Source organism: Gorilla gorilla, chromosome X (genome assembly GCF_029281585.2).
Source record: "Gorilla gorilla gorilla isolate KB3781 chromosome X, NHGRI_mGorGor1-v2.1_pri, whole genome shotgun sequence".
Lineage (NCBI taxonomy): Eukaryota > Metazoa > Chordata > Mammalia > Primates > Hominidae > Gorilla > Gorilla gorilla.
The window spans coordinates 127,277,806-127,421,984 of NC_073247.2; the positions used below are offsets into that span (position 1 = coordinate 127,277,806).

General features: G+C 39.9%; 2 protein-coding genes, 1 non-coding gene and 2 pseudogenes across 4 annotated transcripts; 4 read left to right on the forward strand and 1 right to left on the reverse strand.

The window, feature by feature from the left end:
* Nucleotides 1–10,382: 10,382 nt before the first annotated feature.
* On the forward strand, nt 10,383–10,463 carry LOC115932528 (small nucleolar RNA SNORA64/SNORA10 family). The gene has a single exon (XR_004068797.1). It is a non-coding gene; the product is annotated as a small nucleolar RNA SNORA64/SNORA10 family (small nucleolar RNA).
* Nucleotides 10,464–25,616: 15,153 nt separating this feature from the next.
* Nucleotides 25,617–115,327, forward strand: PLS3 (plastin 3). Of its 2 annotated transcripts, none has more exons than XM_004064745.5 (16): nt 25,617–26,042; nt 75,007–75,087; nt 87,000–87,163; nt 93,921–94,050; nt 94,558–94,690; nt 98,661–98,742; nt 99,542–99,707; nt 101,496–101,638; nt 105,065–105,160; nt 107,971–108,166; nt 109,671–109,749; nt 110,726–110,840; nt 111,056–111,189; nt 112,205–112,328; nt 112,548–112,672; nt 114,084–115,327. In XM_004064745.5, exons 2-16 carry the CDS (start codon nt 75,015–75,017, stop codon nt 114,214–114,216), a joined length of 1,893 nt encoding a protein of 630 aa, XP_004064793.2. In that variant the 5' UTR covers nt 25,617–26,042; nt 75,007–75,014; the 3' UTR covers nt 114,217–115,327. The 2 variants fall into 2 exon arrangements, with proteins under 2 accessions (XP_004064793.2, XP_004064794.2); XM_004064746.5 differs by lacking the exon at nt 25,617–26,042 and adding an exon at nt 58,271–58,418.
* On the reverse strand, nt 26,923–27,519 carry LOC134757919 (uncharacterized). Its single transcript, XM_063703051.1, has 2 exons — nt 27,414–27,519; nt 26,923–27,318 (listed from the first exon to the last, which is right to left on the reverse strand). The coding sequence occupies exon 2, from the start codon at nt 27,279–27,281 to the stop codon at nt 26,961–26,963; it is 321 nt and encodes a 106-aa protein (XP_063559121.1). The 5' UTR covers nt 27,282–27,318; nt 27,414–27,519; the 3' UTR covers nt 26,923–26,960.
* A 9,028-nt stretch (nt 115,328–124,355) lies between the features above and the next one.
* Nucleotides 124,356–124,669, forward strand: LOC101126325 (PHD finger-like domain-containing protein 5A; annotated as a pseudogene).
* A 5,233-nt stretch (nt 124,670–129,902) lies between these two features.
* Nucleotides 129,903–131,233, forward strand: LOC109024742 (argininosuccinate synthase-like; annotated as a pseudogene).
* The last annotated feature ends 12,946 nt before the right edge of the window (nt 131,234–144,179 follow it).

Here is a 144,179-nt window from a genome sequence, read left to right on the forward strand (position 1 = left end):
CCTCAGCCTCCCAAACTGCTGGGATTACAGGCATGAGCCACCGTGCCTGGCCCATAATTATTTTTAAGATGGAAAAATTGGAATCAATCTAAAGATGATAAAAGAATGATTAAAGAAACAATACATGGTATATCCACATGACAATGTTATATAGCAATTTAAAATGGTTTTTTCAAGCACTTAATGGTGCTTAAAATGTTTCAGATACAAGGATGCTTTGAAAAGCAAGATATGGCATTTATATATAATATGATCCCAATTTGCTTTTAAAACATTTTTACATGCATATAAAAAAAGCTGTAAATAAATAAATCAAAATGCTAACAGCTGTTATCTATGGGTGTTAAGGTTTTTATTCTTCTTTTAGTGATTATCTGTGCTATCAATTCTCTACAATGACCACATGTTACTCTAATAATCAGAAAATGCAATAAAAGGTACTTCAAACGTCCCTCTGAAAACATAACATAAAGAGGAAAAGTTGTCAACTTAATTAATTTATAGTTTGCAAGTGACAGAGAACACTCACCACTTATTTCTGTAGCAGGCACTGGAATCCATTTATGGAATGCCAGTGACCTTATATTCTCAAGACAACTGCTTATCTGTCTCTCTAATTGGAAGAGGGGAATATGGAGAAAAGACAACAGTCTCTAGGAACAGATGTCTGAAGGGAGTTAAACCAAGTATCAGGGTAAAGTAAAAGGAAAATTTTACTAACAATCCTTAGTCTAACTATATTCTAATTTAGAACTCTTAGCCCAAAACATTTCTCCTTGTACAAACTGGTATACCAACTGATCAACATAACTAACACCATTAATATTTGAGTGTTTTAAAAAAATATATAGGAAAGGCTTTCCTGCGTGAATTTAAAATTGCAATCATATGAGTAATGTAATTTCTTCCTCAAAGGTTAGATGATTGGATAGGGGTTAATTTTGATAATGAAAAGACTGAAAAGGAATATGACACATGCTGGATTACTTCATCCACCCTACCAGAGACCAACTTTGTATGAGAAAATACTAAAGAATCTTAGTCAGGCCTCCATATTAATTTTGTATTGGTAATGCTTGATAGAGAGATCACGGGACATTGATAATTCTAGTACACTATGTTCCAGCTGAATACCCAACTAGAACCCAAATGTCTTCATATTAAAATCAGTATGGCAAATGGCCCCTTCTTGGTTGCTAGGCAAACAAGAACAAACTGGGGGTCGCTTCAGGGAATCTGGGAGGAAGGCAGAGCCAAGGTTTTCTCCCAGGTCCATGGGAGGTCATGACTTGAGCATTCTCAAACTGAAAGGGGGAAATTAGATTTGGTGAATTTCATTCTCCATATTAAAAGGATAGGTTCAAAATTGAGAGATTTCATAGGTTGATGCACTATATCTAACTGATCAAATCTCTGCCCAGGAGTAGATATGCCAGCTGACAACTGGGTAGCCACTGTATACAATGTACATTGTAGCTGGATTAAGGCAATGAATGAAAGAACTAGCAAGGAGTTAGCTAAGAACACTTTAGCAAAGATGAGTCTATTTTATTTAAACCTATCCTTTGGAAGTTAGCAAAAGAAAGGAGAGACTAACAGCACACATGGAAAGGCAGGTATTGTAAGGATCTTGTGAAGTGTGGGGAGGAGGGTTACTCAAATAACAGAAGAGAATGGGTGAAAGAGCCCGAAAGACAGATTTTTGTCTATTATCAATTCTGTAGACATTTTTTGAGCCAGGCATTGTGTCGGTCCTGGAGATACATGGAAAGAGGGCCTTTCCTTAAAGATTTCATGGTCTAACAGGGCACAGTGGCTCATACCCATAATCCCAGCACTTTGGGAGGCAGTGGTGTAAGGATCACTTGAGCCCAGGAGTTGGAGACCAGCCTGGTCAATATGGTGAGATCTTGTCTCTACAAAAAAAAAAAAAAAAAATTAGTCGGTGTGTGGTGCACGCCTGTAGTCCCAGTTACTCAGGAGGCTAAGGTGGGAGGATTGCTTGAGCCCAGGAGGTCAAGGCTGCAGTGAGCTGTGATTGAGCCAGTGCACTCCAGCCTGGGTGACAGGGCGATACCTTGCCTAAAAACAAAAGAAAAATGGATAAAGACTTCATAGTCTAGTGGGGAAGATAGATATGTGAATTACAAAGTATAGTCAAGTCCTACATACTGGTAAAAACTCTGGCAGACAACTCAGTCTCTTCATCTTTCATCAAACATTTATTTGCTCTATTGTATACCTGGGACTTAGAAACCACAGATACAAAGACCAATATGATAGGGTCACTGCCCTTAAGGAGGTTATTATAGTCTAGTTGGGGAAATAGACATATCAACAATGGCAATGGCAACAAAATGCTATGAAAGCTAGGTATAAGATGTTATGAGACTGAGCTGAGCAGTGTCTCAAGCCACCACTTTGTGAGGCCAAGGAGAGAGGATGGCTTGAGCCCAGGAGGTCAAGACTGCAGTGAGCTGTGATCGTGCCACTGCACTCCAGCCTGGGCTACACTGTCTCTTAAAAAAAAAAAAAAAATGTCATGAGACTCTTAGCTCTCTATAGTTATGTTTGGCCTCACCTGTGCAACTTTCTTAATGGGGAGAGAGAGATCTCTTGTAGCAGGACGAGCTGCAGACAAAACTCCTCAGACACCGAGTTAAAAAAGGAAGGGGTTTATTCGGCCGGGGGCATTGGCAAGACTCCTGTCTCAAGAGCAGAGCTCCCTGAGTGAGCAATTCCTGTCCCTTTTAAGGGCTTACAACTCTAAAGGGGAGCACATGAGAGGGTCGTGATCGATTGAGCAAGCAGGGGGTACGTGACTGGGAGCTGCATGCACTGGTAATTAGATCGGAACAAAACAGGATAGGGATTTTCACAGTGCTTTTCTATACAATGTCTGTAATCTATACATAACATAACCGATTAGGTCAGGGGTCGATCTTTAACTACCAGGCGCAGGGTGTGGCGCCGGGCTGTCTGCTTGTGGATTTCACCTCTGCCTTTTAGTTTTTACTTTTTCTTTTTTTGGAGGCAGAAATTGGGCATAAGACAATATGAGGGGTGGTCTCCTCCCTTATTCGCCCACTTTGAGACACTCACTCAATAATGGGAGTTCTCACTTTCATTTTTACTACCTATGTCTTCTTGCAAGACAGATTGATAGTGATTCATATAGTACACTTGTGCTGAAGCATTTTGGTGAACTAAGGTGGCGATGAAGCTTTTTACCATTTGAAGAAGTACAGGTAGCAAACAAGGGAGCAGTAAGCAGGTTCCTATTACTATTATAACTCTTATTATAAGAGTTTTAAATTCTCCTAGCGCTGGGAACCATTTTGAAAACATGGCCCCAGGATCAAATCCATGCCACACTTGCACGGGCACATGTGCCAGTTTTGTCATATCTTTAACTGTGTCTTCAACTACTTGCCCTTGATTATCTATCTATGTGTAGGCAGCAATTAGTAAGGTTAAATTTCCTACAGACCGCTCCTTCAGCTGCTAGCAAGTGGTTGAGAGCTAATCTATTTTGATAGATAGCATTTCTCATCTGAGTTTCTTGCCCGGCCAGAATAGTCAAGGCTCTGCTGGTTTTATTAGTGATTATTTTTAAGACAGCTTGTAACTGTATGATTCGGTTGATCATGTAAATGGGGGTCTGGTATCCCTACAAGCTGTCTTGTGCCTAAGTAGCAGGCCTATAATATTGTATGATTTTCTCAGGGGGCCATTTATCATTTTTTAAAATTTCCTATAGCTATGCTTCTCTTTTCACCGGAAGCATAGACAGCAAAGCCCAGGAGTTCATCTGTTTTTATGGGCAGTAGGAAGAAAGATGGTTTAATAATGCCAATAACACAACTACCTGCCTACTGGTCAGGTAATTTGACGTAAGCTCTATGCCTACATATCCAGCATAATCTAGTGGGGGCTGTCCAGTCCCGGTGGGACTCCGGGTGGGTCCACACTGTTTGCAACTTTGGGAATTTACTAAATGGATTCCTCTCTGTGTGATTTGAACTCCACCAAGTGACTGTTTTTGTGGTACCTTTATACAGTTTCTGTCCTAGACAACTAAGTCGTCTTACGGGGTGAGTGAATTTTTTTCCTTCTCTAGCTATGCAATATTGTCTAATAATTGAGGCTTTTAGGAGCTAGAAATTATCGGGGTGATTCTTTTGAGCTGGGAATTCATCAGGAACTGGGTCCGTGGGTACTAATTCTAGGGCTTCCCATGGCCATTGATCTCCTATTACAGTTCCTCCACATCCATAACATGAAGTGACATTGAGAGACTGGGCTACATGCTCGGCTAATTGCAAAAACAAATTTCTTGTTTTTCCTGGAATTTCTGGTACTGGCACATTAGTTCATCATAGAAAGTTTGAAACACTGGCTCAGGAGAGCGTTTGTAAACTTCTCCTCAAACTAAGATATTTACTCGAGGATCCAGTCCGGTCCCGTCGATTCCTAAGGTCACACGCTCCTCTTTTTTCTAGCAAGGATCAAGGGGATTGGTTGTTACTAGCTCTAAGGGGTTACATTGTCCCTTAGTGCAGGAAGGGCCATTTTTTTCCTCTCTAAAGTGGACTGGATCCTTTTCATTTTTTTTTATCCAAGTGGCCTAAATGACACAAGATCAGTATTTACATTTATTTCCACACAGTCCTAATTTATGACAGAGGTACTTATTTTCTGCCGTATAGCCTCTTTTCTAATTAAGAAAACCACACCTTTTTCCTAACTCATTATTATTAATGACAGCACAGACATCAAATTTTAAGGTGACTTGTTTGGGCACCTCTTTTTCTTCTGTTTTGGCTAACACTTTACTTGTATCATTTATGAGCCCTCACCAGTCCTCAGTCCATAATCTTGTTTTAAAAACTGTGGTCATGGGAGGCTCAGATGGGTCATAACACACATCTGGTTGGTCATTTCCTGAGCTACATACCTTATATAGAGTAACATTATACAAACAAGTTCTTTTTAGCGTTCCAGTACACTTATAATAACCATAAAATAATAGGACCATAACAACCTTTTGTCCTACCTCAGTGACTTGATGTGTACACTGGGAACAGTCCTCAGACTGAGGAAGGTCAGTTGAAGTCCTCATGGTACAAGTCCAAATTTTAAGGAAAATGAGTCCCGTGCTGAGTTTTCTCATGCTTCGGCCATGCGTGGACCAGTCAGCCTCCGGGTGTGACTGGAGCAGGGCTTGTCGTCTTCTTCAGAGTCACTTTGCAGGGGTTGGCGAATCTGCTCCCGTCCACGTACTGCTCACAGTCTACTGATGTTTAAGGATGGTCTCGGAAGTTGAGCCTGCTAGAATAAACTAAGCCTAACACCTCTACACAGTGATGTTCAACTGGGCTCTCTGATACCGGGAGCAAGATGGTGGGGTTTAGGGTGTTGCAAACTTCAGTGGTTATGAGGGGATTTTCACATAGCAAGATTTGGTACTTGGTTAATCTAGCATTTGTTAGCCAATGATGTCCTTTGGTAGTCATTAAAGTTACCACAGCATGGGGGGCCTTTATATTCAGGTTTTGCCTAAGGGTTAGTTTATCTGCTTCTTGTGCTAACAGGGCCATTGCTGCTAGGGCCCATAGACATAGGGGCCAGCCTTCGAAAACCCCGTCTAGTTGTTTTGAGAGATAGGCCACTGGCCTTGGCCAGGGCCCCACAGTCTGGGTTAAAACTCCAGCTGCCATTTTTTTTCTTTCTGACACACAGAGTGTAAAGGGTTTTGTCAGGTCAGGTAGCCTCAGGCTGGGGCTGACATGAGTTTTTCTTTTAACTCATGAAAGCTCGTTGCTGTTGGTTGTAATAGATGTAGTTTATCTAATCTACATTTTTATTAACTGTCACCTACCAAAATACTGACTCAAATCCTGCAGCTATTTGATTTCAAGCTTTAAATTGATCTGGTATTCCTCGTGGGACTCCAATTACGTCTAAATAGACATGAGAGTTGAAAGACCTATAAGGGGCTTCTCTCGCTTTACGATGTCTTATTTTTTTCCTTCTGGTTGATGAAATGCCAGGGTGAAAGGGATAGCCAATTGGACTAAAGTACAAGTGCCACTCCAGTTATTTGGCAGAGTGCCCAGTAAAGGTCCACCACAATACCACCACACATTCGCTCGGGGATGAACAAGGGCTGACTGATTGATAAGCTCTTGAAAATTCTTAAGCTTACTGCATCCCTTCAGGTCTCCAAGGAATGCTAAGTTTCCTCCCTGTCGTGAGAGACACGAAGTGAGCTTAGGGTTGGGAGAGAGAGGCTGCATGGCCCTCGGGGGCTGACCCGCAGGGTGCCACACTTTGGGATATAGCAGAGAGAGCTTGGCACGACTTATTACTCCGGGCTGTAGAATCCTGGAAAAGAGCTACCATGCAGCCTATACTTGGTCGACTGGAGGACCACCTTAATGGAAAGAGGACAATCTGGGCCTCTGGCCTGCCATGTGCACAAGCATAACAATTGCTTTTGTTTAACATGCAGATGGAATATTTGATCCTTTTTAACCAGGCATTTGTATCTTGGTATCCTGTCAATTGCTAAAGTTTGTTTTGTCTTTAACTTCTATGATCCTCTAGTAAAATGAATGTATGGTTTTAGGAAATTACAAAAACTGGTTGGGGCAGTCTATCCTTGCTCTTTAGTGGTCCACAGAACGTTGGACCAACTATGGCATGAAAGCTGTACATCGGGGGGCAAGACTCCTGGTTGGCACTGGGGTGTTTATCGAAATCTCCCCGGGTTAAATGGTCCTAGTTTACTAATGCCCAGTCTGAGGAGAGTCAGGAGGGACAGAAGTACTTTTCTAAAGTAGAAAGCTGTCTTTGACTTGGCAAGTCCCCACAGGGTATAACAAGGCAAGCATTAAATGCAATAGTTTGAGGTGAAATTGACTTGGTTATGTTAACAACTAGATGGTCAGCAATAGAACAAGGAAAGGAGAAAGAGTAATAGAATAGATTAAAAGACTTAAATTTTTCTTAGCTTTAGTTTGGTAGGGTTTTCCCCTGGGACTATGGCCCATGATTCTGGAGGGGGTGGCACTTTCTTGACTCGGGTGTGATGAGTCTATCCTTTTTTTTTTTTTTTTTTACTGTACGAACAGCAGTCTTGGTGGTTAGCAGCACAAGGTTGGGTCCTTCCCAGGCTGGCTCAAGTTTTTCTTCTTTCCACCCTTTGATGAGAACGTGATCTTGAGGCTGGTGCTGGTTTACTGGAAATTCTAGGGGTGGTACATGTGCTAAAAGACTTTTAGTTTTTGAGAGAAAGTAAAGTGGAAGATAAACCAAGTATATAATATTTAAGAAATTGACCTTTTGCGGGAGATCGAGACCATCCTGGCTAACACGGTGAAACCCTGTGTCTACTAAAAATATTTTAAAAAATTAGCCGGGCGTGGTGGCGGGCGCCAGCAGTCCCAGCTACTCTGGAGGTCGAGGCAGGAAAATGGCGTGAACCCGGGAGGCAGGGCTTGCAGTGAGCCGAGATCGCGCCACTGCACTCCAGCCTGGGAGACAGAGTGAGACTCTGTCTCAAAAAAAAAAAAAGAAATTGACCTCTTGTTTTAAATGTGGGAACCTTGGCAGTGGAGTTTATAGCCCTTAGTGCTTTTTTACTGAGAAATTTCCTTTAGCACCTATTTTTCTTAGTTTTTAAACTAAAGAAAGCCAAATACCATTTTACATTTAACAATGCTTCTTGTATGATTTTTATACCAGATAAGCTAAATTTTATCTTCATATTACTGTTTTATTAATGTTAAACTTAATTTTAATAAAACCTTGTAGACATATTTATCTAATTTTTAATGTTTGACCATAAGGTAAGATTTTATAGACTCTTTTTAACCTTCTAAAATTTTTGCTAAAGAGCAAATTGGTGCTTTAAGAAAAACCTGTTATGCTTTTACTTTAATGTCCAGTTCACAGAAAAACTGGATGATACTTCTTTAACTTTAGCTAATATGTTTACACACAGAATTTTCTTTACAATTAACGTTTTAAAACTTGCTTAAACCTTCAAAGCAATCATTTTTTCTAACTTTTTAATGTAGGTAAAAATGTACATTCTTATGCCACCTTATAATCCTTTTACCAAAGGTATATTTTACTTTTCTTATACATCTTGCACATAAACTTTTTTTTTCAATAGTTTTACATTCAGGATGCCTAGTTACTTTTAAATTATACAACATTTTTTCCAAAATTCTTTTTTATAACATTTTTCTCTTTCATGACTTTCGCAGACAATTCTTCGACATGCCTTAGCTTTGTGACTTATTACAAATATTTCTTTCTTTAAACAACCAGTTAATTTATTTCAGGACAAGAATTTACCATATAATACTCTTTTTATATAAATTCCACCCCCCCTTTTCCCCCCCTTTTTTTTCTTCAGGATACTTCTGAACTGGTGAGGTGTGTTCACAATGAGGTTTCCTCTAAAAGTTATTTTTTTTTACCTTTTTTTGTTGTTGTTGTTAGCAAAGCAGTTGCTGCTACAGATTGAATGCATTTGGGCCATCCACGGGTTACTGGGTTAAGGATTTTTGATAGGAAGGCCTCAGTGTTTTCGGGATACGCCCTTGTTTACACTGACAAGAAAGTGGTATTGGAGTGTTATAGGGTTACGGAGAATACCTTCAATTATCAATTATAGGTATTAAATTTACCTTGGCTTTTAAAGGAATAGGGTACACTTTTTTTTAACTACTTGAATATCTCTCTTTCTTTGACTTTGTCTCTCTCTCTTTGACTTTCCTTTTGCCTCTGTCTCTTCTCTCTCTCTGCCTCTCTCTCTCTCTCTCTCTCTCCTTGACTCCCTCTTTGTCTCTTCCGCTCTGTCTCTTCCTCTCTCTCTTTGCCTCTTCTCCTCTCTGTCTCTTTCCTTTCTCTCTCTCTGCTGGTCTTTCCTTGCCTTTGCCAGCCGCTTATGCTGCTGTTCTCTCAACCACTGTGTGTTGGGGGTGGGGGGGTCTAAAACCAGCTGTAACCAAGTGTCTATGTACGGGAACTGGTCTGGGTTCCCTGGCTTACAGGTTACCTTGTGCCATACCTTTGAAACAAGGGACCTGTCCAGGCTTCCTTCTAATGGCCAACCTACCTCTAATGCTGGCCAGTCTATCTTACACAAAGTTTTAAGTTTTCCTAGTGTCATAGTACTCCATAGTCTCCTTTAAATTCTTTTTTGAAATTTTTCAACATAGTTCCTAGTAGGGTGGGCTTATTTGTGCCTGACCTATGCTTCTTCGAGACAAAACACCATGCTCACACCACACGCACACCACAAAACAAAAAACGGGTAAAAAAGAGCGCACACACACTTTTGCAGTTTGCACCAAACCAAAATCAAAACCAAAATCAGAGTATCCACAAATCCAAGCCAGGTCAAAACCAGAACCAAAGTATCATGCAATCCAAGTCAAGTCAAAAACAAAAACCGAAGTGCCGGTATAGGCACACCGCGGGTGATCAGGCCATGCTTCCACTCAAATGGAGTAGGCAAGTTCCCAAGACCAATCCTGTCAAGCAATTCAAACCAAGTCAAAACCAAAACCAAAATCAAAGTGCCGATAAAGGCATGCTGTGGGTTATCAGGCCACGCTTCCACTCAAATGGAGTGGGCAAGTTTCAAAGACTAGTCTTACCAAGTTTTAGATGTCCAGACTCCAAGTGCCTGTTCCTTCCCGGTGTTCAGCCACTGCATTGATCCTCCATGGGGGCCTGCCACACACTGCTCTGGTGAGGCATCCCACCGGGGCAAATGCCTACCTGGGAGCGCTCTCAGGATCCGGGTCGCTCGGGCTGGTCGGAGTCTCCAGCAGGGACGTTCCACAGGGCAGGCTTAAACCGCCTAAGGAGCTGCCTCGAACATCCACCGATAACCTCGCTTCCCGGTCAGGGAACCAAGAAATATAGCAGGACGAGCCACAGACAAAACTCCTCAGACACCGAGTTAAAAAAGGAAGGGGTTTATTCGGCCGTGGGCATCGGCAAGACTCCTGTCTCAAGAGCAGAGCACCCCGAGTGAGCAATTCCTGTCCCTTTTAAGGGCTCACAACTCTAAGGGGCTGCGCGAGAAGTTCATGATTGATTGAGCAAGCAGCGGGTACGTGACTGGGGGCTGCATGCACCGATAATTAGATCGGAACAAAACAGGATAGGGATTTTCACAGTGCTTTTCTATACAATGTCTGTAATCTAAAGATAACACAAGCGATTAGGTCAGGGTCGATCTTTAACTACCAGGCCCAGGGTATGGCACCGGGCTGTCTGCTTGTGGATGTCATTTCTGCCTTTTAGTTTTTACTTTTTCTTTTTTTGGAGGCAGAAATTGGGCATAAGACAATATGAGGGGTGGTCTCCTCCCTTACTCTTTGGGAACTCAGATTGGCCTTATGGTGGCCTCTCTTTCCTTGAGGGGCACAACAGGTCCTGGATGGGGGGAAAAAAGATGTTATGAGAATGCAGACCTAGAAGCATTAGCTTTGCCTGGAAGGGTTAGAGAAATCATTTCCAAGGATATGCCATTTGATGTGGGACTTGAAGGATAGTTAGGTATCTGTTAGATTAAAAAGGAATGTGAGAGCAGGCCTCAGAGAGGAACAGAGGGTAAATGATGAGTTACTGTTTACCAGTAGTATGTGCCAGGCACTGTATTAGGTGGTTTATATGTTATATTTTATCCTTCATTCAATAACAATTTATTGAGCATGTGCTATATACCTAGCACTATGTTGAGGTGCCAATTGTCTGAATTTTCCCATGAAGATACCAAGGCACACAGAGATGAAGTGACTTTTCCAGAGCTACAGAGATAGTAAGAGATAAACACAGATTTAAACCAAATTCTGACTCTCTCCTAAACACACGTTTTCAATTCCACTCTCCCAAGCTGGATTATATAGGTATACAGGCAAATTTGGGAAATAATGAAATATCTGGTGTGGCTAGAATATATAAGGGAATGTGGGAGTTGAGGGAGGGGGTGAGGAGCAGCTGCAGAAAATCTGTGGAATGTTTCACTAATTTGCATGTTAATGTTTCAATATCTGATCATTTGCATTTGATTTTAGAAAAAGAAATAATTCCTTTTTTCCTGCCTTTCTGAGAAGATCCTGGAATAGGTACAATAATAACTTAAGTTTTTAAAAACTTATGACCTCATAATGTGGAGGGGGAAAAACAAAACAAAACAAAAAGGAATTAAAATCGATTATCAATGCAATCATTTTTTACTTGCAATTACTTTAAAACATCATAAGTCATGAATATTTATCACCTTGCTTTCCAGACAATATACCAGGACCCAACCAATGATAAGAGAACAGCTGTCTGAAGCAAATATGCAGAAGAGTACGAAATAAAAACGACAGCTTTCATGTTGAATCATAACTATATTGTGTTTGGAGAGTTCCATGTTTTCTTATTCCAGAAAACATTGCCAAAATCTGCATATACCTTGAAAACTCATCACCTATAAAATTAAATCCTGTTAAATGATCTATAAATGTGTTGAGTAGTGTTACAAAATAAAAGGAAGTGTTTTGCAATTAAGATTGAATTTTTAAGCAGTACAAACCAATTAAGATTGAATTTTTAAGCAGTACAAACCAACAGTGATTTCACGATATTTCTTTTCTTTTTTTTAAGTAGGAGTCTCAGGCTGGGCACGGTAGCTCATGCCTGTAATCCTAACACTTTGGAAAGCTGAGGTGGGTGGATCACTGAAGTCCAGGAGTTCAAGACCAGCCTGGCCAACATGGCGAAACCCTGTCTCTACTAAAAATACAAAAAATTAGCCAGGTATGGTGGTACAAGCCTGTAATCCTGGCTACTGGGGAAGCTGAGGCACGAGAATCACTTGAAGCCAGGAGGCAGAGGTGGCAGTGAGACAAGATCACACCACTGCACTCCAGCCTGAGACGCAGAGCGAGACTCTGTCTCAAAAAAAAAAAAAAAAGGAAGGAGGGAAGGACGAACGGAAGGAAGGAAGGGACGGAGGGAGGGAAGGAGGGATGAAGGAAGAGAGAGAAGAAAGAAAGAGAAAGAAAGCAAGAAAAGAAGAAAAAAAGAAAGAAAGAAAGAAAGGAGGGCGGGAGGGAGGGAAGGAAGGAGAAGAAAGAAAGAAAGAAAGACATAAAGAAAGAAAGAGAGAGAAAGAAAGAGAGAAAGAAAGAAAGAAAGAAAGAAAGAAAAGAGTCTTGCTCTGTCACCCAGGCTGGAGTGCAGTGGCTCTATGACAGCTCACTGTAGCCTCCAACTTCTAGGCTTGAGGGATCCTCCTGACTCAGCCTCCCGAGTAACTGGGACTACAGGTGTGCACCACCATGCCCTGCTAATTTTTAAAATTTTTTGTAGAGACAGGGGTCTCGTTTTCCTGCCCAGGCTGGTTTTAAACGCCAGGCTTCAAGCAATCTTCCCCCTTCACCTCCCAAAGTGTTGGGATTACAGGCGTGAGCCACCTACTGGCCTCCTGGTATTTCTATAAAGCCTTCAGGGCAATCATTGAAATTATCTATTTTAGGGATCCTGGAAAAGAACTGTACCTTGCAATGAGATTTAAGATATTGGTTTTAAGTTTGTAGATGTTACTGTTTAAGCAAATACTTTCCATGGAGTACCAAAGCATTACAATTAATTTGATGGTTTATAATAGGAATAAGTGAAAATATAAAAATTAGCTATGAGCATAGCACTTTCATTTTATATAATTTTTAAATAATTAAAAATCTGTGTATTTCTTGAATTTATATAATACTTTACGCTTTCATACACATTATAAATTATGTATCAGTTTCCCTTTTAGAAATGAAACTCTTATTTCTAATTATTTATAAAATGCTATAAGGCATCTGGAAAAAATTACAGTACTACTGATAAGCATTCAATTAGCCCAATTTTCTGACCTGCCCTTTGGAGGCTGAGCTGTTCCAAATCTTCAGAGCCTTTTCCTTCCTCCACAAAAAAAAAAAAAAAAAAAAAAAAAAAAATGGGTTGATATAAATGTTAATGAAGGTATTGATTCATTTTTTAAAAATAATATATTTAATTCAAAATGGAAAACAAGGCACAGGAAAGACCTTAATGTTCTGAATCATTTCTGGTAAAAAAAAAAAAAGATACGTATTACTATTTTAAATATTGCAAGAGAAATTCAAAAGAAGAAAGAATCCTTGACAACTGGTTCTCATCTTGCACATCCATTCTGTGCATCTGGGGAGCTCCAATACATAAGTATACGTTGCTGGGAGCTAGGAGAGGCTGGTATTTACATTCAGATTTAAGGGAAGTATTGCCAACCCTTTGCAATCTGTTACCTATGCTTCTCTCCTTTGTGGGATTTCTCTTCTGTAAAAGCTGAAATTCACACTAATCCAGAGCGATTATGCCATTTTAATGAGCAGTACCTGCTTTGATGAAGGTAAAAAAGAAATTGGAAAGGTTATTAAAAAGCTGCAATTTATTTATCAGCTTTGATGAAGAGAAAAGAAAGGATCTGTTCCTTTAACAGAACAAAAAGATCGTATATACTCAAAGATCAGGTAAGGGAGAAAGGAGACTTAAGGAAGCAAAGCAAATGAAGCCTTTCCATTGTGTGGCAGAATGACCTGACAAGGGACCTCTTTGCAGGCATTGAATTGTTCCTAATGATGGGAATAATTTACTCCAGCCTCCCAAGGAATAATAGAGTGACTTTCATGTCTCTTACAAACAGAGTTATTAATTAGACAGCAGGTTCAAGGAGCAGCTCAAATAAAGAATCTTTGCATTCTGTGATCTGTCTGGGGTACTGTCTAAAAACTAACAAATCATCTCTCCACTGAGGTGCTATTCAGATTTTCTTTGCCTTGCCTTGCTTCCTCATCAACCCCTTATCTTGGATTAGATCCTTAAGGCTTGGATTTTTCATTTCCTTTGGTTGACAAGGTTCCTGACCTTGGTCAGTCCAGTACTGGCCCTATACTTCTGCGTAGGTGCAAGACTTTGAAACACACTTATACCCTACTGAGCCAGTACCCTACTGTTGACGTCACTTCTATAGAACACTGACAGCTGAAAGGGACTCCACCCTACTACATGACATCCGTTATGGAAATGTCTCTGAAGTGCATCATTATGTAGCATATTTGCAAAGCCACATTTAAAAAGGAAATATATAAAAAGAAAATTATAATCCTCAAAAGGCCACCTGTTAAAGTAACTTTATAAAAGGACTTGAAAAAGCAAAAGATTAGGGCAAGTCATTCTGCTGTTGCAGGGCTCAGTTTTACTCATTTGTACTGTGAGGGAAGTGGTCTATAATATTCCTTCTAATACAAATATTCCATCGTTTTAATTATCAAATTATTTTACTTTTAAAATTTGATGATTCAAAAGACCCTAAATTAAGTAAAATTGACTGAAATGCCAGCCATATGCTTTGGGTGTTTTTCTTTTTATAACACATTAAATTTAGAATAAATTTAACTGGTTTAAAACTACCCCTCTAAAATGGTTTATGTGACCCATAATTCAGAGTTTGTCAGGTAGAATAAGTTGGGCTATAATCATGTATTTTCTAAAAAAAAAAACTGGATAAATTGGCCGATCATGGTGGCTCACATCTGTAATCCCAGCACTTTGGGAGGCTGAGGCAGGCAGATCACTTGAGGCCAGGAGTTCGAGACCAGCCTGGGAGACATGGTGAAACCCTGTCTCTGCTAAAAATACAAAAATCATTAGTCCAGGCACGGTGGCTCATGCCTGTAATTCTAACACTTTGAGAGGCCGAGGTGGGTGGATCACCTGAGATCAGGATTTCAAGACCAGCCTGCACAACATGGTGAAACCCCATCTCTACCAAAAATACAAAAATTAGCCAGACGTGGTGGTGCGTGCCTATAATCCCAGCTACTCAGGAGGCTGAGGCAAGAGAATCGCTTGAACCCGGGAGGCGGAGGTTGCAGTGAGCTGAGATTGTGCCATTGCACTCCAGCCTGGACAACAGAGCAAAACTCCATCTCAAAAAAAAAAAAAAGTGAAAATTGGATATATTAAGCCTGCCTTTTAATACCATCTTCTGCTATTTTCTCATACCATATATTCTAATACAATATCTTCTAATATTGTCATCTAGGTAATTAGGTTTCAGCATATGAATTTTGGGGGAACATAAACATTCAGACCATGGCATGTAATAAAACATACGTGCTTATCTAAGAGATTTATCACCAGCGAGCCAACCATTTTTTCAAGGAAGTGAAAAGAAAGGTGCAATCATTAATAGTGTTCCTTTGCCTTATTTTTTTAGATAAAAGTACAGTGAATGCTTCCTGTAAAATCCTTTGGTTCTAATCACAAACTGTAGAGTCAGACAAGAAATGGAATCATCCCACACACTCAGACATCTCAGCTCCTGCATTACCAGCAAAATGATCTTGGGCAAAAGTTACTTATTCCTTAAATCTTAGTTTTCTCATCTGAAATTGGGAAAAATAATGCTTTCGTTAATGAGATAGTTATTAGCATTAAATGAGATCATGTATATAAAGTTTCTAGTACAAGGCCTAGAAGAAGCTCAATAAGCAGTAGTTACAGTAGTTGCCATTTTATTCCTCTTCACTCCCTCCCACCCGCAAATTCGGCCATTGTGATTACATTCAAATTTGAAAGGCAAAAAAGAAGACAGAGTAGACAGCCATCCCATCAGTTGCTTGGTATGAAAGATTGTGAAGACCTAAGATTGTAATAATGAAAGAGTGCTAATTTCAATCTGTTTCATATCATCAGTCATAAACCAACTCCTAAATACCTCTTTGAGAACACAGCTCCATCCAGATGACAAGATCATATTGGAGCAAGAACAGTAATCCAGACAGGAGTCGACAGACTACAGCCTGACAACCCAAACTGTTGTTGTCTGTCCTTGTAAGTTTTATTGGCACACCATCATGCCCGTTTGTTTATTTATTTATTTATTTATTTTTGAGACAGACTCTTGCTCTGTCACCAGGCTGGAGTGCAGTAGCGTGATCTCGGCTCACTGCAACCTCCACCTCCAGAGTTCAAGCAATTCTCCTGCCTCAGCCTCCTGAGTAGCTGGGATTACAGGCACGCGCCACCATGCCCAGCTAATTTTTTTGTATTTTTAGTAGGGATGATCTTCATCTCCTGACCTCGTGATCCGCCCACCTCGGCCTCCCAAAGTGCTGGGATTACAGGCATGAGCCACCGTGCCCGGCTTTATTTATTTTTTAATTTATTTATTTTGAGATGGAGTCTGGCTCTGTTGCCCAGGCTGGTGTGCAGTGGCGCGATCTCAGCTCGCGACAACCTCCGCCTCCCGGGTTCAAGCGATTCTCGTGCCTCAGCCTTCCGAGTAGCTGGGACTACAGGAACGTGCCACCGTGGCTGGCTAATTTTTTTTATTTTTATTTTATATGTATTTGTTTTACAGACAGAGTCTTGCCCTGTTGCCCAGGCTGGAGTCCAGTGCTGCAATCTCGGCTCACTGCAACCTCCGCCTCCTGGGTTTAAATGATTCTTGTGCCACAGCCTCCAGAATAGCTGGGACTATAGGTGCAAGCCACCAGGCCCAGCTAATTTTTTGTATGTGTAGTAGAGACGGGGTTTCACCATGTTAGCCAGGCCAGCCTCGAACTCCCAGCCTCAAGTGATCCGCCTCCCTCAGCCTCCCAAAGTGCTGGGAATACAGGCATGAACCACCATACCCGGCTGTTTGTGTATTTACTTATTTTTGAGATGGAGTCTTGCTCTGTTGCCCAGGGTGGAGTGCAATGGCACGATTTCAGCTCACTGCAACCTCTGCCTACGGGGTTCAAGCGATTCTCCTGTCTCAGCCTCTTGAGTAGCTGGGATTACAGGCATGCACCACCATGCCCTGCTAATTTTTGTATTTTTAGTAGAGGAGGGGTATCATCATGTTGGCCAGGCAGGTCTCAAAATCCTGACCTCAGGTGATCCATGCGCCTCGGCCGCCCACAGTGCTGGGATTACAGGCGTGAGCCACCCGCCCAGCCTGTTTATTTAATTTTTATGGTTGCTTCCATAATACAACATCAGAGTTGAGTAGTTGCAACAGACACTGTATGGCTTGTATGCAAAAATATTTACTATCTGGCCCTTTACGGGCAAAGTTTGCTAACTTCTGACTTAGGATAATCTTAGGCATATGATCGCATTTCACGTGGCGTCCTTTCCAGAGGACTCCCAAATATTTAAAACTTTTTATAAAGCCTTAATTAAACATAGTTTTAGGCCTACTCTATTCCAATCACCAAATGGGATTTAAGCTATGATAATGTTGCTCAGTGTATGAAAGGGAATGCCTCCCTGAATGAACAACTTTACATTCTATTTTCACCCTTGTTCAGGTGAATCTATGGCATTGATAAAGAAACAAACCAGTGAAAACATTATTGGTTCTGAATTACCAAAGAGATGTGTGTTGATTCAGAATGAAACTTCTTATCCTGAAACCTTCTGTGACACTTCCTAAGGAATTTCTTGGTTACTTAAACCAAATGTCCAATTATCTTTATAACCGCAAGTATTTATGAAAACTGTGGCATGATTTAAATACCTCGACCAATTTAGTCATATGGTAATTCAAACCTTTTTAAAAGTATCAGAGAAGCACTAGATCACCTTTTACTGCCTAGGTTCTGTTTCTGGCTGATTTGATTTGTTTGAATTTTTTTTTTGTAATGTTTAATTTACATCTCTTTTGTAGTAAGTTAAAGCACTATGTTATTCTTTCAGTGACAGTGACAAAAATGGGAACATGCTAACCAAGAAGTGGATGAATTTATCTCCCAAGTCCCTTTTGATTGCATGAGTTTAGTTTCTTCCTTGCAATTACAGATCCTTTCATATCATATCCTCATTAGTATGGTTTTCCTTGTGCTTAATAGCCTAATTCTGTCAATCTCCTTCTCTTTTTGAATAGCAGCTATATAGAGATATGTTAAATCAAACTAAAATTTGGCCTGAGAAAGTCTTTGTACTTGTACACTCGAATTCTTAAGTATAAACTGCAAGCTAACTTAGTAGGTAAACAAACTGAAACCTAATTTAGGAGTAGGCTTCTATAACAATAGCTGAGTCTCAGCCAATCACAGCCGCCATACTTAAACAACCACTCACAGGCAGCCAGCTGTTCAAACCCTGCTCAAATAAGGCAAAGGCCCAGCTGTTTCTGTACTCGCTTCTGTTTTCTGTATGTCATTTTCCTGATTCTGTCCATAAATCTCCTCTGACCATGGGGCAGCCCCAGAATCTCTGAATCTGTTCTGATTCTGGGGGCTGGCTAATTCTCGAATCGTTTTTGTTTTTCTTGCTCAGTTAAATTCTGTTAATTTTAACTTGCCTAAAGTAACAGATCTAATTCGCATACCATATAGCTCACCAATTAAAATTGTACAATTCGATAGTTTTAAATTTATTCATATAGTTATGCAACCGCCACTACAATCTATTTTAGAATATTTTCCTTACCCCAAAAAGGAACCCCATTAGCAGTCACTCCTCATTTCTCCCCAATTGCCCATACCCCCAGTCCTAGGCAACCACTAATCTACTTTCTGTCTCTATGGATTTTTCCCTTTTTGTACATTTTATATAAATGGAATCATACAATATGTGGTCTTTTGTTACTGGCCTCTTTCACTTAGCATAATGTTTTCAAGGTTCATCCATGGTGTCACACTGTCAATCTCTTTTTAAAGTCATTATTTTGCATACTTAGTAAACACAGACCCAAATATTTAACTATAAGCATTCTTGGTAGAATAAACAGTTATAGCATTTAAATATCTGATCATATTCTCTCTCTTTCTCTCTCTCTCTCTCTCACACACACACACACACACACACACACACATAATGCAGGTAGACACTCTAATTCACCAAAATTTGGCCTCACATATTCAGAAATCAGTTAAACACAATAGACTGGACATGACTGTTTCTTTAGAAGTCTGGCTAGTGCTGTGGAGAATTATGGATAACCCTTATAAATTTTAAAATGTGCGCTACAATTTATTCTGCAGGGTTGTTTGTATATGTTTAAAAGACTTTTTTCATAGGAAGCCTCCAATATTTCAAATTACATTCTAATAAAGGTTGAGGTTGAATATTTCACCAAAAAGAATGCTTTATAGCCCAGACACACAAAATGATAACATCAAGTTGTATATCTGAGCTAGTGCACTCACCTACCTTAAATTCTGTGTAAGTTACAGGCATGTTATTAATAATACTTCCTTAAAAGCAAAATGTGATATGTGCCAATTAATTATGTAAATCTCATTGAGGGAAGGATTATTATGGCTCTAACTAAAGCAACTGTCAAAATTACTGTAACCTGGCCAGGTACCGTGGCTCATGCCTGTAATCCCAGCACTTTGGGAGATGGGTGGATCACTTGATATCAGGAGTTTGAGACCAGCCTGGCCAACATGGTGAAACCCAGTCTCTACTAAAATACAAAAATTAGCCGGGTGTGGTGGCGCACCTGTAATCCCATCTACTCTGGAGGCCCGAGAGTCGCTTGCACCCAGGAGTCGGAAGGTTGCAGTGAGCCGAGACTGCATCATTGCACTCCAGTCTGGGTGACAGAGCGAGACTCCGTCTCAAAAAAAAAAAAATAAAATAAAATAATTAAAAAAAAACACCAGACAAACAAAATTACTGTAACTAAAAGCAAGACCTTCTGTAACTTGGCAGTTTAATTAATGTAAGACAAGAAAGATTCACAAGTCTTTTATTTTCCTTCCCTCTTTCCCTCTCTCCCTCCCTCTCTCCTTCTCTTTCTCTCTCTCTCTTTCTCTCTCTTTTTTTTTATTATTATACTTTAAGTTCTAGTGTACATGCACACAACGTGCAGGTTTGTTACATATCTATACATGTGCCATGTTGGTGTGCTGCTTCCATTAACTCTACATTTACGTTAGGTATATCTCCTAATGCTATCCCTGCCCCCTCCCCCAACCCCAGGAGAGGCCCCGGTGTGTGATGTTCCCCTCTCTCTTTTCTTTTCTTTCTTTCCTTTCTTCCTTCTGCTTCCCTCTTTCCCTCCCTCCCTCCCTCCCTTCCTCCTTTCCTTCCTTCCTTCTTTTCTTTCCTTCTTTCAACAGGGTCTTACTCTGCTTTCCGGGCTGGAGTTCAGTGGTGATATCATAGCTCGCTGCAGCCTCAACCTCCCAGCCTCAAGTGATCCTCCAACTTCAGCCTCCCAAGTAGCTGGAACTACAGGCATGTACCACGACCATGTCCAGCTAATTTTTGTATTTTTTGTAGAGACTGGGTTTTGCAATGTTGCCCAGGCTGGTCTCAAATTCCTGGGCTCAAGTGATCTACCCACCTTGGCTTCCGAAAGTGCTGGGATTACAGGCATGAGCCCAGCCCACAAGTCTTTTTAATCACTAAAGTAAGTGTTAAAAAAATATATTTTCTCTTTTAAAAAGATTACATTAGTGAGATCCCAAGCAATCTTCCTTCCCATTGATGTTATCACTGCACCTTTGTGGTAGGCAAATCCTCAGTTTTTCTTTTGCAGATAAGGAAGTAGAAGCCTGGAAAGAAAGCCCAAACTCAGAAACTTACCTAAAGCTCTCCCATTTTGCTTTCTTATGTTAAATTAAGTTTAGCCTGGTTGGGTGTGGTGGCTCAGGCCTCTAATCCCAGTAGTTTGGGAGGCCCAGGCAGGTGGATCACTTGAGCCCAGGAGTTCAAGTCCAGCCTGGACAACATGGCAAAACCGCGTCTCTACCACAAAAAAAAATTAGTTGGGTGTGGTGGCACGAGCCTGTAGTCCCAGCTGCTTGGGAGACTTGAGGTGTGAGAATCACCTGAGCCTGTGAAATTGAGGCTTCAGTGAGCCATGATCGTGCCACTGCACTCCAACCTGGGTGACAGAGCGAGACCAAAAAAAAAAAAAGTATTTCCATACATAGTGAACTGTAACCTAAACAGATGTGTAAACACACTGTAACCCTCACTTGTAAAAATTACTGAGTTTTGGCCAATAAAAGCAGCCAATTGTTCAAACTGAGTTCAAATAAAGCAAATGCCAAGGTGTAACCAATCCAGCTATTGCTGTACCCCACTTCCATTTTCTGTATGTCACTTTTCTTTTTCTGTCCATAAATTCTCTATGAACATGTGGCAGCACCAGAGTCTCTCTGTACCTAGTCTGGTTTGGGGTGGCTGCCCCATCGTTCATTGCTCAATTAAACTATGTTAAATTTAATTTGTCTGAAGTTTTTCTTTTATCACTTCCTAGGAATGAAAATGGTTTTCATTTCTACTTGCCTATATCAAGTCTTACCCATCTTTGTCCAGCCTAGCTCAAGTTCCATTGCACAAAGGATGCCTTCTACAACTGCTTTAGCCCTATTATTCTCATTCTTTTCAGCCTACCTACGGTGCTTCTTATATATTCTATCTTGAATTGTTTTCTCATTATTACAGTTATGTGGACTTTGATCTTGAATTAATATTAGACTATTAATTCGTTGTGTTTTGAGACCATACTTTTTCTATGTTGCTTATAATAGTTATCTGATTGATTAATTAGATATTTAACACCCAGAAAGTCGGGAGGGGGGAGGGTGACACTTTAATTGTGAGCATTTCCAGTGATGATAGTGATCTTTATTAAATCTATATATTATAAAGTCCATACTGATTAAATATGTCCTAATCCTATTAAAGAGACTTCAATTAATTTTTTGTTTTTTATTTTTTAATTTTCTTATTCTCAGATACTGATAATTATTTTTTTTTAACAAGTGAAAATCTGAAATAAGCTTGGACATGTCAGAGTAATTTCTTTATGTGAATGTGCGTGTAAGATAGTTGGCCTGCATTAGCAGGCATTCAGATTCATAATAATCTTTAGGTTTGAAAAATATTTGACAATTGCCTATTCACTATTAATATTCATGTCCTATACATGTGTACATTTTGAGTTGGAAACATAAAAACACTTCACTAATAAACAGTGGTAATAACTGTTCAAATCTGTATCCTATGGATAAAAAAAAAATTAATAATTGTCCAGGTCTTCCAAGATTTCCTCTATGCCAAATATTTTAAGTATGAGAGAAACCTTTAAAATCATACTTAATTTTAATAAAAATGTCATCTCACAGCACACTGAATAAAAAGAGGGATTAGGATCAATCCAAGAACCTAAAATATCACAACATGGAATAGAATTATCCATGAATTAAAAAGATGATTTAAAAAAGGATAATTCCTTGAAAATAATCTGATAAAATAAAATACAATTAATTAAAACAGATTAGTACACAATTGTACATTTAGAGACTGAGAAAACAATTAGGTGTGTTAGAAAAATGATTTAGTATTGAACTGATCAAGATTCTTTAAGTTATTCCTGGCTTATATAAAGTTTATGCAGCAAAATCATATTTTAATAGACTACAGAAAGGAGGTTTTAAAAAAATTGATAAAAATTATCCCGGACGGGGTGAGGAAAAAGAAGAAAAAAATAAAATAAAATAAAATAAAATAAAAAATGGATAAAAGGTTCAAGCCAGTGGTCAGGCACCGTGGCTCACCTCTGTAATCCCGGCACTTTGGGAGGCCAAGGCAGGTGGATCACCTGAGGTCAGGAGTTCGAGAGGAGCCTGGCCAACATGGTGAAACCCCATCTCTACTGAAAAAACAAAAATCGGCTGGGTGTGGTGGCAGGTGCCTATAATACCAGCTACTTGGGAGGTGAGGCAGGAGAATCGTTTGAACCCAGGAGGCAGAGGTTGCAATGAGCTGAGACTGCGCCATTGCACTACAGCTGGGGTGACAACAGTGAAACTCTGTCTCAAGGAAAAAAAAAAGTTCAAACTAGCAATGACATGTTAAGAATAAAGAATTAAAAATGGATAGAAGAGGAAACTGACAACTTACTCTAGGAAAATTTCAGGGAAAATTTTAGACTATGTACACATAATACATTGTGAGCTAGACTGGGGAGAGTGTTGGGCAGAACAATAGGAAAAAGAGCAAGAAAAAGGGGGATGTGCATATCAAAAGGAGGAAAGAAAAGTAGTTTGGACAGACAAAAAACCTAAGAGAGATATTGGCGCCTTCCTATGATATCAGTGGAGGACAGGAAGAATAAATGGTTTTCAAAATTTTGTGACATTGACTTTAAGTGATTTATTACAAAGGCATTAGGATTGAAAATTGGAAATGGAAGGAAAGGCAAAAACTCTTAGGTTACTGATTCACAAGGTCTGTGAGAATCCTATATATATTAATAGCTTTTTGTTGCTGTTGTTTAACAAGAATAGACATAAAATAACCATTAGTTCAGCAAACATTTACTGAACTCCTATGTGTCAGGCACTATGCAAGTCACTGTCAAAATAAATTAAAGCCTATAAGCAGGTGGAGGGAACCCTGACAAACATCTGTGCAGGCTTTTTGATACAGATAAGAAAACAATCAACTTTGGGTTACTTCATGAATGATCCTCTATGAGGTAAATTGATGGCATGAAAAATTATAAAGAAATGCTGTTTAAGAGCTTTGAGCCTGAGGATCCTTTCTTCCAGCAAAATGCTAAATTTGAAAAGATCCTTTAGATTCTGGGCAACACAAAGGTAGCTTAGTTACATCAAACTGGCTGGGTATCTTAATAGCATTCATTAAAATGGAGTTCTACCTGGATTATATAGTGGAGCTTGTTAAACAGGAATCTCAGCTAGCATCCAAATAGGTGCTTCTGTGTTTAGGGCGTGTTTTATCTGTTGGAAAGTTACTGAGGCAATGAGAACTAATGCCATCAGCTAGGTACACTGCAGCTTTGAAACTATGGACTATTGCATTTCAATTAAAATGGCATTTCTTGACTGAATTCTGACATCCTCAGTGATAGTGGTGAATAAAGACTTTTATCAAAGTATAGATTCTATTAAGCTTTTAAAAAATTTTATTAATTTTTTTTGTAGAGATGAGGTCTTGCTATGTTGTCCAGGCTGGTCTTGAACTCCTGGCCTCATGCAATCCTCCCACTGCACAGCCGCCCAAAGTGCTGGATTATAGGCGTGAGCTACCCCACTCGGACCAATGTAAGCTTTTTTGAATTAAAAACAGGAACTGTAAATAGCATATACGTAGGATTCTTAATATTTTTACTTGAAATTCTAGAATTTGAAAAATAAACTGAAATTGAATACGTCATTGAGACAAATATATCTGCACTGGAAAATTTAGCTTACAGAGTCCCTTCATGCTATTGCTCAGTCTGTAATTTTAAGTTTAAGAGCAGGTGGAAGCTCTTCAGCGGTGACTGACAGACACCATAAAAGGTAGAAAACTGAAAGAGCCTATTTCCTGTATCTAAAAATTTTTTGTAAAGAATTCCAGAAGTCACACCAAACCTTTGGCCAATTACTGAATGCTAGAAATCTCATTTGGGAGCTTACTGTAAATGTGTGTGGCAATGCACTGACTCCATGTTCAATCCAACGCCAACATGTTGAAATCAGTATTTTTGTGCTGGCCCAAACCTGAACCAGTAGAAAATCTCCCATAACAGAAATTCAATGTTTGTGAAAGCATGATTGCCCTCCGATTTCTTTTTCACCTTCCTGTGCCTTTCATAAGTTCTTCCAGTTGGTTAATCATTAATTAATATTTAACAAGGCTTTTTCCTCGTGCCAAGTCCTCTGCTAGTCTAGCCTTTAGGCAATATATGAACTCCCCAAGTTCTTCCCTTTTAAGAAGCCTTGGCACTCACTACGGATTAATTTCTCTAAGGAAATTCATAATGGCAGATGAAACAGGGGTTCCTTTTCAAGAACATTCCATTTTAAAGCCTCTCAGCATTTTTTCCTGGTATATGTAAAATGCGACTTAATTGAACTAATTTTAAATGTTGACAGAACTTTCCAAGCACACATTTCCTGAACAAAATGGTTACGACTGGAACAGGAAAGGGCTTAGACTTTTTCTTCTACAGCTATCCCACAAGTCAGTCTCTTGACCTGACCCTGCAAAATCCCTCAAACTCTGGCTCTCTGAGTTGATTTTGGATCTACGATGAACCATAGGTTTGGAATGCAGATAACCTCCACGTGTATTAATGAAAGAGGTCAGCTATGACGTGGAAGCCATCTCCTGGGCAGAGAAGGAGAAGAAATGGCAGTCTGGGGAGTAGTAACATGTCTCCAAGTTTTCTCTGGTGAAAGCAGACTGATGAGAATTGATACCCATTTCCGGTCAAAAGAGTGGAACCAAGGTACTTCCAGCCACCTCCTCTCAACCCCTCTCCGCATGGACAAACATACCAGACAGGTGATGTGGGCTAACAATTTACTTGGCATGAGGCCAAAGGCTTGAGGGCCCTGCCCTGCCCATATTCTTCTCCCTTGACTTCTTAAGGAAAGGAATGATTGCTGATGTTTCCCTCTGCACCCTTTGGCACCTGGACTGATTGTTGCAGATGTAATTAGGAATGTTCCCCAACATGCCGTTATTCTTCTCACGATTCTGGGAGAAACTGTACCCCTCCCCCATAGACTTATATAGGTGGCATTCAAATTCTTGTTCCCAACTTTTTCATCTTTTTATTAATCCCACAAGATTGTGTGAATGTGTACTCCGAGCCAGGCACGTTGGACTTCTAACTTCTTCTTAGCCCAAGTAGGAAGGGGAGACTCAGGCGCTGGGGACCATTCTCCTCTCCCTGCTGCAGAGTTGCAGTCCCTATCCCTCCTGGGTGCCCATCCCCGTGCCTATTTTCCTGGATCCCCACCCAGTTGATGTGACAGGCTCGTGGCCCAATCCCCTTCCTGGTTCCCAGGCCGACTGCTAGCACCACCCGAGCCAATGGCGGCGGCCGAGGGGCGGAGGGGGCTGGCAGGAGGGGAGGGAGCGCTGGCTTTAGAGCCACAGCTGCAAAGATTCCGAGGTGCAGAAGTTGTCTGAGTGCGTTGGTCGGCGGCAGTCGGGCCAGACCCAGGACTCTGCGACTTTACGTAAGTGCTTTGTAGGCGCCAGCGGGCACTAGGGGAGCGGGTTTCCTGGGCGTGGGCAGGAGTGGGTCCCGGGGAGAGCATCTCGGTTCAGCTCAGCAGGAACGTGCGGCGCACCGTGGGGCGGGGGTTGGGGGAGAGGGAGGTCGGAGAAATTTCAGTTGGAGCCCTCGGGCGCCCGGGCGATCGGTCGCAACCGAAATGGATGTGAGTGACGGGGAGTTTCCCTACTAGCATCCGCCGCAAACACGTTTTCTGCACTTCACTGTATTAAGTGGTGTTTTCTTACTAGTTGCTCTTAACTTGTTGCCAGTCTTGGGCTGGAGTCCTAGACGCCAGCCCTTGCCCTGATTCCCCTCCGGGGCTGCGGCCCCGAAGTGGAAAGGGAGCGCACAACTTCCCTCTGTCGTCCTTCTCCAGCTACTGCCATCCCCCCTTCCCTCCCGCCCGGACTCAGGAAATCCCGGAGCCACCAGCCTGCACTCCTCCAGCCCCCACACGCCCGCCTCGGATGACCTGGCTGGCTTAAGCCGACCCTGGGGCTCTGGAGAGGGGGGGCCGTGGCCGAGGGAAGGCACGAGGTTTGGGTTGCCTGCCTTCTGCCTGCTTCCCTCCCTTGTCCTTAGCGAGGGCGTCGCGAACGCACCTAGTCTCCCTATGAGTAAGCACTTTTTTTCCTTTCAGTAGGAGAACATCTCTGGGCTAGTAGGGCAGTACCTTTCCGTTCTCCCCTGGCCCCACACCCCCTGTCCTTTTTTCAGCTCCTTTGACTTTGCGGCCCCGGGCGCGCGGTCGGGGCGGCGGCAGTCCCGGACCTCTCCCGACTCTTGGAGAGGGAGAGGCAAAGGGGCGACGGGAGGGAGGTAATGTTCTACCCCCCCCCCCCCCGCCCTTTCCCCGCACAGCTGCACTTGCCTGTGTTTACTTTTCTCCACCCGCAGTACTTAAGCGCTGTAATGAGAGGCCCGGGGACGCCGACCACCCCCGCCCTGGCTTCTCGCCAGTCCCAAAGTTGCTGCCGCCGTCGCTGCTCCGGTGTGCTGGCGGTTCCGACCGCCGGGCTCCGGGACGTAAGATGATCCCAGCCCGGGAGGTGGAGTGGGGATTAATGGCATCTGACTCTAGCCTTATGCGATGCTCCTTGCCTCTCACCTGAGCTGCACGATATCCCCAGTGGTGCAGAAGGTTGAACTTTTGCAGAAGGTTGAGCTTGGAGCTAAGTGGGTTGGAGAGCTTCGCCATTTAGCGTCAGACAGACGGGATGCTGGGGGCGCCCGGCCTGTTAAGAGGGATTGGGAGGAGGGAAGGGAGCCTGGCTAACAGTAGGTAGAAAATGTAGGGAAAAGTAAAAACCATTGAGGGGCAAGCACTTACTCCACTTTGCTGGATGTCACAATGGACTGGGAAGCCTAAACTTGATCCTCGAGATGCAGTTCATGGTGAATTCCAACTAAGTGGCTGGAGCCCCACACATACCAGTTGGAATCACGTGCCCCAAGTCTCTGATGGTCACATGACGTCTTTTTACTTTAAAGCTGGAATGTAATGGTTGAGGCCCATATTCCAAAAACCACCTCTACGTTTGAAAAAAAAAGGTGGGGAGGAGTGTGAACTAGCTTCTAATCAAGGAAGTCTACTAGGATTTTGGATGAGGGGACCAGAAAGGGAATTTGGTGCTCAGCTTTTATCCAAAACAAAAACAGGAGCTGATTTTAAAATAAGGGATTGAAATATATGTGAGTTGGGACATATATCTCCTCTGTTCTTCAATCTCATGGTTTTTCTAAATTTAAAAAACATCTTACTAATTATTTTCTAGGGAAGTCATCCTTTTTTACTCAGGCCTCATTTTGTCCCTGAATACTAGATTTGAAGCTAAATCCCACAAGATAGTGTTAAAAAATAAGGCTCTGTTCATCTTCCTTGGTCTGGCCTATATTCTAATTGAACTGTTCCCTATTTTAGGCAACTACTTAAAGGTAGTAGATAACCTCTTGACTAAAATTAACCATCAGTTATTTGTGGTTTTGAATTAACTGGATTAGAAATCATGCACAAAAACAGTGGATAGTAAATTTGATACATCGAGTTGGTTGGGTTTTTGCCTGTCAGTGGTTTGGTAGAATAATGAGAGGACACTGAAACAACTTTCCCATATTGACCTATACCCGCCCAAGTGGCCCAAGTTAAGGTTGCTTCTGGGAAAACGTGGCAATTTGGCTATTCAGATTATATATTACAGAGTATAGAAGAGAGGCAGAGGAGCCTCTGAGGTCAGGAGTTTAAAAGCTTTGCTTATCTGAAAAAAAAAAAAGAAAGAAAGAAAAAACGGACCTGGTTGATGCATATTCAGTCTTGAAAACAACTAGGGCAGAAGATATTTAAGAGATTCTGACTTTGTATTCTTTTGCCAAAAACCCTTTGTCTCCTGCAGCAGCCTCTGAATGACTGGAGCACTCCAGTTTCTTGCTGTTCATCCGTTTCTGAGCCTGAAAACTAGAACAACCTTAAAGCACATTGTTCTGACCCCAAGGCTAGCCTTGTGGCACAGATGAGCTGGAAATGGATTTAAGGTGCACCTGAGTTACTAGAGTTAACTACACTGGTAGATAGACCCCTCTAGTGGAAGTGAAGTGATAATATAATTTTAGATTGAAATAATAAATGTTTAACCTCAAAAAAAGGAAGTTATTACCACTCAACTAGGTTACAGTGGTAGGGGGATAAGTTCTTTTTTAAGTATTGTGAAATCATGTCTAAACAGAATCATCGCTAGGCTCTAGTCCACAGCTTTTCATCGTCTTGGGATGCCTACTTATTGAACACCACCCCCAATATTGCTGACTTTTTTTGGTGGTATGATCTAATGAGCCCAAATTTTTATTAAAATTAGGGGGCTGGGAGTCAAATTCTTGATTTTTACTGTTAGATCTAGCAGATAGCAACCCCTTACTTTACCTGAGGTGGGGAGCTATTAATAAATAAATAACACTTTGCCTTGACTTAATACAGACGATCAACATTGAAGTCCAAAGTCTCTAGTCTGATGTAACCATTTAGATTCAATTGATAAAAATGACTAGGCTTATGGCATTTTGGGTAGAAGGATTAATTATAACTAGTGAGTAATAATTTGGGTGAGATTAAGCCTCTTCTACAAGTGGTTACACGCACATTAGACTTTGACTGTGGCTGTTTATACTGGCAGAATGTCAGTATCTAGGGCACTATCAGAAACCCGATGAGATTTTTCTCCCAGGAGAACAGAATTCTGTTACTGAAAATAAAAGGGCAGCTTGGTCATGGTGCTTGAGCACCAAAGTGATTCTTTCTGGTGACACTGAGAGGGTACAAGAAGAAAGTCCATTTGCCATTATCCCATATTCTGTTTTAGGCATTATTTCTACTTGGATTTTCATGAAATGTACTGACAGTGTTCTTAGCACATATGATAAATTCATGAGTTTGCTCTTGTGTTTGATCTAGCATAACCTATGTGGAATGTATAAGCTGAACTGTTTCTTTTTTGATGTTTGGTACAGATTATGAAAGTAGCTGGTATAAAATAAAATTTGAAAATGAATATCTCTCAATACATGACAACATGGGGTATCTGTTTTTAGAATCATGTTGTCTTTGGTCATATGGCAATTTTTCTTTTGGTGAAGAGTGATCCAGAAGGCAAAATTTTTGATCTGTGAAAATAATACAACTCATTTAGAAGAAGTCAGCTGGGTCATGTTTTGAGTCTGTATTATTTTAGACAGTGATGTACCATATAATGTATATTCAGTGTGTTGGAGGTTTCAAAGCTTTTTGGATACATTACAATGTTGGAAGATTTTTATATACCAGTGGTCATGACTAGCTGATTTTAGTTATGAGAGTGCTTTGGTTAAAGTTATGGAAACAGTCTAATCGTGAAATGTCAGTCTTAGAAGATCTGATCATACTTGGGCCAATTTATTTTAGTTACAGAGGTGAGACAATTTCAAAAGATTCACGATAAATTTAATAATACCAAATTTTGCCTTAGTCTTGACACTTGGAAGATAAATATTAGTGAGTATAAACTGTTTTAGGGATGAAGAAGTATTGTTAGTATACGAAAATGAAAATACTAATTATTTTAGCATGGGTCTTTTAGTCCTTTGCAGTCTGGACAGATAGATTATCTTAAGTAAATCATTGAACTTGCCCTCAGAGGAATTAGATTCTAGATAGTGCTCTGCCATTGACTCATAATTTGACCTTCGGAAAGTCATTTAAAATTATTATATTAATAACTAATTGAGTACATACATGTGCCAGACACCATTCATGCTTTTGTTTATAAAAAGAGAGGATTGCTCAAGCTTTTTGGTTTGCTGGGTTTTATTTTTTCAAATATTCATAATCTGGCTTATTTCACTTATCAGTTGACTTTTCAAACTTTGATGCAATTGCATTGATCCAAGCTAAATACTTTTTTGGCAAATTGATGACTATTCAGGAAAGTGATCACCAGTGGGTTATTCCATGACTAATGTTAGTTCTTTAAAATAAAGAGGTGCCATTTATATAATTCCTTGACAGAGATTTTTGGTGCATTAAGCCTACTGGTTTTATAATATGAGAAACCTTACATTTTCTTAAAAGTTTAGAAACGTATTTGATAATAAGGAGGTAGTGTTGTTTATTGGAAAAGCATTGAGCATAGAATTTAGGGTCTTTTAGTCCTTTGCAGTCTGGACAGATAGATGATCTTAAGTAACTCACTGAAATTTTCTGTGGTCATATCTGGGTTTCACTTTATTTTTAAGCCATGTGATTCCAATCTACATATTTCACAGGCATGGTGAAAGGATAAGTGAGAAACGTGAAGCCTTGGCTTTTAAGCAGACAGGTGCTATATAAATTCAAAGTACTGCAGCAGTGTATCATAGAAACACTAAAGCTTTAACAAGAGTTTACAGAAACGGCAGGGTTCTCATCACGTAAGTCTTGCCACATTTTTCTTTGTCTGTAAAAGTTCTCCACCCATCCAATTTTTACAAGCAAAGGAAAAATAAAGCCAGACATATTATAATGAAAAATAAGAGAATAGGTTGATAACAATAGAATAAAAACCTACATGTGATACTTTCTTCTTCCTCTTTTGTTTTGTTTTAAAGACGGAGTCTTGCTTTGTCGCCCAGGCTGGAGTGGTGCAGCGGCGTGATCTCGGCTCACTGCATGCTCCTCCTCCCGGGTTCAGGCCATTCTCCTGCCTCAGCCTCCCGAGTAGCTGGGACTACAGGCGCCCGCCACTGTGCCCAGCTAGTTTTTTTGTATTTTTAGTAGAGACGGGGTTTCACCGTGGTCTCGATCTCCTGACCTCGTGATCCGCCCGCCTGGGCCTCCCAAAGTGCTGGGTTTACAGGCGTGAGCCACCGCGCCCGGCCCGTTTTGTTTTGTTTTGTTTTGAGATGGAGTCTCGCTCTGTCGCCCAGGCTGGAATGCAATGGCGTGATCTCGGCCCACTGCAACCTCTGCCTCCGGGTTCAAGTGGTTCTCGTGCCTCAGCCTCCTGAGTAGCTGGGATTACAGGCACGTACCGCCACGCCTGGCTAATTTTTGTATTTTTAGTAGAAATGGGGTTTCACCATGTTGGTCAGGCTGGTCTAGAACTCCTGACCTTGTGATCCGCCCGCCTTGGCCTCCCAGAGTGCTGGGATTACAGGCATGAGCCACCGCGCCCAGCCCATGTGATACTTTCTTCTATTTCTTACCTCAAATATTGTGCAAGGTAGCCCGTTAAAGCCATTAATTGGGTGGTGTTTTTCCCCTTTTTAACTAACTACTGAGTAGAATTTTGGTCTTCAGTGGTAATTGTTACAGAGTCCATTGGCTTACCATACCTCATTTTTAGTTTTGTAATTGCCTATAATGGGAGGTTTCGTGTAAAAAACCTCATAAAAAATCAAGTTTTTCCTCCTCATAATTGCAGTCTAAAGGAGGACAACACGCAGGTCTGGGAAACTGCATAGTGGAAGAGATAATCTATACATTTAAGTAGCATGCCATGAATAACACAAAAAATGGCCTGGCACGGTGGCTCACATCTGTCATCCCAACACTTTGGGAGGCCGAGGTGGGTGGATCACTTCAGGCCAGGAGACCAACCTAGCCAATATGGTGAACCCCCTCTCTACTAAAATACAAAAACTTAGCCAAGCACGGTGGCACGGGCTTGTAGTCCCAGCTACCCAAGAGGCTGAGGTGGGAGGATTGCTTGAGCCTGGGAGGCGGAGGTTACAGTGAGCCGAGACTGCACCATTGCACTCCAAGCCTGGGCTACCGAGTGAGACCCCATCTCAAAAGAAAAACAGAAAAACAAAAAAAAAACAAATAAACCAGAAAATGTGGGAAGTTAAGTTGAAAAATAAACACCTTCAAAGCTATTAACTTGGATTTTCTTTTCTTCTTCTTTTTTTTTTTTTTTTGAGTCAGGTTCTCACTCTGTCGCCCATTTATACTCTGTCCAGTTCATTGAAAATACAAGTCTGATTCCCTTAAGTTGTGATATTCATACACACACATGAGTATATATACACTTATGTGTGAATATGTATATTATATAAAGTTTTATGTGATATATAAATATAATATAAAGTTTTTACTTTCTGTAAAATAAAATTTGTTAGGGCCATATAATAGTTTTGAATATTCATATTATTGTGTTCCACATTATAAGCTCTAATTACATCGTGTTGCACTCAGATTGACATTCTGCTGTTGACACTGAAAATAACGCTTTCATTCATAGATGAATGTAATTTTCAAGCTTTTTTTCTATATTTCTTAACTTGCTTGAATGTTCCCATTTTTGCCATTTCTTGTTGTTCATTTTAACATTTTGGGGCTTGTGTTTCAGATCAGGAAGAATCACCATTATAGGGTGCAAAGAGTTTGCTCAGAGGTGAAAATGATACGAAATTGTCCCTAGAGCACATCCTATTGCTATACTATTCAATATGTATGAATTAATCTACTGGGAAAGTGTCTTATGTAGTGTGTACTTTAAAGATGTTTTCAATCACTTTGCTTTGGATTAGAAAAATTCAAGGTAACTATAATTTTAAATGCTCATATTTTTATGTTTATTTTATATGTAGGAAGAGAAATTTTTAAAAATTGGAATAACACTATATCCCATTCTTTTCATTTATTACATTATAAACATGTTTCCAAGTGATCAAATATTTTTAAAAATGTTTAAGATCACTGCAGTATATTTTATATAATGGCTGTTTCATAATTTATTTCACTAATTCCAAGTTGTTGAACATTTGTTTCCATATCTTATAGATAATGCTTCAGTAAGCATTCTTGATCGAACATCATTTTGCGCTCTATCATTTCTTAGAAGAGAAGTCACCAAGAATGTTTTAAAGATGAATTCCTTTGGTAGTCCCTGAAATTTAAACATCGGCTTAAACAAAAAGATAGCCTTGATTTCAGTGGCATTTAAAAAAAGAAGGCTGGGCGTGGTGGCTCAGGCCTGTAATCCCAACACTTTGGAAGGCCAAGGCAGGCAGATCACTTGAGGTCAGGAGTTCAAGACCAGCCTGGCCAACATGGCAAAACTCCGTCTCTACTAAAAATACAAAAAAATTAGCTGAGCATGGTGGCGCACGCCTGTAATCCCAGCTACTTGGGAGGCTAAGGCAGGAGAATCGCTTGAACCCAGGAGGTGAAGGTTGCAGTGAGCCAAGATTGCACCACTGCACTCCAGCCCGGGCAACAGAGCAAGACTCCGTTTCAAAAAAAAAAAAAAGAAGAAGAAAGAAAAGGCCATTCTTTATATAGTGTATTGTATCATATGTGACTCTAAACTGGCACTTGTTTAGGTAAAGTATATGTCTTGGAAGTATTTTGGTTTTCTCTGATCTAGTTAGCAGGTGCAGAGCAGGATGAGGTAGGATTCTGTGCCGTGTACAATCATAGGAAGTTCTGTTTTTTGAAACGGAACTGTTAATGGGGGAAGGGAGACACGTTTGTTTTTAAGAAGCCTTTATGTTTAATATTATTATAAAACTCAGTTCAAGTATACAAAGCTTATTCGTGCCTATGAACATTCAGTATCCTAAAGAAACATTTAATCCTGGTGTTGGCTAAATGACTATTTGCTGATATGCCCTTTTATCTCAGGCTATTAGTTTCTTAAAGTACTTTAATATCACTCAATAAACTACAGTTAAACTCAGAGTTTTACATTTCATTCAGGTTGCTTAAATAACATAACTAAACATAGGTCCAATGATAGTAAAAATTCTGATGCTGTCACTTAATTTGTGCCTGGTTTCAGTATATGGCGATTCCTTAAATTACAAGCACTTGAATTTACAAATATTTTGTGTATTTAAATGGCTCATTGTACATTACATATCCCTCCTGAAACTTAACCCATGCCATTTCACAGACCCTTCCATGGTGTTTTTCTCTTTCCTCCAGTTCACTAACCTCACTCACCAAAGACTTTACTGGTCTGGGAATTCCATTATGACCCAGAAGTGACTTGGAAGGTTCCTTTCACCCAACAACACATTCTCACTACCTTTCTTTTCTTTTCAGGGGCATCATTTACATGCTATGTTGCACAGTCAGAATGGATTTTAGCATAAAGTATGGGTTCCAATAGCTCTCGCATTTTATTATTTATTTATTTATTTAGAGACAGAGCCTTACTTTGTCGCCCAGGCTGGAGTACAGTGGCACAATCTCGGCTCACTGCAACCTCCATCCCCCAGGTTCAAGCGATTCTCCTGCCTCAGCCTTGTGAGTAGCTGGGATTATAGGCTCCTGCCACTGTGCCCGGCTAATTTTTGTATTTTTAGTAGAGATGGGGTTTCACCGTCTTGGCCAGGCTGGTCTTGAACTCTTGACCTCGTGATCCACCTGCTTCGGCCTCCCAAAGTGCTGGGATTACAGGCGTGAGCCACCGCACCTGGGCCAGCTCTCCCATTTTATATCTCTGTGGCATTGAGGAGGTTTCTTAACTCTTCTGAACCTCAGTTGCCCCATGTATAAAATGAAGATAATCCACTCACTTTTCACTTTGTTCTCATAATTATTATATGAGAACACTTACAAAGCAACTAGCATATGGTAGGTGCTCAATAAGTATTTTCATTTACAGGTTGATTAATGTTGCCTTAGATGATTTTTGTCAGGTATCTATATCTACCTCTTTTTCTCTAATTTGAGTACCTACCTACCTTCCTTTTTTTTTTTTTTTTTGGACAGAGTCTTGCTTTGTCGCCCAGGCTGAAGTGCAACTGTGCAATCTCAGCTCACTGCAACCTTGACTTCCAGGGGCTCAAGCGATCTTCGTGCCTCAGCCTCCCGAGTAGCTGAGATTACAGGCGTGTACTACCATGCCTGGCTAACTTTTTTTTGTAGTTTGTTTTTTAGTAGAGATGGGATTTCCCCATGTTGCCCAGGCTGGCAAGATTTTAGAAATTAGTGGGATTTTTTGTGTTTTATTTAATGGTATTGGAAAAACACTCCTTTTATTGTTTTTCATTGTGAATGTGAAGGATTCTAGCCATGTTTCAGGTTGAAGAAGCTTCTTCGCTTAGCTCAGAAACCTGTTTATCGTTTAATTTATTCTTTTTTTTTTTTTTTTGAAACGGAGTCTCACTGTGTCGTCCAGGCTGGAGTGCAGTGGCACGATCTCAGCTCACTGCAACCTCCGCCTCCGGGTTCATGCGATTCTCCTGCCTCAGCCTCCCGAGTAGCAGGGACTACAGGTGCGCACCACCATGCCCTGCTAATTTTTTGTATTTTTAGTAGAGACGGGATTTCACTGTGTTAGCCAGGATGGTCTTGATCTCCTGACCTCGTGACCACCCACCTCGGCCTCCCAAAGTGTTGGGATTATAGGCGTGAGCCACTGAACCCTGCCATTTAATTTATTCTTTTGTGAGGATATGTGAAGAACTAGCCAAGACCGGTCACAGTGGTTTACACGTGTAATCCCCACACTTTGGGAGGCCAAGGCGGGCAAATCACTTCAGCTCAGGAGTTTGAAACCAGCCTGGCCAACATAGCAAAACTCTGTCTCTACTAAATATACAAAAATTAGCCAGGCATGTTGGCCCATGCCTATGTTCCCAGCTACTTGGGAGGCTGAGGCACAAGAATCCCTCGAGCCTGGGAAGTGGAGGCTGCAGTGAGCCAAGATCGTGCCACTTCACTCCAGCCTGGGTGACAGAGCAAGACTCTGGAAAAAAAAAGAAAGAAAAAGAAAGAAAGAGAGAAAGAGAAAAGGAAAGAGGAAAAGGAAAAGGAAAGGAACAAGAACTCACCTTCAAAGGAAAATTGGAAACATGGCTCAGTAAATCACAGACACCGTTATAAACTCAAGGCCACTAACAAATACAGCTTAAATCAGAATGAAAGGTAATAGGTAGTGTTGATACCTGACTTGTGGAGGAGGAAAAAAAAGTAGGGGCAAAGAGAAAATATATTATTGAAAACTTAAAATGCTGAGGATGGCAGAGGGTTATAAAGTAAACCAATATGTTTTCATGATGACATGTAGCCTTTAAAAATGGCTGAATCTAAAACATATTTATGATGCCCATTATTTTATCTAGTGGAAATTTTCAAAAGTAAAAACCAGGAAATGATGAAGGCTATTGACACATTCAGAAAATATTCTGAGCAGTTTGTGGGTCTCCATTGTAAAGCTACAGTTGAATCATTTTTACAAGTGGGTATGAATAATTACAATTTTATATTTTGTCCTGTGGTAATTAAAAAGCAAATAGAGCCAAATTATCATTAAGTGTAACTAACAGAAAAGTAATATTGATAGATTTACATGTTTAAAAATATAAGCCAACCCATGCATTCAGTATTTTATCCTCAAACAAGGTGTTCCAGCTTTAGTTGACACTCAGATAAAAAGCAAACTAGTGGCTGGGCATGGTGGCTCACATCTGTAATCTAAGCACTTTGGGAGGCTGAGGCAGGAGGATTGCTTGAGCCCAGGAATTCAGAACCAACCTGGGTAAGATATCAAGACCCTGTCTCTATTTTTTAAAAAATAAAAATAGAAAATAAATTTTAAAAAAGCAAACTAGAATATATCTAGTAGGTGCTAGCAGAAGGGGAAAAATTCTCTAAGCAGAGATTTGTGTAAAAATGAAGGGAAGGTTAATAAGTATCTAGAAACTGTAAGTGTTGTATAAAAGAAGGCTTATAGACCATTGGTAAATAGATGTAAAACTCAAGGAAACTTTTAAACGTGCCCAAAGTTCTTAAGTATATATTAAGATGGTAGAAACTACAGATGAAGTAATAGTTAACCAAATATACTAACATGCACAATTGCTTAATTAGTCTATTTGTGGAATGGTTTCATTATTCATTCAACTACCATAAGTTTAATGCAGACTGTTAGGTGCTAGGGCTACAAAGACGGATAAGATACTCCTACAGTCTAGTAGAACAGAAAGACACAAAAATAATCTTGGTTCTCATGAAACCTAAAAATATTCATAAATGTAGAAAATGAATTTAGACCGTGCCCGGTGGTTCATGCCAGTAATCCCAGCAATTAGGGAGGCCGAGGCAAGTGGATACCTGTGGTCAGGAGTTCGAGACCAGCCTGGCCAACATGGTGAAACCCCGTCTCTACTAAAAATACAAAAATTAGCCGGGTGTGGTGGCAAGTGCAAGTAATCCCAGCTACTTGGGAGGCTGAGGTAAGAGAATTGCTTGGACCTGGGAGGCAGAGGTTGCAGTGAGCCGGGATTGCGCCATTGCACTCCAGCCTGGGTGACAAGAGTGAGACTCCGTCTCAAAAAAAAAAAAAAAGAAAAAAGAAACAAAGGAAAAAAAAAAGAAAATGAATTTAAATACAGCCTTTTTTCTCAGCATAAAATAATTTCTAAATATAAACCTTGTGTGAACAAAGAAATTCACTTATAACCCAATATAATCAAATCTAAACTAAGAACAAATCTCATTTAAACATTGTTATTTCTTTGCAATAATTATTGCATACCAAAAAAGAGCCCACTATGAATTAATGTTACTTAAATAGAACATTGCTCAGCCTACAAATGAAGGTCAGCAGACACCAGTGTCTTGGAATAAAATAGCCCTTTGGCAAGAAAATGAGCCACACCCCATTTAGTTTTTACAAAAATAAAATTCTTTCCAGCTTTACTAAATTGTAGATGTTGCGCCCAGCATGTACTTCTGCAGTAGTTGATTCTGCAGCTGTGGAAATATTCATGTATGCAGAAGTCCCAAAAACATCTATTCACCATTACTTGCACATGCAGCTCTTATACTTTCTGTAGTAAAGTATTCCGTTAAGTTTTATTTTGACTCGTGGATAATAGCAAGCAACTACAGGTATAGCCGACACCTTAATTTCCTGCCTTGAACTTCTGGCCACAGACTTTATTTTTTTATTTTTTGAGATGGAGTATCGCTCTGTTGCCCAGGCTGGAGTGCAGTGGCATGATTTCGGCTCACTGCAACCTCCGCGTCCCAGGTTCAAGCAATTCTCCCGCCTCAGCCTCTTAAGTGCCTGGGATTATGGTGCACACCACCATGCCTGGCTAATTTTTGTATTTTTTAGTAGAGATGGGTTTTCACTGTGTTGACCAGGCTGGTCTCGAACTCCTGGCCTCAAGCGATCTGCCCACCTCGACCTCACAAAGTGCTGGGATTACAGGCATGAGCCACCTTGCCTGGCCCATTGTCACAGAATTTAAATTGAGCAGGAATACGTAGGATTTCAAATCTAACAGTTGTTTCATTTGGTGGGATAGCATGAAAGCCATGTACTATGACCACTGTATATGGTTTTCTTCAAGAGCAGCAATAAATTTCTGCCATGTACCATGGGAAAGAGCTGTACTTTTAGGGAGAAAGGAAATAAGCCCTGAGAAAAAGCGCCATTTTCCTAATTCCTTTCACAGTTCACCTGGCACACAACGGGTCTTGATATTTATATTTGAAAGAGTGAAACATGGATGGCCATAAATGCTCCTTGCTGATAACGATTGAATTGGGAAAATCTAATCAGGAAATAGGTGATTTATGAATTACATTGCATAAAATACATAATGATGGGAGCCTGTAAGAAGACTAAACAAATGGCTTCCTTAGTTTATTTTTCCTTTAGGTTTTAGTTATTTTCAGTGAATGATTATGAGTGAATGTTATCGATAGTGTTTTCATTGTGAGAACTGCTAAACTGTAGAGTCAAAGAAGAAATTGGGACATATTAATATTTTGACTTTTATGCCAGCTTTATTGAGACATAATATCATATTTTTTTTTTGAGACGGAGTTTCGCTCTTGTTGCCCAGGCTGGAGTGCAATGGCACGATCTCGGCTCACCGTAACCTCCGCCTCCCAGATTCAAGCGATTCTCCTGCCTCAGCCTCCCTAGTAGCTGGGATTACAGGCATGTGCCACCACACCCGGCTAATTTTGTATTTTTAGTAGAGACAGGGTTTCTCTATGTTGGTCAGGCTGGTCTCAAACTCCCGACCTCAGGTAATCCGCCCACCTCGGCTTCCCAAAGTACTGGGATTATAGGCGTGAGCCACCGCGCCTGGCCCCATACCATCTATTTTTATAGATTTTAGTATATTCACAGATACATGCAACCTTCACCAGTCAATTTTCAAACATTTTCATCACCTCAGAAAGAAACCCCATACACTTTAGCTATCACCTTCCACAGCACTCTACCCCTGCAACCCTAAGCAACCACTGAACTATTTCCTGTCTCCATTGAGTTCCCTGTTCTGGACATTACATATAAATGGAGTCATATAATAGGTGGTGTTTTGTGACTAGTTTCTTTCACTTAGCCTAACATTTTCAAGGTTCACACACCTTGTAGCAAGTATCAGTACTCTATTCCTTTTTATGGCTGGATAATATTTCATTGTACACCATATTTTGTTTATCCATTTGTCCATCGATGGATATTTGGGGTTGTTTCTACATTATGGCTATCATAAATAATGGGACATGCAAACATTAAGTGTCTATCCATGAGTCCCCTAATGAGTTAGAGGTGGTGCTGACAAGATAACATTTCATTTATTACTGCTCTGCTCTTAATATAAATCCTTGCTTTGATTAAGCACTACCGATTTTTCCATCTAAGTTTTTTTGTTTTTTTTTTTTTTTTCCTTGAGACGGAGTCTGGCTCTGCTGCCCAGGCTGGAGTGCAGTGGCACCATCTCGGCTCACTGCAAGCTCCGCCTCCCGGGTTCACGCCATTCTCCTGCCTCAGCCTCCCAAGTAGCTGGGACTACAGGCACCCGCCACCACACCTGGCTAATTTTTTGTATTTTTAGTAGAGACGGGGTTTCACCGTGTTAGCCAGGATGGTCTCAATCTCCTGACCTCGTGATCCACCCGCCTCGGCCTCCCAAAGTACTGGGATTACAGGCGTGAGCCACCGTGCCTGGCCTCTATCTAAGTTTAGCTATTTTTTTCTTGTTTCCTGATGCTTATTGGCTTATCATCGACTTGTTCTCAATAACGTTTTCCTTAGTAGTATTTATACTGGAATAATAGAAATCCTGTAAATGCTGTATAATCATCTTTTCTAAAACTTGTTGTATAATAGACATTTAGCACAGTTTTGTTTAATCACATTTTTTGAACACTAAGGAGCAAAGGCAAGCAGTATAAGGAGTACAGAAGTACATGATAAATGCTTTGAAATGCAATGGGTTCAATCAACCAAAAGCATTATTGAGCACAGCTAATATATTTACTTTTAAATGTACTATTCAAGTGTGAAATATATCCATATAGAACAAAATTCAAAACTCACAAAGGGCCATAATGATAAGTAAATTAGCCTCTAACACTTAATATTTTTAAGAAGACATTAGTGTTTTACGTTTAGGTATTTTGACAGTAAGTTTGAGGGAGTCTTTATCTTTTGACCTTTTGGGGTGAATATGAGAATGAAGGAATATAAAAAGATGATTAAAAGAATCACCAGGCCGGAAATGACGGCTCATGCCTGTAATCCCAGCACTTTAGGAGGCCAAGGCAGGAGAATCACTTGAGCTCAGGAGTTTGACACCAGCCTGGGCAACATAGCGAGACCTCATCTCTACTAAAAATAAAACAAAATTAGCCAGGCATGGTGGCGTGCGCCTATAGTCCCAGCTACTCGGGAGGCTGAGGTGGGAGGGTTGCTTGATCCCGTGATCACGCCTCTGTATTTCAGCTTGGGTGAGAGAGATCCTGTCTCAAAAAAATAAAATAATTTCCTGCAATTTCAGATTATTCTTTTAAGCACCCTTGACCCCAGATTCACCAGATCAAAACAGCTAATGACTCATAGAACTTTACTCTATCATTATTTTCCAGATTCAACTCACAGCGAAATTTTTGGATCCAGTCTCCTTACTCTTATGGGCAGGCGGAACCTTGCAGATCCTTTAGGAAAGAGTAGGCTTCCCTGAGAAAGGTGGGCTGGAGTTCAGTCAAAAAAAAGGTGCAACTTTCTGGAGTCCCATTTAGAACTTCCTGTGTATTTAATAGGCCTTTGCTAATTATTAACAATGTTCCTGGCACACTAACATAAATAAAACAGTGTGCCATCGTTTGAAGAGCTGAGTCTAATCCACCTACTGATTTTTACAAAGGAGGCAACTGAAGTCTGATTTTGGCTTGCCTCAGCATAGAGTGCTCCAGGACAATGGTGGAGGATCAGGTCGCCATCACTGGAGACCCAGATTGTAGTAATGGAACTGATCCATCATTCTTCTCACTATATATTTAAACTCCATGTCCAGGGTCAACTTTGTTTAGTAGCAGTGCCTCTTCCCTGAATCAGTTTGTATCTACACTTAATTTCTTTCAGAGATTAATAAAATGACAAATGCTATCTCAATAAAGTTACCATGAACTCTCTGAAATTCATATCACCCATGACCAAAGCAACTTGCTTTGAGTCTGACAAGCTCTTCCCTAGCTAATGGAAATGCATTAGCAATAGCTTTACAGTGGTAAGCTATTTTTCTAGGTCATATTCAACCCAGAGTAGTCACATGCTGACAAAACTTCAATCCTAAACACTGATCATAAAGAGTTTCCTATATTGTATGTAATATATCCAAAAGTTTTTGAAAACTCTAATTCCAGTATATTGAATATACATTATAGGGTTTATCACTCCTGATTTTTTTTTAATTGAGACGGAATCTTGCTCTGTTGCCCAGGCTGGAGAGTAGTCCCGTGATCTCGGCTCACTGCAGCCTCTGCCTCCCAGGTTCAAGCAGTTCTCGTGCCTCAGCCCCCCAAGTAGCTGGGATTACAGGCATGCACCACCACGTCTGGATAATTTTTGTGTTTTTTGTAGAGATGGGGTTTCGCCATGTTGGCCAGGCTGGTCTGGAACTCCTGACCTAAACTGATCCTCCCGCCTCGGCCTCTAAAAGTGCTGGGATTACAGGAGTAAACCACCATGCCCGGCCCACTCCTGATTTCTTCTAAACTGGATTTTATCATTCTCAGAGTCAGTCTTTCCTCTCTGTATTACTCCTTGCCTAGAAAAAAAAATGTCCATTTCATTCATCTATTCATTGACTTATTCAAGTACTTACCGAGCACCTTATATATGTCAGATACTATTCTAGGCACTGGGGATTACAGCCGTCAATGAAACAGACAAAAATCACCATCCTTATGAAGCTTACATCCTACTAGGGGAGAGGTAGAAAATAAACAATGATTTTATATATTAGATGCTAATGTGTTATGGAGAAAAAGTAAGATTAATGGTATAGGAAGTGGGAAGAAGGGTATTGCCATTTCAAAATATGTGGTCACAGAAGGCATTACTGAGAGGGAGATATTTCAGGCAAGATATGAAGGAAATCAAGGAGTATCCATGTGAATATTTGGGGAGAAGTGTCACTTGAACAAGTAAAAAATATTTCTAATAACAGATACCTAAATCATCATACATTGATGTGTTTCAGCCCTGAAATTTTCCTTTATGACAGCTCCTTTTTATTTTGGTATTGAACAGAAAAAAATAACTTTCACCCAGATCAAACACTCTAGTGGAGTCATGAACTGACTATATATGCTAAGAATATTGTGTCAGAAGTTATGTCAAAAAAGTTTTGAAAAGATAAAGCTAGGCACGGTGGCTCACGCCTGTAATCCCAGCACTTTGGGAGGCTGAGGCAGGCGGATCACGAGGTTAGGAGATCGAGACCATCCTGGCTAACACGGTGAAACCCCGTCTCTACTAAAAATACAAAAAATTAGCCTGGTGTGGTGGGGGGCTCCTGTCCCAGCTACTCGGGAGGCTGAGGCAGAAGAATGGCGTGAACCCGGGAGACGGAGCTTGCAGTGAGCCGAGATCACGCCACTGCACCAAAAAAAAAAAAAAAAAAAAAAAAAAAGATAAAGTGGGAATAATGTTTAAAGCAGGATATAGAATTAATACAAGTAAATGTTCTTCATTTTCCATATTAATTTAATTGTACTATATTCTGTGTTTAATTCTGAATTAGATTTTTTAATTAAACTTTTTATTTTGAGATAATTGTAGATTCACACCTACTTGTAGGAAATGGCACAAAGAGATCCTGTGTACCTTTACCCAGTTTCTTCCAATGGTAAACTCTTAAAAAACCATAGTACAATAGCAAAACCACAATGTTGACACTGATACAGACAAGAGGCAAATGAGTTTCATTACCAATAGAATCCCTTTTATTGTCCTTTGATAACAACACACACCTCCTTCCTCCCCTGACCTCCATTTTTGACCCCAGGAAACCACTAATCTGTTCTCCATGTCTATAATTTTGTCATTTAAAATATTATATAAATGGAATGATATATAGTATGTAGCCTTTGGGAATTAGCTTTTTTTCTCTGAGCATAATTCTCTTAGAGATTCAACCTAAGTTGTTGTGTATGTCAATACCTCGTTCCTTTTCATTGTTGAATAGTATTCCATGGTGTGTATGTAACAAAGTTTATTTAACCATTCACCCATTGAAGGATATCTGGGCCATTTCCAGTTTTTTATTTATCACAAGTATTTGTATACAGGTGTTAGTGTGAACTTCAGTTTTCGTTTCTCTGGGATTAATGCCGGAAGAGTGCAATTGCTGAGTTGTATGAGAGTTGCATGTTTAATTTTATAAGAAATTGCCAAAGTGTTTGCCCAGAGTGACTGTACCATTGTGTGCTTCCACCAGCAATGTATGAGTGATCCAGTTTTTCCACATCCTTGCCAGCCTTTGGTGGTGTCACTGTTTTTCATTTTAGCCATTCTGATAGGTGTGTAGTGATAGCTCATTGTAGTTGCATTTTCAGTTTCATAATAACTAATGATGTTTAACATTTTTTATGCACTTATTTCCCATCTGTTTGCCCTCTTCAGTGAAATGTCTGTTCATGTCTTTTACCTATTTTCTTTCATTTTTGAGACAGGGTCTTGGTCTGTTGCCCGGGCTGGAGTGCAGTGGTGCAATCACGGCTCACTGCAGCGTCAACATCCTGGGCTCAAGTGATTCTCCTGCCTAAGCCTCCCAAGTAGCTGGGACTACAGGTGCACACCACCATTTTATTTTTTGTAGAGTTGGGGTCTTGTTATATTGCCCAGGCTGATCTGAAACGTCTGGCCTCAAGCAGTACTCCGCCCTTGGCCTCCTACTGTGCTGGGATTACAGACATGAGCCACCATGCCCGGCCCTTTTGTCTGTTTTCTAATTGGATTATTTGTGTTTTTACTGTTGTGGAATTTTAAGAGGTCTTTATGTATTCTAGAGTCTAATTCTTTATCAGATATGTGGCATACAAATATTTTCTCCTCGCCTGTAGCTTATCTTTTCATCTTCTGAACAGAATCTTTCATAGAACAAAAGGATTTATTTGGTGAGGCCCACTTTATCAATATTTCCTTTTATGGATTGATTTTTGGTGTCATGTCCGAGAACTCTTCATCAAACCAGGTTCCTGAAGAATTTCTCTTTCCCCACTAAAGTTTTATAGTTTTATGTTTTACATTTAGGTCTGTGATCTGTTTTGAGCTAACTTTTTTGTAAGGTGTGAAGTTTGGGTTGAAGTTTCTTATTTTTTGTTTTGGGCTGTGTTTGTCCTCGTCTACTGACATGGTTTTTTGCACCCTTGTGAAAAATCAGTTGAATATATTTGTGTAAATCTATTTCTGGGTTCTCTGTTCTGTTCCGTTGTTTTGAGTATCTGTTGCTCTGTCAGTATCACACTGTCTTGATTACTGTAGCTACATAGTCTGACTTAATGCCAGGTAGAGGCTACTCACCTTATTTTTCAACAGTTTTAGATGTTCTAAGGCTTGTTCCTTTCCATGTTAATTTTTAGAAGAAGCTTGTCTATAACTACAAAAACTGTTCTAGGATTTTGAGAGGAATTGATTTAATGAATTAGACTTTTGAAATTGCATATGTAATGTTAATAAAGTTAAAAATGGTAATTCTGTTAAGGAAAACAATTTAGTTCCTTCCAAAGTCTAACGCTAGTTCTTATTTTCTGAAGAAATGTGTATTTTTATGATTTTGAAATTATTGAATGAATATTAATTAGCAGTTTCTTTTTTATTTTTTAAATTTTTTGTGTGGAGATGGGGTCCCACTATGTTGCCCAGGCTGGTCTCAAACTCCCGGTCTCAAGCAATCCTCCCGCCTCAGCCTCCCGAAGTCCTGGTATTACAGGTGTGAACCACCATGCCCGGCCAGCAGTTTCCTTTCAGCCATAACATGAATGACCTTTTTTAATGGCCAAAATTGAAGTTTGTCAGGTTCTAAATCACTAATATGTTTTTGAATTTAAAAATTTTTGAAGGTTTACTTCTGGAATTTTTAAGACCAACCATTAGATTTATAAGGCTGTTAATAAGATTCCTAAACCTATTGTTTTGCCTTAAGGAAAGTATGGTTTACCTTTTGTGTTATCCCAAACAAATTCATCTCCCCATATAGCAAAATGGAATATGCTACTAAATAGTTGAAATTTAGGGTAATGGAGTTTGGGATATGTTTATTATTCATGAATAGTAAGTCAAAAGTTTTTAAATGAAAACATTTGTGTATTCTCATGCTTTGATCGTTGATTCTGCAAAATAAAATCTTAAAAATTACAAAAAGCATCGGATAAACTTCTTAATTTAAAAGAACACTCAGAAATTTACTTTCAGGTATTTAAAAAAAGAGGGAGGCTATCAAACTGATTAGGACTGAAGAAGAACTGAAGAGATAATGTCACCTTGTTGGTTTTGGCTGAGGGAAAATTGAATGAGATCATGCTTTCTTTCTGTCTTGCTTTCTCAAGATAAAGCTTTTCCACTCTTCTGTCTGCTTACTGATTCAGGGTGGCAGGCACAAAACAAAACGTTCCGGTTATATTTTCCATCCTGTTTATATTTAAATTGGCTGTTTATTCTTTAATAAAATGTATAACTGTTGGTCTATAACATTATGAATGTGGGATTAAGTGGTTAGACTTAGCAGGAATTTGAAAATCAGGGTCCAAATGTACTACCCTAAGTACAGTAGCAGAATTACTTCTATAAAGAAAACTTCCCTAAGTTACAGCATCTGGCTCATAGCATTATCATTACAGTGAAGTTTACCATCACTCATATTAGTGATGTGTTACTTCCCACTTACTCCTAACCCTGCTTAGGTAACGCAAAACTATAATTTAGAAAGTGTGATTTAAAGAAGATGCAATATAATGGTACTCATTGTAAACATATCCAGATTTCTTTCTTCACATATAATATATCTGTATTTTAAAATTTATTTTGTCTAATGAAAGACTTTTAAAAGCTCATTCTCTCGAGCAGTGAATTCTCAGCTAGTGAGCCAGGACAGTCTGCCTCATCAGAAGAATTCTGCTAATTGCTTTAGCCAATTTCTGAGGTAATAAGCTGGGAGAGGGAAGAGGTTGGTTACTCATGCATAGGTGACTTTTTGCTAACAGTGTGATTTTTAGGAAGTGAAGACCACAAAAGCTTTTTGACTTGTGGCAGAATTCATTATGATGAGACTTTAGCTGTACCAGGTAACAGATTGCCAAATAAAACACCAAACAAGCAAGATTGGTCAGTTACAATCCAGTCTGTAGTAGTCTGATCCAGCATAGTGTTATGTTTATGGATTCAATTCCCTCCTCGAAGTCATACAATTGAGGCATCTCAGTAGAAATAAAATAAAATAAACAAATTTTGTAGGGAAGCTCCCATACATTTGAATGGTAAGGGCATATAACTATTAATACTTTATGAGACCATGGTATTTTGCAGCCAATCTTAAGGATAAATCTACATTGTGTTCAGGATTCTGTGTTGGGCCAGACTTAACAATGACCATTATGTGTAGAAAATAGCAACCATTGTTGCTGAATTAAACTCTCTCTGGGGATTTAAACATTTTTTTAAAAAATTAAGCTAATAGGCCAAGCGTGGTAGCTCACGCCTGAATCCCAACACTTTAGGAGGCCGACGCGGGCGGATCACTTGAGGACAGGAGTTTGAGATCAGCCTGGGCAACGTGGCGAAAGCCCGTCTCTACTAAAAACACAAAAAGATTAGCCAGGCATGGTGGTATGCATCTGGTCCCAGGTACTCGGGAGGCCGAGGTGATAGGATCACCTGAGCCTGGGGGAGGTTCAGGCTGCTGTAAGCTGTGATTGCACCACGGCACTCAGCCTGAGTGACAGAGGGAGACTCTGTCTTAAAAAAAAAGAAAAGAAAAGAAAAGAAAAAGCTAATAAAACCTTGATGACAACATAGCCAAAGAAATTAATCAGAGAAGAGTGGTGGTTAGAAACAGAAAGCATAGTGGAATAGATGAATTACACCTGGCAAAGGAACTCTAAACTATATTATGTAAAGCTCAGGACAGTCTACTTGTCTGAAAAAGAAATACCAAAAGTATACACATGCAAAAATTTGGATTTTTCAGCTGGACTTTTTGTGAAAGGTTCCCTCCCACCCCAAATTCAAAAGAAGTATAAAGCAGGCCATTCATGGCAAACTCCCAATGAAATGGAATTAATTTGTATTGTGTTTTGAAAGTGTATATATGTGCTTGCAGGAATTACATGGAAGAATTATATTGACATAGAGTGGCTCTCAAAGTGAATAATGGAATCTTAAGGATGTTTTATTAAACAGCGAGTCAACAATTTTTCTCCGTGAATGTGACTCCACAATGATAGTGGAAGTCAGAAAATATTTCACATGCAAATATATCTGAAATTCTTCATGGATGTATTTAACGCTTTGAAGTGATGGCAACATCTGGTAGCAAGTAGAAGCCAGCGTCTTAAAAGCTATGGCTTCATGTTACTACTTCATCTGAATTAGTCATTTAAAGGGGATTTTATATGTCTTCCTAAAAACTGACGAGGTTAATCTTAGACTAGGGCAGGCTGGCAGGAAATGCTAAAGCAGCTCTTTCTTTTGAAGGTTTTGTTATTCCTTGTGAGGTCAAAAAGTAGTTGTTTTAAAGTTTGGAAAGCTAAAGCAGTGATGTTTTGACTCTTGACAGTGAGATGTTTTTCTTTCTTTTTGGGGGAGGGTGTGTGTGGCAAGTTTGAGGAAAAACTTGATACACTGAGAGTTCTTTATACTTTCCACTCCACTTATTTTCTCTCAAATGAATTTATTTTCTAAAGGTGCAGAATTTAGAAATTCGTTTCAATTACCAAATCTGAGCATGGATTTGGTGCTATTAGAAGATGTAACCACCATGTATTTGGCCAGATTAGCTTTCAGGAATGATCGTATCTTACAGAGTTAGCCAATGGAACAAGAGTAGGTGCCTTTTATCCTTATTTATTTGCTTCCCATTAAAAAGACAAATGCTGAAAGTTTATTCTTGACTATGAAATAAACCACTATAATATATGACACTGAATTAATTCCTTTAGGATGTTATGTCTTCCACATACATCCATTTAATAAATATTTGTTGAATGCCTACTGTATGCCAGGCACTGTTCTATAAGCTGAAAATAGATTGCTGGACAAAACAGACAAAAAATCACTGCCCTCATAGAGCTTATTAAATATTAAAACAGTAGAGCAATTTAAAATTATTTAATGCTATCACTCAGCTTTTAAAGATCTTCACTGAATGAGTTTTGAGAACTTTTGCACATATTATCTACAGCTTGAATAGGGAAAAAATGACATTTTGTTTGAAATCTAGTTCAAGAAGCTAGAAGCTGATAAGTTAAGTAAATATTTTATTCTGTGATGATCATTTTCAGTTTTCATTTATCAGTGTTATACTTAGGCCTCTTGAGGAATGTTACTAGTTTAACTTGTGGATTTCCTCCTGAGGATGGGCTTAATTTGTATTGGGGGAGGTGGTGAAAGGACCTAGTAGCCCTGGAATTTAATGTAAAGTCGTGGCATTTGTAAAACTATCTTCTGTCATTTGAAAAATTATAGAATACTTTATTTAATGCTCCCTGTGGAAAATGAATGTATTGCTCAGTTATTTTTGCCTATGTGAGTAGTACAAGAGCTGACTCAAAGGAGATGACATGATGGTTCCTGTCCTGAAGTGAAATAAGATGATGGGCTGTGGTGGAAAAATGATGTGGTCATGCCCATATTTGCTCACATCTCTTGTTCGTTTCCTTTTATAGAGGGAAACCAGGGAAAGTCTCATTTCTTATTTTTTGTTTCCTGTTTGTATTTTCTTTCATACACCATTCCCTTTCTTTTTTTCTTAAAATTGCATTATAGTGACTTCCAATTCAATTGGCTCAAGTTGTACTTGGTAATGACATAAATAAATACCCCTTAGAAAGGTCATAGTGGAAGCATTATACCCATTTTAGGGAATTGATTATATATATAGACACAGCTACTCCGAGCCCCTTGAGGATATGAAAAGCATGTTGCAGAAATCCTCATATTTCCTGATGCCAACTAGTATAGTGCCTTTTACAGAATAGATGCTTAATCAGTATTTATCTATTGAACAAATATGAGCCATGAAATTTAATTTTGCTCTCCAAAATCCCAAGTCCTTTATATAAGTAGGCAGAAATTTTAAAAAGTTTTTTTGTTTGTTTGTTTGTTTTTTGAGACAGTCTTGCACTGTGGCCTGGGCTGGAGTGCAGTGGTGCAATCTCGGCTCACTGCAAGCTCCGCCTCCTGGGTTCAAGATTTTCTCCTGCCTCAGCCTCCTAAGTAGCTGGGATTACAGGCACCCGCCACCACGCCCAGCTAATTTTTTGTATTTTTAGTAGAGACGGGGTTTCACCATGCTGGCCAGGCTGATCTCAAACTCCTGACCTCGTGATTTGCCCTCCTCAGCCTCCCAAAGCGCTGGGATTACAGGTGTGAGCTACTGCGCCCAGTCTAAAAACTTATTTTTATGGAATTATTCAAACACATAATGTAAAATAGCATTAAAAACCCCCAGCTTTAACAATTACCAGTATTTCATGTTCTTATTTCATCTTTGCTCTCCCCTTCTTTTTTGAGATTTGCTTTAAAATAATCCGCATAGTTTTACCCATAAATACTATAGTACACTTAGTTTTTAATATTTTAAGATAGTAGTGTTTGCATTTCATATGGAGTTTTACTTTTAAACCCTTTCTGTGCTACTTTATGCAAGAGAAAGAAATTCTTAACCGCTTATCAGAAGAAAAATCTAATTTTTTTTTTTTTTTGACGGAGTTTTGCTCTTGTTGCCCAGGCTGGAGTGCAATGGTGCGATCTCGGCTCACAGCAACCTCCGCCTCCCGGGTTCAAGCCATTCTCCTGCCTCAGCCTCCGAATAGCTGGGATTACAGGCCTGTGCCACCACAACCGGCTAATTTTGTATTTTTAGCGGAGACGGGGTTTCTCCATGTTGGTCAGGCTAGTCTCGAACTCCAGACCTCAGATGATCCACCTGCCTCGGCCTCCCAAAGTGCTGAGATTACAGGCGTGAGCCACTGCGCCCGGCCAAGAAAAATCTAATTTGCTGTGTATGAGTAGGATGTTAACTCATTTTGTAACATATATTTCCTTTCTTAATCTTTTAAAAAATTTTATTAAAAGTTTCTAAACAGGCCGGACACTGTGGCTTACACCTATAATGCCAGCACTTTGGGAGGCTGAGGCGGACAGGTCATGAGGCCAGGAGTTCGAGACTAGCCTGGCCAACATAGTGAAACCCGGTCTCTACTAAAAATACAAAAAAAAAAAAAAAAAATAGCCATGTGTGGTGGCAGGTACCTGTAGTCCCAGCTAGTTGGGAGGCTGAGGCAGGAGAATCGCTTGAACTCGGGAGGGGGAGGTTGCAGTGAGCCAAGATTGTGCCACGCACTCCAGCCTGGAGGACGGAGTGAGACTCCGTCTCAAAAAAAAAAAAAAAAAGTTTCTAAACAACACTGTACATGTTATGTCATGACTGTCATGATAAAGTCTTGCCTTTTAGACATGAACCTGATTCAGCAAAATGTGCTTTGAAGTAGATAAGCTGTAGATTTTTGTCTTGCCTGAATTGATATTAAAGAGATGTTTTTTCTTTTCACAGTTCAAAAGTACAGAACTCAGGTTAAAACCTAGATATGTAATTTTGTTAATTTTATTTTATTTGAAAATTCTTGTTAAAACCTGCATACTTTATAGGTTTGCTGTCTCTAAAATTAGATGGCTCCTTCATAAATATTACTGAATAAAGCACCAGTTTTCAAGAAGTGTGGCACATGGGCTCATGGGGGTTAAAATTACTTTCATGATAAAACTAAATTGTTATTTGGTTTTTCACTGTGTTAACATTTGCACTGATGATGCAAAAGCAGTAGTGGGTAAAGCTGCTGAATCAAGATAGTGGCCCCACACTGTAGTGATAGCCATTGTATTCCTCAGCACCATACCATCACCTTTAGAAAAAAATCTTACAACATGCATTTCATTTACAAATGTACTTGATGAAGCAGGAAAAAATAATTGTATTAAATCTCAATTCTTAGGTATGCATCTTTTTAAATATTGTGTGTGATGAGATGAGACATACCCATAAAGTATTTCTGCTGCATATGGATATATAACGATTGTCTTGAGGGAGAGCACTTGCGCAGCTGTTTGAGTTGTGAGCTGAACTAGCTGCGTTTTTAAAAATAGAAAACCAGGCCGGGCGCGGTGGCTCACGCCTGTAATCCCAGCACTTTGGGAGGCCGAGGCGGGCAGATCACGAGGTCAGGAGATCGAGACCATCCTGGCTAACACGGTGAAACCCCGTCTCCACTAAAAATACAAAAAATTAGCTGGGCGTGGTGGCAGGCGCCTGTAGTCCCAGCTACTCGGAAGGCTGAGGCAGGAGAATGGCGTGAACTAGGGAGGCGGAGCTTGCAGTGAGCCGAGATCGCGCCACCGCACTCCAGCCTGGGCGACAGAGCGAGACTCCGTCTCAAAAAAAAAAAAAAAAAAAAAAATAGACAACCAGTTTTACTTTGAAAGATTGAATTAACTGATTATTCAGACCCGAGTATCTAACAGATACTTTATTTTAAAAAAATGAACCAAGTGTGCCTCTCACTGCAAGGGAAACAACTGAGAGTATTTGTTGCCAATGCTAAAATTAGAGCTTTCAAGCAAAATTCAAATTTTTGAGAACTTGCATTGGTCACCATTTTATCCGATCAATACTTAGGCTTTTCTAGTGAAATCGACAGTATAATTAATGAAAATAATTTGTTAGATTTTGTATAATGAAATGTGTCAGCATTTGGAAGACCCACATAACTTAATGAAACAATATTTTTCCAAATAACTAATGTATGATGTTACAAAATCAAGCATGGGTAAAAGGCCCATTCTAAGTGCCAGATAGACCAATAGATTTTGAAAAAATCATTGATATTGTATCAGACTCTACATTGCAACCAACCTTTGAAAAACTACCACTTCTCGAGTTTTGGTGTAGTATTGAAGAATATCTGTAAGTATCTGGAAAGCCTCTTAAAGTATTTCTTTCTTTTTACAATAGTTTATCTGTAGGAGGCCAGATGTTCTTCATGCACTGGAACCAAAACCGGTATTGCAAAAGATTGAATGCAGAAGCAGATATGAAAACCCAGCTTTCTTGTTCTAGGTTAAACATTAAAGCGATTTGCAACAATGTAAACAATGCCACCCTTCTCACTACACTTTTTTTGAAAATATAGTTATTTTTCATTAAAAAGCTTATATTAACATGTAATGGGCTTATTCTTATTTTTAAACAAATAAATATCTTAAAAGTTTCGTAGTCGCAATTTTTGATGTGACAAATACACTGATAGATCTAACCCATGTGTCACCAAGCTCTTTGGGATCCTCAGATCCTGAGGCCAAAAAGTTTAGGAACTGCTGAGTTGGGTTTTTTGTTGTTGTTTCCCTCCTTATCCCTTTGTCCCACCCCTCCACTTTTCTCCTATTCCCCTCTCCTTTCTTTTCTTTTTTTGAGTGAGAGAGAGACCCTCAGGACAGAAAATTGTAGAGCATGTGAGTTATTCCTTTGTATGTTTTTATTAGCTATGAACTGAACATGTATGTCTTTTAAATTCATTCCTTGCCCCATGTGTAGTTCGATGTATTTTGACCTTTTCTTTATTTATTTTAAAATTTTGATTACTTAGTTACACAAATAAAGAGCTAGTAAATACTATCAGGGAGACAGCCCTTGGAATCTTGAATTTTGTATTTTCTTCTGTGACAGTCTTGCTCTGTCGCCCAGGCTGGAGTGCAGTGGCAAGCTCACAGCTCACCTCCTGGGCTCAAGCTATCCTCCTACCTCAGCTTCCCAAGTAGCTGGGACTACAGGCGACAGCCACCATGCCCAGCTAATTTTTTTGTAATTTTTTTGTAAAGACAGGGTTTTGCCATGTTGCCCAGGCTGCTCTCGAACTCCCGGGCTAAAGTGATCCACCCACCTCTGCCTCCCAAGGTGCTGGGATTACAAGCACCAGCCACCACGCCTGGCCAGAATATTGAAATTAAGATATATTCTGACTTATTTTTCCCCAAATATGAAAAAAATGATTACATATATGACTTGATTATTAAAATTGACACATCCATGCAACAAGTTTATATACCTAATGCTGTGCCTGGTATGAATTTCCTAAACTTTCCAATATAGTCCCAAAATCACAGTAGTAGTTTCTTGAATGTAAACTTGCCTGTTTTATATGTTAGATCCCTTTGCTTCTATGCTTCACTCACTATGTTTGTTTGTTCGCTTTGTTTTTATAAGTCATGAAGATGGAAAAAAAACTTTCATGAAAGGAAAATAGATGAGTGTTGTTGAGGTGTGTCATTAAGCACAGTGGGAGAGGCCTCCAATGTACGTGTCACACATGGAAAGTATACCTAGTACTGGGTGTGGTGGAGAGCATGACGTCTGGATGAAAGTTGTAAGAGACTTTAAAAACACTATGCCTAGCTTTTGTGTTACAACTACATAGTCCACTGATACTTACGTGAAACTCCCATAACTTTTTGGGGTGTGCCTCTTTTTTCCACCCTGGGGTGGGAGTGTGTCCACAAATGCATGTGTGTGAACTCTTAACTTTGTGTTTGTATTTTGAGATGGAGTCTCTGTGGCCCAGGCTGGAGTGCAGTGGTGCAATCTCTGCTCACTGCAACCTCCACTTCTGGGGTTCAAGCTGTTCTCCTGCCTCAGCCTCCCAAGTAGCTGGGACTACAAGTGCACAACACCAATCTGGCTCTTTTGAATTTTTAGTAGAGACGGGGTTTCACCATGTTGGCCAGGCTTGTCTCGAACTCCTGACCTCAGGTGATCCGCCCACCTCAGCCTCGCAAAGTGCTGGGATTACAGGCCTGAGCCACCGCGCCCAGCCCAGCCTGAACTCTTAACTGTATGGTTTCTGTTTGTAACATCTAGAGAGAGTGACAGTGAGAATTTGGTTTCCATCGGCTTTCCTTAGCATTCATTTTGATGAATTTGGGATGCAATTTAAAAGCTGTTTTCATTCTGTGGCCTGATGATGAAAATGTAGAATTTATTGCAGAACCCTTGCCACCGTCTTGCATTCCCAAACCAGTGTTCATTACCCATAGTGAAAACCGAGATCCTGTTCACACACATGCACATACACAGACACGCTCCCCACCGCCCCCATCACGCACACACCCACACACACCTCGGATGGTGAGTGAGATAGAAGTTTACAAAATGGGCCACATGCTAAAACTGGTTAAATTACTGATGTGGTAGAACTGTCTTTTAGCCTGGGCACAGTTGCTCACACCTGTAATCCCAGCACTTTGGGAGGCCAAGGTGGGTGGATCACCTGAGGTCAGGAGTTCTAGACCAGCCTGACCAACATGGTGAAAACCCGTCTCTACTAAAAATACAAAAATTAGCCGGGCATGGTGGCAGGTGCCTGTAATCCCAGCTACTTGGGAGGCTGAGGCCGGAGAATAGCTGGAACCCGGGAGGCGGAGGTTGCAGTGAGCTGAGATCGAACCACTGCACTCCAACCTGGGCGACAGAGCGAGACTCCGTCTCAAAAAAAATAATAATAAATAAAGAAAAGAAACAAAAAACTGGCCGGGTGCGGTGGCTTACGCCTTGTAATCCCAGCACTTTGGGAGGCTGAGGCGGGCAGATCACAAGGTCAGGAGATTGAGACCATCCTGGTTAACACGATGAAATCCCGTCTCTACTAAAAATACAAAAAAATTAGCCGGGCGTGGTGGCGGGTGCCTGTAGTCCCAGCTACTCAGGAGGCTGAGGCAGGAGAATGGCATGAACCCGGGAGGTGGAGCTTGCAGTGAGCCGCGATCCCGCCACTACACTCCAGCCTGGGTGACAGAGCGAGACTCCATCTCAAAAAAAAAAAAAACAAAAAACGAAAACTGTCTTTGTGTCCTACCTAGCATTTACTAAGTAGAAGATGTGCCCTTTTGAAGGGCATGTCTATTCCTAGAACTTTAACTACAATGCTTTGCAGTAGAAATATATGCTATTATATTAAGGTGAAGTGACTTTAGAATTAGTAACTCGCTGTTGACAGATCATGCTGATCGAAGATTAGCCTTGGAGTTTGGAAAGCTGGAGAGCATATATATTCCAGATGACCAGGAAAGGAAAAGTCAGAAAAACAGTTTTTAAGTAGTACTGTTATAACGACCTGTAAAACTTGAAACGAGAGAAAGCTGTCTTCTAAAATGAAGAATTACATATTTAAAACATTAATTTCCTCAATGATACTGCTACATATCTGAAAAGGGTGGTTACGTAGCATTTGGGACAGACCCGTCTCAGTGGTTTGAGGCAACAGGTGTGGCTGAAGAAAAGGTAAGGCTGGGGAAAAACCAACATTTCTGGTCTAAACTGATACTGTCTTCTTACCTGAGGCAGTTTCCTATGCCCTGGTTTTCTCTGTCTGAAAAATGCATGATAACACATACTCTTCAAATTAGCTCAAAATGCTTGGTAGTTACCTGCTATTCCCTGACAGGCCACAGGCAGATAGTTCTATGCTTGTTTTAGAAATGGAGAATTTGGTACTCAGAAAAGTTGAAGAAGCTTCATTTCACATAGTGAGTCAGCAACAAGGACAGACGGAAAAACATGTCCTATGACTCCTGCCATTGTATTCCTTCTCTTCTGCATTGTGTTGCCTTTTGATACTTCACGAAGGTTTTGTGATTGGTGAAATAAATTAAAGCACTTCCATGAAGGAGACAAAATGTAACCCAGTGTCTGCTGATAGTGATGAGGACAGGAGAACACTGTCTGCCTCATAATGGGGACTGTCCGGTGAGGGCTCCTTTTCACAGGTGCCCACACTGTGAGTCACCTCCTTATGCTGAGAGTTCGGTATGCTATCATAAAATACTTTGTTGTATATTATTTATGAAGGACTAGAGTATCTATTGTCTCACTTTCTTTCATTCTCATGAGGTTGATTACAGCAGCAGATGGCATTATGCATGCTTTATCCCAGACACATGATAATAATATCTGCCACTTACTGAGTACCTTGCTGGACCCAGACACTCTTACATATTTATATCTTCCCATTGGGTCATCGTGTGGACCTTGTGAAATATGTGGAATAGCTCCATTGTTATAGATATGAACCCGGGGCTCAGAGAAGCTAAGTAATTTGTTCAGGGTCACACAGACTTACAGGTCTGTCAGACTCCTAAGACCCTGATGCTTTCATTGTGCTGCATTTCCTTTCAAATTATGAACTTGCCCTATGTCAGCACAGAAACGGCCTCTTCAGCCTAGCCCAGTGCTCCAACTGATTGTTCTCTCTCATAAAAGGCACTCACAACTAACCACTTGCTTGATTTAGCAATTCACTGATTAGATTGCTAGACCAGTTAAAGGCAAATTTCAATAATGAGAGCAGTTATCACGTATCTAGTACTTACCATGCGCCAGACTATGATCTAAATTTATGACACATATTAAATCATTTAAGCCTTACAACCATGTATAAAATAGTGAACTGCGATATGATAGAGTTGCTCTTATCTTCATCCCGGGATGAGAAAATAGAGGCAGAAGAGTTTTAAGCGATTTGCACAGTTAATAAAGTGTGGAGCCAGAATTTGAACCCAATCTGGCTCCAGACCTCTTTACTACAGCTCTCAGTTAGAAAATTATTTCTAACTGAGATATTTCGGTTCAGCAAGTGTTGGCTTAGTTCCTGTGTGCTATGCCAGCAGAAAATATAGTTCCTACACAGAAGAGCTTACATTTTTGACATAAATCAAAATGTATATACTTGAAATAAATGCTACAACACCTTAGCATATGGGGTGTAAATGTTGTGTATGGATCAGCATGAATAATAGAGACTGTAAGTGAGTGGCTTGAGAGTTAATTTGCCTTCGCAAGTAATGTTCTTGACTATGGACGAGTGACTTGGGCACTGGGGAGAAGCTGTTCCATGTGTTCTAAAATAAGCAGGTTACTTGGCTACTGTTCAAACTCTAAATAGGTATATGGGTTGTAGCTATTTGACCTGAACTAACTTTAAATTCCCCCGAGTCCTTATATGATTTTGGGGGGGAAAAAAAAAAGGAAGAAGAAAAAAGAAAACTTTTCCCTGTAAATGCTGCATTTAAATTAGAATTTATTAAATTCTCGGCAAAATACTGCCAGGCTGACAGGAAGGGGATTCGTAAGTATTGTATCATTCTTTTGTCAGGGTGTTCTCTTTTTCTAGCAGGAAGTGTTGTGACTTGCTCTCTAAAGTTGCAATTGTAAGAAGAATGTTGGGTTTCCAGATTGCTCTTCTGGGCGTGGGAGAAGGTTCTATCAGTGCTGCGAGAAAGGAAAGAAACAAGTTTGCTCTCAGCGGGTAACTATTTTAATATTATTTTGACAGGCTCTAACTTTGAGATTACTAAATCTAAATTTAAATACTAAATGATTAAGCAGAAATTTACGTCAAAAAGCTTGAAATTCCTGTTATTTATTTGGGTAAACATTTGGAGTCACTTTAAAAATATTATTTATTCAAGTAGAATAAAATTTTTGTTAAGAGAAAATTTTGAAGTTTAGATTCTAACCTTTTCTGTGTGTATTCTGTATTTTTCTTTATTTAGAGAATGTTTAGGGAGTTTATACTTTTTAAAAATGGGTTTTGAAATCCTAATTATACAGCCATATTTATCAAGTTAAGTATCTAAAACACTAAATAATAGAAATTATTGTCTATATTTGTGGTGGGGGTGGGATTTCAAATGCTTTTGATCCCAGTTACATGGTTTTTCAAAATTCTGTAAAATGGAGATTGAGGTGGCTGTCATGACAGAACATGTCATGATTAGATTGATATTCTACTCTTCCTACATGAGTTAAATCAAACAGTTGTCTTAGTGTTTATAATTTACAAAATAATAAACATCACTGGTGATTAAATTTTGATGGCGTTATTGGTACTTGGCAGCAATAGTGATTTCTGATGCTCACATACATTAGGATTTTCCATCACATGGTTGTCATATAAGTTTAATTTCCCCATATTTCTGGCAAAGGGAAGTATAGCTAGTTATACAGTCAATCCTCATTCTGAGTTGAGTCACCTCTCGGACTGGTTGTACTTAGTATGTGCATATGAAGTAAAAAATGAAGCATGAAACAAAACAAACCAGTTTTTTCAATTAACAAGTGCTGTATTTGCTAACATATAAGCAAGGTATATAACACTGCAAGAGGCATTTTCAGTGACTTGCCGATAGCTTTCTGCTTCGTGTATATAGTGATTTGAGTTGTAGGTCACAATATTTTATGGCATTTTTATTTTGAATTGAAATGAAGCATGGTAACTAGTCTGATCTTGCCTAGCCTCTCTCTCTCTCTCTCTCTCCCTCCCTCTCTCTCTCTCTCTCTCTCTCTCTCTCACACACACACACACACACACACACACCCCACACACACATATCCCTGAAAGTTGCCCTTGGCTTCACTCAAACATATGTTAATTTTCATAAGAAAGGAAACTGGTGGAAATACTTCTTAGGTATGAAAATTAATTTCATTAGCAGCAGATTTATTTTCCCATAAATTATTCAGATTTTGGGGGTAGATGTAAAAGTTTACTTAGGCATGGAAGACATTAGACCTTTTAAAAGCAAAGTGGGCTATTTCAATCTAAGAAGTTAGTTAATGTACCTTAGCTTTCTGAAGCTAGGGGAAGGAGAGGTGTCTTTTTGTTGTGTCTTTGGGTTTGAAATAGTATTCTTCATCCTAGGAAAAGGGGCTTTTAGACCAAAATTGAGACTTGCATTGAATAGCTGCAAAATTCTTGCCTGAGAAACGTTTAAATGATGTCTTTAATCTGACCAAATTGAATTGAATATTTCTATTATTGGAAAAAGCTATGTATTAATTTATTTTTAAATAGCCATTGCTTTCGGATCTTATCTTTGTTTATTAAGTATAAAAAGAGGAAAGGAAACTTTTACCTAAAATGGAGGTATTTGATATTCCTCCAGGAAATGACACAGGATTGGGCACCCTTTGGGGTTTAAGTGACTCATAGATATTGGTACTGAAAACAAAACAAAACAAAAGATCAGTTAGAATCTAGCTAATGATCAATTGTAGCACAGAATAGAGGTATTTCCAGAAAAATGAACTCATTTCTTAATAGCTATGTAGGGGTGAAATCACAGGATTTCTGAGATTTGCTTTAAAATAATTCATGGAAGAGAGACAGGGAAGGAGGGAGGGAGAAGAAAGGACAGGAAGAGAGAATAGATGAACCAAGCAAATGTGGGGAAATCTGGATAAATGTAGAATCTGTGATGGGTTTATGGGTGTTTTTTTGTGCTATTTTCTCTTGTATATATTGAAAATATTGACAATAAAAAATGTTAGTAGACCTTTAGTTTGGGGCAATTTATATTTATTTTCTTTCTTTTTTTTTTTTTTTTTGAGATGGAGTCTCACTCTGTTGCCCAGGCTGGAGTGCAGTGGCACGATCTTGGCTCATGCAACCTCCACCTCCCGGGTTCAAGCAGCTCTCCTGCCTCAGCCTCCCGAGTAGCTGGGATTACAGGCACCCACCACCACGCCCGGCTAATTTTTATGTTTTTAGTAGAGACGGGGTTTCACCGTATTGGGCAGGCTGGTCTTGAACTCCTTATATTTACTTCTAAATGTCAACTTTTATCTATAAATTGCAGGCCTGTCAAAACATGATGTATGCATGATGTGTATAGACTGTAAAGGTGAAATGTGCTGCTTGAATGCCAAAATGGTTGAAAGTAAAAACTGCTTCTGAAAAGGTTTATTTCTGTTTGATTTTCAGCTAAATTCAAAGGACAGATCACAAACATCTTGAAGAGTTTTTTAGTATCTTGAAGTATTAAACAAGGGTAGTTAAAGCATGATAACAGGCCAATTGTATGTGAAGAATGTGAAGACGTTATTGAACTTGACTATTTTGTTCACAGCTTTCTCCAATAGAGTATGTGTTTTTAAAACCACGTGAGAGGACTGTATAGCCTGCATGATGTGTAGGTCTGCGCGCTTTCCCTACTCACCTCCATCGAAGTTTATTTATTGAACAAACATTCGGTAGGTGCTTGTGGTGAGCCAAGATACAAAGTCAAATAAGATACCAACCGTGCTTTCAAGGAGCTCACAGGCTCGTGGAGGAGATAGAGAAAGAAATAGATGTCATCACGCTGAAAGCTGAAAAGGGCTATAGGAATATGGGGAAGGGGAGGAACGGGTTAGCAACTATGACCCTATGACGCATCTCCTTTAAAATAATACAAGGCTGGGCACAGTGGCTCATGCCTGTAATCCCAACATTTTGGGAGGTCTAGGTGGGCAGATCACTTGAGGTCAGTAGTTCGAGACAAGTCTGGCCCACATGGTGAAACCCCGTCTCTCCTAAAAGAATAAAAACTAGCCAGATGTGGTGGCGCATGCTTGTAATGCTAGCAACTGTGAAAGCTGAGGCGGGAGAATCGCTTGAACCCAGGAGTCGGAGGTTGCAGTGAGCTGAGATAGAGCCACTGCACTCAAGCCTGGGTGACAGAGCAAGACTCTGTCTCAAGAAAATAATAATAATATAAAATAAGGCTGGGTGCGGTGGCTCACGCCTGTAATTCCAGCACTTTGGGAGGCCGAGGCGGGTGGATCACCTGAGATCAGGAGTTCGAGACCAGCCTGATCAACATGGTGAAACCCCATCTCTAGTAAAAATACAAAAACTAGCCAGGCGTGGTGGTGGGCGCCTGTAATCCCAGCTACCCAGGAGGCTGAGGCAGGAGAATCACTTGAACCCAGGAGGTGGAGGTTGCAGTGAGCCAAGATCATGCCATTGCACTCCAGCCTGGGCGACAGAGCGAGACTCTGCCTCAAAACTAATAATAATAATATAATGTAATATAATACAAACAAAATTGGAGATGGTTTAATTGGTTGTGGGTATTACAGTGGTAGAAGAGGGCTAAAATGGCTTAGTCTAACCCCATGCATAACTTTGCAAATAACTCTTCTGCTCTCATCTCTCTTCCCAGCCCTTCTTAATAAACTTTTATATCTTTCTTATGCATCCACAGGGGTTATTGGAGCAGTGTACGTGCAGAACAGAGCAATCTCTTCTTCACATTAGAGTAGACTGATGTTTAAGTCTCCTTAAAGGTTTTAGATATATCCAAGGCCGAATTATAGTTATTAGGTAGGCAGCTACTTGGAGTTGGATAAAGGGTAGAGTTAGCCTTCAGTCACAGATAGAGCCTTCTAAAGTTCATTTCTCAATTGATTTGGAATTTGAAACATATTTTGTCATGGAAATAGTAGTAAGGTTTTTTAGGTTACTTTACAAGTATCCCTGAAATTTTATATTATGTTATCTGGCATGATATGGTTTTGTTCTATGATATCTTATTTTATTTTCATTGTATTCTATGTGAATTGTAGAAGCACAGTTGCTAAATATATCCAGATTTATGTTCCATCAGCCAGTTACTTTATTCTCTAGTTCCTGATACTATACAATCTAATCAGTGTATATAATAATGCCTCATGAGAAAATACTGTCAATTTTTTGGGGGGTACCTAATGATGTCCTCTGTTTAGTTGTACAATTTGCAGCTGAAATATTAAGTAGAATGAACAGAAGAGCTAGACCTGAAAAATAACTTTCCGAAGTAAAGTCTGCTATACGTGGTGATTATTTCTTTCATAGATGTTTGCTCACCACATTGACTATAAGAAGAAATTTTTGGCTGGGCATGATGGCTCATACCTGTAACCTCAGCACTTTTGGAGGCCAAAGCAGACAAATCTCTTGAGCCCAGGAGTTCAAGACCAACCTGGACAACATGGCAAAACCCCATCTCTCCAAAAAATACAAAAATTAGCTGGGGTGGTATTGCGTGACTGTAATCCCAGTTACTCAGGGGGCTAAGGTGGGAAGATTTCTTGAGCCCAGGCGTTGGAGGCTTCAGTTATCATGACACTGCACTCCAGCCTGGGCGACACAGCGAGATTCTACTTCAAAAAAAAAAAAAGAAGAAGGAGAAGAAGCAATTTTTGATAATGCTGATGTGCTAGAATTAATGCGCAGTAAAACACTTCACCACTTTTTCTTCTGCTTCAACCTTTCCTAGACTTTTAGGACTAGGAACCTATGACACACGTGAGGGCATTTAGGTTTTGACTCCCTTATTTTGACTTTCAGAGCAACAAATCATTAAATAAAAATTATGCATATAGCCTCTTAAGCCTTTACAATTACTCCTTTACCAAGATTCCGTGGAAGTTTTCTAAAATGAGTCAAGCAAAATTCCAAGCCACTTGTTCTTGAGAAAAATCTTGAAAGAAAAAATTTTTAAATGAAAAGTAAATCACATAGATACTTGAGTGTTTGTTTTATATTAAGACTAAGTTATTAGCACTGATACAATGGGAGTGGTTGTTCACAATACTTAGCATTCATGAGGCTGAAATTAAGCAGTATTAACACAGAGAAGCAGAAGCCTGTCATATGTAGGAATGAATGTGTCATAGGAGAAAGTAAGCATTTGTGTGCTTTTTTTTTCAGAATATTGTCTGTTTTATGATCAGTGCCAATTTAACACCAATGTTTTAAATAAATGACTTTTAGAACTCTGTATGAGTCTTTACAGAACTCGTTGTCTATATTCTGTATGTTTTATACAATTAAAGTTTTGGTTATTTTAGTTCAAGGCTTAAGTGAATCCCTTATCCTTTTAAATAATGAAAACAAGTTAGTATTAGCTGGAGGGGGTTACTATCTGCATTTTCTGGCAACTGTTCTTATTTCTTGATATCATGGTCATATTTGTTAGGAGCTTTTTAAGTTATTTTCCAAAGGCTATATATACTAGGCATGGACCTTCTCTCTGCAAAGCAATGTGTAGTCTCTTTGTTTTTGTTTTTCTGGGAAGAATAGTTAATTGGCTGGGCACTGCAGCTCAAGCCTGTAATCCCAGCACTTTGGGAGGCTGAGGCAGGAGGATCACTTGAGCCCTGGAGGTTTAGACCAGCTTGGCAACATAGTGAGATCCTGTCTCTACAAAAAAAAAAAAAAAGAAAGAAATAAAATTTAAAAATTAGCTGAGTATGGTGGTACATGCTTGTAGTCCTAGCTACTGGGGGTGGGAGGTGCTGAAGCAGGAGGATCACTTGAGGCCAGGAGTTGGAGGCTGCAGTGATCATGCCATTGCACTGCAGCCTGGACATCTCAGCAAGACTCTATCTCAAAAAAAAAAAAAAAAGGAAAGAGGGAAAAAACAGTTAATTACCTTTCCTCCAACACATGCTTTTGCTTTTTTTTTTTTTTCCAGCTATGCTTGGAGAAACACATTATTATTATTATTATTTTGAGGTGGAGTCTTGCTGTGTCGCCCAGGCTGGAGTGCAGTGGTCCAATCTCGGCTCACTGCAGCCTCCGCCTCCTAGGTTCAAGCAATTCTCCTGCCTCAGCCCCCTGAGTAGCTGGGACTACAGGCACGTGCAGCCAGGCCCTGTTAATTTTTGCATTTTTAGTAGAGACGGGGCTTCACCATGTTGGCCAGGATGGTCTTGATCTCTGACCTCGTGATCTGCCCGCCTCGGCCTCGCAAAGTGCTGAGATTACAGGCATGAGCCACTGCGCCTGGCTGAGAAATACATCTTTTTAATTGTGCTTCACAGCTTTGTGTCCTGGGCAAAGTCAACGACTATCCCAGGCACTTGTTTATTCCCTAATACAATTTAGGGAATGAAGTTATGGAACTCTACAGACTTCTTAGCTTTCAAATTCTCATTGCTGCGATCACTGGATATTGGGAATACTGGGAATTTTCACTGCCTCTAAACATTGCAATTGGTTGGAGTATTTTATTCATTTTTTATGTTTATTTTTTTAGAGGCAGGCAACCATAGCTCACTGCAGCCTCAAACTCCTGGGCTTCAGTGATCCTTCTGCCCCAGCCTTCCTAGTAGCTAGGACTACAGGCTCAGGCCACCATGCTGGCTGATTTAATTTTTTTTTTTTTAAGAGAAGGAGTCTCGCTATGTTGTACAGGTTGGTCCCAAACTCCTGGCCTCAAGCAATTCTCCCACTTCTGCCTCCCAAAGCACTGGGATTATAGGCATGAGCCACCACCCTCAGCCTCAGTTGGTATATTTTGTAAACCATGCCTATGTAACCAACATCCAGCAATGAGAGTAAAAGGTGAAGTTTAGACTGTTCTCCAGAAACAAACAATCATGAAATGAGACTTGCAGAGCAAAGAATTACACAAGTTTTTGTGTGCTATTTGTGAAAGAAGGATTTTCTTTTATTGAAGAAGATTGTTCTCTTTGACTAAGTTTAAGAATCTATGTAAAGAAGGTAGATAAACTGAACCAAGTAGGACAATGGAAGTCCCAGCTAGACTGACTGTCCTCATATCCACTTATGTAACTATAGGGAGAAGTCTATAACTAAATTTCAAAATTTTGTGGCAAGATTCTAAATTCTCTGGGAGTTGAAGAGAAAGATCAGTGGGAGGTGGAGTCATTGGGAAACGTGCTTTGGGAGAGGATGAGGCTTCTGAACCTTGCTTGAAGGGTGAGTAGAATTTGGATAGAGAGAGAGGAAAAATAGAGGAGAGTATTCTAAGCATGAGACGCAGATAGAGAGAGAGGAAGTTCTTAATGGAAGACAGGAAAAGCAGAAGAGACCAGAATAAAACAAAAGGTACTGATAGAGGAGAATCCAGAACCAGCTGTAATAGAAACACAGTTCTGTGAGAGTACTGGGAAGATAAATTTTATCTTGGGTGCGGACAGTCTGAAGATACTTCCTGAAATAGGCTTTTGAAGTGTCTAGATAGATGGGTGAAGAGCATTCCACTGGAGAGACCCAGTGGTCTCTCCAGGGAGTGGAAGAAGCGGGAAAATACATGGCCTGTTTGGGGAATAAGGTCTCTTGAGAGTGTTGGGTTCAAGGGTGTAGTACATATAATGGGAAGTAGCATTGGAAAGATGGGCAGACATAAAGCTAGAAGTCAAGTCAGAAAAGTGTAGGGCCTTGAATGCTGTCCTAAAAAGGTGGGACTTTCTTTTGCATGGAATGTTTATAAGATCAGCTCTTCAGGAGATTATCAGGAGATTAGCAGTGTAAAGATTGCACTGGAGGAAGACGGAACAGCAGGCAGATCTGATAAAAAAAAAACTTTTGTGGGGTTGGGGGAGGGTGGAGGAATAGCATTAGGAGATATACCTAATGTAGATGACGAGTTAATGGGTGCAGCACACCAACACGACACATGTATACATATGTAACAACCCTGCACATTGTGCACATGTACTCTAGAACTTAAAGTAAAATAAAAATATATATATATAAAAAAAAAATTGTGGAGTAGGCCAGACATGAGGTGATAAACAGATATGACGGAAGAATCTCAGATATTGTAAGGCAAGAATCCAGAGGGATGGGTGGTTGACTGATCCTCCCTTTGTTTTTTATGGTCAAACTGCAGTCTGGAGACAGAGGAAAGTGGGAAAGTTGAAAACGAGACCTGATTTGGCAGGAGAAAGAGTTAGAAAAAAACAGGGAAAATAATGTGGCAGTAAGTTAGATTGGAGACACTTAGACTTTCCTAACTTGAATCTTCCTCACTGACTTTCCTTCTCCCTTGGCCACTTCTAAATTGGACCCTGATCTGCTGCTGCGAGTGTGTCTGTCACTAACACTAGGCACAATACCCTTACCAGTGATGTCTCTCTGAGAATGCCCTTACCGGGGATGTCTATCTGAGAAAATCCTACTTGCACTCAAAGACAGAGTTCAAGCCTCACCTCGGAAAAAACTTTTCTGACGCCTACCATTTAGTATAATATGACTATGATGGCATGATTGCACTAATGTTGTATCTTTGTTTTTCCATCTGTTTCCCCCACTAGACAGTAAGCTCTTCCAGAAAGAAGGGGATTTGGATCCTAATTGTCTCTTATCTGGAGCACCCAACACAGTGCCTGGTACATACTAAGCCTTAAGTTAATGCTTGATGAATATAAATAAATAAGTGGGTGAGTGTGGTAGACATTCAAGCTGGGAATCTTCTAAAGTCATTAGGAAACATGAGACTGGAGCTTTAGTAATCATAGTATGAATAGGTGAGTTTTAGCCCACAGTGTTGCACACCCATCTAAGCTAGAGACTAGTGCTGAGCTGTTCACTTACCTAACTAGGGAGGTGGCAGGGTGGCAGTTTCTATTGGTAAAGGTAGGTATGCAAAGTGTGGGTGTTCAAAAGCACTGCCTGTTTTGGATGGAGGAAGGTGACAACACCCCTTTTCTGATCATTCTTGAACTGTTCACACATAATGGTGGCTAACTTGTTTATTTTCATTTATAGTGAAATAATGTATTTCTTCCATGTTTTGTCCCCTCTTTGTTGCTCTCTTGTTCATTTTAGGACCTCAAGTATGTGTTGCCCAATCTCTGATTTAAGTAATGAGCTTCTCTTTTCCAATTCTATTTACTATACTAGTGGCTGGGATGAAGCCTCTGGTGAATATCCTGTTTTTATCTTTTGGCTGCCTTTCAGTTTCAAAAAAAAAAAAAAAAATCAAGTTTATGATCAAAGTTGGTTACCCCCAGATGAGTTTCCCATGTGCGTTCTCTTTCTCCTGGACCTCATGGTACTGAATGACACAGATGAATAAGTAGATTATTCAGTCAGCTGCATTCCTAAAGTGAGTGAGTGCTTTAGGAGATAAAATAGGCACCCCCATCCCCCTTCAAATACCTTTCAGAATTTGAGTAATAGTTTCAGGTAGTTGTAGGTATACCTTTCTCAGCAAAGATCTGTGTTTAGGGTTTATGTATAGTTAAATGAGCCGGTGGAGTGGTTTCATAATTGCAGTATTGTTAGTCAAACTCTGTAATTAGAGATGACTTCATAGGCATAAGATTCTTCTATGGGTGACGCCCTGAATTCATACCCAATTGTACACTATATCCTTTTATGAAAAAACAAACAAACAAGGTTTTGTTTGCTTTTGTTTTACTCCCTTATTTGAAAATCTGTTTTCCTGTGTCTTATATGTTTAGTGAAGAAGGGCTGGCTTTTTTCTACAGCTTTCCCTTTTCCTTTACAGAAATGGCAGGCATAGGAGCTAAGGAGGAAACAGAATTTGGGACAGATCAAAGTGCTTTGCAGATGAGCGAATTCAGAAAAACGTAGAGACTCCAGGAGGTTTTATTTTTGATAAGTATTAAAATTGCTGAGTTTAAATGGAGGAAAAATATATCTCTATTTCTTTGAATGTCAGTTCTCTTTCTCTCTCCCTCTCTCTCATCATGTAAATAAAGTCCGCTTTTGCGTGGTGGCACACATCTGTAGTCTCAGCTACTCAGGAGGCTGAGGCAGGAGGATTGCTTGAGCCCAGAAGATTGAGGCTGCACTGAGCTGAGATTGCACCACTGCCTGGGTGACAGAGTGTAACCCTGTCTCAAAAAAAAAAAAAAACACATAAAGTCCACTTCTGTGGGAAGACAGACTGGGAAAGAGGACATATTTGAAAATCAGGGTTTTTTTCCTTTTGCCTGTCAATCACATATTGTGAAATCGGGGTTAAACTTTTATTCAGCAAGTAATACTTTCTCTTCACCTTTTTCTAGTACTCATGAAAAAATTTGCAAATTAGGAGGAATGTGACAATATTGACAAGCTGTTAGCTATTTTGAAAAGTGATCCTAAAATATTTAAAGAAAAATTGTTGTTTATTTGTTTGTATATCTCCTGTCTGCTCTTTAAATTGTGTTTAGAAACTGGCCTTATGGAGGAGCCAAATTGAGTCATGGATAAAAAGTGACTGACAGGTTTTCCTTTAGGCCCATCCTTCTTAAATTAGTTTGACTAAAGACTTGTAATTTTTATATATGAGGGAGACCTATTATACTCTGTAGTCAGTAATTATAGGGAGATGAGATAACTTTTCATTTATCCCATGTAAAAGGCTATTAGTAGAACTAATGCCTTATATTTATTTATACAGCTCTTCACAATTAACCCAAGCATTCATTTATTCCCTATTTTCTTTCATGAAGGATTTGAAGTTGCTATGTAATACTTCATAGTTCACAATATGCTGTCATACATACCATCTGTAATCTTCATTAGGACCTGGGGGAAGTAGGTATTATTATCACTATTTTCAAATGAGGAAACTTAGGCTGAGACAGATTAATTAAACTTGCTCATGGACACATTACTAGGGAATAGCAGAACCAGAGCAATAATCGATGCCTTCTAATTTCAAGTCCAACATCCTTCTGTTAAAACATACTACAACCTTGGGCGCGGTACAACAGCTTGGTGTACTGGTACTTGAGATTAAATGAAGTGTCTACAGGGCAGTATTGATGTCAAATCTTGTGTTTTGCTTTGTGAACCCATCCGGGATGTTTTAGTAACTTTAAGAGAAAAAAGTCCTATAGTACAGTGAATGCCCCATGAAGAGGAATAGAGCTTCTGTTATTTTAATTTGTAAGATCTTTATTTTTTAATATCTTCACTCATTTCCAAGTTACTTAATGTGATGTTTTCTCTCAAGATAGTACTTTACAGCTTGACTTCCTTAAAGACACCATCAAGTACCTATGAGTAGTCTTAAGGACAGACCATTTTTTAATTCATAGTGGCATAAAGAAATCTACATTAAACAACTTTAAGCTTCAAATGGCAAAATGTACAATTGTATCAGCTAGAGCATATATTGTGAGCTTTTTAAATTTGGCTTTATATTTTTTAGTCTTGGCCCAGGTACTTCAGAGTAGCATTTCTTTATTTCCTTTCAAATAACTGTCAATAAATGAATATGGGTTTATTTAAATTGGAAAGTCCTGCATTAAACTATTCTGTTATCCTGAAACAACCTTGTCTGGAAATACGGTTTTAAGGATATGTGCATGTTCCAATTCCTTATTTTTGTTCTCATTGAAGTGTATCTCTTTAATGTCTCTGATAGATGGAAAATCTGAGTTACATATGCAAAGTCACTTTAGGCTTTTTAAAAGGCAATTAGAAATAAGAAACTTGAAAATTTAAAAATATATGTTTAATGCACTGGATTAATTTTTGGACTAAACTGGTGCCCTAAAATTATTTCTATGAGATCTAAGCATTTCTTAATTCATTTTTATTTTTTACTTTTTTTATTGAGACAGGGTCTTGCTCTGTCACCCATCCTGGAGTGCAGTGACGTGCTCATGGCTCACTGCATCCTCTACCTCTCGGGCTCAATCGGTCCTCCCACCTCAGTTTCCCAAGTATCTGAGACTACAGGCATGCGCCACCACCCGCGATGCCCAGTTAATTTTTTGTATTTTTGGTAGAGACGAGGTTTCACCATGTTGCCCAGGCTGGTCTCGAACTCCTGAGCTCAAGTGATCTGCCCGCCTCCACCTCCCAAATTGCTGGGATTACAGGCATGAGCCAGCACTTGCTAATTTTATAGGAAGAAAAAAAGAACTGCGTTTCTGGCCACTCTGAGAAGAAATTAATAATCCTTAAAGTCTCTAGAGACTTTTTTCTTCTAAAAAAATGGATATTTGTACCTTTTATTGCAGTCACTAATTCACTTTATGTCATATTGTAATTATTCATGTTTGCTTCGCAGATTGTAAATTCCTTGAGGGCAAGAACTAGGTGTATAGCAGATGTCTAAAATATTGGTAAAATTGTTTGAGAAGTAGCGGGGAGGGGCAGGTTGGGGAGAAAGAGATTTCTACAGGATTTAATCAGAACCCAACTGGTCAGAAGGGATAAGGGGGGCGGGGGGCAGGAGTGGTTTATGTCCAGAACCATCTTATCTAATTTCTTTTTTTCTTTCTTTCTTTCTTCTTTTTTTTTTTTTTTTTTTTTTTGCAGTGATGCACTGATGGCTCACTGCAGCCTCGACCTCTCAGGCTCAAGTGATTCTCCCACCTCAACCTCCAGAGTAGCTGGGATTACAGGCACGCACCACCACTTCTGGATAAGTTTTGCATTTTTGGTAGAGACAGGGTTTCACCACGTTGGCCAGGCTGGTCTCAAACTCCTGGGCTCAAGTGATCTGCCCGCTTTGGCCTCCCAAAGTTCTGGGGTTACAGGCATGAGCCACTGCACCCAGACCTAATTTTCTTTTGCATAGAAGTGATACGGTAGTGTGAGAGTAAGCTCAGTTGTATAGGTTTGTTTTAGTTGTTTTTTACCCACATACTTTAAATTATTACTGACTCACTATCTGCCCAAACTGGAAAGGACCTTTAGAGATAAAGGAGAGAGGCCACATGTTTTAGATTTCTGAGATGGTCTTACTTTTAAATTTTCTGTGCCATTGTTCTCCTTGGTGTGTAATTCATGGAGATGTGTAATAATTCTTTATTAAAAACATGATTGCTTAAAAGGTGTGAAGAAAATTGGAATAAATCCTATGTCGTATTTTTGTAATGGGGAGTGTTGAACATATTAGTGAAACAATATTTTTAGAATTACTACTATTCGTTTGCATTTAACTTATGAATTTTTAAAAAAAATTTTTTTGGAGGCGAGGTCTCACTATGTTTCCCAGGCTTGTCTTGAACTCTTGGCCTCAAGCAATCCTCCCGCAGTGCTGGGATTGCAGTTCTTTTTATTCTTAATCTTTAAAATGCCTAACTTCAGGCCTGGGCGTGGTGGCTCATACCTGTAATACCAGCACTTTGGGAGGCTGAGGTGAGTGGATTGCTTGAAGCCAGGAATTCAAGATCAGCCTGGGCAAAATGGTGAAACCCCGTCTCTACAAAAAAACAAAAATTAGCCAGGCATGGTGTCCCACGGCTATAGTCTGAGCTACTTGGGAAGCTGAGGAGGGAGAATCACCTGGGAGGGAGGAGCCTGGGAAGTCAAGGTCGCAGTAAGCCGTGATCTCACCACTGCACTCCAGTCTGGGCTACAGTGTAAGACCCTGTCTCAATAAACAAACAAACAACAACAACAACAACAAAAAACCCACAAAGCCTAACTTCATTACTAACTGAAGAACTTTCTTTCCCTCATAGATCCTGAGATTACTCTGAAAGGTATTTTCATCCAACCTGTCTACTGAGAAGTTATCCATCTTTAGTGGCATCTTGATATCATACATAAGAAAAGTTTATGAATAGGCCAGCTTTGTTTTATATCTTTTTTAAAGAGTCTAGTGTTATTTAATTTTTTTTTTTTTTTTTGAGACAGAGTCTCACTGTATCACCCAGGCTGGAGTGCAGTGGTACGATCTCCGCTCACTGCAACCTCTACCTCCCAGGTTCAAGCGATTCTCCTGCCTCACTCAACCTCCCGAGTAGCCGGGATTACAGGCACCCGCCATCACACTTGGTTACTTTTTGTATTTTTAGTAGAGACAGGGTTTCACCATGTTGGTCAGACTGGCCTCGAACTCCTGACCTCAAGCAATCCACCCGCCTCCACCTCCCAAAGTGCTGGGATTACAGGCGTGAGCCACTGCGCCCGGCTGATGGTTTTATTTAATTTTTAAAACACCAGTCACTGTGTGTGTCTGTTACATTATGGTAAAAACTTAGCTAATAGCATCATATGGTCATTTTAAAACTTCTCCAGGATTTGAGAAACCTGAGTGTGAATTCCAGTCCTGAGAGCCCAGGTCTTCTAATAGGAAAAAAAGGAGATTAGAATATTTAGCTCATAGGACTATTGTGAGGGTTTAGGAAATTAATATGCAAATGAATTTGTATAATGTATTAATAATACTTGGTGCATAGTTGTTGAAGGGATTAATTTTATTAAAGTTCTGTTTTATTGAGTGCCTTACTATGTGCCAGGGGCTGTGATAAATTCTAGAAATAGCAACAATTCTGTGAAAAAGATAGATGTAGCCCAGCTCTCTTATGAATCCCTCCCTACCACTTCCAGCCCCTACCTCTCTATACTGAGTGTTACACTTCTTGGCCAAAACATAAGTTGGTGAGTAATTTGTTGCCTTTTAATAAAATGTCTAAAAGGGATAAATGTAAGATCTCAAAATGTATTTTGTATAGTTTGTGAAATTTAACCCGTAGTGTATTTTTTTGGAAAGGCAACATCTTTAGGGCAGTGGAACTACTCTATGTAATACTTTAATGGTGGATACATGTCATTATACATTTGTCCAAACCCACAGATTATACAACACTAAGAGTGAACCCTAATGTTCACCAGAGTCTTAGGGTGGTAATGATGTAAGTTCATCAGTTGTAACAAACGTACCACTCAGGTACAGGATGTTTTGGTCAATGACTGATCGAATGTATGATAGTAGTCACATAAGATTATAATACCATATTCTTACTGTACCTTTTCTATGTTTAGATATACGGATACCATTGCGTTACAATTGCCTACAGTGTTTACTACAGTAACCTGCTGTGCCATTTGTAGCCTAAGAGGAATAGGCCATACCGTATAGTCTAGGTGTGTAGTAAGCCATACCATCTAGGTTTGTGTACGTGCACTCTTTGATGCTTGCACAATGGCAAAATCACTTGACAATGCATTTCTCAGAACACATCTCTGTCTTTAAGCAACACATAGCTGTATATGGGAACTCTCTGTAACTTCTGCTTGATTTTGCTGTGAACCTAAAACTACTCTAATAATAATGTCTATTGGCCGGGTACGGTGGCTCACACCTGTAATCCCAGCATTTTGGGAGACCGAGGCGGGAGGATCCCTTGAGCCCAGGAGTTAGACACCAGCTTGGGTAAGGTGGCAAGACTCTGTCTTTACAAAAAAAGAGAAAGAAATAAAGAAAAATAAAGTCTACCAAAAAAATAAATCAGAAGAGAGAAAAAACCCAAAACAAAAAAGGAGAAAGCAGCATGTAATCATTTTCATTTTTCTTTGTCCAAAATTATTGTTATAATAGGTTTGCATTTGGAAATTATCTACTGTGATACAGACCTCCTCTCTTTATTGCCAGGATCAGCAAAGTTTTTCCATACAGGTTCAGATCATAAATATTGTGTGCCAAGAGGTAAAATCAAGAATATTATGATATTAATATCAAGGATATAATATATTATTTCCATCAGTTTTTATTGACAAAATTCAAAATATAATAATTGAGTACAATTTTTTGGTAATACAATTCTGATGAGAAGAATAGAATTCTTTTTTTCTGGGATAACATTTCACTTAATTGGGTTCAAAGTTAATGTGCCCCATCATCAAAATGGACTGCAAAAATTTTCCTTTAATAACCATATCCAGCTTGAGGTCATACAAAAACAACTGGTGATCCAGTTTTGGCCCACAGGCTATATGTAGTTTGCCAACCTTTGTTCTGTTAGTTAAATAGATCAATAAGGCCAAATTGGAAAGGGTGTATACTCAGATAATATAATAATTTACATGCATAAGAATGTGTATATTAGCACACATGTGCATTTTTATATCAAAACCAGCTATAATTTGTTTTGTTTCCTCTTTATTCTTCCTTTAATGAGAGTGATTGATAGATGTCAGTATGCTATTTGGAAATCAATGTTTTCACAGTGAATGATTCTAAAGTGGCTTAATGGGAAAATGATACTTTCCGTGAATCATTAGTCACATAATATTGACCTTTAGCTTTGGCTCATATAACCAAGAATTTCTATTATGTAGCTTTTTCCTGTCACTGCTGGGTACTTTGGCCCTTCCTTAAACTTTTTGAATGTAATTTAAGATTTTGTCCTTAGAAGGAAAATTCAGAAATATTTTTTCTCAATAAATTTTGGTAAGTGATGACTTCTCATTTGTTTGTTTTCTTTATTAAAGCTGTATGTAGAGACATGGTAACCTATTCAGATTGCTTTGATAGTTTGAAATTCTGTTTAAATTATCCCTAAGATGAGAACTTAGCAAGAGTGCTTATATTTATCACAATTTTTTTAAGTCTGAAACCTTTTTGGTTTTTCTTTAGATCTTTAAATGGATGAGATGGCTACCACTCAGATTTCCAAAGATGAGCTTGATGAACTCAAAGAGGCCTTTGCAAAAGTTGGTGAGTATTTTTTGTAGTAAAACTATAGGGAAGCAATATTTATTTGGTCTCAAAGTTATTTCTGTATAAATATCACATGAATGGTTAATCAAAAACATTAGGGCAAGATAGTTAAAATAGATGGGATAAAGTTTTGGAAGCTATACTTAAAATTGTTTTATTTCTTTTTTTTTTTTGGTCGAGTGGTAGCTGATATTATTTCCAATTTTATGTAGTATTTAATATGGTCAAATTTTTTAGACCACAGTTCCAATCCTTAACTGGTGACTGTTATGTATGGTTCCTGAAATTTTCATGCCAAATTTTAGTTATTATTATATTTTGTATCTCATATCTTTCTGAAGAGGTTTGAAACTTTCACCATATTCTCAAAGGGATGTGTGACCCTCGAAAGATTAGATGATGTTTTACCCTTCCTTAATTAGTTTGGCGTTATTGACTTTTTTATGGGTTTTCTGTGCCTTTGGATAATGCAGATCGTTCTACCTCGCCACGTTAAATTATAGCTTCAGTATAAGATGAGAAGGCATAGCATGCTATTTGATTTATCCTTTATCATCATATAACATGCCTTACAATTGAGCAGCTATGGAAGGTAAATATGGAGTATTTACATTCCAAATTTTAGTGCTTGGGTCAAGTCTATAGACAATAATGAGAAAACAGGGTGAGAACAGACTACTTATGTAAATACATGAATCAACATGTGCTTAGAGAGGTAGATTATTATTATTTGGTATCTCCTTGACTGAAGGGTACAGAATTAGCTCATATGATGATTTGTTATGTAAATCAGAATTTGCCGTTAGACCTGTGTCGAAAATCCCATTAGTGGAAAATGAGGAAATATACATTTCTGTTCCCATATATTTATGATCAACATTTTCTATGAAGGCATTCAGTAGTAGCAGTGTACCTTGGGAAGAATAATGACCCCAGCCAGAGTGACCATTCATAATCCCATCAAAATTTTAACTAGAAAAAACTGAACATTCCTGAATCTAACATGATCGCGCGCACGCGCACGTGTGTGTGTGTGTGTGTATAAAAATAGCAGTTAATTAACTTGCCATGGATACCACTTACTGTAAGAAAAATGCTACATAGTTTAATATATAACAGCAAGTGAATTCTTGGCTGCAAGAGTGTTTTTTTTTTCAAAATGACTCTCATTCAGTCAAAATAGTCTTATAATTGTTTTAGGAGTGCATTTTTGAACCTTTTTTAAAATTTATATTTATCTTTCAGCATTAGCAGCAGCTTAATTTGTTATTTATGAATAGAAGTTCAGAGTAGGCACCATGCCTTATTAAGTACTCATCTCCTCAAGTAAATGCTGAATACAGGTCTTGTCCTCATGTGCAGCATCTTGGAAATAATTACGTGCAATATTCCTTAAAAATTAAAGTTAATTCAGATATTGTGTACCTGATGAGACTTGGAATACATTTTATGAGTAAAAGAACTTCATTGTCCCTTAAAAGCTTAATGACATAAAGAGGATTGACCAATTATCTTCATAGAGGAAGCAGTTAAATTGTATTAAGTAAGGGATCAATGAGAAGTTTAACTGCAAGAAAAGGTCACTGTGGAGCTATTGTTTAAGTAGAGTTTAAGATAGGCGTACAGTTTGCCAAAGCCCCTGCCAGGCATATGTTCCTAACGTACTCAGGCTCTTATTACTATATATGCTGTAAAGAATTCTGGAATCCAGAATTTCTGCCTATTGTGAATATTATTCTTTTGTAGTCTCCACTCAGTATCTAGCATAGTGTTGCACACATGTTAGGTTCTCAGTAAATATTTCATTGATTGAAACCCAAGGAACTATATACATAGCCTTTTGATGTACTGGGATTTTTGTCATTATCAACCATACATTCAGAGGGCCTTTGTTGTGAAGATTTTCATTACAGTGGAATTTATTATTAAAGGTTTTTGCCATTAAATTGTAGCATATAAAATTTATATATATTTTTCAGCATAATAAAAGCTTGTGTGTACACTCCATCTTTTAGAAACTCATTTAAGGACCCAGCCGAGTCTTTCGATTTTCTTTAAAAAATCTTTGTAGTTTTAAGTTGTTGTTACTTACAGAGCCCTCAGGCAACTGTCAAAGGTGTTATAGAATTTTTTTTCTAATTCAGGGACACTTTATTTTAAAAACAAGCTCTATAACTTATTATCCTGTGAAGGACAGTTTTTCCTTTTTGTGGGGGTGGGTTGGCAGAGAATAGGAAAGACTACTTTGTCTCAGTTCAATTGCGACAAAATATGGAAATCATTAGATGATTTTCCCCATCTATTAACAATAATAGCCTTGATTATCTCCTTAGAAATTCAGCAAAATCATAGCGTGTGGAGAAAATCTCTGTAATTACTGCTAATCATAGGTTTTGTTCAATCAATTAATAGTGCTTTGAAACTCTCTTTACTAGCAATAAATTGAGTATTAGAATTTAAAGTTCTCTTTTCACTCACTTTCTGCACCTGCTTAGTTTTAAGCTCCAAGCTCATGTAATTATTTTAATTTTCTCAACAATTGTTTCCAGTGCTTCCCAGCAGCAGAAACGTTAGTTATCAGTTTTTGTACTTCATGATGTTTCAAATTTAATTTAAATGCTGTAATACATAACTATTTCTAAAGAAGAATAAATAAAACCTTTCAAAACACTTAGGTATTAATATTTTACCATCTAGAAACTGTCTTTTACATTCTAAGCCTTTAATCTTGCTATGGAAACTAGTGGTCATTTGGATGATTACTTGTCATAAAGAAAAATTCATGTAATGTAAACCTTTGCAGAGTTGCTTTAGTACTGCAAACACTTACCTTGCCTTGCCTTTTTTCCCTCCTGAGCACTCACTACTGAGGTTTTTTAAACATGAATTCAGCACTTTTGAAATAAAAGAATAATGGGTTTCTTAAATGACTAGGAATAGTATGGGTGTATTCCTTTGAGGTTTCCCACCAAACTAAGCAAAAAAAAATTGGTTGTGGTGATTGTAGCTATACCAGACTTCTCTCATCCTAGGAAGTTGAGTTGTTTCAAATTACTTGATATTCGCTAGTATATAAAAACCACATCAGGATGATGCCACAAAAAAAAACAGTGCTTTAGTTTAATTTACTTTCAGTATTCAATAAAAGAACACCAGTGCATATTTGTTTAATTATGCCTTAAAACAAAAACAAAACTATAGCCCGTCTAAAAAAAAAGAAACTAATCAGTGCTCTTTCATTGTGCCATCTGGTTAATTATATATGGATTATTAGAAGTGGAGGTCTCGGGATAGTCGGAAAACCATGTTTCAAAGGTGTGGAAGCTAGTTAGGAGTACACATGTGTGGGTGCATGGGTAAAAGCAATTTTTATTTTTATTTTTATTTTTATTTTGAGACTCCTGGGCTCAAGTGATCCTCCCACTTCGGCCTCCTAAAATGCTGGGATTACAGGCTTGAGCCATGGTACCTGGCCAGCCAGGTATATTTTGCTTCATGCACTAGATGTGTTCCTGAAAATCAGCAAGCCAACTGTAAATGGATTTTATGTAGTGGGATATATTTTAAATGTAAAGAGAAAATCTTATTTTTTTAAGTGAAGCCTGCTTTGAATTTTTTTATTTTTTTTTTATTTTTAATTATTTTTTGTTTATTTATTTTTTTTGAGACGGAGTCTCGCTTTGTCACCCAGGCTGGAGTGCAGTGGCGCGATCTCAGCCACTGCAAGCTCCGCCTCCCGGGTTCACGCCCTTCTCCTGCCTCAGCCAGGTGGCAGACTACAGGCGCCTGCCACCACGCCCGGCTAATTTTTTTTTTTGTATTTTTAGTGGAGACGGAGTTTCACCGTGTTAGCCAGGATGGTCTCGATCTCCTGACCTCGTGATCCGCCCGTCTCGGCCTCCCAAAGTGCTGGGATTACAGACGTGAGCCACCGCGCCTGGCCTACACACATGTATTTTTAAAACGAGAGTTGCAGCAGGGGAAAAATGATGGCCAAACTGCTGGAAATTTTGAGTCAGAAAAGGACTGATAAACATTTTTGATTGCCTGGTCTCACCCTCTAAACTTGTCCAGCCTTCTGCTGTACTTGACCTCCATCTTTGGAAATCCACTAGTACAGTGAACTCTAAAGCAGCAACCTCCAGTCTACCCTTAGCTGGAACTCATTAAACTGCCTCTTATATTTGCTGCAGTGAGCTACCTCAAAAGGTATAAGCTGTGAGAAGAAAACCCCATGTTTAGCTAAGCATCTGGAGATGTTTAGCAGCTGCCTTTTCTAAGGATTTAATGCCTAATGAAAGCTTGATTTCACTGCTTAGATCTTGGGATGGAATATAGTTTAAATTCTTCTGCCCAAGTCTTTTGACCGAGTCTTTTAAATCAGTATTTTGTGAGCTTTCATGGGCATTCAGGATTGTGTATGTGTGTAAACCCATTGTTAGATAAATAGATTCCTTTTGTCATTTCTTTAGTGCAGAAAATTTGTAGAATATGTTGGTCAAACCAAATTGAACTTTTAAATCCAGCTTTTCCAAAAGGATATGCATCTGCACTTGCTAGGCTTTCTTCTTTAAGTCCTAATGAGCACTGTCCTGAGTGGGCTAATAGAGAGGTCGCATGTGTATTCCAGATGAGGGCACACAATATGTGACCTCTTCATAAAGAAAGACACCAGATTTAGACAGATTCAAGGATGTTTAAAGCAACACACACACACACACACGCATACACACACAACCCAAGCGTCAAAGAAAATCCTAGTCTTTCTTACTGTCAAATTTATGAGACAAAGTAGCACCCCAAAAGACGCTTTTGAAGTGATAGATTGCAGCACGTACCACCTGGACATGGGCAGTGTAAAACAGCAGCTAAAATCAAAACCACTTGGATTCTGGCTTAGCTTTCTCCAGACAAGTACTTAAAATAGCTTAAATAACAGGATGCAAGGGGAGGGAAAACATTTCCTTTTAAGGATATGCATTCTTGGTGTGATTCAAACTTCTGCAGGAACATGGCTGTGTAATAAGTTTATTTACTTTAAGGTTTACTTAGGGGAGGGCGGTTGGGGAGTTAAATAGTATTTAAAATAATACTTGGTAAAAGAGAATAATGAGATTTCCTTTAAAACAAAATGCAGATGTGAACCTACATGTGTCATCAGAGAGAGAGAGAGAGAGAAAAAGGAAACAGTCCTTATAACAGTTGATTCTTTTCTTATGAATTCAGTCAGTGGCCAATATGAAAAATGGGCCTGTCTGGTGCAGCACTGGGAGCTGCGTAGTGATTTTTTTTTAAGTATCATAATTTTCTTCTTTTAAAAAAAAACGCTTTGTCAATTTACTCAAATTTAGCCCTTTACTTTCTGCCAGAATTGTGTTCAGTGATGAGGTAGAGTTTCCTTTATCCAGCTTCTCCTTAATGTCCAGCCATACTGACCATGTTTTCTAAACCAAAAGGTTGATAAGTGCTGGCATTGAAACTGCACTGCACAATATAGGCAGTATGGTAATTTATGTCTGCTTTATCAGCTGGTCAGAAACTATGATGCTGAAGCAGATGAGTCTTCAAAACACAGAGCTTTTCCCACTCCATACCAATGTATAGTTAATGAGAAAATGGCAAGTGAGCCAAAAAGGTGTTGGAGTATTGGCAGCATGAATGAGAAAATAAAGGACTGCCATCATGCCTGGTGGTTGTGATTTTAGTTTCCAGTTGTTAAAACGACTTCCAATCTAGGTATGTTATTTTAGGTCAGTTTATTATTAAATTCTCATGTTTATGTCAAAACTCAGAATAGGAGAAATTCACCATCAAACATACTGAACAGCAACATTCTAATTCCAATGCTCTGTTTTTAAAGTGGACACTGTAACCACAAATAAGGACATAGTCTTATGATTTCAAAAAATTAAATTGTCTTTTTGAAAAACCTTGCCACATTATTCTTATTCTCATTTTGCTTTTGAATAACAAAAAATTATCCAAAATTCATTTTGGGTTATTTGGAAATCATTCAGGTACCTCAGCTATTTTATTTTACACATAAGGAAAACATGACTCAAAGACTATCATTTAGCCAGTTTGTAAAATGAAACTACTTTTCTCCGATGTAGAAAATTAGATTGAATAGTCATCAGCATTTATGTTTATTTTTTAAAATTACAAGTTAGTCTTAGAAGTAGACTAACAGTTGTGAGCACCTGATGAGATGGAAGCTTTCTAAAATCCCATTATGCTACCTTTTTACTGGCCTTCCAAACCATGTTAGATCTTTGATATTGTTTAAGGATGTGTTTTTGGTTTTTTGACTGAGGGTTCGAAATAAAATTAGCATAAAACTCTTTAAGAATAATTGCATGCTATTTTGTCTCTCAAGTACTTTACCAGCTGGGAGGTTTTGTAAAATTAATTGCTAGCTGCCTTTTTAGGCTCCCTCTGCCTTCTTGTTTAAATTGAAATTATTTTCCTCAAAATATATGATTTAAGAGCTCTAAGAAAGGCTTGATAAAATTGACTCTTACTAACACTAAAATGCCTTTGATCATGGGAGGTAGTGTAAGTTGGACTAACACTGGGGGCTAAACTATGGGAAAATGGCAGAATAGGTAAAACTTTTAGAAGAGGACGCACATTCTTGTCATCCAGGAAAGCCTAAGGATATGTATTTGAAGTGACTCAAAATTTTTACAAGGATTTTGTAGCCACAGTTTCAAGTAAGACCCAGGGGTTCCGTTTGATTCATTTCTGTATCTTTGGTATGTAGCCCAGTGGGTGTCTTCCCACAGGGTAGGTACTCAGTTTGCTCTGGAGGGTGACTCATACCTAAACAAGTGCGCATCTCCTTTCTCAATAAAGCCAAAGCAGGTTTCTACATTTGGAACAAAAGAGATCCTGACCAGAGAGCTATCACTGGTTGTCCACTTGGGCCCTCCTTGATGGGTGTGTTCACTTAGAAAACCAAATTACAGATCTGAAGGCTGCTGGGTAGGGACAGGATTAGAACAAAGGGAATGAGATTGAATGTTATTTAAGGGATATTTCTGTCAAGTTTTGGTTTCTCGATGAATTGCCATTCAGTCTTTGAGTGCTATTTCTGTATTTCTGTCATTGTTGTTTAGTTTTGTTTCTAAAATACTCATCTAGGATTAGAGCATTCTTTCTTTGGTCAATTCCTGAGAATCAGTGATTCTACAAAAATAATTTTTTTCCATTGCTTATTATATACAAAAGATTGTGCTACATATTGGGGTGGGAGATACAAAGATTTAAAAGAATCTTTATCGGGAGATTTGCAGCCTAATAAGGAAGTTTGTCATGTAATGACAAATTCTTATTCCTCTAATTTCCTTTAAAATTTTCCTGTCCCTTTCTAAAAGCATTTCTTACTACTGCCCTTACTTCAAAATGAAATTTCCAAATGTGGTTATTTTATGTTAATTATGTTTTAGGGTGGCTGCTTCCTGGCATCTTTTAATCACATCAGTGAACTGTCTTCTAATTAATGTTCAAGAGAGGTTATTTCAGGGAGGATACAGACAAATAGTAATTTCTCCCTGCGACCCAAACTTCTGGAGTTTTTTGTTTTTGCTTTTGAGACAGTGTCTCACTCTGGTGCCCAGGCTAGAGTGCCATGATGCCGTCATAGCTCACTGCAGCCTCGAAATCCTGGGCTCAACTGATCCTCCTGCCTCGGCCTCCCAAAGCACTGGGATTACAGGCATGAGCCACCAGTCCCAGCCACCAGACCTGTAGTCTAACCTAATGCAAATAGGCAGCCAGATAAACTTTCTGGGCCTTAGTCAGTTTCATATAGCTTTGAATCCACTGTAGTTCTCCCACATCTAATTTAAAACATCTCTACCTTCCACTTCCATTATAACACTGAGAATACAAAAAGAACAAATCCTGTTACATACCTGTTATATACTCCAGTCTAAACTAGAGTCAAAGCACAGTGGCTCATACCTGTAATCCCAACACTTTGGGAGGCCAAGGTGGAAGGATCATTTGAGGCCAGGAGTTTGAGATTAGCCTGGTCAATATAGTGAGACCCTGTCTCTACAAAAAATACAAGAAACAAAAAGTTAGCTGGGCATAGTGGTGAGAGCCTGTAGTCTCAGCTACTCAGGAGGCTAAGGTGGGAGGATTGCTTAAGCCCAGGATTTCAAGGCTGCAGTGAGCTATGATTGTGCCACTGTACTCCAGCCTAGGCAACAGAATGAGACCCTGTCTCTAAAGATACTTTTTTAAATTAAAAAATTGGCTGAGCTTGGTGACTTATGCCTATAATCCTACCACTTTGGGAGGCCAAGGTGGGAGGATCACTTGAGGCCAGGAGTTCAAGACCAGCCTGGCCAACATGACGAAACCCCATCTCTACTAAAAATACAGAAGTTGGCCAGGCATGGTGGCACTGTAATCCCAGCTACTCAGGAGGCTGAGGCAGGAGAATCGCTTGAACCCAGGAGGTGGAGGTTGTAGTGAGCCAAGATCATGCCACTGCACTCCAGCCTGGGTGACAGAGTGAGACTTAGTCTCAAAATAAAGAAAATAGCTTAAAAGAAAAAAAGAACCCACTGAAGTGGACAACGTTTTGATAGTTAAAAGAATAAGCTATCTCTTCCTCCAAAGATATCATAAAAATGAGAGAATATTATACTTAGGTAATAAGGTGTAGTAGTGATCAGAATGTTATCACTCTCTATCTGTATTTAATATGCGTTACTGTTCTATCTCCAGGTTTTAAAAGTGTTTGTGTGAGGGGAGGGTTGTGAAGTCTTGTGTATTCTGATTTAGAATCAGTGTGATAGAACCAAAAAGGAACTTCAGAGATTATGTGGTCCAAAGCACTCCTTTTACAGATGAGAAAACTAGGACCTGAAGAGGTAACTTGTGCAAATTAATAGCCAAGTTGAGATAAGACATTGTGTCACATTATTCCCACCTTGTGTCTCTTCAAGCACGTATGCTGTGTTTCTTTCACTATGCCACACTTACTCTCTAGTACTGAACTCTAGTAATTTTAGAAAGGACATAGGAAAAACAAGTTGGTATATGCATGGGAGCAGGTGTATTTAAACCCAAGACATTCATAAAACAAGAGCCACTAAAATTTTGCCTCAGTGCCATGGGGATTACTTTGTTCTTTTTAGCAACTGCAGACATTATTGATGGATTGATTTCTACGTAGAAATACTTTACGTGTAGAAATAAAGAGTTTGATGTATGACCTTTTATAAATCCAAAGCAAAGAAACTGAATATACATCCTAGGGAAATTAAGTGCTTTACCTCAAAGGAAATCTAAGTGATTTTCACACTAAGTATTGAATGGTTTGTTATTGATGTTTTAAAAGTACAGATATTTTAATTAGCCAGGCATGATGGTGCCCACCTTTGGCCCCAGCCATGCCGGGGAGCTGAGGCAGGAGGATTGCTTGAGCCCGGGAGGTTGATGCTGCAGTGAGCCATGCTCGTGCCACTCCAGCTTGGGCAAGAGAGACCCTGTCTCAAAGAAATACAAAAGTAAAAATAAAGGTACAGGTGTTTTAATTCATAGATTTAAAATGTAGTAATCAATGTTTAAGAAAATTTAAAACTTAAAATAGACTGCATTAAAACTAAACAGAATTTCATCAGCATTCAAAATATTTGCAAGATGGTTCCATGCAGTATACTTAATATTTTAATTTAATTTTTAATTCCCCAGAGCATTCTTGCAAATTGCAATTTTAGTAATTGACCAAAAATTGGACAATGTGAACTACACGTAGATCACACTTAGAAAGAAATGTCAGTGTATTCCATGGAATACATTGGCCTAGCAGAGCTTATATGATCAGCTAGCTCCCTGACCTTATCTCTCATTTTCCCCCTTGTTCACTCTACCCAAGTCATATTGGATCTTTACTTTTGGATCTTTACTTTTCCCGAAACACACCAGACACACTGCAGCATCACTGACTTTGCATTTGCTATTTTCTCTACCCGAAATCTCTTGCCCCAGATAGCCACATGATTTGCTTCCCTTACCTCATGGAAGTCTTCATTCAAATATAACCTCATCAAAGTGGCCTTCCTTACCCATTCTGTCTAAGTAGTAGCACCACCACCATCCCTGCCCCCCAATATCTCTATAACCCAGGGTTACTCAACTTCAGCACAATTGACATTTTAAGCTGCATAACTCTTGTGTTGTACATGCAAGGAAGGGGTCATATCCATTTTAAGATATTTAGAAGCATCCCCAGCCTCTACGCACTGTATGCCAGGTGCTTCCTCTCCAAGCCCAACTCCCTTCTCCAGTTATGGCAATCAAAAATGTCCCCTGGGGGCAAGATAGCCCCAGTCTAACCCCTTATGCTTTTTTCTTTTTTTTTTTTCTTTTCTTTTTTGAGATGGAGTCTTGCTCTGTCACCCAGGCTGCAGTGCATTGGCGCAATCTTGCCCCAGGTTCAAGCGATTCTCCTGCCTCAGCCTCCCGAGTAGGTGGGACTATAGGTGCCCACCACCATACCCAGCTAATTTTTGTATTTTTAGTGAAGACGGGGTTTTGCCATATGGGCCAGGCTGGTCTCGAACTCCTGACCTCAAGTGATCTACCTGCCTCGGCCTCCCAAAGTGCTGGGATTACAGGCGTGAGTCACCGTGCCCAGCCTGCTTTATTTTTTTATTTTTTATTTTATACATTTTTTTGAGACTGAGTCTCACTCTATTGCCCAGGCTGGAGTGCACTGGCACTATCTTGGCTCACTGCAACCTCCGCCTCCCAAGTTCAAGCGATTCTGCTGCCTCAGCCTCCCGAGTAGCTGAGATTACAGGTGCCCGCCACCACGCCCAGCTAATTTTTTGTATTTTTAGTAGAGACGGGGTTTCACCATGTTGGCCAGGCTGGTCTCGAACTCCTGGCCTCAGGTGATCCACCCGCCTCAGCCTCCCAAAGTGCTGGGATTACAGGCGTGAGCCACCGCGCCCGGCCACAATACATTTTCTTAAATGCGCTAAGGTCATCTTGAGTCATTTCTCTGTTCAGGTTGTTTCCTTCTATTATAATTAAGTTTACATATGAAAATCAGTGGGACCTAAGGAACAGAAGATATTTGAAATTACTTGTGAACATCAAACTTTATTCACAGGAAAATATATACTCAAGTGGTTACAACCCTCAGGACATTAGCCTTTTTCTCAATAAATTAACTCTTGGTCATTGATCAGGTTTTTTTTTTTCTATTTTTAAAAGCTTCAGAATAAACATCATTCATTTAATCAGCACTTCAAGACATACTCTGAGAAACTTCAGTAGTACAAAAATTAAAAGGTTATTTATAGAGTCATATTAAATATCTGCTTTCCTCAGTAGTGCATTTATTTTTATAAACTCTATATTTGTCTTGAATTAATGTTTGTTTACATTAACTCTTAAAATAATTGGCACTGAACATGACTGCTTAATTTCAGGTGTACTTTGAAACAGAATCAGCATTAAGTTCATAAAAGTTCTTTTTGGAGCAATGGAAGAATAAGAAACACAAAATTCCTATACTTACAGTAGAAATTGTTCTGTACCATGGAAGTGTTTTGTAGGTTTACGATCTATTAGTTCTTTTTTAAAATCCTATTAGCGCCAAGTTAATAATAATTGTATTAGCCAACTATGCTTTCTTGAACTTAGGGATGCTCTTTTTAAGTAAATCTACTTACACATTGCTTAAATCACAGGATACATGATGTAAAACCTTGCTTTTTCCATTTAAATGTCCATTTCCCTTTCAAACAACTTTATGTTCCCCACAATAAGAAAATATTTTATTTAAGTGAGCTTATGAACTGAGCCTCAAATGAAGGGAAATACTCTAACTTATGTCTTTCAATTTTTTTTACCTTTTTTGCTTGCTCTCCTTTTTTACAAAGATCTCAACAGCAACGGATTCATTTGTGACTATGAACTTCATGAGCTCTTCAAGGAAGCGAATATGCCATTACCAGGATATAAAGTGAGAGAAATTATTCAGAAACTCATGCTGGATGGTGACAGGAATAAAGATGGGAAAATAAGTTTTGACGAATTTGTTTATGTAAGTATGTGAAAATTCACAATTATTAGAAGTAATAGATGTTCCCTCGTCCAGTGGGATGTTATAGTATTAAGTACTATTATGTTAAGTTCTTAAATATATCATATTAGTACTGTTATAACTAATAACATTTCAGTCATCCTGCCCACTAAATCTACTTCTTTTAGCTGCTGGAATATCTTAACAAACGAATTGAGAAAAAGAGCACTGCAGAAACAAAGATATAACATGATAAGATGTTAAGGTGATAAGTTATATAAGGTGAACAGTCTCCTTTCATGTCATCATTAAAGGGCAGTTATCAAGGTGCTAAGTGACATCTTTGAAGTGTTCTATCTCCCGCGGTGAACAGTGTGCTCCAAAATTTTAATAATACACCCTGACTCACAGTCTCGGAAGCTTCCTGAGCTGAACTTTCTCATTAAAAAGTTGTTTTCCACTCTTGTGGTGGGGTATTTAACTGAACCATTCTCTCTAGGATGATAATTTTGATAATTAAAAGTTTGAAGCATATCTTTTTAGTCCATTGGAAGAGGCATTTAACATTTTTGTTTTCTTCTCTAGTTTCATCAAATATTCTTCAAGGTTAGGGGCTGAGTTTTTAATTCTTTCACCCCCCCGCCCCACTCCCAGAACTTAGTTTGGTGTTCTCTACTCAGTGCCTGGAAAATGTATACATGGCACATGGTTCTTCAATGCCTACCACTATTGGCTGCTAGCAAGTGAGGTCTAGATTTTTTAGACTTATGCCATTTTCAGTCTGTATTTATTGACAGTGTATTTGAGATACGTGTTAAAAATAGCTGGCTGGGTGTGGTGGCTCACACCTGTAACTCCGGCACTTTGGTAGGCTGAGGCAGGAGGGTCTCTTGAGGCCAGGCATTCAAAACCAACTTGGGCAAGTTAGGGAGAACTTGTCAGCTTGGACAGCTTAGGGAGACCCAATCTGTACAAAAGAAAATTTTTAATTAGCCCAGCCTGGTAGCTCGAGCCTATAGTCCTCAGGAGGCTGAGGCAGGAGGATTGCTCGAGCCCAGTAGTTTGAGGCTGCAGTGAGCTGTGATAACACCACTGCCCTCCAGTCTGGGTGACAGAGCAAGATCCTGTCTCTAAATTAATAAATTAATTAGTTTTAAAAATAAAAGAATAGTTATTGCTTCTTCCCTCAATTAAGGATACCTTTAAGATTTTATTGGTGTATTTATTATTAATTTAAGGCTGAGTTTGACTAGATCTTACTAGGGATTCCTTTCAGTATATCACAAACTAGTTATCAGTGCCTAATATTTATCACAAATGTCCCAGCGCTCCTATCCTCCTTTGTCATGGTTTATTCTTCCCCAAGACAACTGAAACGATAGCATGTACTTCCATCAGTAACTGTGGCTCACCATAGCAAGTGAAATTTTGAAATGTTCTTTCCAATTAGAATTAACACCTTTAGAACACTGTAGTAGTTCAAGAAGCAAATTGACTAAGTAATGATGCCTACTCAGCTGACAGCATTTTGTGATTGTTTTTAAAATGCACACTTGTCGGCCGGGCACGGTGGCTCACGCCTGTAATCCCAGCACTTTGGGAGGCCAAGGCGGGCGGATCACGAGCTCAGAAGATCAAGGGCCATACTGGCCAACATGGTGAAACCTGGTCTCCACTAAAAATAGAAAAATTACCTGGGCGTGGTGGTGAGTGTCTGTAATCCCAGCTACTCGGGAGGCTGGGGCAAGAGAATCGCCTGAACCAGGGAGTCGGAGGTTGCAGTGAGCCAAGATTGTGCCACTGCACTCCAGCCTGGTGACAGAGTGAGACTCCATCTCAAAAAAAAAAAAAAAGCAGACTTGTGGCATAATTATAATGATATAGTTCCTGCCGTTTTCTTTTGAAATACTGATTTCCTCCCACCATTTTTTTTGTCTCCAGTTATGGCCAAAGCCTTTTGTTTTGAATTCTATGTTCAATAGTAAGTTGCAGTTTATTTGCAATTTGAGCGCTTGCATGTTTTCTGATGTATCACTTGCTCCCCTTTTAACTGCATGGTTAATTGTGAATTTAAAGTAGCGCAGAGCAGCAGTTAACTATGATTGGCTGTTTTTGATAAAATGTATTGCTCAGAATTTTTTAATCTATTAGAAAGAACAGACCAAAATCAATAGGATTTGCAATGTGTCATTATATTAAGGACAAAATTGTAAAAGTGTCTTTGAAAATGATCTTGGGGAAATTGTTAATTTTGTAGATTTTGAAATGTAGTTTCTACACAGCTATTTGTGGCTTTTAAGGGAGGAGGTGTGATTACCTTAGTATATTCTTTAAAAGTAAAGAACATGCACAATAATTTTGGCAACACCAGGGCTTTAAGAAAACAACATTCGTGAGGACATTTTAGGTTAGAATATACATTTTAGAATTGGAAGGAATCATTATGTTTACACTCCTACACTTTTCAAATGAAAAGAAACAAACAAACTTGGATTTCTGAAAAAGGAAGTGACTTTTCCTTTTTGCCTAACATTACATAGAGGACTAGTGGCTTTTTCCAGTACCTCCCTGCTATTCAAGAAATTTGAAATATCAAGGACAGTAAAGTAACCTACCTGAAGTTTTCAGATGCTACTACTACTATGACTGTATTAACCAAATGTCTGTCCACACCCATCTGCCTTGTCATCAATGAAACATCTTACAAATTGTTATACAAAATATGGGTAGAGCTTAGTTATCCAAGAAGTAGAAATCATGTTATTCCTGTTAGATATTGGCATAAGGAAATAGATATAAACATGTTCTTGCTTGTTAGGTTTCTGCTTTTTCTTTGAATTGTTGCTTAAGGGGTGTTAATTGCAAACCAGACTACAAACAAAAAGAGTTTATGTTAATTTCAGAAAAATGTGTGTGTGTGTGCGCGTGTGTGTGTGTGTATGGCAAAAAACAGTCCCAAAATTATATGTATGTAAACTTTAAAGGTGAAAATTAAATTTAATACCCTGCTTTTTAAAATTCTAAGCACTTCAAAACTAAAAATACTGGATTTTTATGCTTACAAGATAATAGGACTTTTTTTCTTTGATTGTTAAACTAGTATGGCACTTTCAGCAGAGAAGTAAGCTGCCCAGAATAGTCTTGGACATATAGTAAATACTATATAGGTGTTAGTTGCTGGGGTAGTTCTTTCTTTAAAAAAAAAAGAAGTTATGTTTTTCAAATATTACTAAGTTTAGGCCTACAAGACATTCCAAAATAATGGAAAAATTCAATCCTGCCTCTTTGGAAACATTTTGGAAATAAGCCCCAAACACTGGAAGCCAGTCAATTCTTTTTTTGCAATTCTTTCTGAAATCTTTCTTTCTTAAGTCATATGCCTCTGGATTGTTTTGGTTTGGCCACTCGTCCTGTGTTGAACTAACTCTGGGGTCAAAAGAAGTTAGCCGGTTGCTGAGAGTCTTTGAGAGAAAGAAGGTGAAACTTAATAAAAGGAATAAAAAACATATATATTCCATAACAGAGACTGAAAAAGATGTATAGATCAAGAGTGGTTATGGCTTCCTGAAAAACGTACAGCAGGAGTTAGCTCACAGATGATAAAGCAAGTCTTTCCTTGTGGAGAGAAAACAGCACAAAACAGTGAGCTCATTAGTATCACAACGGGCAGCTTTGAAAAGATTCGTTGAGAAGACTCCAGCACAGTAGTCAGCCTTGTGCTATCTCTGATTTCAGAGATTTCTTGTCAAGCCAAAGCTTGTACTCAAATAGTTTTATCATCCACTTAAGCGATTTCTTTACTAAAGTAGAAAGTAAAATGCAAATTCTTGTGTAGTGAATCAATATCATAGACACAAATCTTCAGTTCTTTCTTATCATTTTTACTTTTTTTTTTTTTGAGACGGAGTTTCACTCTTGTTGCCTAGGCTAGAGTGCAGTGGCGTGATCTCGGCTCACTGCAACCTCTGCCTCCTGGGTTCAAGGGATTCTCCTACCTCAGTCTCCAGAGTAGCTGGGATTACAGGCATGCGCCACCACGACCGGCTAATTTTGTGTTTTTAGTAGCAGAGTTTCTCCATGTTGGTCAGGCTGGTCTCGAACTCCCGACCTCAAACCATCCGCCCACCTTGGCCTCCCAAAGTGCTGGGATTACAGGCGTGAGCCACCATACCTGGCCCATTTTTACTTTTTTAAAACCAAGGGAATAGAGGAAAATACTATGAAACTAAAAGTTTAAGCTTAGCTGGAATAATTTATTTGAAACAATTTAGAAAATGAAGGTCATGTAACTTTTGCAAGACCTTTGAAAATTAACAAACTTAATTACAACTTTGCATTTCATTGCCAAGCATAAAGAGTTTTACTAAAGCTATGTAAGTAATTGCATTAGGATATATAGCAGAGACTATATATATATATGTTTAATTTATTTTCTTTTTTTTTTTTCTGAGACAGGATCTTGTTCTGTTGCCCAGGCTGAAGTGCAGTGGCACCATCTTGGCTCACTGCAACCTCCACCTCCCGGGTTCAAGTGATTCTCATGCCTCAGCCTCCCGAGTAGCTGGGGTTACAGGCATGCACCACCACGCCCACCTAATTTTTGTATTTTTAGTAGAGACTGGGTTTCATCAAGTTGGCCAGGCTGGTCTTGAACTCCTCCTGACCTCAAGTGATCCACCCACTTTGGCCTCCCAAAGTGCTGGGATTACAGATGTGAGCCACCGTGCCCAGCCTACTTTTCTAGTTCTAGTTATTGATTCGAATTCCCAGACGTTCTCTTTTTTAAATATGAATTAATCCTTTTTTCTTTGACATAAACAAATTTGGATTTATTTTTTAGCTGAAATCATGATCATTGAAACAACCTAAGTTTTAGAAGTAAATGATCCTTGAAGCAGAAGCACTTGTAATAAGAAAAATAACTTTACATATCTCATTCTGAAGCTGTAACATTTTTGTCATTGCAGGGACTTGTGGTATGTTAGGCATGAAGAAATGCACACCTTTCAGATTTTAACTTATTAGACAATGAAGTAGAGTTCAGAAAGAAGTAGACTAGTGACTATTGTCTTTTCACAGAGCAGGTGCATTGTTATCAAAAGGAGAGCTATAGGATCAAAATGCATCACAGTTAAGGCACAGTTGGACTAAAAAATCAGATTGTAGATAAAAATATTTTAATCATTTGAAAACTGCCTGAAGTGTGTGCGTAAGCTCCATACTGTTGATACTTAGTGAAAGTCAGTATAATGGCCATAGAGCAGGAAGGGTGATTTCATTGGTTGTGTGTAGTATTTAGAGTAGTGTGTATGTGTGTGTCTGCATACATATACAAACATAGACACACACAGACATTTATTCTAAAATTCCACCTCCAAAATTACTGGTAAAGCTAGCACAGAATCGCAGCTATGGAAATACTGAGTAAGCTTGATTTTGTAAAATTTAAGTGCTTACTAACTATTCTCTCAAACAAAAATTTTATTTGTAAGTCGAAAGAAAGTTAGGATTTAAGAAAGGTAACAGGAAAAGATGACTAAGTAATAGGGCCACTGACAACACATACAGCAACTTTTCTACCAGTTAGTAAAAGTCACTTTCTCTAGATGGATTAATTACAAAAAGGTACCCTCCTGGAAAGACGAAATACAACAAGGCACTCCTTCTTTCGGTCTGACACAGTCCTGTGCAAGACACAAGGCTTGGTTAGTATAGCTTGGGATGGATTTCTGCTTCTGCTCGTGCCTGCTCTGATACATACAACCTGAACTGTTATGTATATTGTAACCCTGTTCTATGAACCGCAGACATAGGCTGCATCTTCCTGAGATGTGTGTGTGAATACATATCTGTCACGAATGTTAAAGGTCTTTGAATTGCATTTGTTCAGCAACTTTTCCATTAAGTCTTAAGTTTTCTTTCAATGAATCCACTTAAGTGGAATTCTAAACGCCATTTAAAGAAAGTTGTATGCGGTTTCTACATCTTGCTCCTGTTTTATTGGCTTTGACTAATTTAGCCATGCACATTGGTGGATCAGGGACACATTTGGAATTAGGTACATTCCAATACCTCAGAAAAATATAGACAGATAGAATGTCCAATCAGATGGTTACACAGTACTAGGATGTGAAACTTACTGTGTTATAACTTGCTTTTGTACAATTAGAATGTTCCTTACTGTGAAGAGAAGCTGGACTTCATAAATGCCCCAATAAGACAATCACTAAAAAGCCTCTTTTTGGTGTTTATTCTTGATAGTCATCTATTACTACCAGCTTAACACATTTTTTAACTGCATTATTCTGTAACTTTTGATTTAATGAATTCTTAATGAGCTACCCCATTATACTGTAAAATAGTTTTTTGGTTAAATCATAAAATTTTATCTTTCTTTGCATTAAGAATTTTTATTAAAGTAGGGGGATTCTTCAATGTTTTCTCTCCAGGAAAAGAATAAAGCCTTCCTTGTTTGTAGAAAATTAACAGATTTACCTGTGCCTTTGAACCACAGTAGTTTTTGGCTTAAAGTGAGTTCAATGCATGTAGCGCTTAATGTTTTTGACAAGTGTGTGCAATTGACATTCTGGTGCTTCATTTTCAGAAGGGGTATTGTAGTACTTGTTTAGCATTTCAAAAACTCAAGCCCAATTTTTTGTATCTTTTAACATCAGCTATGGAAAAAATGTAAGTGATCAAGATATAAAAGAATATAAATATGCTTATTGTGCATAGTTTGAAATTAATTGTGAATCAACAAAATTACTTTAATTAATAGATTTTTCAAGAGGTAAAAAGTAGTGATATTGCCAAGACCTTCCGCAAAGCAATCAACAGGAAAGAAGGTATTTGTGCTCTGGGTGGAACTTCAGAGTTGTCCAGCGAAGGAACACAGCATTCTTACTCAGGTAATCATTTCATATGCAATAGGTTAACACAATGTGCTAAGTGGGATGGTTGCTGTAATGTCAAGGACGGGCTCTAGAAAAACATTACCTTCTAATTAAGAATACAGTAGAAGTCCTTTGTGACATGTATTTAGGCTTGAAACTAATACTTGTCATAAAGGCATTCTAAGTGTTTATTGTATGGCTTTGTTAGCTTGCAAGAGACAGGATACAATCCATGTAATGACAGGCTTTATTACAGTGCATTATACAGTAATATAAGTATAATTTTTAAGGAATTTTGTAACTTTTCTGAGGAATGGTTAACGTGTTCTATTCTTTTTCTTAATTTTGTAATTCCTAATAACCACTGTGTTACATCCAAGTGTCTGGGTTTCCACACAGAATAACCACATGTTTCTGACACATTAACTTTCAGCTCTACTGCGCAACTATTTCAGGCTTTGGAGTCAAATATTTAATAACTTAGAGTATGAACTAATGTCTTGTTATTTAACATAATTTTAGAGGAAGAAAAATATGCTTTTGTTAACTGGATAAACAAAGCTTTGGAAAATGATCCCGATTGTAGACATGTTATACCAATGAACCCTAACACCGATGACCTGTTCAAAGCTGTTGGTGATGGAATTGTGCTTTGGTAAGATGTTAGCTTGTTTTATATCCAGATATCCAAAAATAGCCTTCCATATAATTGATATATTTGTTTCTGCATGCTTGACAGATTCACCTCAAGAAATAATTAGAATGGAAAATTATCCAGGTTCTGCCTTTTTCATTTAATCTCTAGGTCTGTCCATGAATCTAAAATTCAGCCATAAATCGACAACCTCTTTATAGGGAAGCTCTCAGCCTCCATTTTCTTCTCAACACCAGGCCAGCAGAACATTACAACTTTGTTGAACTTAAGTATGTCAGTGTCTCTTTATTCTAAAGTACCACAGCTTCCAAAAGAAAAAAAGAGGCTACTCTTCAGTTCTCACTCTCCAATGACCTATTTCTAAAAAATGCTTTTGTCACTGCTGCTGCCCCACAGCCAACAGCATCTTGGCAGACATAACACAAGATTATCAACACTGCCAGTCGATGTTCCAATTTATAGAGGCAGTGTCACACAGTAGTTAATAGCATGCTCCATAATCAGTCTGCCTGACTTCTTTCTATTCAGTCCTGCCACTCTGAAGCGGTACAACTGTGATCATAATACTCAACCCCTTTGCATTTCAGTTTCCATCTATTATGATCTCCACATTATTATACTTATCTCACAGGGCTTTTGTGAGCATTAAGTAAATGACTACATACAAAGTGCTTAGGGTAGTGCAACTGACATATTTCAGATGACTATATATATATATAATATATACATATATATATACATATATAAAATATATGTGTGTATATATATTTACACATATATATTTTATACACATATATAAAATATATATGTATATATACATATATAAAATATATATGTATATATACATATATAAAATATATATGTATATATACATATATAAAATATATATGTATATATACATATATAAAATATATATTATACATATGTCATATATAACATTATATATGTATATATACATATATAAAATATATATTATACATATATGTTATATATAATATAACATTATGTGTATATATATATATGTTGTGTGTGTGAGATGGAGTTTCCCTCTTGTTGCCCAGGCTGGAGTGCAATGGTGCAATTTTGGCTCACCGCAACCTCCGCCTCTGGGTTCAAGCCATTCTCCTGCCTCAGCCTCCTGAGTAGCTGGGACTACAGGCATGCACCACCACACCCGGCTAAATTTTTTTATTATTATTTCTTTACTTTTAGTAGAGATGGGGTTTCTCCATGTTGGTCAGGCTGGTCTCAAACTCCAGACCTCAGGTGATCTGCCCGCCTCGGCCTCCCAAAGTGCTGGGGTTACAGATGTGAGCCACTGCGCCCAGCTGACAGTATATATTATAGTATACACAATTCTTCTTTTTGCAGTAGGGTCATTTTGGTTGTTTGAAAAGCTGATTTTAAAAATGTAAGATAGGCTGGGCATGGTGGCTCATGCCCAGCCCTTTGGGAGGCTGAGGCAGCAAGATCGCTGAAGACCAGGAGTTAGGTCCAGTCTGGGCAACAAAACGAGACCCTGTCTCTACAAAAAAATTAAAAATTAACCCAACATGGGGTTGCACCCCTTTAGTCCCAGCTACTTGGGAGGCTGAGGCAGGAGGATCACTTGAGCCCAGGAGTACAAGGCAGCAGTGAGCCAGGATTTGCACCACTGAACTCCAGCCTGGGTGACCCTGTCTGCCTAAGAAATAAGAATATATATACATTTCCTTTGTGTTCTGTTTACAGGCAGTGAAGAAATAATTTCCCATGTGTGTGTTTTGTTTTTGTTTTTGAGATGGAGCCTTGCTCTGTCGCCCAGGCTGGAGTGCAGTGGCGTGACCTCTGCTCACTGCATCCTCCACCTCCCAGTTTCAAGCAATTCTTATGCCTCAGCCTCCTGAGTAGCTGGGACTACAGGTGCTCACCACCGCACCCAGCTAATTTTTGTATTTTTAGTAGAGACAGGGTTTCACCATGTTGGCTAGGCTGGTCTCGAACTCCTGACCTCAAGTGATCCTCCTGCCTCAGCCTACCAAAGCACTGGGATTACAGGCATGAGCCACCGTGCCCGGCCTCCCTTGCATTTTAATATAGAGAGAAGACTGCAAGTTTCCCTCTCTGGGGACTCACCCTGCAGAACTCAAAAAATATATAAATTGTAAAAATAGTAAGAGATAATCATATTGAACTAAGATTTAAATTTTGCATGGAAAGAAGCATGGCTTTCTTTCTGTAGAATAAAATTTATTAGGGCAGTATTATGAACATCTAATATGTTAGAGCCAGGCATAGTGGCTCGCACCTGTAATCCCAGGTACTTGGAGGCTGAGGTTGGAGGATCATTTGAGCCCAGGAGTTCGAGGCTGCAGTGATTCGAGCTACGATTTGGGCCTCTGTACTGCAGCCCAGGTGAGAGTTAGACCCTGTCTCTAAAAAATAACAAAATAAAAAATGAAATGTTAAAGTCTAAATCTAGATTTTACCAAATGAGATTTTTCCTGATGAGTCACAGACTGTAGCCTACCTAATCTTTCTCTCGCCACTATACTGCCAGCACCAAATATAGTGTCTGGCTCATTGTTGAGGCACTCGGTAAACATTTGGTGAATGAAAGAATCTCATGCTCAACTAATTTTACTGTTCTGTGGAAAAGACTCATTTCCAATGCAGGATTTTATCTGTCTTTAAAATATATTCAATAAAGTTCCACCCCCCAGTTTTTTTTTTTCTTTGAGACAGGGTCTTGCTGTGCAGTGATTCAATCATGGCTCACTACTGCCATGACCTCTTGGGCTCAATCAGTCCTCCCACTTCAGTCTCCAAAGTAGCTATGACTACAAGCATGCGCCACTATGCCTAGCTAATTTTTTTTTTTAACTTTTTGCAGAGATGGGGTTTCACCATCTTGCTTAGGCTAGACTTGAACTCTTCAGCTCAAGCAATCTGCCTGCCTTGGCCTGCCAAATTGCTAGGGTTACAGGCGTGAGCCACACTGTACCTGGCCCAAGTTTTGTTTTCAATATCCAAGTTACTTTCTTTCATAAAAGAATGAGAAAAAATTAAAAAAAATCGAAAGAGAAAGCATGTTACAATCCTCTGCTCAGAGATACCCAACTACTATACACATATTTTGGTCTTTTTGGGTTTTTTTTTTTTTTAACGGCATCTTGCTGTGTTGTCCACGATGAAGTGCAGTGGCATGATCTCCGCTCACTTCAACCTCCGCCTCCCAAGTTCAGGCAATTCTCCTGCCTCAGTCTCCCGACTAGCTGGGACTACAGGTGTGTGCCACCACGCTGTGCTAATTTTTGTATTTTTAGTAGAGACGGGGTTTTCCCATGTTGGCCAGGCTGTTTTCCAACTCCTGACCTCAGATGATCCACCTGCCTTGGCCTCCCAAAGTGTGGGATTACAGGCGTGAGCCACCATGCCTGGCCAGGGTTTTATTTATTTATTTATTTATTTATTTATTTATTTATTTATTTTTTCTTTTGAGACGGGGTCTTGCTCTGTTGCCCAGGCTGGAGTGGAATGGTGTGATCGTAGCTCACTGTAACTTTGAACTCCTGGGCTCAAGCTATCCTCTTTCCTCAGCCTCCTGGGTAACCTGTACTACAGGCACATGCCACCATGCCCGGCTAATTTTTTTATCGTTTTTGCAGAAACAGGGTCTCACTATATTGCCCAGGCTGGTCTGGAACTCCTGGCCTCAAGCAGTCCTCCTGCTTCAGCCTCCCAAAGTGCTGGGATTATAGACATCAGCCACCACATCAGGCCTTGGCCTTTTTTATTTTTAGTTTTTATTTTCCATATGTGTAGTTTATTATGATCAACATGATAAAAGTCATCTAGCTACATTTTTTAGAGTACATGAAAGAGATGTTATAGTAAGCTTTAAAATATTTGTAAATATTTACAGCCACTTTATAAAAGGGAATCAGCTCTTTTTTTTTTACATCAAACTTTTTTTTTATTTTTGTTTCAGTAAAATGATTAACCTTTCAGTTCCTGATACCATTGATGAAAGAGCAATCAACAAGAAGAAACTTACACCCTTCATCATTCAGGTATGCATTGTTCTCCCCTCCGTTTAACCTGAAATTACTGTTTGAGGACCTGTTCTGCAGACTTCAGCCTCTGCACTCTGTAGGCTCCCAATCAATCCTCGTAAAAACTGTTGAGTGTGGGATTGTTATCCAGATTATACAGACAGAACTGGGACTCAGAAAGGTTTCTGAGCTTGCCTGAGATTAATGTTGGAACTGAGGTTCAAATCCCATTCTAATTTCAAAGCCCCATGTTCTTTTCATTTCATAATTTGTTCAAGCACTACAGAGAGAAGCAGAAGTATATAAGCTCTTAATTAACTGGCGTGCTTAAGAAATGGAGCATTTTTTTTTCTATCAAGTGAATATTAGATTATTAGCAAAATTCCCTCGGGGAAGAGCACCTCTTGGGATGTGGACATTGATAACTTCTAAAACTCTTTTGGGCATATGCAGTACTGTTGGTCTCTCACCCATTTAGGCATTTTTGGAATTATAACACTTTACTCACATGGATATATTTACTGTGGTACTCAGCCTTTTCATTTAGTGCCAGCGTACTTCAAAAGGTACCAAATAAAAATACAAAGTTAACTTCTCATGAGATTCTGCAAAAGGCAATAGCAATAAGGCTGAAATTTGTCTTAGCTAGGCTTTCTAACACAAAACTCTGGAATTTGTTTTTTGTGACACATATATGGATGAAATTAATACAGGGTATTAATTTCCTCATTGAATGTTATTTTCAGTGAAGGGAGAAAGTAGACTGCTAAAAAATGGAAAGGTCAAGAAGCAAGGGTGTAATTTGGCTGTCTTGCAGGAAAACTTGAACTTGGCACTGAACTCTGCTTCTGCCATTGGGTGTCATGTTGTGAACATTGGTGCAGAAGATTTGAGGGCTGGGAAACCTCATCTGGTTTTGGGACTGCTTTGGCAGATCATTAAGATCGGTTTGTTCGCTGACATTGAATTAAGCAGGAATGAAGGTAATGGAACACAGTCATTCTGGCAGTTGTTTATTGGTTATTTTTTTCTAGTCATGCAGACTTTCGTGCTCTCACTTAATGGAGGTGATTAAATGGTGGTAACTAGAATGAACATAAGGTAATGCTATAGAGTTATTCAGGAAAATAGCCTAATTACATGACTCTCTTCTTTACTAGTAATTCACATTTGTCTGGCACTTTACAATTCATTTTGCAATAATGACACAAAAGCACAGAGAGATTAAGGAGCTTTCCTGAAGTCCTCAAACTTGATTATCTATTTTTTTCTGTTCTGCCTACACAACTTCTACCCCGTTACCACCCTCAGCTCCACCATTTTGCACCATCTTCTTTTTTGGAGACAGGGTCTTACTCTGTCACCCAGGCTGGAGTGCAGTGGCACAATCAGCCTGGCTAACATGGTGAAACCCCGTTTCTACTAAAAATACAAAAAATTAGCCGGGCGTGGTGGCACGTGCCTGTGTTCCCAGCTTCTCTGGAGGCTGAGGCAGGAGAATTGCTTGAACCCGGAAGGCGGAGGTTGCAGTGAGCTGAGATTGTGCCATTGCACTCCAGCCTGGGCGAAAGAGCGAGACTCTGTCTCAAAAAAAAAAAAAAAAAGAAAGAAAGAAAAAAAAAGAGAGAAAATGTAAGATTGCAACTGGGTGTGTTGGACCATGCCTGTAATCCCAGCACTTTGGGAGGCCGAGACAGGTGGATCACTTGAGGCCAGGAGTTGGAGACCACCCTGGCTAACATGGCAGAACCCCGTCTCTACAAAAAATAGAAAAGTTACCTGGGCGTGGTGGCATGTGCCTGTAGTCCCAGCTAGTCAGGAGGCTGAGGCAGGAGAATCACTTGAACCTGGGAGGCAGAGGTTGCAGCAAGCCGAGATCATGGAGGCAGAGGTTGCAGTGAGCCGAGATCACGCCACTGCACTCCAGCCTGGTCAGTAGTGCGAGACTCTCTCAAAAGAAAGAAAAGAGAAAGAAAATATAAGGATGAATTATATTCCTCTTAAAATAGGATTGAGCCTTCAAGAGTTAATTGATTAATTATACTTAAATACAAACACCACCGTGTTTCTAGACTACTTTAATCAAAAGGTTAAGTAAAAGATTCCCAGATTTTAAACATCTTTCCCCCAAATCCCTGACTTTTTTTTTTTTTTTTTTTTTGAGACGGAGTCTCGCTCTGTTGCCCAGGCTGGAGTGCAGTGGCGCCATCTCAGCTCACTGCAAGCTCCACCTCCCGGGTTCACGCCATTCTCCTGCCTCAGCCTCCCAAGTAGCTGGGACTGCAGGCGCCTGCCACCACGCCCGGCTAATTTTTTGTATTTTTAGTAGAGATGGGGTTTCAGCGTGTTAGCCAGGATGGTCTTGATCTCCTGACCTCGTGATCCGCCCGCCTCGGCCTCCCAAAGTGCTGGGATTACAGGCGTGAGCCACCGCACCCAGACCCAAATCCTTGACTTTAGAAGTGTTAAATAAGAACAATTTATACAAACATATGACATAATGTGAAGCTTGCATTAAGCTTAAAGGCCATAACCTCATTTGGTATTTGAAATGTGAAGAATAACAGAGAAAAGAATAAATTGTAGTATTATGTTATTATATCTGTTATATATTTATCTTTTTTAGTAGATTATGAGTATCTTGAAACTAGGAGCTATGTCATAGTAGTTTTTGCACCTCTATTACTTAGCAGTGTCAAAAGACTGAATGAACTTGGCATGACCATTATTATGTCATATAATAACTGTGGGATTTTTTTTTTTTCTTCTAGCCTTGGCCGCTTTACTCCGAGATGGTGAGACTTTGGAGGAACTTATGAAATTGTCTCCAGAAGAGCTTCTGCTTAGATGGGCAAACTTTCATTTGGAAAACTCGGGCTGGCAAAAAATTAACAACTTTAGTGCTGACATCAAGGTAACTGTTCAAAGAATCACAACATTTTGGGGGGATATAATAGCTGGAAGATTTCATCCCAGCTTAACAGAGAGAAAATCCTAATACTGTATTACCAAGCCTTGTTGTCTCTTGGCCCTGAAGGTAGATTTTAGAAGAGTAATAGAGCCAGATAAGGAGCATTAGCACCTATGTTTTATTTTGTGGAAAAAGGTAAAAATATTATGCTAATTTATCATATTATAATGCTAATTTGTTATATCCTGCCGATTGGTAAACATGGAGTATTAAAGAATAGGACATGACTATTCTATTCTTAACTGCCTTTCCCAGGCCTCAGTGTACCTGTTAGTAAACACACCTAGAAGAGAGAGGAAGGGCCTCACGATTTCCTCTTCACCTTTTTTATTTGGCTTCTCTCCTGTCATTTTATCCTACCTTTAGTTGTGAGGATAGCAATGAGCTCTTATTTATGTCTGTGTATCCTACCTCAGCCCCTGCTCCAGGGCCCTCCTACTAAAGCCAACTTAAAACGTAGTGTGTGGCATATACAAGACCCTCATATTTCTTGCATTGAATTGAGTTTTTTTTTCACTCACTGTTTATCACGAGCAGTGGGGGAAAACTAACAATGGAGGAAGACATTTATTACATGTTGCCTTTGGCTTCTCATGCAGAGGGCCAACATTACCATAGCAAACATTGTGTGGAGTTCTCCTTAACTGCCTCAATTCTGTCTGACATCCAGATGTTGGTACACAGGGAATAAACTTAAGGATCTTCATCAGATGTCACTGACCAGCAAGGCTGTGAAAACAATACTATGTGATGATATGATTTTGTTCAGTGATGAGAGGAAGCAGTGAGTTGCCTGTACTACTGATTTCATCCATGAAAATTAAGAGTAGCCCCAAAATTATAAGACCAACTGACCCTGCCCTCTCTTTTAATTATACAATATGTTTGGCCAGGTTTGTTGTTGTTGTTGTTGTTGTTGTGACAGGGTCTCACTTCGTCACCCAGGCTGGAGTGCAGTGGTGCTAACATGGCTCACTGCAGCCTTTACCTCCCAAGCTCAAGCAATCTTCCCACTTCAGCCTCCCAAGTAGCTGGGACTACAGGTACACACCACCAAGCCCGATTGATTTTTTTTTTCTTTTTCTGAGATGGAGTCTCCCTCTGTCACTCAGGCTGGAGTGCAGTGGCACTATCTCGGCTCACTGCAACCTCCGCCTCCCAGGTTCAAGTGATTCTTCTGCCTCAGTCTCCTGAGTAGCTGGAATTACAGGCATCCACCACCACGCCCAGTTAATTTTTGTATTTTTAGGAGAGACAGGGTTTCACCATCTTGGTCAGGCTGGTCTCAAACTCCTGACCTCGTGATCTGCCCACCTCGGCCTCCCAAAGTGCTGGGATTACAGGCATGAGCCACTGTGCCCGGCCTGATTTTTTTATTATTTGTAGAGATGGGGTCTCACTGTGTTGTCCAGGCTGGACTCAAACTCCTGGGCTCAAGTGTGATCCTCCCACCTCGGCCTCCTAAAATGCTGGGATTACAGGCGTGAGCCATGGTACCTGGCCAGCCAGGTATATTTTGCTTCATGCACTAGATGCGTTCCTGAAAATCAGCAAGCCAACCATAAATGGATTTTATATAGTGGGATATATTTTAAATGTAAAGAGAAAATCTTATTTTTGTAAATGAAGCCTGCTTTGAATTTTTTTATTTTTTATTTTTTTAATTATTTTTTGTTTATTTATTTTTTTTGAGATGGAGTCTTGCTCTGTCGCCCAGGCTGGAGTGCAGTGGCGCCATCTCGGCTCACTGCAAGCTCCACCTGCCAGGTTCACGCCATTCTCCTGCCTCAGCCTCCTGAGTAGCTGGGACTACAGGCACCCGCCACCACGCCTGGCTAATTTTTTTTGTATTTTTAGTAGAGATGGGGTTTCACCGTGTTAGCCAGGATGGTCTTGATCTCCTGACCTCGTGATCTGCCCACCTCGGCCTCCCAAAGTGCTGGGATTACAGGCGTGAGTCACCGCACCCGGCCATCAATATTTTTAAAAAGGAAATAATTGTTTGGTAATGTGAAAACTAACTTCCAGTTTATCTGTATTCAAGTTCAAATTTTCACCTGTAAAGCCCTTTTCAGGGTAGTAAATACAGATTTTGCTGGGTCTGCTCTTTACTTGTTCTTCTCAAGAGCATAGGTTTAGATTATAAATTGTTTATGTAGCTTTAGCAAGTAATTGGAAGTGAAAGCACTTTCACAATTGTAGTACACTATTCCTTAAGAGGTAAATGCTATGCCCCCAAATGATAGAATCGGAGTTGGCATTTTATGAATTGCTCTGAAATAGCTTTCAATTACCTGATTTTCCCCATTCTTAGAATCATTTATGGCACCAAGTTTCAAACTCACTTGGGTAGCTGGTTTAAAAGGCACCTTTCTGGGCAGCTCCCAGACATTTATATTTGGTAGCTCAGGAATTGGATTCAGTAATTCACATATTGAGTAACTTCCTCAGGGGTTAGTATGCACATAGACTGTGAGAAACACTCCTTCATAGCCTGTCTGGACCTTCAAAGCCCAGTAACAGGAAACTATTAATATCGTAGCTGGAAGGTGGTCTTCACATATGGCAGGATTAAGGAATCTTGACTCAAATTCCGGTCCTCTAGCATTCCAAAGATGCAGGAATTTACTTGACACGTGTGTAAAGGTTCTTAATAAGCGTTTGTGCAAGTACAATAGTTTTCAAGCTGTGTTTTGTGAAGTTGTCCACACAACCTGAATTCATGTTGACTGTGAGCCAGCCCCATTGTTTCATGTATTGGGATTCTAAGAAAACAACATTCAAGTGATTTAGTCCAGGGGTTTAAAACAAAAAGAGACCTTTGTTTTGTTAAGTACATTCAGATCATAGAGGGTTCAGTGTTATTTTAGCAACTAAAATGTTTACCATTGAATGCTTTTGTCATTTAAATTTACAATTAAATACATCTTTAACATAGCTAATCTCTTCTTCGTAGGTTGTGGTATATGCATTGTGCTTTGTAATGATATAACCTGTTTATTTTCTCTTTCTTCTATGCTTCCTGGATTTCTGCTCTCCTACTTTTTTAAATGCTTGTTTTGTCTGTCAAGCTTATTGACTTCAGTAATTCAGTGAAGGTACAGAACTGGTTATATGTTTATTAGCATTATTGTATTGATGACTTTAATAATTGTGAAGTCATGTCAAAATCCAGTTCATCCATATGCAAGACAGATATAAGGCAGATAGATGGACTTTTCTGGGGAAAACACCTGTTAAAGTAGAAGGCAGAGATTTGTGCCATATATTCTCAAAAAATCCAATGCAAATAGCCTTCCAAACATGGGACAATAGGATACATTCATTCCTTGTAACTGTGATCTCACTGACATTTTCAATTCTTTGTAGGATTCCAAAGCCTATTTCCATCTTCTCAATCAAATCGCACCAAAAGGACAAAAGGAAGGTGAACCACGGATAGATATTAACATGTCAGGTTTCAATGTAAGTATAAGTGCTCTTTTGAATTCTACAATCTTGCAAAATTATTGTCAATTTCTTATAAGTACAATAATTTTTATAATCGTATGAAGTAGAGTTGGCAATTTTAAGCATTATTTTAAAATGTATTACTGTACATGTAATTCAGAGGCCAGAAAACTAGCTTTGATTTATTTTGATTGTTAGTGAATTCCATCGTTGTTGTGGTATTGATTTATATGGATGGCATAAAATATTCAAAATAAGTATGGGGAAGTAAGTAACTAGAAGCTAACCTTTTCCACGTATTTGGATTACAACCACAGTAATAGATTTAGTGACTATATGAAAACCTTTTCCAAGTATTTGGATTATAACCACAGTAATAGATTTAGTGACTATATATTCATATTCCTGTGTTGAGAGTAATGTGATTATGTTTCACAAACTCCCAATCTATGAAATCTAATTTAGGGAATTACTCTCAGAGACCATGTTCCCTGGTTATGTCACTAATTTGTTTAGTGGTATTGGACAAGTTCCTTCTCAAAATTGGATTTCACTTTGTTCATCCATAAAGTAAGGAGTTAGAGTGAACTATTTAGTCCCAAGTTTCTAGGAATCTGTGGTTTTTGTACCCATTAGATATGGAATGCATGCTACTAATTAACAAAATCCACATATCTAGCCTATTATGCCATAGGATGGAGTGGATTACATCATTGGCTAAACCATTTTTCTTTTCTTTCTTTTTTTTTTTTTTTGAGACAGAGTCTCACTCTGTTGCTGAGGCTGGAGTGCAGTGGCACCGTGTCGGCTCACTGCAACCTCCATCTCCTGGGTTCAAGCAATTCTCCTGCCTCAGCCTCCTGAGTAGCTGTGATTACAGGCGCCCACCACCACGCCCAGCTAGTTTTTATATTTTTAGTAGAGACGGGGTTTCACCATGTTGGCCAGGCTGGTCTTGAACTCCTGACCTCAGGTGATCCACTCGCCTCGGCTTCCCAAAGTGCTGGGATTACAGGTGTGAGCCACTGTGCCCTGCGTGGCTAAACCATTTTTATGCTGCCCTTATCAGAACTGAATTTGTAACTGACTTGTGTGCTTATATTTCTGTCTGTATGTTAAATGCAAAACTCTTCAGCTCAGGTCACTCTTGGTAGGGATGAGAGGCCATCTTGTCCAAGAAGGGAGCTGTCTGGGTTGGCTAGCCATGTGATCTGATACCAGGGTAAATGGCATCAGTATGCTAACTGATTCTGATACACCCCTTCACTAGTCAATCCTTTCCAATTGATCTTAAAACACTCTTTTGTCTCTTCCCTCTTCAGAATCCGACAAGGATTCTTCTGTTGACTCTAGAATTCAGTCTGAAATGTTCTGCTTGGCACTCACCCTACAAATCTTGCTCTAAAATCTACCCAGTGTTATTTCCCCAAAAGTCTGTGTTCCCCACCCCAACCTTCCTTCCCACCACCACCCAGGTGCCTTTGCTCATGCTGTTCTCATGGTTTTCAGTGTCCTTCATCTTTTTCAGCTTTACACCTTCTTTAGGGTCTTTTTTTTTTTTTTTTTAAGAGACGAGGTTTCGCCATGTTGGCCAGGCTGGTTTCGAACTCCTGGACTCAAGCAATCCGTCTGCCTTGGCCTCCCAAAGTGCTGGGATTACAGGCGTGAGCCACCACGTCCAACCAAGGCCTAATTTTAATTCTGAACAGTTTTACCTGTTTTTTATTTCAATTTAACTTTTTTCTCTTCGTCTTTGTAATGGAAAAAATCCCTTCCTTTCGTCCTAACTTTTTTAATCCTTCAGTTCCCTGAGATTAATCCTTGGTCTTGCCTTCCACCATTCTCCCTACGCTCAAAAGAAATCAGTGGAAATAGATTCTCTGCTTCTCTTCAATTCAAGCAACAGTTCACAAGCATTTCCCTTGGGATTTGAGCATGAAATGAATGAAGGTGTCTGTCTTCTCCCTCAGCCAGGGAAGCCGACTTCCACAGCTCAGCACAACTTCCTCTCTCTCTAGCTCGCTCTCCAGCAGTGCCCTCCTTTCTAGTTCCTTCTGCTGCATAACACAGCCCCAGAGGTTCCAGGGTTCCAAGGAGTCCACTCTGTCATGAAGCTCATTGACTTAATGCACAGTACCCAGAAGCCTCAGTGAAGTTCAGCTGACAGCCAATAGAAAAAAGGAGAAACTCCAAAGCAGAAAGTAGTAAATCAGCAAAATAAAATAAAATAAGCCAGGTTGAAGACAATGAACCCACAATTTACAGAAAATGAACACCATTTTCTAAAGGAGACTTAAGTAGGACTACAGTTAATACCCTTTCACATTTAATAATTAATTGAGATTCATTGTAGATAAAGTACATTTGAAAAAAATTTTAACATAATTCTACTGAAAATATCTGAATATTTAACTTGAGGTGGCTTAAAAGGAGAATTGAAGCTGTTTTCCTATTGAGAAGGAAAAAAGGAAAAGTGGAACCAGAGAAAGTGAAGATGGTGAATGTATATTTTTCTCTACAGATTTTCAAACGAAATCTGGGAGTTTCCCCCAACCTTTTACGTAACTTCTTTCTTAATGCAATTTAGTTAAATGTACTCAGTAGTTTGCTATGTGATCTGGCGCCATCTAGTGTATATTACAGGTACTGCATCTCCAAGAGGGCCAACCTTTTTTTTTTTTTTTTTGCATTCAAAACAATTTTATAATAAGTACCATATGTTAGCTAAAAGAAAGTAGAACTGTATACCCAGACTATGACTGTGGGGAAATTTTCTATATTTTTAGTGTGGCCTTTGACAAAGTCTTCCGATTTTGTTTCAACAGGAAACAGATGATTTGAAGAGAGCTGAGAGTATGCTTCAACAAGCAGATAAATTAGGTTGCAGACAGTTTGTTACCCCTGCTGATGTTGTCAGTGGAAACCCCAAACTCAACTTAGCTTTCGTGGCTAACCTGTTTAATAAATACCCAGCACTAACTAAGCCAGAGAACCAGGATATTGACTGGACTCTATTAGAAGGTAACTAAAAACTTCTCAATTTCGAATGTGTGCTACTATAGAGTAGAAATACATAGGCCACAATGATTTTACAATCTAGACTTAATAAGTTTTTTTATATCTACAAGAAGTAGATGGCAGATGCTGAGTAAAAACTGGCAGGAAAGTACGATACAAGTGAACTTTTAAAGTAAAGTAGTCGAGGCCGGGCACGGTGGCTCACAGCTGTAATCCCAGCACTTTGGGAGGCCGACATGGGCGGATCACCTGAGGTCAGTAGTTTGAGACCAGCCTGACCAACATGGTGAAACCCCGTCTCTACTAAAAATTAAAAAATTAGCTGGGGTGTGGTGGCACATGCCTGTAATCCCAGCTACTCGGGAGGCTGAGGCAGGAGAATCACTTGAACCTGGGAGACAGAGGTTACAGTGAGCCGAGATCGCGCTATTGCACTCCAGCTTGGGCAACAGAGTAAGACTCCATCTCAAAAAATAAATAAAAAAAATAAAAAGTAGTCGAGTCGCTTAATGTAAAGCCACTTAGTAAATCAGTATTTAGTTTTAATATTTAGGGTTAGACCACTTCTTAATCCTCTCATCAGGAAAAAGTGCACATATGCATTCAGTTTGACCTGTAAATTTAGTATATATTTATATTTCATTCATCCACAGTCAATGTAACTGGAACTAACCCCAACTCCTTTCACCTTTACCTCCTCAAAAAACAAATGATAATATATACTAATTATTTTTTTAAGTTTTGGAAAGGCAGAGTTTACCTTTTCCAGATTATATATGTGTGAAGCGTAGTCTATAAAAATTAAGAAATGCAGCCAGGCGCGGTGGCTCACGACTGTAATCCCAGCACTTTGGGAGGCCAAGGTGGCCAGATCACCTAAGGTCAGGAGTTCGAGACCAGCCTGGCTAACATGGTGAAACCCCGTTTCCACTAAAAATACAAAAAATTAGGCAGGCATTGTGGTGCGCACCTGTAATCCCAGATACTCGGGAGGCTGAAGCAGGAGAATCCCTTGAACCTGGGAGGCAGAGGTTATAGTGAGCTGAGATCGTGCCATTGCACTCCATCTTAGGCAACAAGAACAAACCTCCATCTCAAAAATAAATAAATAAATAAATAATGCAAATAGTAATTCATTGAGTGTCCACTGATATTTCTATAAAACCAGTAACTTAACTGATAACATCAGTTACTTTGAGGGATGCAGATTCGAGGAAATATTGGAGAAAGATTTGAGAAGGAGACTATAAAAAGTTCATAAACCTCTAAATTGCTTAACTGGTTAGAATAAGGTTGTATTCTTTAATTTTAAAATAAATTCAAATTTTAAAAATAAGCCTGTACCTAGAGAGAATGTATGTACTTAGAAGAATGCTTGGAAACTCGTATTATCGAAAACTTCTAGATCTGAATAGAGAGATAAAATAATCTAATATGTGTATTGGCACTATATGCACATACATAAAGTGTTTAATGAATCAGTAAATTTTGTGAATATTCTTAACAGGAGAAACTCGTGAAGAAAGAACCTTCCGTAATTGGATGAACTCTCTTGGTGTCAATCCCCACGTAAACCATCTCTATGCGTAAGCCTTCCTACTGCTATTGTAAACAGTTACGAATGTCATGAATGGATGTTAAATAATGACAGCTCTAAAGATTTTCTAGATATTAATTTGTAGCTATTATTTATATTGGAAAATGTCGAGTGGTGATTTCCATCATCATTTTCCAAATACACAAAAGCTTTAATTATTCCTTTACATGATCATTAACTGTAAGTGATAGAATATATAAATGTCTTTATAGTACCCTAGGGAGCAAATACTTTATATTTTGAAACAGCTGTTTGGGAGGCTGAGGTGGGGGGATTGTTTGAGCCCAGGAGTTTGAGGCTTCAGTGAGCTATGGTTGTGCCACTGTACTCCAGCCTGGGCAACAAAGTGAGATCCTATCTCTAAGAGGGAAAAAAAAAAGAAAGGTGAAAAAGAAAGAAACAGAGACCAGGGAATCCTTTAAGTAGACCATCCACAACAACTCAGGGACTTTGGTTCATTGTTCTCTCAGCCTGGAACATTCTTTGCTCGCATATAGTGGCTCGTATCCTTACTGTATTCCAGTCACTGATTCAAAGATTTCCTGACTACCACCTGCTACTCTCTAACCCATAACCCTAGTTCCTTTTTTTCTTAATAGCACTTACATACACCCCTAAAATTGTTTGTTTATTGTCAACAAAACAAACAATACCCCCGTATTGTTTGTTTATCCAAGTACTTGTTTATTGTCTATCTCTCTGACTCTAATGCAAGGACAGGGATTTTTGTCCTGTGGGCCCAGCCTCTAGAACAGTGCCTTGCTTACAGTAAGCTCTCAGTAAATACTTATAAATGAATGGGATGGTCTTAGCTCTGTTTTCAGCACAGATTGATAGAAAATATGAGTCTTGGGTATTATTTATGGTTTTATATATCTTGTTTGACAATGTAGTGTTACTGTTTTTAAGGAAAGTCAAGTCACAGCTTCCTGAAAACACTGATTACATTATTTTTAAATCATTAGTGACCTGCAAGATGCCCTGGTAATCTTACAGTTATATGAACGAATTAAAGTTCCTGTTGACTGGAGTAAGGTTAATAAACCTCCATACCCGAAACTGGGAGCCAACATGAAAAAGGTAGATAATTAAGTTGCTGTATATCTTTGTTAGAGTATTTTTATTCTCGATTCATTTCTTTTGTTTCTAAAACTCTTGACGCTGAGCTTCTTGAGGACAAAACTGTGTCTTATTTGTTTTTGTGTGCTGATACCTAGCATTATACAAGACACACACACACGTATGCAGATTAAACAAATGGAAGTCTTTAACCATTTACTCTTGTGCCTTTGCAGCTAGAAAACTGCAACTATGCTGTTGAATTAGGGAAGCATCCTGCTAAATTCTCCCTGGTTGGCATTGGAGGGCAAGACCTGAATGATGGGAACCAAACCCTGACTTTAGCTTTAGTCTGGCAGCTGATGAGAAGGTATAGTACACAATTTTAGCTGTTTAATCTTTACTATCATACAGGTCTGTGATTTAGTCCTTACTGTGTTTAATAAGTGGACATGTCGATAACTACACTTTTGAAATATGTTATATTTACACTCCGAAATGAGTTTAATTAATGAATATATGTTGGATGTTAAGTGGGAGATGCTTCCTTGCAAGTTAGGCAGCAGAACTATGGTTAGTCCCTTTTTTAAAAAATAGGAAGCCTGACACACAGATTTCAGCCTCGTTTAGTGTCAGTGAATTAAAAAATTGTCAGAACAAAATTATGAACATCTTCCTGCTCATTTGAAAATAAAGATCTCTCTCTGTAATGCTGATGAAGATCACTATAATGCTGAAAAGCATTCATTATGACTGGGCACCAGCCAAAGCACAGCTTATTTTATGCCATTACCGCTATTGGAATAGTACAAAATGTGCCTACAGTAGGCTGTTGGACCTGCTCATTGAAGCACTGTCAATCTGCTCCTCTCTCACCACTACAAAGAGTAGATCAGTAGCAAGCCACTACTGTTTGAAATATTTTTTTCACATAGTGTGAATCTCTTTCCATGAAATCTTTAGTCCCTGAAATCTAAGGAATATAGGGGCCAAGAGTGGTGGCTCACACCTGTAATACCAGCACTTTGGGAGGCCAAGGAGGGTGGATCACGAGGTCAGGAGATCAAGACCATCCTGGCTACATGGTGAAACCCTGTCCCTACTAAAAATATAAAAAATTAGCCAGGCGTGGTGGTGGACACCTGTAGTCCCAGCTACTCAGGAAGCTGAGGCAGGAGAACGGTGTGAACCCGGGAGGCGGAGCTTGCAGTGAGCAGGAGATTGCGCCACTGCACTCCAGCCTGGGAGACAGAGCGAGACTCCGTCTCAAAAAAAAAGAAGAAAAATTTAAGAAATATAAAAAGTGGAAGATAAAGCATCTTTCTGATGTTTGCATTTTTCCTCATAAAGTCGATGGTGACGTTTTCTTCTGCTGCTTCTCTTAGATATACCCTCAATGTCCTGGAAGATCTTGGAGATGGTCAGAAAGCCAATGACGACATCATTGTGAATTGGGTGAACAGAACGTTGAGTGAAGCTGGAAAATCAACTTCCATTCAGAGTTTTAAGGTCAGAATCCATATTTGACTATTAAATATTATGTTTGCTAGATAACATCTATCATTTGGGAAGGCAACTTTTGGCTTCTTTGTGAGTGAGAATTAGTGTTGGGCTAATGGCACAATTCTTTACGAATTCACTGGGCTTTGTTTTTGGCACTTGATATAAGTAAGCACATGTTAATTTGTATGTATCAAAATTCTCAGATTTGTTCTCCTTTCACACTAGGACAAGACGATCAGCTCCAGTTTGGCAGTTGTGGATTTAATTGATGCCATCCAGCCAGGCTGTATAAACTATGACCTTGTGAAGAGTGGCAATCTAACAGAAGATGACAAGCACAATAATGCCAAGTAAGGGAGACTGCTAATAGTATGAAAAGAACGCAGCTTTGTAGCTGGACAGATCTGAATTCTAATTCAGGTTCTGCGATTTAAGAGTGGTGTCACCTTGGGAGAAACCTCTTGGAGCCTCAGATTCCTCATCAATAAACTGGGGGCAATACTTACCTTAGATTTTATAAAGATTAAATTTTTAAAAATTATAAGAGCCTAGCCTTGTGCTTGGCCTACTAGGCGCTTAGTCGGTTGTTGCTTCAGTGGATTACAGAAATAATGTAGCATGTATTTTAATGCAAATCAGGTAAAACTTTACAACAAGGAAAATAAGAGCTTAGGGTGTTCATCTGTCTGTCTCATTCTTTTTTTAAACAACGCATTATCCACTTACGTCTCTTTTACTATACATAGATCATTCTTACTACATTTATTGAATTTATCTTCGTCAGTTCCCATATTAACAGAATGCTTGCTAGCCCTCCACAGAAGACTATGCCTTGAAAGTTTCTTGCATTTCAACAATATTCAGAAGGTCTTTTCCACCAGCCTATTTTCTTCTTCACCAAAGACCTAGAGTGTGACCTGGCTTCATGGGTGACCCATGAAAACCTTACTAGTTAGACATTGAAAATCCATCCACAGTCCTGCATTACCAAACAGCTAAGAAGCATTCTTGCAAAACTTTGGAGTTAGGCACATTATTTCTTTTTTCCTTGAAAAATATTTCTAGCAGATGTGACAAAGGTCTAATATCCACAATATATCAAGAACTCTTGAAATCTCTTTTTCTAGAAACTCGATGATTTAATTATCTTTAAAGATTCTGGTTCCAACACACCTAGAAATACTTCACGGATTAGTTGAGATGTGTTCCTGAAAATTTCCCTACCTGGACATCTCAGTTCTTCTGTCCCTTCGTCTACCTTTTCTAGTTTTTGGTCCAGCCACTCTGTCCACGTACCATGTAGACTGTCTCCCCTCTCATGAATACTTGGAAGTATTCATTGCATCTGCCTAACAACTTGGGTTTTGCATCTAGCATGATTTTCCACCTCATATCTCTAAGATGACTTGAGTGTGTGTTATTATATGTGCAATGAGAATATTAACATGGATTATATAGACAGCCTAGGTAATTATATATATAAAGTTGGTGCTTCAAGCTTAATTCTCACCTCACATTGGAGAAAAAGAGTGAATAAATATTATTAGCCCCGAATAATAGAGCTTAAAAACCTACTGTAACTTCAAAGTGAAATCAAAACCCAAATCAAAAGAAAACAAAAAGCAAAACTGTTCTAATTGGAACTATCAATATGGAATTTTTGCATCCCAGCATAATAATTATATATGAGGAAATAGATGTCTTACGTGGTGTCCTTAACTGACAAGAATTTCATCCTGATTTTGTTTCCCCCTAAAATAGGTATGCAGTGTCAATGGCTAGAAGAATCGGAGCCAGAGTGTATGCTCTCCCTGAAGACCTTGTGGAAGTAAAGCCCAAGATGGTCATGACTGTGTTTGCATGTTTGATGGGCAGGGGAATGAAGAGAGTGTAAAATAACCAATCTGAATAAAACAGCCATGCTCCCAGGTGCATGATTCGCAGGTCAGCTATTTCCAGGTGAAGTGCTTATGGCTTAAGGAACTCTTGGCCGTTCAAAGGACTTTTCATTTTGATTAACAGGACTAGCTCATCATGAGAGCCCTCAGGGGAAAGGGTTTAAGAAAAACAACTCCTCTTTCCCATAGTCAGAGTTGAATTTGTCAGGCACGCCTGAAATGTGCTCATAGCCAAAACATTTTACTCTCTCCTCCTAGAATGCTGCCCTTGACATTTCCCATTGCTGTATGTTATTTCTTGCTCTGTTATCTTTTGCCCTCTTAGAATGTCCCTCTCTTGGGACTCGCTTAGATGTTGGGATATGAATATTATTAGACAGTAATTTTGCTTTCCATCCAGTATGCTAGTTCTTATTCGAGAACTATGGTCAGAGTGTATTTGGATATGAGTATCCTTTGCTTATCTTTGTAGTACTGAAAATTTGCCGAAGTAACTGGCTGTGCAGAATGTAATAGAAGCTTTTCTTATTCTTTTATTCTTAAGATCAGTATCTTTTTACAGTATTCTTTCTACATGATCCTTTTTTGTACATTTAAGAATATTTTGATTACATTAAACAAGACTGCTGATTTTGCTACTTTTTTTAAGGGGTCTTCAAGTAAGTAAAACATACATCGTAGCTAGAAGAAAAATGTACCTTAAATTTGCATCTTCCCTCTCATACCCAAACTGTAAACAATTGAAATATTTTGTCTTAAATCACTTGGTTCAATACATGCTTATTTGTTTTAAAACCTGTATCATCAAACTCTCTCTCTAAATTTAAAATGCTGTTGAATATGATACTTTTGAGGAGAGAGTGTGCTCAAAACTTAGACGGGATTTGGTGGGCCAAGTATGCTAAGTGTACAATATATTTTTTAATTTTACACCTAAAACAAAGAAATGTGGTCACTAAAAATAAAAGTATATATGTAGGAATTAATGTACTCTTGCTTTGTCAAGCTGTTTGCTATAGTTTCCAAGGTATTATGTTACTCTAACTCTGAAAAGTGATGTAATCTGGTAGCAATGTAGTAGTTCAAATAAAGGCATTTACATAATAATTAGTCTGTTCTTCATGCTTTTGTCTCTTAGGAAGTATGCCAATGTTTGTCAGGATTTTTTTTCTTTTCGTTTTTCTGATGTATTCTGTAAAATGGTGTTTGTTAAATTTGAGTTTTGGGAGCTGAATTAGAGGTACTGAATTAAGGACAGTACAAAGGAAGTAAAAGGGTTTTCTCCAATTTACCAAAATTTCTTTATCCAGTTCCTGCTGTTTTCTTTCTTTTCCACCTCCCTCAGTCTTTTCAATGTTCTATGATATACATATCCTGAAACAGTGGGGATCTGAACAGTCACAGAGGAGAAATGGTTCATAGTAGATCTTCTCAATCTCATCCATATATGACATTTTTGGCTGGATAACTGTTGGGGTGGGGAGAAGGGGCTACCCTGTGCATTGTAGGAGGTTTAGCAGTATTACCGGCCTCTATCCACTAGATGTCAGCACATGCCCAGTGGTGTTGACCAAAATTGTCTCCAGACATAACCAAATGTCTCCTGGGTGGCAAAATCATCCCTTGTGGACAATCAGTGCCCTTTTAAGCCTTTGTGTGAATGAGTAATATAAGGTGTAGTCTACTGAGGATTTGGTTACATAGAGATACTATATAATACTTTGCATTTATAATCTGAGAGATGGAAAGGCCTTTTTAAATATCACCTGAATTCCAAAGACATAAAATTAAAAAAGGATATATTTGACAACTCTACTTTTGCAAATATATATGCATAATAAAAAAGATCAAAATATAGATAACTAAAAAAGTGAGTTCAGTCTCAGATTATAGATTCTTTTAATATAAAAATAGAATTTATGAGTGAAAAAAAGACAGATCTGCAAACATACTAGGGTAACTGATGAAGTAAGGACAATTACATCTTAAGACCTGTCTTATGCCTTGAATCTGCCATACTCATTCACGTTCATCTTCGTCGAAGTACAAAGGTTCTTCTCTGTAAGCCCTAACGCCTTGGAGTGCCTCTTTAACAAGATAGGAAAGATATACTACATGTGGCCCTTTCTTCAAAAAAGGAGCTGATTTCTTGGGTGGTTCACTATACAGGGCCCACAGCCTGTAGGAGTGTACCATGGGATAGTTAAGTGTTCATATAAAGCAGTGGGCCTGACACACAATTTTTTTCCTCCAAAAACTAATTGCAACAAATAAGAATGTGGACCAAAATTAGCAACACATTCAGAATTCTGCTGGGCGTGGTAGCTCATAACTGTAATCCCAGCAATTTGGAAGGCTGAGGCAGGTGGACTCCCTGAGCTCAGGAGCTCAAGATCAGCCTGGGCAACACGGTGAATCCCCATCTCTACCAACATGGTGAATCCCCCATCTTTTCCCCACACACCTGTAACCTCAGCACTTTGGGAGGCTGAAGTAGGAGGATTTCTTGAGGCCAGGAGTTTGAGACCAGCCTGGACAACACAGGGAGACTCCGTCTGTATAATAAAGTTAGCTAAGCATGAGGCTGGGTGCGGTGGCTCAAGCTTGTAATCCCAACACTTTGGGAGACCAAGGTGGGTGGATCACCTGAGGTGAGGAGTTTGAGACCAGCCTGGACAACATAGTGAAACCTCATCTCTACAAAAATACAAAAATTAGCCAGGCGTGGTGGTGGACACCATAATGTGTCCCACCAGCTACTCGGGAGGCTTAGGCAGGAGAATCACTTGAACACTGCTGGCAGAAGTTGATGTGAGCTGAGATTGCGCCACTGCATTCCAGCCTGGATGAAAGAGCTAAACTCCATCTCGAGAAAAAAAAAAAAAAAAAAATTAGCTGAGCATGGTGGTGCATGCCTGTGGTCTCAGCTACTTGGGAAGCTTAGGCAGGAGGATCACTTAGCTCAGTTGATCAAGGCTGCAGTGAGTTGTGATAGAACCACTGCACCCTAAACTGGGCTGCAAGACTCCATCTCTTAAAGAAAATAAAGATGATATTCCCCCTCTATCCTAATATGCTAAGAGATTGATTTTTTAAATTTTTGTCATGAATGGGTGGGTAGATTTTATCAAATGCTTTTTCTGCATCAATTTATATCATCATAAAATTTTCTTCTTTACCCTGTTGATACGGTGGATTACATTGATTACTTTCCAAAGATTAAACAAACCTTGCATGCCTGAATAAATCCCACTTGGTCAGTGTATAATTCTTATTCATTGTTGAATTTTATTTGCTAATATTTTATTGAGGATTTTTGCATCTAAGCTCAGAATGACGTTAATTTTTATTTAAATGCTTGGTGCAAGTCTCCAGTAAAAGTGTCCAAGCCTGGAGATATTTCTTTAATGGTTATGGGGCTATTCAGATTATCTATTTAATCTTGATTGCGTTTTGGGTGGCTTTTGAATTTTGAGGAATTTGTTCACTTCTTCCATGTTGCTGAATTTGTGACCATAAAGTTTTCTTAGTATTTCCTTAATTATCTTTTTAATAGCTGCAGGATATGTAATGATATCTTCAGTTTGATTCCTCACAGTGGTGATTTATGTCTTCTCTCTTTTTAATCTTTGTCAGTCTTGCTAGAAGTTTATCAATTTCATTACTTTTTTTAAGAACTAGCTTTTTGTTTGTTTTTGTTTTTCTATTTTATTGATGTATGGTTTTATCTTTATGATTTCCATCTTTCTGCTTTCTTTGAATGTGTTCTGCTCTTTTTTTGTTGTTGTTGTAGCATCTGTCCAAGACAACCGTAAAAAGCCACTAACCTCAATAAACTACCCATACAGAATTATGTATTTCTCCTTTCAGCCATGTCAGTTTTATTTTGTTTTTTTTGTTGTTGTTGAGACAGAGTCTCACTGTGTTGCCCAGGCTGGAGTGCAATGGCGTTGGCTCGCGGCAACCGCCTTTTCCGGGTTCAAGCAATTCTCCTGCCTCAGCCTTCTCAGTAGCTGTGATTACAGGTGCCCACCACCACCCCCTGCTAATTTTTTTTTTCTATTTTTAGTAGATACAGAATTTCACCATGTTGGCCAGCTGGTCTCGAACTCCTGACCTCAGGTGATCCACCAGCCTTGGACTCCCAAAGTGCTGGGATTATAGGCATGAGCCACCATGTCCGGCCACACCCTGCTCAGTTTTTATGTATTTTGAGACTGTGTTGTTTGGTGCTTACACATTTAGGGTCACCATTTCTTTTTAGCTAATTGATCTTTTTCTGATTACATAATGTCACTCCTAGTCCCCAGTAATTTTCTTTGCTCTGTATTCTACTTTATGTGATATTAATATAGCCTAGCCATTCCTGCTTTTTAATGTTTACATAATTGTCATTTTCTATTCTTTTATTTTCGAGCTGCATTCATTATGCTTGAAGTGAGTTTCATGTAGATTGCATATCGTTGGGTCATGTGTTTTTATCTGCGTTTTAATTTTTCGCTTGTTTGTTTGGAGATGGAGTTTTACTCTTGTCGCCCAGACTGGAGTGCAGTGGCGCGAGCTCAGCTCACTGCAACCTCTGCCTCCTGGGTTCAAGTGATTCTCCCACCTCAGCCTCCTGAGTAGCTGAGATTACAGGCATGCGCCACCATGCCTGGCTAATTTTGTATTTTTAGTGGAGATGGGGTTTTACCATGTTGGCCAGGCTGGTCTCGAACTCCTGACCTCAGGTGGTCCACCCGCCTCAGCCTCCCAAAGTGCTGGGATTTTACAGGCGTGAGCCACTGCACCTGGCCATTCCTTTTTTTTTTTGAGATGGAGTCTCCTCTGTTGCCCAGTCTGGAGTGAAGTGGTATAATCTCGGCTGACTGCAACCTCCGCCTCCCAGCTTCAAGCGATTTTCCTGCCTCAGCCCACCACGCCCAGGTAATTTTTGTATTTTTAGTAGAGATGGGGTTTCACCATGTTGGGCAGGCTGGTCTCGAACTCCTGACCCCGGCCTCCCAAAGTGCTGAGATTACAGGTGTGAGCCACCATGCCTGGCTGTGAGCCACTGCACCCGGCCTTAATTATTAATAGTTAGACATTATTTACTTTGAAAGTAATTATTGATATGTTAAGGCATAAGTGTGCCATTTTATTATTTAGTTTATGTTTGCTTATTCCACTTTTTGTCCTTCTGTTCCCTGCCTCTTATCTTCTGATGAGTCACTTGAACGTTTTTTAAAATTCCATTTTGATATGTCAGTAGTGTTCTTGAATGTAGTTCTCTTTTTATTTTTATTTTTTGAGACAGTCTTACTCTGTCATCCAGGCTGGAGAGCAGTGGCACTATCACGGCACCACTGCAGTCTCAACCTCTTCCCGAGCTCAAGTGATCCTCCCCGCTCAGCCTCCCGAGTAGCTAGGACTACAGGCGCATGCCACCACATTCAGCTAATTAGTTTTGTTGCTGTTGTTGTTTGTTTGTTTTGGTAGAAACGAGGTTTTGACATGTTGCCCACGCTGGTCTCTAACTCCTGGGCTCAAGCAATCCTCCTGCCTTAGCCTTGCAAAATGCTTGGGATTACAGGCATGAGCTACCTCGTCCGGCCAAATATGTCTTATTTTTTAAGGACTTGCTCTAGGTGTTAGTATATACATATTTACCATATCACAGTCTATTACTAAGCAAGATTTTAGCACCTCAAGTGAAGTACCTCACTTTCATTTAGATCACTTGACTCTCTCTACCTGTTAAATAAATATAAATGCTTTAAGCAGTTTCTCTACATACATTGAGCACCGTGTTAGATGATATAAATTTGGCTTCAACTCTCAAATAGTACCTTTAAAAAGCATGAAGAGAAGCTTAGTTTATTATATTTACCTCTGTCATAACCATTCTATGTTTCTTTCTTTCTTCCTGGGGTCTCAGCATCCTTAGGTTATAGTTTCCTTTCTCTTTGGAAAACTCCCTTTAGCCTGTTAGCCATTGTTTAATAACAGGTCTTCTGGTAAAAAATTCTCTGAGGTTTACTTCATCTGAGAAAGCCTTTATTTCCCTTTCCGGGACTCTTTTTACAAGGTCCCATGAGTTGAGCCTTACTTGCTACTAGACCTTGGTGAGCTTATCAAGAGTCTAGACTAGAATTTTACCTCTCACACTAAGAAATGTCACATACTTGATAAAATTTAACCTTCTTAGTAAGTGACTTTGTGATCTGATTCCTGTCTAGCCCTGTCTCTTACTACTCAATGCCATTCTCAAATTGTGTACCCACAAATATACAAGCACACATTGTTTACACATGGACACACACACACATACACATATATTTTGACTAAATGAGATGCCAGTAAATTTGAGCTACTTTTTTTAGCAAGAGATATGCAAAACACACATGCTCACACTAACTCTGAATTTACACTGTTGTTGCGTATACCTTGAGCTGGAGTTGGAGGATGAAATGCAATCACGATATGGTGTGAGGAACCAAATGGCCAACAATTTAAATATGCACAAAGGTCTCTCATTTATTCTAAGCAGAATGTCTGCTAATTCTGTAAGAATATATGTGTGACTTGAATGGTTTGCATCTCATTAATATTTAATGTATTTGGCTGATCATTCTCCCTGGATCACACATTATTCTCCAGCTACTGCCACTTTTCTCTACTCTCCCTTCCATAAAAACTTCAAAAATTAGTCTTTACTTTCTTTCTTTCTTTTTTTTTTTTTTTTTTGAGACAGAGTCTTGCTCTGTCACCCAGGCTGGAGTGCAGTGGCGTGATATCAGCTCACTGCAACCTCTGCCTCCCAGGTTCAAGAGATTCTCCTGCCTCAGCCTCCTGAGCAGCTGGGATTACAGGTGCATACCAGCACACCAGGCTAATTTTTGTATTTGTTTTAGTAGAGACGGGGTTTCACCATGTTGGCCAGGCTGGTCTTGAACTCCTGACCTCTAGTGATTCACCCGCCTCGGCCTCCTAAAGTGCTGGGATTACAGGTGTGAACCACCTCACCCGGCCTGAAATTAGTCTTTACTTTCTATTTCCATTTCCTCTACTCTCAATCTCTCTTGGATCCACTATAATTAGGTATTTTTCCCTACGTTAACAATCATATAGCATGTATCAGAAATTGTGGATGCTCAGTGACCATTAAGTTCATACGAGAGAAGAAAGGCTGAATACTAATGAGCTAAGCATCCATTTTTTTAGGTTAAAAAATCATAACTGCAAAGGAGGGAAATAATAAAGCAGAAAATAATAAAATAGGAAACGCATGATAAAGCAGATGAATAAACCAAAATTTGGCTCATTGAAAACCTTAATGAAATGTATAAACCTTAGCAAGATTGATCAAGAAAGAAGAAGAAAAGCGTGAAAAACATTAAAAATAAAAAAGGCCGGGCATGGTGGCTCACGCCTGTAATTCCACTACTTTGGGGACGCCAAGGTGGGAGGATTGCTTGAGCCCAGGAGTTCGAGACCAGCCTGGGAAATATACCTCATCTCTACAAAAGATTTGGAAAAATTAGCCTAGTGTGGTGGCATAGGCCTGTAGTTCAGCTATTCAGGAGGTGGAGGTGGGAGGATCATTTGAGAATAGAAGGCAGAGGCTACTATAAGCCAAGATCACTGTACTGCACCTCAGCCTGGACAACAGAGGAAGACTTTGTCTCAAAAATAAAATTAATTGAAGTTAAAAATTTTTTTAAAGTAGATATGCAGATACAGTCGCTGTTTGAACTGGTAATAAAAAGATATTATGAAAAACTCATGATAGGCTGGGCGCGGTGGCTCACACCTGTAATCCGAGCACTTTGGGAGGTGGAGGCAGGCAGATGGCTTGAGGTCGGGAGTTTGAGTCCAGCCTGATCAACATGGCAAAACCCCGTCTCTACAAAAAATACAAAAATTAGCCAGGCATGGTGGCACACATCTGTAATCCCAGCTACTTGGGAGGCTGAGGCAGGAGAATCGCTTGAACCTGGGAATCGGAGGTTGCAGTGAGCCGAGATCACGCCACTGCATTCCAGCCTGGATGACAGAGTGACACTCTGCCTCAAAAAAACCACAAAAAATTCATGATAAAATTGCAAATTTGAATGAAGTGGACAAATAACTAGAAATGCAACATACTGTAAAAGACTCAATAAGTAATAAAAAATGTGAACATTTCCATAACTCAAAATTTTAATCTGTATTAAAAATCTTCCAACAAAGAAAAAACATGGCGACCATATGATTCTACTATTGAATTTTACCATTCAAAAAAAATAATTCTCAGGCCGGGCGTGGTGGTTCATGCCTCTAATCCCAGCACTTTGGGAGGCCAAGGCAGGTGGATCACCTGAGGTCAGGAGCTCGAGACCAGCCTAACCAACATAGTGAAACCCTGTCTCTACTAAAAATACAAAATTAGCTAGGCGTGGTGGCACATGTCTGTAATCCCAGCTACTCAAGAGGCTGAGGCAGGAGAGTCACTTGAACCTGGGAGGCAGAGGTTGCAGTGAACTGAGATTGCACCATTGCAGTCCAGCCTGGGCAATGAGCAAAATTCCGTCTCTTAAGAAATAAATAAATAAATAAATAAATAAATAAATAAATCTCATCTTTAACAAAATCTTTCAAAGTTTCAAAGTCTGGAAAGACAGGTGAAAGTCCCCACCTCATTTCATCAGGCTACCGCGTAACCTTGTTAACAAAGCCAGAAAAGGAAAGTATGAGAAAAGAATTACAGGGTAATCAGACTTATACTTGTAAAAATTCTAAACAATATTGGCAAACCTACTGCAGAAACACTTTTTATTATAAAAAGTGATGTGAAGTGCATCATGAGCAGAGTGGTCAGAATAAGTATGTGCTAAAGTTCAAAATCCAGCAATTAATGGTTTAGAGGAATAGCTCTGCTATGGAATCCTAGAGATCTTGCATATCTCCTCATAGACCTTATATGCAACGTGCAACCACATTCTGACCCAAAACTTGCCTAGAACATGGAAAGATAGTCTTCTAAAGAGCTGTCACAAGGATATTTCTGTTCTCTCTCCTTATCTTGTGAGAGACTCCCTATCTTGTGGGAGGCTGCTATGAGCAGTTTTTCATTCAATTTTCTGATTCCAATGAAGCATGGGATTTTCCACCTTAATCTCTTTTAAGGTATAGTGGAAGTCTATAAGACCACTTAGTTGCATTCTAGAGTCGGCTCTTCAGCAACATAGTGACCTACCACTCCTGTTTGTTGCTTGGCCCTCTGGTTAAATATTTTCCTGTGGAACTGGGGTTGCACAGAGCTAAGACCATGCCGATTGCTTTTGCAGTCTGTGTAAGTAACACATTGTCTGAATCTTTCAGGGCTCATTGTCTCTTTATTAGCCAAATCTGTAGAAGTGTGATAAGCCTACCTAGCAGCTGTTATCAGCTGGTGCTTAGGAAATGCTTGATTTCTTGACACATGATGATGGGAAAGCCTGGGAGTGGTAGCTCAAGCCTGACTCCCAACAATTTGGGAGGTTGAAGTGGGAGGATCGCTTGAGCCTAGGAGTTCGAGAACAGCCTAGGCAACATGGCGAGACCCCATCTCTACTAAAAATACAAAAATTAGCTGGGCATGGTGGCACCAGCCTAGAGTTCTACCTACTCTGGAGGCTGAGGCAGGAGGATCACCTGAGCCCAGAAGGTGGAGGTTGCAGTGAGCTGAGATCATGCCACTACCCTCTAACCTGGGTGACAGAATGAGACCCTGTCTCAAAAAAAAAAAAAAAAAAAAAAAAAGGCCAGGTGCGGTGGCTCACGCCTGTAATCCCTGCACTTTGGGAGGCCAAGGTGGGCGGATCACAAGGTCAGGAGTTCGAGACCAGCCTGGCCAACATGGTGAAACCCTGTCTCTACTAAAAATACAAAAATTAGCTGGGCGTGGTGGTGCATGCCTGTAATCCCAGCTACTCGGGAGACTGAGGCAGGAGAATTACTTGACTCCGGGAGGCGGAGGTTGCAGTGAGCCGAGATTGTGCCATTGCACTCCAGCGGGGGTGACAGAGCAATACTCCATCTCAAAAAAGAAAAAAAAGAAAAGAAAAAAGAAAAAAGTGAATATCTAAAAGGCAAAATTATAAATGTACTTAAATATATGTGAGACGTAGGAGCTATGGCTAAACATCTTCTGGATTTGATCATTTGCTACAAGCAGGCTGCTATGTGAAAAATGTGATGGCAAGTGTGTGATTTGTGACTCCTATAGGTGCATCCTTGCACCCTGGTGTGCATAGGTGATGAATGTAAGTATAGATCTTACCAGGGGCATTGTGTGATCTGTGGAGGTCCTGGGGTTTCTGATGCCTATTATTGTAAGGAGCTCACCATCCAGGAGAAGGATAGAGATGTCTGCCCAAAGATTGCCAATTTGGGGATCTCTAAGACCTCTTCTATGAACGCAAAAAATATGACTTCAAGAAGAGGTGATTGGTGGGTGGCAAGAGGTGATTGTTGGTTGGCCCCTTCCTCCTCCACATCAAGCTGCTGCAGCCGGCAAAAAAGACGGCTACTATTACCAGCAGAAAGGGAGTGGAGCCCAGGGCATCAGGAGAAGTGCCTGCTAGTGTACCAGCACCTTGCCAATCCTTTCTCTCTCTTCACCCAGATGTGTGGTAGGGATGGAAAAGAATTCTCCACAGAGCACTCTGGTACACTGTTATCAGAGAAAAATTGATAGATTCGTTCATGGGTTTTTTTGAACTTGAGAAGCAAAGCTCTGTTCTCCATATTGATATGTTCACCCTAAAACAATATCTTCTAAAAAGAGATAATATTTCAGTCTTCTGCTTGAGGAATTGACTGTGAAGCTATGCCCAGTGAAAAACGTGTTCTTGCAGCAGCTCTTGTGGAAGTTGTCCTTGAAAAACCTTTGGTGTGTGGTGGGAAGCTATCAGATCAGGAAATGTGGACATTTAATCTTGTAACACTTACCAGGCGATGTTGGTTTCATGTTATTTTCCTTCTGAGAAATTGGAAGCCCTTCTGTTGCTATTATATTAATAAAATTGATGTTTATTTGCTGGTAAAAAAATAAATATGCAGGAGAATATCTTGCTAACGTTGGAGGTAGAGAAAGATTTCTTAATACACAAAATTCACAAGCTGTAAATACTAAAATTTATATTTTTGTCTGTATTTACATCTTCTCTTCTACATTTCTTTTTTTTTTGAGACGGAGGCTCGCTCTGTTGCCCAGGCTGGAGTGCAGTGGCACCATCTCGGCTCACTGCAAACTCTGCCTCCCAGGTTCACGCCATTCTCCTGCCTCAGCCCCCCGAGTAGCTGGGATTACAGGCGCCCGCCACCACCCCCAGCTAATTTTTTTGTATTTTTAGTAGAGACGAGGTTTCACCGTGTTGGCCAGGATGGTCTTGATCTCCTGACCTCGTGATCCGCCCACCTCGGCCTCCCAAAGTGCTGGGATTACAGGCGTGAGCCACCGCGCCCGGCTACATCTCTTCTTCAAAAGACATTATGGAAATAGTGACAGGACAAGGCAAAAACTGAAAGGATATATTTTCAAATAAACTCCAAAGGATTAGTATTCAAAATATAAAATGAGCCAGGCGTGGTGGCTGACGCCTGTAATCCCAGCACTTTGGGAGTCCGAGGCGGGCAGATTACCTGAGGTCAGGAGTTTGAGACCAGCCTGGCAAACATGGTGAAACATCTGTCTCTACTAAAAATATAAAAAAAGTTTAGCCAGGCATGATGGCTCACGCCTGTAGTCCCAGCTACTCGGGAGGGGCACGAGAATTGCTTGAACCCGGGAGGCAGAAGTTGCAGTGAGCCAAGATCACACCACTGCACTCTAGCCTGGACAACACAGTGAGACTCGGTCTCAAAAAAAAAAGACCAACTGATAGGAAAAATGGGAAAAACCCAACGTGGGGAACATGGCAAGACCCCATTTTATATATATATATATATATATATATATATATATATATATATATATATATATATATTTTTTTTTAGCTGGGCTTAGTGGCACGCATCTGTACCGCAGCTACTTGGGAGGCTGAGGTGGGAGGATTGCTTGAACCAGGGAGGTTGAGGCTGCAGTGAGCTGTGATTGCCCCATTGCACTCCAGCCTGAGCAACGGAGTGAGAATCCATCTCAAAAAATAAAAAGAAAAGACAGGAAAAAAATGAGTAAAAAATTTGAATAAGGTCGTTATAAAAGAAAGAGAAGGACGGGCATGGTGGCTTATGCCTGTAATCCCAACACTATGGGAGGTTGAAGCAGGCGGATCACCTGAGGTCAGGAGTTCAAGACCAGCCTGGCCTACATGGTGAAACCCTGTCTCTACTAAACGTACAAAAAAAATCAGCCAGGCTTGGTGGCATGTGCCTGTGATCCCAGCTACTTGGGAGGCTGAGGCAGGAGAATAGCTTGAACCCAGAAGGTGGAGGTTGCAGTGAGCCAAGATCGCACCACTGCACTCCAGCCTGGGCAACAGAGTGAGACTCCGTCTCAAAAAAAAAAAGAAAAGAAAGAAAGAAAAAAGAAAAGAAACATAGATGGCAAAAAGAAAAGAAATCTTTCTATGAGAAGCCACTCATAATTTTACTTTAATAGAAAGTTTCGGCGGGGCGCACTGGCTTACGCCTGTAATCCCAGCACTTTGGGAGGCCGAGGCGGGCAGATCACGAGGTCAGGAGATGGAGACCATCCTGGCTAACATGGCGAAACCCCGTCTCTACTAAAAGTACAAAAAAATTAGCCGGGCGTCGTGGCAGAGTGAACCCAGGAGGCGGAGCTTGTGGTGAGCCGAGATAGCGCCACTGCACTCCAGCCTGGGCGACAGTGCAAGACTCCGTCTCAAAAAAAAAAAAAAAAAAAAAAAAAGAAAAGAAAGTTTCATCTGCTTGTCTTTGTCCATTTTGTGCTCATGAGAAAATGTTTAACTTAGGAATCAGAGAAATATAAATCAAAGCTCAATAACGTATTAGAAGAAAATGAAAACTCTGAGGCCGGGTGCAGTGGCTCACGCCTGTAATCCCAGCACTTTGGGAGGCTGAGGTGGGCAGATCACCTGAGGTAGGGAGTTCGAGACCAGCCTGACCAACATGGAGAAACCCTGTCTCTACTAAAAATGCAAAATTAGCCGGGTGTGGTGGCACATGCTTGTAATCCCAGCTACTCGGGAGGCTGAGGTAGGAGAATCACTTGAACCTGGGAGGCAGAGGTTGTGGTGAGCCGAGATCACGCCAATGCACTCCAGCCTGGGCAACAAGAGCAAAATTCCATCTCAAAAAAAAAAAAAAAAAGAGAGAGAGAAAGAAAAGAAAATGAAAACTGATAATATAAAGTATTGGCTAAGATGTGGTGCAATAGGAACACTTATATTCTCTGATGGCAGTGTAAATTTGTACAACTACTATGGAAATAAACGGACATTATCAAGTAAAGTTGAAAATGAGCATACCGGCTGGGCACAGTGGCTCATGTCTGTAATCCCAGCACTTTGGGAAGCCAAGGCGGGTGGATCACGAGGTCAGGAGATCAAGACCATCCTGGCCAGCATGGTGAAACCCCGTTTCTACTAAAAATACAAAAAAAAATTAGCTGGGCATGGTGGCAGGCACCTGTAATCCCAGCTACTCGAGAGGCTGAGGCAGGAGAATCGCTTGAACCCGGGAGGCGGAGGTTGCAGCGAGATAAAATCACACCACTGCATTCCAGCCTGGATGAGAGAGCGAGACTCCATTTAAAAAAAGAAAAGAAAAAGAAAAAAAAGAAAAGAAAATGAACCTACCCTATGACCCACAGTTTCACTTCTAGGCATATACCCTAGAGAAATCTTATACATGTATACCAAGAAACATGCTATGCTATGCTAGCATTCATAATAGCAAAATAACTGGCAAAAATCCAAGTTTCTATCAGCAAGAGGATGGATAAATTGTGATTTACTGAAATACTCAAATACCATACAGCAATGAAAAATAACTAAACTGCAGTCACATGCATTACTATAGATCAATCTCAATAATGTTAAAAAGTCACAGAAGGCTGGTTGCGGTGGCTCACACCTGTAATCCCAGCATTTTGGGAGGCCGAGGCCAGTGAATCATTTGAGATCAGGAGTTTGAGACCATCCTGGCCAACATGGTGAACCCCCGTCTCTACTAAAACTACAAAAAAATTAGCTAGGCATGGTGGCACACGCCTGTAATCCCAGCTACTCAGGCGGCTGAGGCACGAGAATCGCATGAGCCTGGGAGGCAGAGGTTGCAGTGAGCCCAGATCACGCCACTGCTTTCCAGCCTGAGCGACAGAGTGAGACACCATCTCAAAAAAAAAAAAAAAAGTCACAGAAGAATCCACATACTATATGATTCCCTTTGTATAAAGCTCAAAACCATGCAAAACTAAGAATCGCATATCAGTACAGATATAGCCATAGTCAAACTATAATGAAAAACTAGGGAATAAAAAAATTAAGAATAATAATTATCTGGTTGGGGAGGGGCCTTCAAATAAATGTATGGGTAGTGTTCTATTTCCTAAGCAGGGGTCATGGGTGTTTGTTGCTTTGTTGGGTTTTTTTTAAAAAATCTTTTTTAGAGAGTAGGTATCACCATGTTGCTTATTCTGGCCTGAAACTCCTGGGCTCAAGCGATCCTCCCATCTCAGCTTCCCAAGTAGCTGAGAGTACAGGCATGTACCATCACACCCAGTTTATACTTTTTTATTATTACTCATTAAAATATACACTTTGGGCTGGGCACAGTGGCTCATGCCTGTAATCCCAGCACTTTTTTTTTTTTTTTTTAAAGACAGAGTCTCATTCTGTCACCCAGGCTGGAGTGCAACGCCACAATCTTGGCTCACTGCAACCTCCGCCTCCCAGGTTCCAGCGATTCTCCTGCCTCAGCCTTCCTAGTAGCTGGGATTACAGGTGCCCGCCACCATGCCCAGTTAATTTTCTTTTTTTGTATTTTTGGTAGAGATGGGTTTTGCCATGTTGGCCAGGTTGCCCTCGAACTCCTGACCTCAGATGATCCACCTGCCTCAGCCTCCCAAAGTGCTGGGATTATAGGCGTAAGCTACCACGCACCAGGCCAATCCCAGCACTTTGGGAGGCTGAGGCAAGTGGATCACTTGAGCTCAGGAGTTTGAGATCAGCCTGTACAACGTGTTGAGAACCCATCTCTACAAAAAATACAAAAATTAGCCGGGTGTGGTGGTGCACACTGGTAGCTCCAGCTACTTAGGAGGCTGAGGCAGGAGGATCACCTGAGCCCAGGGAGGTTGAGGCTGCAGTGAAGTGTGATCGTGCCACTGCACCCCAGCCTGGGTGACAGAGTGAGATCCTATCTCAATAAATAAATAAATAAATAAATAAATAAATAAATAAATAACATGTACATTTTGGTTGAAAAAGTCTTGTATATGTGATATTTAATAAAAATTAAAATAAATTACAGTTGATTCTTCCATAAACTAGAATAGTATGAAGCCTCTTAAAAGTTATATTTTTATCAATATTAGTGACATTTATATGTGCCCCCATAGATTGTAAAATCTCATTTTTAAAAGATAAACAGCCCTGCTCCATCTCCTGCCACTGCTGCCCAGGCCCAAGTGGTTCACTGCACTGTTAAGACAGATTCCAGATGCCGGGAACTCGTGCCTCCAATTCCAGATGCTATGTCCAGCAAAGGCTCTGTGGTTCTGGCCTACAGTGGCGGCCTGGACACCTCCTGCATCCTCGTGTTACTGAAGGAACAAGGCTATGACATCATTGCCTACGTGGCCAACATTGGCCAGAAGGAAGACTTTGAGGAAGCCAGGAAGAAGGCACTGAAGCTTGGGGGCAAAAAGGTGTTCATTGAGGAAGTCAGCAAGGAGTTTGTGAAGGAGTTCATCTGGCTGGCCATCCAGTCCAGCGTGCTGTATGAGGACCGCTACCTCCTGGGCACCTCTCTCACCAGGCCCTGCATCGCCCGAAAACAAGTGGAAATTGCCCAGCAGGAGAGGGCCAAGTAAGTGTCCCACGGCGCCACAGGAAAGGGAAATGATCAGGTCCAGTTTGAGCTAAACTGCTACTCTCTGGCCCCCCAGATAAAGGTCATTGCTCCCTGGAGGATGCCCAAGTTCTACAACAGGTTCAAGGTCCGAAATGACCTTATGGAACACACAAAGCAACACGGGATTCCCATCCCAGTCACTCCCAAGAACCCGTGGAGCATGGATGAGAACCTCGTGCAGATCAGCAATGAGGCTGGAATCTTGGAGAACCCCAAGAACCAAGCACTTCCAGGTCTCTCCACAAGGACCCAGGACCCGGCCAAAGCCCCCAGAACCCCTGACATTCTCGAGATCGAGTTCAAATAAGGAGTCCCCGTGAAAGTGACCAACGTCAAGGATGGCACCACCCACCAGACCTCCTTGGAGCTCTTCCTGTACATGAGCGAAGACGCAGGCAAGTACAGCTTGGGCCGTATTGACATCAAGGAGAGCCACTTCACTGGAATGAATTCCCCAGGTATCTATGAGACCCCAGCAGGCACCATCATTTACCATGCTCATTTAGACATCGGGGCTTTCACCATGGACCGGGAAGTATGCAAAATCAAATAAAGCCTGGGCTTGAAATTTGCTGAGCTGGTGTATACTGGTTTCTGGCACAGCCTTGAGTATAAATTTGTCCACCACTGCATTGCCAAGTCCCAGGAGTGAGTGGAAGGGAAAGTGCAGGTGTCCGTCTTCAAGGGCCTGGTGTACATCCTAGGCCAGGAGTCCCTCTGTTTATCTACAACGAGGAGCTGGTGAGCATGAACATGCAGGGTGATTATGAGCCAATCGATGCCACCAGTTTCATCAACATCAATTCCCTCAGGCTGAAGGAATATCATCATCTCCAGAACAAGGTCACTGCCAAATAGACCCCTGTACAATGAGGAGCTGGGTCTTCCTCAATTTGCAGATCCCCCAGGTACAGGTGCTAATTGTTGTGATAATTTGTAATTGTGACTTGTTCTCCCCAGCTTTGTTCCCTGGTCCCCCTGAAGCCTGCCAACGTGGTCATCAAAGGGAAGGGTGGAGGGGCAGCTGCAGTGGGGAGCTATAAAATGACAAAAGATGCATTCGTTAAAAAAAAAAAAAGATAAACAAGCTAGGCGTGGGGGCTCATGCCTGTAATCCCAGAACTTTGGGAGGCCAAGGCAGGAGGATTGCTTGAGCCTAGGAGTTTGAGACCAGCCTGCGCAACACAGTAAGACCCTGTCACAATAAAATATAAAAAATTAGCCAGGCATGGTGGCACCCATATTAGTAGTCTCAGCTACATGGGAGGCTGGGGTGAAAGGATTGATGGAACCCAAGAGGTCGAGGCTGCAGTAAAGTATTATCTTGATGCCTGGGTGACAGAGCAAAACCCTGTATCGAAAAAAAAAAGAAAAAAAAGAAAGAAAAAAATAAATATGTATATTGAAGAATATACAAAAACCTTTTGTTAGTGATTATAGCTGGTGGGGAGATAACAGGGACCTTTCATTTCAAACTCACATATTTCTGTAATATGGGGAAGATTTTAAAAGAATGTTTATTACTTTTATAACATCATAAGTAGCAAATATGTGTAAAAGTCTATCAAGATAAAGGTAAAGGTAATGGTCCCTAAATTTTTTTTTTTTTTTTTTTTTTTTGAGACGGAGTCTTGCTCCATCGCCCAGGCTGGAGTGCAGTGGCACAGTCTCCGCTCACTGCAAGCTCTGCCTCCTGGGTTCACGCCATTCTCCTGCCTCAGCCTCCTGAGTAGCTTGGACTACAGGCACCCGCCACCGTGCCTGGCTAATTTTTTGTATTTTTAGTAGAGACGGAGTTTCACAGTGTTAGCCAGATGGTCTCGATCTCCTGACCTCGTGATCCGCCCATCTTGGCCTCCCAAAGTGCTGGGATTACAGGCGTGAGCCACTGCGCCTGGCAGTCCTAGGTATAAATTAATAGGCCTAGGTATAAATAAGTCCATGGTATGAATTTATGCTGTTCTGTAGGCGTATAGACTTCTTTTACAATGTTCAAATGGAAAATTACTAAGGTTCTAGGAGTGTCTTGCCTTTCAACCATAACATAGCTTCTTACTGGAACTGCCCAAGCATGTGCTTTTGTGATCTGACATCTGCCTTATGATCTAACTTGATCACTTGCTGTTTCCTCGTCTCATTATGGATTCCCACTTCCACAGACCATATAGACTTTTTTTTTTTTCCAAGGTGGAACATAGCTCTGTCGTCCAGGCTGGAGTGCAGTGGCACAATCTCGGCTCACTGCAACCTCTGCCTCCCAGGTTCAAGTGATTCTCCTGCCTCAGCCTCCCGAGTAGCTGGGATTACAGGTGCCTGCCACCACCTCCAGCTAATTTTTTTGTATTTTTAGTAGAGACAGGGTTTCACTGTGTTGGCCACGCTGGTCTCGAACTCCAGACCTTGTGATATGCCCACCTAGGCCTCCCAAAGTGCTGGGATTACAAGTGTGAGCCACCACGCTGGGCAATTTTTTTTTTAAAAAAAAGATCATATTTTTATTACCAGGTGATATGTCAAATAAGTCGGGTGCTGAGGATGAAGTAGGGTTAGGCATGGTGTTGGGCATCACCTGGCAGACAGACTACATTTACACAAAAAGGGCCCACAGTCATCTAAGCAAAGTATCTAATCATTCTATGAGAAGCCACTTATAATTTTACTTTTCTTTCTTTCTTTTTTTTGTTTTTGGAGATGAAGTCTCGCTCTGTCACCCAGGCTGGAGTGCAGTGGCGCGATCTCGGCTCACTGCAACCTCTGCCTCCTAGGTTCAAGCAGTTTTCCTGCCTCGGCCTCCAGAGTAGCTAGGATTACAGGCATTCACCACCATGCCCAGCTAAATTTTATTTTATTTTTTATTTTTATTTTCTTTTGTATTTTTAGTATGACAGGAGTTCACCATGTTGGCCAGGCTGGTCTCAAACTCCTGACCTCAAGTGATCCACCCACCTTGGCCTCCCAAAGTGCTGGGATTACAGGCATGAGCTACCACACCCAGCCTATAATTTTACTTTAATAGAAAGTTTTATCTGCTTGTCTTTGTCCATTTGCTGCGGCTGAGATGGGGCAATTTATGAAAAACAAAAAACAAAACAAAACAAAAAAACAGAGATTTATTTCTCATAGTTCTGGAGGATGGGAAGTCCAAGATCAAGGTGCTGACATCTTGTGAGGGCTTTGTGTTGCTTCATTTCATGGAGGAAGGCTGAAAAGGAAGAGAGCATAAGAGAGCAAAAGGGAAGGATGCCAAACTCATTGTTTCATGAGGAACCCAATCCTATGATGATGGCATTGATCCATTCATGAGGGCTCTGCCCTCTTAAATGTCCCACCTCTCAGCACTGTTGCATTGGAGATTAAGTTTCTAACACGTGAACTTTGGGGAACACATTCAAACCATGGCACTGCTTATAAAATGTTTTAGTTTTCTTTTTTATTTTATTTTATTTTATTATTATTATACTTTCAGTTTTAGGGTACATGTGCACAATGTGCAGGTTAGCTACATATGTATACATGTGCCACGCTGGTGTGCTGCACCCATTAACTCGTCATTTAGCATTAGGTATATCTCCTAAAGCTATCCCTCCCCCCTCCCCCCACCCCACAACAGTCCCCAGAGTGTGATGTTCCCCTTCCTGTGTCCATGTGTTCTCATTGTTCAATTCCCACCTACAAGTGAGAATATGCGGTGTTTGGTTTTTTGTTCTTGCGATAGTTTACTGAGAATGATGATTTCCAATTTCATCCATGTCCCTACAAAGGACATGAACTCATCATTTTTTATGGCTGCATAGTATTCCATGGTGTATATGTACCACATTTTCTTAATCCAGTCTATCATTGTTGGACATTTGGCTTGGTTCCAAGTCTTTGCTATTGTGAATAGTGCCGCAATAAACATACGTGTGCATGTGTCTTTATAGCAGCATGATTTATAATCCTTTGGGTATATACCCAGTAATGGGATGGCTGGGTCAAATGGTATTTCTAGTTCTAGATCCCTGAGGAATCACCACACTGACTTCCACAAGGGTTGAACTAGTTTACAGTCCCACCAACAGTGTAAAAGTGTTCCTATTTCTCCACATCCTCTCCAGCACCTGTTGTTTCCTGACTTTTTAATGATCGCCATTCTAACTGGTGTGAGATGGTATCTCATTGTGGTTTTGATTTGCCTTTCTCTGATGGCCAGTGATGGTGAGCATTTTTTCATGTGTTTTTTGGCTGCATAAATGTCTTCTTTTGAGAAGTGTCTGTTCATGTCCTTTTCCCACTTTTTGATGGGGTTGTTTGTTTTTTTCTTGTAAATTTGTTTGAGTTCATTGTAGATTCTGGATATTAGCCCTTTGTCAGATGAATAGGTTGCGAAAATTTTCTCCCATGTTGTAGGTTGCCTGTTCACTCTGATGGTAGTTTCTTTTGCTGTGCAGAAGCTCTTTAGTTGAATTAAATCCCATTTGTCAATTTTGGCTTTTGTTGCCATTGCTTTTGGTGTTTTAGACATGAATTCCTTGCCCATGCCTATGTCCTGAATGGTAATGCCTAGGTTTTCTTCTAGGGTTTTTATGGTTTTAGGTCTAACGTTTAAGTCTTTAATCCATCTTGAATTAATTTTTGTATAAGGTGTAAGGAAGGGATCCAGTTTCAGCTTTCTACATATGGCTAGCCAGTTTTCCCAGCACCATTTATTAAATAGGGAATCCTTTCCCCGTTGTTTGTTTTTCTCAGGTTTGTCAAAGATCAGATAGTTGTAGACATGCGGCGTTATTTCTGAGGGCTCTGTTCTGTTCCATTGATCTATATCTCTGTTTTGGTACCAGTACCATGCTGTTTTGGTTACTGTAGCCTTGTAGTGTAGTTTGAAGTCAGGTAGTGTGATGCCTCCAGCTTTGTTCTTTTGGCTTAGGATTGACTTGGTGATGCAGGCTCTTTTTTGGTTCCATATGAACTTTAAAGTAGTTTTTTCCAATTCTGTGAAGAAAGTCATTGGTAGCTTGATGGGGATGGCATTGAATCTATAAATTACCTTGGGCAGTATGGCCATTTTCATGATATTGATTCTTCTTACCCATGAGCATGGAATGTTCTTCCATTTGATTGTATCCTCTTTTATTTCCTTGAGCAGTGGTTTGTAGTTCTCCTTGAAGAGGTCCTTCACATCCCTTGTAAGTTGGATTCCTAGGTATTTTATTCTCTTTGAAGCAATTGTGAATGGGAGTTCACTCATGATTTGGCTCTCTGTTTGTCTGTTATTGGTGTATAAGAATGCTTGTGATTTTTGTACATTGATTTTGTATCCTGAGACTTTGCTGAAGTTGCTTATCAGCTTAAGGAGATTTTGGGCTGAGACAATGGGGTTTTCCAGGTATACAATCATGTCATCTGCAAACAGGGACAATTTGACTTCCTCTTTTCCTAATTGAATACCATTTATTTCCTTCTCCTGCCTAATTGCCCTGGCCAGAACTTCCAACACTATGTTGAATAGGAGTGGTGAGAGAGGGCATCCCTGTCTTGTGCCAGTTTTCAAAGGGAATGCTTCCAGTTTTTGCCCATTCAGTATGATATTGGCTGTGGGTTTGTCATAGATAGCTCTTATTATTTTGAGATACATCCCATCAATACCTAATTTTTTGAGAGTTTTTAGCATGAAGGGTTGTTGAATTTTGTCAAAGGCCTTTTCTGCATCCATTGAGATAATCATGTGGTTTTTGTCTTTGGTTCTGTTTATATGCTGGATTACGTTTATTGACTTGAGTATATTGAAGCAGCCTTGCATCCCAGGGATGAAGCCCACTTGATCATGGTGGATAAGCTTTTTGATGTGCTGCTGGATTCGGTTTGCCAGTATTTTATTGAGGATTTTTGCATCAATGTTCATCAAGGATATTGGTCTAAAATTCTCTTTTTTGGTAAAATGTTTTAGTTTTCAAATGAAAATCTAGAGACTACGGCCAGGGATGGTGGCTCATGCCTGTAATACTAGCATTTTGGGAGGCCGAGGTGGGTGGATCATGAGGTCAGGATTTGAGATCAGCCTGATCAATATGGTGAAACCCCGTCTCTAGTAAAAATACAAAAATTAGCCAGGCGTGGTGGTGTGCACCTGTAATCCCAGCTACTCAGGAGGCTGAGGCAGGAGAATCGCTTGAACCTGGGAGGCAGAGGTTCCAGTGAGCCAAGAGCACACCACTAGGCTGGGCATGGTGGCTCACGCCTGTAATCCCAGCACTTTGGGAGGCCGAGGTGGGTGGATCACCTGAGGTCAGGAGTTTGAGACCAGCCTCGACATGGAGAAACACTGTCTCCACTAAAAATACAAAATTAGCTGGGCGTGGTGGTGCATGCCTGTAATCCCAGCTACTCGGGAGGCTGAGGCAGGAGAATTGCTTGCACCTGGGAGGCGGAGGTTGCAGTGAGCCAAGATCGTGCCATTGAACTCCAGCCTGGGCAACAAGAGAGAAACTCTGTCTCAAAAAAAAAAAAAAAAAAAAAATCACACCACTGCACTCCAGCCTGGGTGACAGAGTGAGACTCTCTCTCAAAAAAAAAAAAAAAAAAAAAAAAAAAGAAAGAAAAGAAAAGAAAAGAAAAGAAAAAATCTAGAGACTAAACTTCCCTGATGATGAGTTCTTTGATGTTGCTAACTTTACTGAGTCACAATGTATTCAACACAATTGTGAGGCAGAGGAGAAAATTTAGGATACCAGGTGGTCCCTCATGCTCAAGTTCAGCCTGCTATGGAAGCCTTCAATTAAATTTCTAACAGTCTTTCCAGACTTGAAAATACTCATTCATGCATGATATTTAACACTTTTTAAATAATGATTTGAGGTTGTATAGATGTTACAACTTTGGAAGATAACTCAGTTCAGTAAGAGTGGAAAAAAGTCTTTGCTTTTGACATTATAAAAGTAGAAAAAAAGAGAGCAGCAGATCTCCCAGCATGGTGCTCGAGCTCTGCTAATGGACAGACAGCCTCCTCAAGTGGCTCCTTGACCCCCATGCCTCCTGACTAGGAGACACCTCCCAGCAGGGGTTGACAGACATCTCATACAGGAGAGCTCCGGCTGGCATCTGGCAGGTGCCCCTCTGGGATGAAACTTCCAGAGGAAGGAACAGGCAGCAATTGTCTGCATGGAGGAGCACGTTCTGCAACCTCTGCTGGTGATACCCAGCAAAACAGGGTCTGGAGTGGACCTCCAGCAAACTCCAGGAGACCTGCAGCAGAGGGGCCTGACTGTTAGAAGGAAAACTAACAAACAGAAAGGAATACCATCAACATCAACAAAAAGGACATCCACACAAAAACCCCATCCGAAGGTCACCAACATCAAAGGCCAAAGGTAGATAAATCCATGAAGATGAGAAAAAACCAGTGCAAAAAGGCTGAAAATGCCAAAACCCAGAATGCCTCTACTCCTCCAAAGGATCACAACTCTATGCCAGCAAGGGAGCAAAACTGGACAGAGAATGAGTTTGATGAATTGACAGAGGTAGGCTTCAGAAGGTTGGTAATAACAAACTCCTCCAAGCTAAAGGAGCACGTCCTAACCCAATGCAAGGAAACTAAGAACCTTGAAAAAAGGTTAGATGAACTGATAACTAGAATAATCAGTTTAGAGAAGAACATAAATTACCTGACGGAACTGAAAAACACAGCACGAGAACTTTGTGAAGCATACAGAAGTATTGATAGCTGAATCATCAAGTAGAAGAAAGGATATCAGAGATTGAAGATCAACTTAATGAAATAAAGCATGAAGACAAGATTAGAGAAAAAAGAATGAAAAGGAACGAACAAAGCCTCCAAGAAGTATGGGACCATGGAAAAGATCAAACCTACGTTTGACTGGTGTACCTGAAAGTGACTGGGAGAATGGAAGGAAGTTCGAAAACATTCTTTAGGATATTATCCAGGAGAACTTCCCCAACCTAGCAACACAGGCCAAAATTCAAATTCAGGAAATACAGAGAACACCACAAAGATACTCCTTGAGAAGAGCAACCCCAAGACACATAATTGTCAGATTCACCAAGGTTGAAATGAAGGAAAAAATGTTAACGGCAGCCAGAGAGAAAGGTCGGGTTACCCACAAAGGGAAGCCCATCAGACTAACAGCACATCTCTTGGCAGAAAACCTACAAGCCAGAAGAGAGTGGGGGCCAATATTCAACATTCTTTTTTTTGTGTGTGTGAGACAGAATTTCACTCTTGATGCCCAGGCTGGAAAGAAATGGCGCAATCTCGGCTCACCACAACCTCCACCTCCTGGGTTCAAGTGATTCTCCAGCCTCAGCCTCCCGAGTAGCTGGGATTACAGGCATGTGCCACCACGCCCAGCCAATTTTGTATTTTTACTGGAGACAGGGTTTCTCCATGTTGGCCAGGCTGGTCTCAAACTCCCAACCTCAGATGATACACCTGCCTCAGCCTCCCAAAGTGCTGGGATTACAGGCATGAGCCACCGTGCCAGGCTAATATTCAACATTCTTAAAGAAAAGAATTTTCAACCCAGAATTTCATATCCAGCCAAACTAAGCTTCATAAGTGAAGGAGAAATAAAATCCTTTACAGACAAGCAAACGCTGAGAGATTTTGTCACCACCAGGCTTGCCTTACAAGAGCTTCTGAAGGAAGCACTAAACATGAAAAGGAACAACCAGTACCAGCCACTGCAAAAACATACCAAATTGTAAAGACCATTGACACTATGAAGAAACTGCATCAACTAACAGTCAAAATAACCAGCTAGCATCATAATGACAGGATGAAATTCACACATAACAATATTAACCTTAAATGTAAATGGGCTAAATGCCCCAATTAAAAGACACAGACTGACAAATTGGATAAAGAGTCAAGACCCATCGGTGTGCCGTATTCAGGAGACCCATCTCACATGCAAAGACACACATAGGCTCAAAATAAAGGGATGGAGGAATATTTACCAAGGAAACGGAAAGCAAAAAAAAGCAAAGGTTGCAATCCTAGTCTCTGATAAAACAGACTTTAAACCAACAAAGATCAAAAAAGACAAAGAAGGGCATTACATAATGGTAAAGGGATCAATGCAACAAAAAGAGCTAACTATCCTAAATATGTATGCACCCAATACAGGAGCACCCAGATTCATAAAGCAAGTTCTTAGAGACCTACAAAGAGACTTAGACTACAACACAATAATAGTGGGAGACTTTAACACCCCACTGTCAATATTAGACAGATCAATGAGACAGAAAATTATAGTCCTGAGCCACTGCACCTGGCCTCTCATGGGTTTCAAGAGCAGAGGAGACTGCACTCTTACTGATGGACCCAGTGAACAAAAGGTTGGAAACACTCTTCATTTTGATTATTTAGACTGTGGATCCAGCCATCAGTCCCATAAATTTCTTTGGCACAGAGAGGGGAGATGGCTGTGACCATATCCATTGCCTCCCAGGTATGAGACACAGGTACTGGAAACTATTGATTCTAGTTAAAATGCCCCAATATACCTTAGGAAAGGTTAGAAAGGTGAGCCTGGTCTTAGTAAAAGAGGTTATTGGACTAGGAGCCGACAATGGTAATTTTTACATCAGGTGATAGAGACTATGAAATGCAAGATGGCATCTAATGATGAACAGAAACAATAATGTCCTGGAAAAGGGGAAATTCAGTGAATTACCACATCCAAAGTGCAAGAAACCAATAACAATGTAAAATGAAACAGTACTAGAGCAAAATGATATAAGCCATTCGTAAATTGATTGGGTAAAAATGATATATTACGATTGCCTGGAACTGTGGATTCTGTTGGCTAAATTATAACCATAGAATGAATTTTTTTTTTTTTTTGAGATGTAGTCTCACTCTGTCACCAGGCTGGAGTGCAGTGGCGTGATCTTGGCTCACCACAACCTCCGACTCCCAGGTTCAGGCGGGAGGAGGCTCCCTGCCTCAGCCTCCTGAGTAGCTGGGACTACAGGTGCATGCCACCACACCTGGCTAATTTTTTTTTTTTTTGTATATTAGTAGAGATGGGGTTTCACCATGTTGACCAGGATGGTCTTGATCTACTGACCTTGTGATCTACCTGCCTCGGCCTCCCAAAGTGCTGGGATTACAGGCGTGAGCCACCACACCAAGCCATGGAACCAATTTTTCAAGTGAAATTTTACTTAGAGGTCTGTTACAGACTAAATATTTGTATCCCCTCAAAATTTATAAGTTAAAAGCCGAAACACCTCCCTGCCATATGATGGTATTAGGAGGTAGGACCTTGGCAGGTAATTCGGTTTAGATGAGAACATGAGGGTGGAGCCCCCATCCTGGGATTAATGCCCTTAAAAGGATAAGACATGAGGTCTCTCTCTCTTTCTGTGTGTCTCTCTTTCTCCCTCTCTGCTCTTTCTACATCGACTATGTGAGAATTCAGCAAGAAGATGACCTTCTGCAAACCAAGAGGGGGCTCTCACTAGGACCCAAATTGGTTAGTACTTTTTGTTGTTGTAGATATGGGGTCTCTCGATGTTGTCCTGGCTAGTCTCAAATTCCTGGCCTCAAGTGATCTTCCTGCCTCACCTCCCAAAGTTTTGGGATTACAGGCATGAGACACCATGCCCAGCCTGGCTAGCACTTTGTTCTTGAATTTTTCCAGCCTCCAGAATTGTGAGAAATAAAATTCTGTTATTTAAGCCACCCAGTCTATGGTACGTTATTATAGCAGCCTGAGCTAAGACATGGTCTCATATAGAAAAGCCAAATTCAGGTCAGGCATGGTGGCTCACGCCTGTAATCCCAGCACTTTGGGAGGCTGAGGCAGGTGGATCACCTGAGGTCAGGAGTTCGAGACCAGCCTGACCAACATGGCGAAACTCCGTCTCCACTAAAAATACAAAAAAAAATTAGCCGGGCATGGTGGCACGACTATAATCCCAGCTACTCAGGAGGCTCAGGCACAAGAATCGCATGAACCCAGGGGGCAGAGGTTGCAGTGAGCTCAGTTCGTGCCACTGCACTCCAGCCTGGGTGATAGAGCAAGAGTCTGTCTCAAAAAAAAAAAAAAAAAAGAAAGAAAAAGAAAAAAAAGAAAGAGAAAAGAAAAGCCAAATTCTAATCTTTGGATAAGTTTGAGAAAAGTGCCTAGGAGGTGCAGAAGAGAAGACCCTAAAGGCATATTTTCAGCTATGTGACAGAAGTGGTTTGAAGTCTTACAATACCCTGGATGGACAATACCCAACTCTCTGGCCTTCAATGTATATTTGGACTTCCCAGAACCACCATGGCATGAGTGGCTGTTAGTAGTGCCTGGAACTACATGCCACAGTAACAAGGAATCAAATAGTGTCTGGTGTATACCTCAGGAGTCTCTTGGGCATTTAGTCCAGAAAGCCTTATAACCTCTAGGAATTCTTACATAAACTAAATAGTTTCCAAACAAAAATAAAGAAGAAGCTTGGGTACGGTGGCTTACACCTGTAATTCCAGCACTTTGGGAGGATGAGGCGGTGGATCACTTGAGGTCAGGAGTTCAAGACCAGCCTGGCCAACATGATGAAACCTTGTCTCTAATAAAAATATGAAAGTTAGCCAGGTGTGGTGGTGCATGCCGGTGGTCCCAGCTACTCAGGAGGCTGAGGAGGGAGAATCGCTTGAACCTGGGAGGCGGAGGTTGCAGTGAGCCTAGATCATGCCACTGCACTCCAGCCTGGATGACAGAGCAAGATTCTGTCTGAAAAAAATAAAAAATAAAAAAAAAAGGAGAAGACCCTGAAAAAGGTTCATAATTGCATGTTGTAATGATTTTGTTGTTTTAGTTTTTAAAGGGAAAGAAAATGGCTTCTCACTACTAGTTTTCTTGTATTTTATGTGTAGTGGTGGCCTTGATTTGATGTTGTCCTAGTAAGCAGCTGGCCAGAATTTCCATCTTCTCTCCATTGCTTTCAGTATTCCTGTGTTCCTGAGGTGGATTTGGTCTCTATATTCCTCTTCATTATGGCTGCAGTGGATAGAATCAGAGAAGAAACTGCTGAGGAAATACTTCCCTGGCATTCGATGTGAAGGATGAGAGTTCTGTATGGAAGAGTGTCATTATGGCCGTGGCCAACTGAGTAAGGAAGGAGGTTTTGGTTTAAATGTGTGTGTATGTCTGTGGATACACACATAGTACAAAAAGGCCAAGAAGAAGATAAACCAACATATTGCTAGTGGTTACCTCCAGGTGATAGGTTTAGAGATCATTTTTCATAATATATTTTATTATATTATTAATATATGGGCCAGGCACAGTGGTTCATACATGTAATCCCAGCAATTTAGGAGGCTGATGTGGGGGGATTGCTTGAGCCCAAGAGTTCAAGACCAGCCTCGGCAACAAAGCAAGACCTCATCTCTACAAAAAATGTAAAAATTAGCTGAGTGTGGTGGTACACACCTATGGTCCCAGCTACTCAAGAGACTGAAGCAGGAGGATTGCTTGATCTTAGGAGTTTGAAGCTGCAGTGAGCCGTGATTGTGCCACTGCACTCCAGCCTGGGAAATAAAGTTAGACTCTGTCTCAAAAACAAGAACAGGCCGGGCGCGGTGGCTCATGCCTGTAATCCCAGCACTTTGGGAGGCCGAGACGGGCAGATCACGAGGTCAGGAGATCGAGACCATCCTGGCTAACACGGTGAAACCCCGTCTCTACTAAAAATACAAAAAAATTAGCAGGGTGTGGTAGCAGGCACCTGTGGTCCCAGCTACTCGGGAGGCTGAGGCAGGAGAATGGCGCGAACCCGGGAGGCGGAGCTTGCAGTGAGCTGAGATTGCGCTGCTGCACTCCAGCCTGGGCGACAGAGCAAGACTCTGTCTCAAAAAAAAAAAAAAAAAAAAGAACAAATACATATATATTTGCATATATATGCATCATGTTCATAATAAGATAAAAGCAATCATTGTTTATTTAATGGAAATAGGTCCTCTGCTCTTTATATACCTATATATATCTTCCTGGGAACACTGCATGGAAAGGTACACAAAAAGGACCAATGAGGTGGAAATGACAACCCCTTACTGGGAAACAAATAGCATTTGTACAAAATTTTTATAATAAACCATTAAACACCAGGTATAGAGGCTTGCAGTGACTCATGAGGAATTTATCAGATTTCGTTCGTTTTGCAAAATGTCCCTAAGTGAAGAACTTTAAACTTCAGTCTTCTTCCTCTCTTGTCACTTTTTATTCAACATTCTTCATGTAGACTGGGCATGGTGGCTCATACATGTGATCCCAGGGCTTTGGCAGGCTGAGGTGGGAGGATTATTTGAGTGCAGGAATTCAAGACCAACCTGGGCAACACAATGAGACCCGATCTCTAAAAAAAAAAAATTCTTTTAATTAGTCAGACATGGTGGTGCACAACTGTAGTCCCAGCTACTTGGGAGGCTAAGGAGAGAGGATCACTTGAGCCTAGGAGTTCAAGGCTTCACTGACCTGTGATCATGCCACTGCAGTCTAGCCTGAGTGACAGAGCAAGACCCTGTCTAAAAAAAACAAAAGAAGGTACTTCATGTGGATGAAGTTTTCAAAGTCATATTTTCTGTCATGTCTTCTGTTAAGACATGTTTTATTAACAGTTAATTAATTAAATAATATTGAGTACTTTCCTGTCCCAGGCTTTTTGTCTAAGGCCTGAATAAGATGAATGAGATATGTTCTTTTCTTTGAGTTCTAGAGTAGTGTAGGACTCTAGAGGGACACAAACACCATGAAATAAAGTGTTTTGCTGGAAGTTTATAGCAGGTAGGAGCACAAAGTCAGAAAGGGTACACTTTGACAGTGGTGGAATGAGTGTGGGATGGGTAGGTGATGGTGAGCAAGGACCTCGATGTGAAAGTGATGCTTTAGCTTTAGTTTTATTACAAATTTGA

Excerpts from the sequence above, each read along its gene's own strand:
- LOC134757919 (XM_063703051.1), bottom strand. The coding sequence starts at position 27,281 with ATGGCGAAGCTCTCCAACCCACTTAGCTCCAAGCTCAACCTTCTGCAA.
- PLS3 (XM_004064745.5), top strand. The coding sequence starts at position 75,015 with ATGGATGAGATGGCTACCACTCAGATTTCCAAAGATGAGCTTGATGAA. Across the intron at positions 109,750-110,725 it reads CACGTAAACCATCTCTATGC|TGACCTGCAAGATGCCCTGG; the intron begins GTAAGCCTTCCT and ends TTAAATCATTAG. Across the intron at positions 111,190-112,204 it reads GTCTGGCAGCTGATGAGAAG|ATATACCCTCAATGTCCTGG; the intron begins GTATAGTACACA and ends TGCTTCTCTTAG.